The sequence below is a fragment of the Clupea harengus genome, chromosome 12 (assembly GCF_900700415.2).
Source record: "Clupea harengus chromosome 12, Ch_v2.0.2, whole genome shotgun sequence".
Classification (NCBI taxonomy): Eukaryota; Metazoa; Chordata; class Actinopteri; order Clupeiformes; family Clupeidae; genus Clupea; species Clupea harengus.
In genome coordinates, this window is record NC_045163.1 from 4,203,060 (window position 1) to 4,346,340 (window position 143,281).

At 42.0% G+C, this 143,281-nt stretch overlaps 8 protein-coding genes across 9 annotated transcripts; 5 read left to right on the plus strand and 3 right to left on the minus strand.

Moving 5' to 3' along the window:
• Positions 1–11,140: 11,140 nt before the first annotated feature.
• On the minus strand, positions 11,141–12,659 carry LOC105913446 (cytochrome c oxidase subunit 5B, mitochondrial). Its single transcript, XM_031577650.2, has 4 exons — positions 12,487–12,659; positions 11,954–12,024; positions 11,678–11,777; positions 11,141–11,411 (listed from the first exon to the last, which is right to left on the minus strand). The coding sequence occupies exons 1-4, from the start codon at positions 12,581–12,583 to the stop codon at positions 11,299–11,301; spliced, it is 381 nt and encodes a 126-aa protein (XP_031433510.1). The 5' UTR covers positions 12,584–12,659; the 3' UTR covers positions 11,141–11,298.
• Positions 12,660–16,087: 3,428 nt separating this feature from the next.
• On the minus strand, positions 16,088–22,766 carry dbnla (drebrin-like a). Its single transcript, XM_012814388.3, has 15 exons — positions 22,387–22,766; positions 21,979–22,034; positions 21,609–21,721; positions 21,386–21,460; positions 21,091–21,246; positions 20,818–20,895; positions 20,505–20,656; positions 20,371–20,422; positions 20,098–20,172; positions 19,887–19,998; positions 19,656–19,781; positions 18,419–18,541; positions 17,037–17,152; positions 16,767–16,854; positions 16,088–16,620 (listed from the first exon to the last, which is right to left on the minus strand). The coding sequence occupies exons 1-15, from the start codon at positions 22,467–22,469 to the stop codon at positions 16,484–16,486; spliced, it is 1,542 nt and encodes a 513-aa protein (XP_012669842.2). The 5' UTR covers positions 22,470–22,766; the 3' UTR covers positions 16,088–16,483.
• A 16,489-nt stretch (positions 22,767–39,255) lies between these two features.
• On the plus strand, positions 39,256–66,470 carry tcf7l1a (transcription factor 7 like 1a). Its single transcript, XM_012841957.3, has 12 exons — positions 39,256–40,142; positions 40,259–40,331; positions 40,421–40,548; positions 55,199–55,282; positions 61,293–61,428; positions 61,776–61,878; positions 62,089–62,172; positions 63,508–63,651; positions 63,918–64,077; positions 64,424–64,531; positions 64,656–64,707; positions 65,496–66,470. The coding sequence occupies exons 1-12, from the start codon at positions 39,966–39,968 to the stop codon at positions 65,990–65,992; spliced, it is 1,746 nt and encodes a 581-aa protein (XP_012697411.1). The 5' UTR covers positions 39,256–39,965; the 3' UTR covers positions 65,993–66,470.
• Positions 66,471–72,210: 5,740 nt separating this feature from the next.
• Positions 72,211–74,663, plus strand: LOC105911305 (caspase-7-like). Its single transcript, XM_012840136.2, has 4 exons — positions 72,211–72,762; positions 73,229–73,392; positions 73,600–73,735; positions 74,383–74,663. The coding sequence occupies exons 1-4, from the start codon at positions 72,567–72,569 to the stop codon at positions 74,661–74,663; spliced, it is 777 nt and encodes a 258-aa protein (XP_012695590.2). The 5' UTR covers positions 72,211–72,566.
• Positions 74,664–81,571: 6,908 nt separating this feature from the next.
• Positions 81,572–85,028, plus strand: LOC105911205 (caspase-7-like). The gene is made up of 4 exons (XM_012840025.3): positions 81,572–81,978; positions 83,580–83,743; positions 83,915–84,050; positions 84,367–85,028. Exons 1-4 carry the CDS (start codon positions 81,762–81,764, stop codon positions 84,678–84,680), a joined length of 831 nt encoding a protein of 276 aa, XP_012695479.1. The 5' UTR covers positions 81,572–81,761; the 3' UTR covers positions 84,681–85,028.
• Positions 85,029–85,731: 703 nt separating this feature from the next.
• dusp11 (dual specificity phosphatase 11 (RNA/RNP complex 1-interacting)) lies at positions 85,732–90,250 on the minus strand. The gene is made up of 10 exons (XM_012842474.2): positions 89,999–90,250; positions 89,609–89,660; positions 89,408–89,483; positions 89,189–89,320; positions 88,690–88,813; positions 88,533–88,593; positions 88,399–88,445; positions 87,930–88,005; positions 87,035–87,202; positions 85,732–86,788 (listed from the first exon to the last, which is right to left on the minus strand). Exons 1-10 carry the CDS (start codon positions 90,111–90,113, stop codon positions 86,446–86,448), a joined length of 1,194 nt encoding a protein of 397 aa, XP_012697928.1. The 5' UTR covers positions 90,114–90,250; the 3' UTR covers positions 85,732–86,445.
• Positions 90,251–90,340: 90 nt separating this feature from the next.
• stambpa (STAM binding protein a) lies at positions 90,341–96,224 on the plus strand. Of its 2 annotated transcripts, none has more exons than XM_042709255.1 (10): positions 90,341–90,684; positions 91,811–92,045; positions 92,153–92,228; positions 92,327–92,422; positions 92,823–93,207; positions 93,398–93,522; positions 93,797–93,934; positions 94,205–94,317; positions 94,407–94,506; positions 94,913–96,224. In XM_042709255.1, the coding sequence occupies exons 2-10, from the start codon at positions 91,843–91,845 to the stop codon at positions 94,967–94,969; spliced, it is 1,293 nt and encodes a 430-aa protein (XP_042565189.1). In that variant the 5' UTR covers positions 90,341–90,684; positions 91,811–91,842; the 3' UTR covers positions 94,970–96,224. The 2 variants fall into 2 exon arrangements, with proteins under 2 accessions (XP_042565189.1, XP_012697657.1); XM_012842203.3 differs by having other exon boundaries at positions 91,835–92,045.
• A 79-nt stretch (positions 96,225–96,303) lies between these two features.
• Positions 96,304–104,019, plus strand: atp6v1b2 (ATPase H+ transporting V1 subunit B2). The gene is made up of 14 exons (XM_012816731.3): positions 96,304–96,519; positions 97,417–97,472; positions 97,862–97,960; positions 98,089–98,182; positions 98,267–98,344; positions 98,671–98,810; positions 99,539–99,640; positions 99,958–100,055; positions 100,319–100,442; positions 100,541–100,691; positions 100,809–100,891; positions 100,997–101,101; positions 101,829–101,958; positions 102,690–104,019. Exons 1-14 carry the CDS (start codon positions 96,381–96,383, stop codon positions 102,824–102,826), a joined length of 1,536 nt encoding a protein of 511 aa, XP_012672185.1. The 5' UTR covers positions 96,304–96,380; the 3' UTR covers positions 102,827–104,019.
• Positions 104,020–143,281: the final 39,262 nt, after the last annotated feature.

Genomic DNA, 143,281 nt, shown 5'->3' on the forward strand with positions numbered 1-143,281 from the left:
CTGCTGCTGGAGGATGGTTCTGGCGCTGTGTCTCCCCGGGGCCTTATCTCGCTCTGTGATCTCGTCCTTCTTGTTATCAGCGCTCCCTCTGTCGACCAGATGTGCCTGACTGGCCTCTCCTCGCTGTTGTCAAATCTCCTACAAGCAATCTGGCAGGCTTTTGGCAGTGGCTGATAGGAGGTGAATCAGTACCTCAGCAGAGAAGCTTCATTTATCTGCACCACAAGAGGGCAATCCCTGCTGAAATACACTTTAGCCTCAGGTGAACCAGTCGGGCTGTCCAGTGCTATCTGCCACGCCCTCACCTCAGGGGCCTCTCCACAGTCTGCAATTTCACATCATGAGAGAGAGAGCGAGAGGGAGGGAGGGAGGAGGGAGGGAGGGAGGAGGGAGGATGTAAGCATGCATGTGTGGTTTGTGGCAATGAGTATCCACAGAGAGTGAAAGAGGTGAACTGTGGGAGTATGTGAGAGAGAGAAATCAAGGCAATCAAGGATCAGGGTCATCTAACCATTAATGCATTTGGTCAGATGTGGGAAGCACCTCATTTAGCTCGATGAAATGAGGAAGGAACACCATTGACCTCTCCTGAAAGTCAAACAGACCTCTTCAGCCGTGCACTAACAGATCCCCTCACAGGTCACCCGTGCTGGAGCATTACCATACATGAACTCACAAACATCCACGCATGACAACTTCAAGCAAGCAAGCGACGCACGCCCCTGTTCCCCCATCGCAGCGAATTTTCAAAATGCAACCAGGGTCTAGACTTCAGGCAGATCGGTTACCATGGAGACCGAGCCCCTGTAGACTGCTAATGGCAGGCAGCAGTGCAGGATAAGATGTGTGCTAATCACAGCGCATTGTTCTCAGACGTGCCATGCTGTCCTGAGGGTCTGCTCTGCTCTGCCCCCACACCAGTGGGGTAATTACACATAGGTCCCACTCCAAGCCACTCTGAAGCCTATTATCCCACAAGATTTGTGTTACAGTAATGAATTGTAAGGGGGAGGGGAGGGAGAATAATGACCGTATCTTCCCATTTCAAATGGTTACAGCCAATACCTAGACATTAGGCATGACCATCAGTGTGGATGTCTTTCTGCATACAGTTTGGTGACATATTTCAGGTAATGAGAGAATGAAACTCATAGTTGTGTTGGATTTGAAATGACATGCTGATTGTTTGCTGAAAGGCAAAAAGGTATGGGTGCATTTAGCATGCCACAATTGTCCCATGATTTCTCGGTTTCAATTGATTATAACGGTTTCAATTATTATGACAATCAACTCTTAGCTGTAAATAAACTACATGAAATAAAGGTTAATGTAGTATTGATTAAATTATTCAAAATACAATCAACAGATCAATGGAAAACTGGTATATGTAGAGGGAGATCTTCTTGCTAAGGCACACGTTTCACTGTTTGACTGTTATAGTATTTTCAGGTTGAATGGGGGTGGAAGCTTTCTTCGCCATTCACTGGTTGGGCCTCTTAGCCTTTGTGTTGCTTATTATTGTCTGGTACATTCTGAGACAGATTCCCTTTGTCCTAGGAATACTTTGTCTTCACAAGGTTGAAGGTGTGGAAGGTGACATTGGGACAAAAACAGAGCTGTGTGTGACCTTCAATATGTGTAGTTCTCTTGATAATTGAAAATAAGGATAATATATACAGTATACTATATTGAAAATGTGACGCTTTGACGCTTTTAAAACATGAATGGTGTGTACTTGTTTGCTGTCACACATCTGGGCGGTCAGGGTGCTAAGTGAGCCTGATAAGAGAGAATGCTAGCAACGTTGTTGACCAAATTTTTTTTACATAAATCAATCATTTTGATTGTCAAGTTTTTGTAACATCAGCCTTGACGTGTCCTGTCAGATGTACTGTTATTCCTTCATCATTCGATTACTGACATGCATTTGCACACACAACTATCTTTATTTTGCCACTCTTCGAAAGGTACCCGTTAAAGACCTCTAGGGTTTCAAATCTTTCCTCTCAATTTCAGTCATTCTTACGCAGTGTTTAACCACACTTTATAAGGTTTACAATCATCCAGGTTTATAGCAATAGCAAAAATGAAACCAACCAATTAATTAGAATGAACATAATCCAGTTTTCAAAATCTTAAAGTATTCCAAAATATCTTCACAGAGCGAAGATCAGCTAAAATGCCTTGTAAAACTGCAAAAAGGTGTGCTCCGATTAAAATATACATTCATAGTAGGGGACAGGTCTCAAATGACAGGGTTTAAGATTTGTTCAGTTTTTCACTTGACACTTGACATGGCCCAGTCAGTGCATAATTACATGAGGGTAGGCAAACATACTATCCACCAAAGCTTATGTCTTGTGCATGTTGCAGTATCTCAGAAGCCACTGAGTTGGCTGCATATTGAATGCGGAGCATGACAGCACATAATCCTCATTAAAGCACTTCCCTCAGGACCTGCACCACTCAAGTTAAATAGCATTCCAATGCCATTTCCCAAAGCGAAGGACTGGAAAATGTGGACACCACCACTCAAAGGGCCAATTCGTACTTATTAAATCATCTTGGGTTCAAACACACAGAAAATCTATATTTCAATAATTCACTTATTATTTTCGAAGCAAAACTGCACTGACTACTATTGAACTAGGGCTCCTGGGGCTCAAATATCTTTTGTATCCAGAAGCCTTTAATCGATGGGAAAGGTTTCCATACATATGAGACAACACAGAGGTGTTGTTCGTTGCCTACTGTAACTCATGCAATGACGTGGAGGCTAACACTAAATGTAATCTAACAAGCTGCAGGGCAGCGATTCTCTGACACCAATGACCCACTGACATGCTGGCACACGTTGGCAGAAAACACACACTTAGACTATACATATTGGTGCAAATTATTTTCATCACTCTACGAGAAGACACCTCGCCATTCGGGAACATGTCCGCTATAAAGTCTTCCCCCTCTCCTCAGTTTTCACAGCTAGCCTACAAGTAAGAAACATTTTAAGAATGCAACAACAACAACAACAACAACAACAACAAACCTGTTTAGGCATGTTTCAAATTCACTGCATTGAAAGTTGCTAGTTAATGTATGGGAAGTAGGCACACAGCCAGTAATAGACATTTTATGAAGGCTTAAGGGGTATCTGTTGGTGTATCCTTGTAAGTAAATATGTGTATTCTATAAATAAATGAAAATGACAAATATTATTACAGGGAAACAGTGTGTCAGTTGAATTGGGTTGACTTGTGAGCTGACCTTACTGTACTATAATGAACAGCATTGCACATTTAAAACTGATCAGAACTCTTGAAGTTCACAATTTTACTTCAACACAAGAAAATCCAAAGTGTGATTGCTCAGCAGTAGTAGAGGATCACTATACCATCAGCACCGGTTCCCCTCAAGGCTGCGTTCTTTCCCCTCTTCTCTTCTCCCTGTACACCAACAGCTGCACCTCCAGTAAAAACCTTTCTGATTCTGATTCTGATTCTGATTCTGATTTATACACTAACTGCAGAGATCAGACATGGGAATGAAGTAATGCATAGGAAATAATGACAAAATTGTGTTCAACAAACTATACAAGAACACACATATACTGATGCAAAGAGACATCTTTATCATTACATTACAGCAGTAGATAGAATCTCCTCTGCAGGGCCAGGGGTGCACAGTTAGGCTATCACGTAGTCCTGCATTCTCTGTGTCTCCAAAATACAGCTTTTTGTTCATTAATATATTTTATGTTGGCATGAGAGCAATATGGAGACATACACCTTCCCCCTTTCAATCGATCTAAATGCAGATCCTCAGCATACCTCTAGAAGACAATTTTGTCCAGAGCAACTTACTAAACTAGTAAGTAACTCACCTAGCCCCTACACTTACTTACCCTAGCCCCCACACTTACTAAGGCCAGAGCAACTTACTAACCCTAGCCCCCACACTTACTAAGGCCAGGAATCGAATCTGGGCCATAAACTTACTAAGGCCAGGAACCGAATCTGAGCCAACTGCTTAATAGGAATCATTGCTAGCCCCAACATCCTCTATACATTTTTAATAGGAAAATATGCTATTGAAAACGACAAGCAAAACAAAATGAGCGGAAATATCAATTAGCTGAGTACAAGCACAAATCATTAGGATGGACCTGTTAGTGCCACAATGGAACTATTATCATGAAAACCGTGGGAGATGAAATGACCACAAAACAAAATAAAAAATATGTGATTAAGTTGCAGCATCAGATAACTGTCATTTGTCTTACTCTATGCAAGCATACATGGACGTGAATGCTTCAACCCACAGAAGAATGGTTTGACACCACTACCCACAGTTTTAAAAGGCGTAGGGTAGACTGCCTGCCATGTTCAATTTGATTTAAAAATACCTGCATGTGTTTACAATTGTGATTTCAAATTACATATTTGCATGCAGGCAGCAGACAGCTATGTAAGAGCCGTATAGAAAGAGAGATGTCTGTTTATCTCAATAACGGCAAAGAACCACCTAACCAACAAACCGAAATTGACACTACAGAAACTGTAAAAACTGAACTTGTCAGTAGTGAAAACAAGTTAACTTTGACACAGATACTTGCCCCACGGGATTACATTGTATAGCGGTTGCTGGTTACAGCACTCTAACTCAATACTGGACCAATTGTACAGGACCCAAAAATATCTAAAAATCCAGAAGTTTTTTTTTAAACTCTGTTGACAGGTCCACAAATGACAAGTGACTGAAACAGTTTATTCATTGAAGGGAAAAAGTAGAAGGGTAAAAAAATGTGATGGGTTCCACTAATATTTTGCATTATATTTCCTTCTTTGTTGCCATTGAGTGCAATGTTTCCTTGGCTTGTTTGTCTATAAGTCTACAGGTAACCTACTATGAATTTAAAAATGTCCTCAGTGTGAAGTGAAGCTAAAAAATAACTGACAGGTATTGGTACTGTATTCTTGTCATGGTGAAGGGCGTGTTTAAGGGTATCCTTTATATCTCTTAGTAGCACAAACTCCTGGAATAAAAATTGTTTTACAAATCTATTTCAGGGCTAAACCTGGCAGAAGCACAGCCATGAGAATCATTTACCAACCCCAGAAACAAAAGTGTCATATTGCTTTTATACAGCAGTTCTATTCACAATGAATCGAATTTGAAGCCACCAGATTGTGATTTCTTTCATTTCTTTCCATTTTCTTCATTCGTTCACCCAAACATCGGAACATTTGGAGTGAAGCGTTGCCAAATGCCTCTTCTCCAAGCAGAAATCAACAAATTGATTGACTTGAACTAACCGTTGTATAATATAGATTAAAATAACTTTGTTTTTATTGCAGCTGTACATGAACAGACATGGCTTATTTAAAAAAAAAATATGATGGAGTGCTGTCCCCAGGAAAGGAAGCTTTCCTTTCTGGCCTATCATGCTCTAATGTGCCCAGGCTCCATTGGTGCCAAGCTTCCAAAGGACTCACTGTGTCCCCAGTGCTGCTGCCTCTCATTAGGCTAAGACAGTGAATCTATGAAGATAAACATAAAAAAGTAAGTGTTTCTGTTGCTATTAAACAAATTGTCTTAAACAGAGCTGTATCTGTACATGGCTGTAAGTATGACATAGCAACATACCATCCTTCTTTTAATTTCTGGGCTCTCCATCTTTCCTTGCAGCTCCTTCAGCTCCTGCACTTATTCACAGGGCCTCTTGATGGCATCCTGCGCGATGGATGCTGTACTGTCTGGACCCGGCTCACAATAGAATTTAAAATATTGGTCTGCATCCTCTTCACGGCCGGCAGCATCCGCCTTTCAGTTTGAATTATGAGGTCAGGTTTAGCAAATGGAAATAAGAAAAATAAATAAATAAAAAGGCTGAACGTACTCAACTCACTGACATTCAATATGCACAGTAGTATTCAAGCACAGGTGTATTATTGAACAAGAAATAGGTATGTGGCTCTTTGTCTTTTTTGACAGGGACTGTCAATAGTAATGTGAAAAAGAGGTTTACAGAGGTTTATAAATTATTTGCAGACACCAGACCAGCAATAAAACATCCTAGTGTAAACCCTGGGGTCTGTGTGTGTCTTACTGAAGAGCAGGTGTGCACTTTGTTTGTATGTTTTTTAAAGTGTAAAGTTTTTAGGACTGTGTGTGTGTGTGTGTGTGTGTGTGTGTGTGTGTGTGTGTGTGTGTGTGTGTGTGTGTCTGTGTGTGTCTGTGTGTGTCTGTGTGTGTGTGTGTGTGTGTGTGTGTGTGTGTGTGTGTGTGTGTGTGTGTGTGTGTGTGTCTTACCTGTGCTACCCCCTGCTGGTAGTGTGTGCTGGATGTCAGGGTGACCTGGAGCAGCCTGGGCTGTCCGAGTTACTCTCATGCAGCCTGTGGCCCTCCACCACCTCTGCCACCAGGCCACAGCACAGCACACAGTACGCACAGCACCCTCTGTCTGATGGGTTTCATTTGAGGATACTATTACTGACACAATTTCATTTGTATTTTGCTATATTTTCACATAGACTTCTGCATAGGTAATCAATAGGGATTCTGGTCCAAAACTGCACTATGCTGAACAAAATATTTTCAAGTCCATTTTGAAATAGAACATAGACAGCATGCCTTGAGGTACACTGTATTATTTTAGTAAAGGTGTTCAATTTACTCAATATTGTCTAAAATATTGAACGTCTTCTTTTGTTAAACCCCATCCCCAAATATATGGATAGAGCAACATTAAAGGCACGTACCATTGGAAGGATTATTAATTGGCAGGCCAGGAGGGAAAGGGTCATCACATTCAGGAGTGTGGGGAGTGACTGTGATGCGAGTATGTTATATACTTAAGTTATAACAGTTACATTTATTTACAGTTATAACAATTTCCATGTAAATTATGTGAAATATTTACAAATTGCTTCAAAAGTGATACTATTAATGTGTTATTGGAGCTCAGCACAGAGCACAGAGAGAGAAACTCTGCGTCCACCATGCCCTTCTTCCATAAGCATCGCCCCTCCCTGCTCTTCCTTTTGATTCTTTTAAAATCATCATCTTCTCCTCAGATGGACCACATGAGCCATGAGTCACAGGGCATTCTCAAGAATGGCTTCAAGTTGGTGTAAGCCCTGCATAGGAGCTTTCCTTAATAATCACTTTCTAAAACTTTGGTAGCATGATATTCGACCGACCATATAAACATTTTATGGATGTTTCTTTTTTAGCTGGTGGAGGTAGCTTTCAAAGTGAAAGGTGCTGCAGTTGTCTAAACTGTCTAAAGTATGTGATTGCGTGAGGCAGTGAATGCACGTTATTAAAAAGGAATTCTTCCCCATATGTGTGCTGGCCCTGTTCGACAACATACTTAAGGATTCAAGGGCATAGACGCTGTGGGTTTTGGTGAGATGGGGAGACACAAGTATGCACAAGACCACACTTAAAAGGCCATGAATTAGCTTTACATGTTGTCAGGCAGAATTCCTCACAGTACTATTTCCCCAATGTACAGCATGGATTGCTGGAATTCAGTGGCCTTCTACCTCTCAACTTCCACCAGTCTCCATGGCTTCCAGGCAAATACATTAGGAATGTGTCCTCTCAAGGTTTATCAGCCTCTCACTGACCTCCCTGAATTGAGCATGTGCCCTGACTTGCCCTGTGACATTGGATGACCATCTTCTTCACCCCTCCCAGACAGCATGTAATCTGCAGGGAAACACTTGATCATGTCTATTTGGAGGTCGCTATAAGAGGACACAGCATTTTTGGGAATTACACCAGATCACTATGGCTGTGACAAATTCACCTCAAAAGGTGACTGGGAGGGGTGCATGATGTATCAGCAAGTGCATGACCTCACTTTGAGGGATGATGTCTCATTCAGAGAGCAATACCAGCCAGAACACCATCGTGAAGATGCTGTGTCAGTATGTCAGTGACCTCCAAATGGCATAATCAACTCTTTATCTGCAGACTTCCTGGAATTTCTAAATCATATCCTTGGCATGGTCTATTTGAAATATGAGCTGCTAAACAGAAGTTGTTCATGGCACTAGGAAGCTCTCAAGGTGAAAAATGACTTGGGCAATTAAAGACTTATGTTATGCTCTGGTCAAATCTATGTTAACGGTTGGTGAAAATGAATGAAGAAATATAAATTAATGAAGAAAAAAATTGTAAAGCAAGTGGCAAAACGGTGGGCTGTTTGTCTGTAACTAGCAGAAGGCCCACACTGCCGGCACACTGGGTGGTGATTCACTGGGGGCAGAGCTGGTGATTCACTGGGGGCAGTGCTGGTGATTCACTGGCCTTTTGTTGTTAGGTGCAACGTAAGCTATTAACATTAACGCATCTGCATAAGCAAGCTGGCATCGAGAATTTGCGGCTGCCATATCGGATGTTGTAACTAGAGATGCATTTCCACAAGAAAATGCTAATGTGATTGCGCTGCAGCAGCACTCAGCCGTTGCATACCGTAACTTAGGCAATTACGTGGATGAGTCAATGTTCAAAATAAGTTCATGGACACCTTATCGAGATTCAGGGAAGAACTTGACCACTACGTTCTCTACCCTTTCCACAGCAAGAGATGGAAATCAAGACTCTTTTCATTAGTAGTGGAATGACCTACCTAGTGCTATTCGATCAAGTGACACCCATCCAAAGTCACAAAGACTCACTTCTTACTTATCTGTCATTCTATTATGTATTTGTTGCAAGTCAAACAGTTTCTATATTATATTATTATATTATATTATATTATTATTCAGGGGTGGCTCGTCCATATAAGCAGATTAAATAATCCTTAATAAAAAGTTCAGAGGCGAAAAATGACATTCCTGAATTGACACTGCGTGTCTGTTGTAGGCCTATTTAAAGATTGATTACTTGCCCGTGTTGCTGCCTATTGCATGAGCAAACTGACACGCAAGCAATTGCAATTAGTCGCACAATTGGAAGCAAGAAACACTTTATTTGATATCAACAGGTGTAATCTGATATCTTATCAGTCAATTGACCGTTTGAGGAAAATATTGAAGTGCTGCTTTGCCGTTTTGAATCGATTGTGCATGTCCTTATTTTTTACCCTATGGGGAACTAGATCGTGATTTGTGGACAGTTTAATGAAAACATGCCAATCAGCGCTTTAGCTACTGAACAATAGAATAAAGTTTATTTTACATAATAGCCCAAACAAAGTTCAGGTTACAAATTGTCAAAATTATTCAACCCTAAAGTCATATTCTATTGAGCAATCTTTACACTGCAAACCTCTAACGACTTTAAATGCTCACAAGGTCCTGGCAACACGCTTTAAGTATCTAAGTCCACTCTTCATGTGAGTAAGCCTTCAGCCAAGTGATGTTCTTTTGTTCATCCCAAGCCACTTATGTTCTACCAAAGATTTTCACTCATGGACATTCCATCTATGGTCGCTGAGCCAAGCTTTAGTTGACCTGGATGTGGGCATGGGATCATTTTCTTACTGAAAAGTCCATTGATAATCACATTTCAAAGTATACACAGATGGCATCACATTCTGCTCCAAAATGCACTGTCCTTTAAAAGAATCACCCCCAAAACAGCAGAGCAACTGCCATGCTTGGGAATGGTACTTCTCGTCACAGGCCTTGCCTTTTTAATAGATAGATAAACTTGTATTAATTCAGGTGTAATAGCAGCAAGGTAATAGGAATAGGAATCAAATACTGTATATATGTACATAAAAAAATTATATTATACACCATACATACCATTTTTCTATCCAGTTAAACAGTCCCATTATATAGTCTCATCACCTCATACACTGTCTAGCGGAACAGAATTACCAAATGACATCTAGTATATATTCAAGCCAACTTTTTGTGTGTTATGTGGTCAAGAGTGAAGCGGAGCAAGGTCTCCAGGCATGAAGGCTTACCTTGTATTCTTCTGATGGTCTGCATGGACACGTTTGTTCCCATCTCATCAATCTTCAGTCTTTGGCAGTAATGACAGGGTATTTCTTTGTAGATCTGCAAATATCGGAGGGGTTTGAACTGAGGCGCTTTCTTCCATGCCAGTTCCTCCATACCAGCTGTATCTTGACCTTTAAATTGGCAAGTAATGCCCTTTGAACCTTTCAGAATCATGGAAACTTATTTCAGGCTGCGAAATGAAATGGGTCTTCGTTTTCCTTAGACTTTTTTTGAGAGCTCAGCTTTCTTTGCATTGTTTGTTATTCATCTTAAATCCATTCAAAGGATGGATTTATATTTATATATATATATATATACATACATACATACATACATCCTACAGCTTTTAAATGAAAAGCAATTATTGTCCCCAAAAGAATTGTGACAAAGTACATTTATGACTTCACTTATTTAGAGATATATAAAAACAATATTAAATAGATCTTGAATAATTTTGTACATGGACATTTTCAGAGCGTATTTAAACTACATGTTCTCATGCGTGAAAATCACAAGACTGTCTTGAAGGCTAAAGGGGGCTGAATAATTAAGTTCAGCTGTCAGGGATTAAAGCGAGGAAAATGTCTATGCCTGAAGTTATCAAATGGATTTTAAAATGTCTGTCTGTTACAGGCAAACAAAATCGGCAGCAAACAGGAGGTGCGTGCATATCTCTGCCAATATTTCATCAGTTGACTTGAAACTTGCTGCCAATAGTTACAACCATGCCCTTGACATAATGGCATCAAGTTTCCATGGCAACTATGCCTGACTGGGCTGCATGGCACCCAAATCACTGCTTGCAGCTATATTAAACTTAGTTCCCATTCTTCACCTAGACATTACATCTTGTGTGTGTGACTTGAAGTGTTGGTGTAGGTATACTATATCGCATCAGTAAAAAAAAAGTACCCAAAAATATTTCCTATAGATATAGAGTATAATTACTATAACATTACTTTAATCCAGGAGTTGTTCATGGTAGAAGACGTAAAAAGTATACAACGTTCCAACATGAACAGCTGAATGATTTCCAAAAGCTATTACACAGTGACACCTATTGGCCTTTTCTTGAGAACACACCAAATTTCAAGAACCAATCACATCATTTTGTAAACTCCAATTCTATGAACTACCAGAAGTGTGGGTATACAGAAAGACACACTGAACAAGCATAGATTTTATACTTTAATCAATCTGGAGGAGCACATGTATATGAGCACATGTAAACAGGTACTTGTGAAAGACAATAAAATCCATTACTTATGATCCGGCTATTTTTTATTTTCAGCGTGTAAAGTTACTTGCTGCTATTTACACACATTCTACTGTCTTAATGGGGCAGCTCGTGGGCCACAAGCTGGTAATGAGACCCACATGAAGGGCATCGCTGGGCCTGTCCCTCGTGAAGCCAGAACCATACCACTGCAGTGTTGTCCTCCTCACCTAACAGAGGGCAAGCAAATGGCAACAACATTACTCGGGGGTCATACCACAACATAAAGCAGATAAAGCTAGCTTCAAAACATACATCCAGCCCAATGTGCAGGGCATCATTGGAGACAGGCTGGCATCGTGCCAAATTGAACAAGACCAGCAATGGCTTGAATACTTAAAATATTAGTCTCAATTATTTATTTATTTTTAAATCTCTTTTATATTTGATATAACCAGCATCTATTAAAAATAGTAAGGTAACTTGGAACACTTACACACACAACCGACAACCCTCTTATTTGTAATGGAAGGGACGAGATGTGGATCCTCCTTGGATCCGGCATATTCCTTGGGCTTCAACATGCTGTATGGATCCTAGTAAACAAACATATTTTCCAGATGTCTGATTTTACAGCCATTACCAGCATTTGTGAAACATTGTATGCAAACAGGTCTCAAGTACGCCGAATGATTTTAAAGAGAGAGTGTACATTTCATTTGGAGCAACAGGCCTCACGTTATCCTTTAACATCTTTCAGATAGGAACATACCGAGCCCTCTTTCAGTGCGTGCATAACGATTTTCTCCATCCCAGTGGCCTGCTCCTCGTCGGTTGGAATACCTTTCAAACATAAAAGTTCACGTTAGCTCATTGAAATTGTGCCCAGTTAGGTTTTGATCCAGGGTTGAGTACCATAGCAATTTCAACCGAGTAATGTTCATTATTGCTAGTTTACATTAGCAAATACCTTATTAGCTAACCACCATGCTAACGCTCAAGTGAATACCCAACACAAAAGTATGTTTTACTAAAGAATTCCCCAAACTTTATTAACGACCCAAAATATTCAACACCAGAACTAATGAATAGGATAACACATTTGGATTGATCTTATACTGGCCGGGGATGTCAAATCTTGTCGCCAGTTATAATACTAGCTGGTTAGCTATTTCGCTACATACGTCAGTTGGGTAAGCGGCTACTGAGGCATCCTCTATGACTGCCCTTGGCCCGGTTACAATTTGATGCTGTTGGTGATGCTAAATACATCTGCGGTCAGCTGTGTACAAGTAGATATATTACCTCCAGCAGCCATTCCACGGGTTAAAGCCTTCACCGGGGAAACCCGGAGAGTAGTGGCTGTGCGAACAGCAGTGCGGAAAAGTAACCTTGCAGCCATCTTCTCAGAGTGTGTTCTTCCCTGTTCTTGCCCAACGTATAGCTTGATGACGTTACATCAGAGGTACGTCCTCTATTTACTCGTCGCATACATTTGACGTCAGCTATAGGTGTAGATGGCCCGTGACCAACTTTATAAATGTGAATGTCAGTCAAATGAAAGCAGAAACGTTATAAAGACTTTGATGAAAGCAATTTGTTTGAGATGATAGATAGGCTAATGGCCCTACTACACAATTGGGGGCATTATTATAAGCTACCTCGTTGCATATTCTCCAAAGTAGGTCTTATTTTTTATTTTCATCTGAGGACAAGACTATAGATAGGCCTAGATAGATAGACATATATAACATCTTCATCTAATTCATTCATTTTTATTTTTATTTTGCACTATATCCTATGTTTATTTAATGTCTATTTCTATTCACTGTGCATGTAATTTCTTTGTGCAGTAATGTATTTGCTGTTAAGCACTTTGAGCTGCATTCTTTTGCATGAAAGGTGCTATATAAATAAAGTTTATTATTATTATCTAGATGCTGCATTTGAAGCTACTCATGCACAAACAGTTTTAATATTGTGATATTGCAACCTACACTGTTCACTGATGAAAAATATATTGCCGACATATATAGTTAATAGATTTACACTCACCGGCCACTTCATTAGATACACCTTGCTAGTATCAAGTTGGACCTCCTTTTGCCTTCAGAACTGCCTTAATTATTTGTGGCATAGATTCAACAAGGCGCTGGAAACATTCCTCAGAGATTTTACATATTTTTCCATATTGTCATGAGAGCATCACGCTTGGATTGAGATCTTGTGACTGACTGTGGAGGCCACTGAAGTACAGTGAACTCATTGAAATGTTCAAGAAACCAGTTTGAAATGATTTGAGCTTTGTGACATGGCACGTTATCCTGCTGGAAGTAGCCTTCAGAAGATGGGTACAATGTGGTCATAAAGGGACAGTGGTGGAATGTAACGGAGTATTTTTACTTCGTTACTTTACTTAAGTAAATTTTTACGTATCTGTACTTTACTTAAGTAAAAATAATAGTGCATACTTTTTACTTTTACTCCATTACATTTTTTAGCTATTATCTATACTTTTACTCCGCTACATTTCTACAATATGTGCTGTTACTCGTTACATTTTATGAACATAGTTTCGCCAAAATGTTGCCTACACAAAACTATGGATTGCGTTGCTGTTTTGGAAGTTTAAACCAATCAGGTGGCTCTATCAACTCCAATGATATCAGAGTGCGCGTTTGGAAGCAGCACTAGCGGTAGCTTTGCCTGTTATAGTTGAACATTCAGCCTGACTACTGCCTATTCAACATGGATCCAGAGTCGGCCTGAACTGAGCCCTCTGATATGAGCCACCCTTGGCCCTATTTAAAAGATATGTTCGAGTTCAAAGGCCCCAAGAATGACTCCTGGAGGTTTCAATGCGTTTCCTGTCTCCCTCAAAAAAAGGAGTTGCTAGCCTTCAATAATTCGCCCTCAAATTTAAAGTAGCATATCGAGGTAAGCAGAGTGATTGCTATGCTAAGTTAATGTCCCTGACTTTTGAATATTGATATATGTATTGATATATGTTAATTCGTTTACTGACATGACATTATAATGTTATCTAGCGAAATGCATGTTGACATACAGCAATAGCATCAAAAAAACATGATTGGACCTTCATTATATATTTAACGTAGTGGTAAGATAAAGCTGGTAGGTTAGCTATGTCAAGCTAGCGTGCCTTGTTCTGTCCAGTTTTACAATCACATTTGTTTTTCATGTGCCATGTTTCCCTTTTTTACACGTTTACAATTAAATAAAAGATTTAAAGATATCACATGGTGTCTTTATTGGTTTGGCTTAATGGTATTGACTTTGCAAATAATCCCTGGTAGATAACTTGTCATCCGCAGAATTGTAAGATATAGTGTGAACAGTATTACAGATGGTAGGCACAATAAGTACACCAAACTTTCCAATTAACAAATGTTGTTGCTTATAATTATTACTAGTAGTGACATCTGTAGAGGCATTTATTACCAGTAACTATTTCTTTGTCAAAATGGCACAGCCTAGACATTGAGAGACAACCCATTGCGTGAGTACTTTTACTTTTAATACTTAAAGTAAATGTAAAAGTAAGTACTTTTTACTTTTACTTAAGTATGATTGTTGATGTAGTACTTTTACTTTTATCTTCCTGGGTACTTGTACTTTTACTTAAGTACTAAACTTCAGTACTTCCTCCACCACTGTAAAGGGATGGACATGGTCAGCAACAATACTCAGGTAGGCTGTGTACGATGCTCAATTGGTACTAAGGGGCCTAAAGTGTGCCAAGAAAATATCCCCCACACCATTAGACCACCTGAACCATTGATACAAGGCAGGATGGATCCATGGTTTCATGTTGATTATGCCAAATTCTGACCCTATCTGAATGTCACAGCAGAAATCGAGACTCATCAGATCAGGCAACATTTTTCCAATCTTCTATTGTCCAATTTTGGTGAGCCTGCTGTGTACATTTTAGCCTCAGTTTCCTGTTCGTAGCTGCAGGAGAGGCACCCGGGGTGGTCTTCTGCTGCTGTAGCCCATCTGCTTCATGGTTCGACGTGTTGTGTGTTCAGAGATGCTCTTCTGCATACCTTGGTTGTAACAAGTGGTTATTTCAGTTACTGTTGCCTTTCTATCATCTTGAACCAGTCTGGCCATTCTCCCCTGACCTCTGGCATCAACAAGGCATTTTCGCCCAGTTCCACTCACTGGATATTTTCTCTTTTTTTCGGACCATTCTCTGTAACCCTAAAGATGGTGGTGCGTGAAAATCCCAGTAGATCAGCAGTTTCTGAAATTCTCAGCCTGTTTGGCCATGTTCAAAGTCACTTAAATCACCTTTCTTCTCCATTCTGATGTTTGGTTTGAATTTAAGATCCCTTTGACCATGTTTACATGCCTAAATGAATTGAGTTTCTGCCAAGTGATTGGCTGATTAGATATTACTCCAACGAGCAGTTGAACCGGTGTACCTAATGAAGTGGCCGGTGAGTGTAGAATGGAATAGCCTATCTAGGCATAAAAGCTAATTTTCTGCAACCACTCGTGTTTTTCAGTGATACATTATTAATAGCTTATCCTACATTATCATGTCAAAAAGTATAATTCATCATTAGAAAACTTTTTTGCATTGTTTGTTTGCACAACTGAAAACCAATGCAATATTTCAGGAAGCAACTAAATGACCTTTGAATGTCTGGAGCAGCGGCACTTAAGGGTCTGATTATGACCTGGAACGCACACAGACAGTCCCCTGACTAGAAGTATCCTTTTTGCAGGATTCTTTTTGTACATCTGATTTTATATACGTCTATAGCCAAAACCATAGCCTTTTCAAGGTCTTCACAACAAAATTGTCTTTTAAAGTTTAAAATGATGGTCTGTGTGCCATTTATTCTGCAACACATTTCTTATGTTCATTAGAGAGTTATGGAAAAATTTTACTTTATTTATCACCGATGATATTGACTCAATTTCCTTTAAATGTATAGTTTGGCCTCACTAAACACAAATGCAATAATGTCAAATTATACACAAATTTCACATGTAAATTCAATAATTCGAAACTATTTTTGTGATACATTTAACTAAAGTGAAGCCATACAAACTGTCACTTTTACAAAGTGAGAGCAAACAGTACAGGTTCCAGGAAATCACAGACCTAGAATATTCTGTGTGTATGTTTATTACTCAAGTTAGCTGAAATAGTATTTTTATACAATGAAACATCCCATGATTTGAATTACCTTGAATTGATCAACAGATTTTACGTATGCTTTAAGTATGCTTTGTCATTGCAATTTTGTGATGGTTTCTGACATTTTTACAGCAAGTCAACATAATTGGCAGGAAACATTCCATAGTGCCCATCGGGGCTATATCCTCGCCACCATCCTTCATCAATCATCTCTATTCCAGTAATGATGTCATCTGGGTCAAAGGTGATCTCTGTATCATCCACTGTTGAGAGAAGAGAAAAAGAAGAAAACCTATGGTGAATTCTTCCACTACACTCATTGTTTACCATATCTATACGTGTACTGTAGAGGAGGAATGACAGGAGACTGAGGAGGAATGATGATGGACCAGTAACTCCTTCTACTCACCAGCTTGGTAGTCATACAGGGCCCTGGCACTGACAGAACTAGCAGCATCTTCTCCCACTGCTGGGGCGGCAGCTGGTTCTTGGACAACCTAAATAAGAGCAGTAAGTTCAGGTAGTTAGCCAATTTACTGGCTCCAACAGACTCGTTGAGACTCTGATTCTTTAAGTTTCCATACATAATGTACTTTGTACTTGAGATCCAAGGGAAACAGTGCTTACAAAAATAACAGAAATTGTGCTATGTAAAAATAAGAAGTGGAAGAAGTCTAACTTGGGGAACATCCACATAGAAATCGGAATCAGCAACATCCTCATAGAGTTGTTCTGCATTTGTCACATCAGGTGGCGCCTCCTCTGCGACGCCAGCGGTTTCTGATCCCTCTGAATCTACAAAGCAACATGATATGGTCATGACCAACGGAAAAGGCAAGGACAATATGTGGATGCAGTGGTGTATCTGTGCTAGGTGCAGTGGGGCCAGGGCCTGGGTAGATAGTCCACCCTCAGTTTGCACAAACATTACACTACATGGGATACATTAGATACATCATTTCAAATGACATTCATCTACATGTGTGACTGTCAGCAACTGATGGGCAATGACTGACTAACTCCCTGCTAACTTAATAAACCTTCTAACTCTTTCAGTCTCCCATGTTAGAATGTGTTCATATTCAGACGTAGTTGATAGGGTCTCATGATCATGCCAGTGGTATCTATTTAAAACTAGCAGCTGGCCAAGTGTTATCACCAACTCACCTATGTAAATGAAGGGTAGTGACGTGGAAGTGAGGTGAATCACATTGATAAATGTCATGTTTACACTATGTGGATACATGATGGTATGCCAGGCTGAAACAAAGGGTTTCAGAGTTTGGACAAAAGCCCTCACTGTTGAGCCTATTGGAGTCATGACCATGGGCCCAATTTAATTAAAATTAAGTGAAGGAACACATTTGATGACTCATATGACAGACCCACAGTGCAATACCATGTAAAGTGTAGTGCGAGTGTCCCTGGTGTGAGGGATAAACTGCATTTTTGTACCCTAGCAGGCAGTTGAAGCTAGCACACTCTCACCAGTGCAAACATTCAAGGCCTTGCAAACAATCTAGCAATACTTGCACTTTGTCTGGGCTTTGTGAGCCGGTGGGTGGTTTAAGCATTAGGATACTCCAAGCAGCACTTAGCCACACGTCTTTATTATTGATTGTTCTATGAATGTAACTTTTAAAAGAAAAACTGTTCAAACTGGAGTAATCCCTCATGGGCTTCGGAAAGGTCACTGAGCCTGGACATGTTGTGAACCAGTCGAAATCAAAGAATAGCTGTTCACTCACTCTATGCTCACTACAGATATTGCTTTCTACTCCTAGATGAGGCCACATGCATTCCACTGTGCCACAGTCATATGTAACTCCATAGACACCCCTTGAGCACACAGGTCCAGATAAGAACAGGGCAACCAAGTTAACATAATATAGCTAGTTCTCTTCTCTTCACTTCACTTGTTTGTGCAACTGATTGTTTGCATATTTATTCCCCTTTTGACACTAAATATTGAATATAACATTCTTAAGTCATTGTGAAAGATCATTGTGTCTGCTAGTAATATTATCTATCTGTCTTGAAATGAAAAATACTCCAAAATACCTTGCCATTCATCATCAAATTCATCCACCAAATCAGGAATCAACTGATCCTCAGCAATGGACTCTGGGACCGGTTCTGGAACAGGTTCTGGGCGAGACTCTGGCTCTGGCTCAGGCTCAGGCTCTGTAAACACACCAGGAGATTGACGGCTCTTAGTTACTCTTGGTAGGATATATGGCTAGGGTAAGGTGCTGGTCATAGTTAGCACATGGCCTAAGGTTTTTATAACAGCTTCTTTCTGATTGATAAGCACTGTATCTTTTAAACTATAGGCTATAGTTTCACAACACCTTACACCAAACCAGGAAAACATTATAGATCTCTTGCAAAAGCAAACTATTTGTACAAAGTTGTACAGTACACACAAACCCTGTTTTGAATCCGATAGTATAAATGAAAAAAAAAACTCTTGGCTTGTGCAGGGCATAGCATTTTGCCAATTAAGTTTTGACATAAATGTAGTAAACAAACATTCACACCAGTATCCAAATATGTAAAGTATAGAGTATAGATGTTCTGAACATAACACACAATCAATACAAATAAGGGGGGAACGTTTTTTTGTTCTAACACTCCCCAAAACAACAAAAGTGTGATTGAAGAAAACAGCATTCTATGTTGTTATGAGCTGGGCATTATCTAAAAGTCTTTACAGATTTGCTAGAAGTGTATTCATTGTAAACTGAGTATAGAGCAGTGAGGTGTTTACAGTTCTGCAAAAGGTGTGTTATAAAATTAAAAACTCAGTGTAAAGCAGATAATGTGCATTCAGTTTGGCACACTTGGTAAATGCCTAGGCTACAAGTGTTCATGGTTTTAGAGGTAGTGCTTCAAGAATGGATGTTAATGTTTAAGCATTCAAAGAAAGCTGTAAGTGAGGGTTTAAGTTGATTAATAGTAAATAGTTAGGGCTGATGTATAAGACTTAGAAGATACACTGTTTGTAGAGCATTTTTACAGCATCTATTTCAAACTAAATGCTACTGAAAAACTAAAGATGAAAACATCTTCTAGCCTGTAAATGTTAAGAACTATATGAGGCTCCAATGTTCACATAGCCACATACAAATAGGATGACATATATAAACACCAAAGGTGTACACCAATGCTGCTAATGTATGTATGTGTATTCTGGATTCTTTCCTTAATGCATGCTTGGACAACAAACTTTAATTGCTGACTGATCAGTTATCAGTACATCAAGAGTTGGAATATCAATATGGAAAGAGCATCCTACCAGATGGTATAATTGCTTTTTCTTCGATTAGGAATCCAACAGGGTCTGGTCTTTTTACACAAATAGGCAGACTTGGAGGATCCTCTGCGCTGAGCTGTTTTGCCAGAAATGGGCTTCTCAAACGCCCTACAGAAAAATGAACAGGGTAAAGTGAATTGGGTGACTTGGGCTGACAAAGAGGGTGGCAGTCATGCTCCAGCCCATCTGTCATCATGTTGAGAGTATGTTTACCTGGCTGGGACACAGATGTTGTGGCCCCATTGCTTGCAGACGGAGCCCTCTCCATCTGTTTAAACAAATCCCTTGGATTGGCAGATCGCTGGGAGATAAGGGAAGCGGCCTCCTGAAAGGGGTTCGAAGGTCAATAAAGCCTTTTTACCAAACAGCTCTGCATTAATGTCTAACAACCTTAGCACCCCCGACACCAATCACACGCACTCACATCCGCTTTCTGAACAGACACAGAACTCTTTATTCCCCTTCTCCCCGAAGTTTGGCGCTGACTCTCCTCCTCCTCCTGAGAAAACCGTTTGATGATTACGCAGATCATGACACATGAATACAGCAGTCAATATGAAGCTTTGTTGTTAAGGTTGAATTGTCTGTGAGTGAATCAGGCTTTATGATTCTATGTAAATCTCAAACATATTTATAAGATTGTACAGCAGCAATACACCAGGGAGGCAAAAGCAGCAGAAGTAAAAGTGAACTTCACCAACTGTTGTTCTTTTTCTTTGTTTTCAGCCTCCTGTTTCTTTTCAAATTGTCTAAAAATTAAAAAAAATATTGTGTAAATATGACAAAATCATGTACAAGAGCATTCATTATACTTGAGGCCTGTTTCTATACCTCTGTTGGTCAATCTGACCGGCTCTCTCCTTTTCCCGCCTCTGACGTTCACCGGCCTCTTTAACATCCTGCACTTTTCTTTCGCTCTCCACACGCTGGCGGTCCTCACTCGCCTTCTTGCGTTCCTCCAGCCGACGATTCTTCTCATCTTGCTAATTCAAGAAGGCCACAAAAGGGGGGTTTTGAAAGGAGATGTTTGAGAGAGAGAGAGAGAGAGAGAGAGAGAGAGAGAGAGACAGAGACAGAGAGAGAGACAGTGAGAGAGAGAGAGACAGTATACCAGCCAAGTATTTCGAAAGAATGATTATCTCACCTCTGCTTTTGCCCAGAAATTATCCTTGTTAATACCTTTCATCTCATCCATAGCACTGGTCTTCCGGTAGACTGAGCCCTAAAGAAACCTCAATGTATTTAATCCAGTGTGGAAGTATTTTGTCAATATCACTTTTATGTACACTAATTAATTGCTAATGAATTTGAATGTAAATTCAGTTTCCTACAGAGTGAACGTAGTCCTTCATTCTCTACATAAATCCACCAGTGTAGTCTCTTCATTGTGTACATGTTTCATAAGGCCTGGTCTCACCACGGGGAGTGCAGGACCAGAGTCATTGAATTTGCTATTGGAATTGGACTCTTTGTGGAGGCTGTAGTTCACACCCGCAGCCTTGGCCACCGTCTGTATGATGTCTTCTGGATCAACGTCATCATCTGACCGAGCGTTGATGGTCACATGGGCACCCTAAAATTGTACACATGTTCAGAAAATCTAGGAGGATATTCTCAGAATTATTTCATATGTAGTGTATTTCTAACTTCGCATTTCAAGATGCAAGTGTTTACTGGGATATATGGACGTTTAGACCACACAAGGATCTCACCCTCAGGAAGCTAGCCATTGAGCGGACATGATTGGCACAGGTTCCTTTTCTGACTTCTTTGACTCCTTCACCAGTCTGAAACACAACATTAGTAGTTTAATGTCCCGCCATCATTACAGTAAAGTACAGGTTACTGTATTGATACATACATGGCCAATGATGGCACTAAGAATTTGAGGGGGAAAGAGGAGCAATGGAAAAGAAAGAAAACTAGAGCACTTACCCAATTTATAAGGACATATTTTGCCACTCCACCGTTGTTATCCAGGACCCGGCAAAAGGCATACATCACCTTCCCACTGTTAAGTTCTTCCACCATCTCCTCCAGTCCACCATCTACAGTAAGACATTACGTGTATGAACACACATGTCCATAACCATATTAAGGTGGACACCCCCATTTAGTATCTATGGTGTGGAAATTATGTATTCACTGATATGGTTATACTGTAATGTGAAACTGAAGATGCCACAAGAACACAGGTCATTCTCTTTCACTTCTTGGAGGGAAGTGAGAACTCCGAGAGAAACTGTATGGAATCGAGTCCACAAAACTACATATTCAAAATGTTCTCATAGCCTCTCTCGCTCACCTCCTTTTCCTGCCAGTCGGATGTCATTCGTGTTCCCCTCATATGTATACAGAGCCCTGGTTGAATAAAAAGGCGTAAAAAAACACTGATAACCCCTGATTAAATCATTAAATAATTGTCGTTCCCACATGCCACCACACCCTCTGCATTTCATGACTCCTCAGACTAGCACTTTCCCAGCTGCTTACAAAACTGAATCAGCAAAATCACTTTGAGCTAGTAAATGTTCCATTATAGCCTGCAAATGATAAATTAAAAAGTCTGACAATCCGTAGCCAATTCCAACTGGTTCAAATTCAGTAATTTCTGTTTAGGCTGCGTGAAAAACTAAGGGACTTAAAGTTCTAACACTACCGTGTAGCAGAGGCATATTCTCAACGATGTAAGTTATCGTAAATGTCCTCTTACCAGTTAGTGCTACTTTTCCCGTCCAAAACTTCAGCATACGCGGCCGAAAGCTCCGTACCGTTTTTACTCAGATTGACAGACATTGTAGGCGAAGTCTTGTTGTTTTCCTAAAGTATTAAAAGCTGCCGGACAGTTAAAAATCAACGTTGCCACATCCCATATGGTTAGATAGCATAGGCACATAAAACCAAAGTGAAACCCACAAGATTGAAGTTAAGCTCAGCATTTAAGACCTTGTCAATGAGACAATGAGAGACCAGCCTACAGAAATCTGGTTCGACGAGTCGTGAAGATTTGCAACACGGAAGATCTACTATTGGCACAGACAATCTCGCCACACTGCACCAGAACTTGCTCGACATACCCAGTATGGTATTACCTCAAGCTAACTACTTTCTTTATACAGAGAACAGTGACATTCAGTGGAAAGTGTTAGGCTAAATGAAAAAAGTCCGCAACTGCATCAAAAACCCTTGGGTGCATTTAACATGCTTGGAATACGCGATGTTATGATCAGTTGCTGAAGAAGTATAAAGATTTCTGATGTAAGATGTAACAACATATATATTTAAATATACTTACAGATCAATGTAAATGAACGCACTATAGCCTATGGAGCTAACATTTACACACAATCTCAGTGAATATAGTCAAAATATTCCAAATATTACAACAATACAATACAACAAAAACAATAAACGGCTACATGCATAGGTTTCAATCTTGACATAAGGTAGGCTTATTAAAATATATCACATTACCACTGAAAGTGACACAAATACAACACCACAAACAAGCTAAGCCAGATAGGTCACATTTCTGACTTATTGCAACACCTTTGAAAGGTGGACATTCTTTTGTAGGCAAGGAGGAACGTCACCATTAAATGTTTTCATGCACACAGAGAGAAAGAGAGATGGGGGGTGGGTCAGTTAATGCATATCCCAGCCACTGGATGTAAGGCAGATACATTAGAAAACAGATAACATTTTTTAACCTAAAGTAGATGAAACTGCCTTGTTCATTAGGCCTATTGGTACACCAATGGCTGAGCATGCTAGTGATTCAGATACTAATCCTTGCTTTATATCTACTTCAGACAAATGAATATTTCTTATTTATAGTCTAGTCTATTTTACGATAATAGTAAATCTACACAAAGTCTTCCACTGCGACTCACTCTCCAACTCTCATGCTCCCCAAACACAACTGAATCCACAGTAATTCACCCATTTACTCACTTACACCTCAAAAATATTCTCCTGAGGGGAGAACTGAAAGAAGGAAATTGTCTGCAGAAACCTCACTGTTATATAACACAGATTACCATCTGAACATACAGTTAAAGCTACTGTGGGTGATGTCAGCAGTACTGCCTTCCATGAGACACTGTAGGAGTCCACCCCCTGCCTTCAATGTGTTGTGCACATATAAATAAAATGGCAGGCTTTGGATTGGTTAATACAGCTGGGCTGCATGGAAATGTTTAGTTGCTAATGACAGAGCCTGGTCCCTGAGGCATGTTTTTCTCTCAGAGCATCTACTTTAGTGGTGTGCATAAAGATAGTTAATTTAAGAGGTCTAAAACAGGCATTTTACTTATAGCAGCGTTCAATTTAAGATGTAAAATTGTCGCCAAATTATTTTTTTTAAATAAAACTGATGGAATAAGTTAAGTCTTTAAATTGCTGTAAAGAATTTAGGCCTGGGGTTCAATGAAGCACTGTAAAAGCAGTACTCAATCTAAGTTACTATTATTGTGAAATTACGAATAAAAAGGAAATAGTTAGGCCTACCTGGCTGAACACAGTGTGAAAACCAAGAAAACCAGCATTCAGCCTTCTATTTCTTCTGTATGATAGAAAGGCAGCAGGAAATTATAGCAGAATGATCATTAAAAAGTTAAGATTTTTAACAATAGTTGTTAAATCAAAGAGACCCATTCCTGTTTGAAAGGATCTATAGATCAATGCTATGCATGCCAAAGACCTTAAGGTCAATATTAACACTGTATCACCTCTCTCTTTACTTATTTTCAGTTCAAACTGAGGGTGAAGTTTCTTTGTTTTCAAAAAGACAAGTCTGTCAAGTTCATTGTTTACTGACAGGATTGATGTCGCATTTTAACATCTGCTTTATCTGTGGCTTCATTGTCGAATGTCTTGTAGGCAGTAGCCTACAGGAAAATGTACATGTACATTTCAACAGTTTGACAAGAAGTTTGCTTTTCAACGTTTCTGTAGCCATACGCTGGTCAAACCCAAAATGCTCCTCCATGCCGTAAAAAGTACCGTGAAGTTAAAACAGATCGAACGTTCGCGTCTCTCTTTTCTCATGTTCTTCAGTTGTGGATAATGTTTACTGAAAGAGAATACGACGGTGGTTTTCATTTGAGCCGCGTGAGGGCGCTCTCGGAAAGCATTAGACCAACGCTACATCAACATCGATAAATACCGTTTGCTTATGTTTGAAGGCCCCTGCAGGAGAGTCTGATGCATCAGGCACAAATCTGATTGGCCCTTTAATGGGGACTCTTCCGACTACATATTGCAACAGTTCTTCAGGTTAATTAGATTACTTTATTTTGGTTATTGCTGTCTCTGGTAAGCCTACAGATATCTCAGACTTAAAGGGGTAATAGATGTCATTATTTTATTTATGTTGGGTAGAAAACATGCCTGAATTCATACACTGCTGAATAAGTCCTCCTTTTAAGAATGTTGAGTAATTTTCTCTCAGGTAATGTTAGACCTGATCATCACTTAATCTGTATTATTTGGAAAGGCCCATTAGCGTAGTTCAAATTAAGGCAAGAAGCAATTAATTCCTTAATGGATTCTAACTGGTACTCATAAAAATACAACAAGAAACATATTTAAATGCATTTACACTTGATGTATACCAGATTAAAGGTGATTTCTGAGGGTATCTGTAGTATGCATGTATGATAGGTATTTTAAACCCAAGCAACACCCGGGACACACAATGTCACATCATCCAGATAAAAATCAGTGAATAGTTCAATCTCATTAACCCCCTCTGCTCACTTACATATTCTCCGTTTGTCTGGGGGAGACTCCTTGCATGAGAACAGGGCTCAAATTAGTTTCTCCTTTTCACTGATTCTCACTCTCTGAACTCTAGTACTTGAGTAATTATATTGAAATAGCAAAAGGCCTGTTTCTTGACCAAAGACTTTATGTATTTCTCCCAAAAAGACAGAGCTGGTCACTGTGCCATAGTAGCACTGCCCAGCAAGAGATTCTCAGCTCTCCAGCCTTAGCCAGCAGCCTCTGGGCAGGTAACTGTGCGTGCTTTAAGCTTCAGAGTCTTTGTCTGCCTCAGACAGACCTGGTTTCTTCCGTTCTCGTGTTACGTGGTCTTCCCCCTTTGCCGAAACTCTGCGGTTGTCTCCATCGAGCTCTGGCCTTGTTGACAGGTATGATATAGGGAGCGTCTGGCCCTGTGGCCTCTTGCACACTGCAGACAATTGAGTGCCGGGGCTGAAACTGGAGTGAGCGCCCCGAAGGCCATCTTAGAGCCAGGGCAGGGCACTGCTCCCATATCACGTCCTCTACGATGTCAAGGTTTGGGTTTACGAGCTGCAACCATTCCCTCTACCCCAATGACACACACAGTGTTGATTTTTTTTCTATCTCTATCTCTCTGAGTTTTTTGTCCTTCCCACAGTAGCGACATCCTTCCCTGGAGGGACCTTTATAAGCAACATTATTCCAATGCTGGCCAACTGATTTCTTTACAAGCAGAAAGGGATTTGGGGGGGGTTAGGTGTAGGGTTAGGGTTAGGCTTTATCATATAGGCTTTTCATTGATCAAAACCAGTTCTGGTTTTGCCATTTTGTATTGACATTGAAGTAGGTGACCTCAATGTCAATTTGCAAGGTGGCACAAAACTCTCTTGAGTACCCAAGTGATCCACCAAAGCTCGATTCAACCCTGGGAAATTCCTTGCTTCTTTTAAATAAGAAATGCTTTTTAGAAATGCGTTTAAATCCTGTTTATACTCAAAAAAGTGAAATGTATGTTTTCTCAGCATAGGCCTCTGTTGTTGTGTCATTTGTAATGGTGAAAATGTCTATCCCTTCATTACAATAATGAATTTACAGAGGGTATTGGTTATTTACAATTTCCTTTTGCCATTTTCTTTATTTGATTAAATGTCTGAACCAATTTGTCCCCCCATTGTCATTAGGGTAGAATCCACACAATCTTTGCATAGACCTATAGATCCCATTGGACTTCCTAATTTAGGTGCAGCGTTATCCTATGTGTAAACATTATTTCAAGCCCCATTTCCTCCAGACTGGGTCTAAGTCTGTGAGTCAACATTCGCAGTCAACTGGTGGCCCTGTCAGCATGCAATTGTGAGAACTGAGAACAGACTCTTCAAATAAACAGAAAAACTGAAGTGTGTAGCATCAGATGTAGAGTTTAACAGGGACAGTTGTATGTCTTTGATTTCACATGCGTGTCATTTCCTTATTCAGGTTTTGGGAACGTATACTTTGATCCTTTGACCACCAGTGAAACGATGAAAGCGATCTCAAAATTGAGAGATTACGAGGGACGTTTTATTACCTGTAACTTTAAACAGCAATTTCCCTTAGACAAATTTACCTTAAGCTAAGGCTCCTCCCATGAAACACATAAACGCCCCCCACATACACACACACACATACACACCCTTGCCACTAACATCTGCTTTAACATAAAAATGCTGTTAGTAAATGAGTTAAATGGCTGAACTGTGTGTGATTAAATCCCTCCATACACACTCTGACCCCAGCTGAGCCAATCGACGGAATGCAACTCAAGTGCAAACACTTCCCTGGGGCTGGTCATTACAGCAGCCATCCACCCCCCACCCCCCCCTAACCTTTACCTCCACTCCTCCCCCCTCCTGCTCTCACTCACTCTGCCCTTTTCTCTCCCTCTCCCTCTCTCTCTCTCTCTCTCTGTCTCTCTCTCTCTCGCCCTGCATATGACTGCCAATCACTGTGCACTCGCTTTATCACCTTATCAGCATCATCCTTAATTAGGGGGCCCATTAACATTCCTCCTCACACCTTCCATTCAGCCAGGCCTGCTCCCCGGGTGCCTGGCTCCCACTGCCAGGCTTGAATGGGCCAGTCAGGCCATGCGCACATCCATTCAACGGCCAGATGCAGCCTGCTGGCCTCAAGCCGTGAGGGGCCAACCCCCCCTGCCTGTTTGAGCGCACGCGCAGAGAGAGAGAGTGAGCGATAAAGAGAGAGAGAGAGAAAGATGGGTGGGGGGTAAAACGAGTTATAGGATAGGAGTTTGACCAAACTGGGTTGATAGAAAGCAAGGCACAGAGAGAAGGGAAAGGTGGACAGAATGATAGGGAGTGTGTGTGTGTGTGTGTGTGTGTGTGTGTGTGTGTGTGTGTGTGTGTGTGTGTGTGTGTGTGTGTGTGTGTGTGAGAGAGAGAGAGAGAGAGAGAGAGAGAGAGAGGATGAGACAGTAATGCCTATTGACAATAGGCATTACCTCTCACAATACAGCTGCTTTGTGCTAATTACCTCCACCATGTGTGTTTTTTCCTTGGTCATGTTGGAAAAATGTGTTCCATCCACAAATCACATTCACATGAGGCCTACCCATCACTTTGAGTGCCTTTCTGTGCCATCATGTGCACTGGAAAACAAGAATGCATTGTTACATGGACATGTCTCTCAATGACCTGCTATTAAAGCCCCTGTAAGCGATACCTTTTTACAATACTCCTGCAAGCTATCGTTACATTCTCAGAGCTAGCTCTAAAGATGGCTGGTTTGGGGAAATGGCTCTGAGACCCTCTAAGGCTATAGTCAGTAACAACAAAAAATTACCTTGATGTGACCTCATTAATCAACCAGGAAACTTTCAAATAGATGGGTATTCCTGAAAGACAATTAGGTTGAGTCTGCTGTCCATGTTTAACTGAATAGGTGGTGGTTAAAACGGGTAGAAGAAGGAAGTGCTAATGTCACTTAAAGCCGTTATAATGTCCATCACACAATCACATCAAATCAATAGCTTGTGATTGTTTTTCATTGTTATCATTGCAGCATTTCTCACCTCTGGTTTAAGGGCTATTACACATTGACAGTTTGACTGTTGGGTTGATGGCTTGCTCCTTGGGTGTTGCTGGAACTTGCTCTGGCACTTTTCAGTGGTGACTTTTACAACCTGCTGGACACGGTGGGCTAAATTACATTGTTTGTTTTGCCCGTGGTCAGTGCAATACCCACAGTGTTTAATTGCCCTTTGGGTGAGAGGCCAAAGAGGGACAGTTTAGATGGAGCGGCTTTTTTAACAGCAAGAGTTTCTGCTTAATAGTACCTCGTTGCCTTTCCACACTGTGGCGTCTGTAACAGCGCAGAGCTTCTGTCCAAGCCAAACAAATACCTCTCAAAGTCACTCAAACCTTTATTTAACAAAGATTCAGTGAAATCAGTGTTCATTCAGTGAACAGCATGCAAGTTTATGTTCTGGGTTTATCACAAATCTCAGTCTTTCATTATATTGAGATGTGCGTTTGGGAACAGAGCTATTGATGATCACATATTCTTTAGCGAACTCAAGCGTCCTGACATGAGTGTTTGTGACTGTGCTAACGTATCCTCAAAGGCCAAATTGAAACATGAAACAGTGTCCACATCAAACCAAATATTACCACACATTCAATAATTCAAAGCATATCACATGAAAAATACATCAAAAAATTGTGATAAATTAGCTCTGATGTTGTGGTGCTTTTGAACAGTGTCTATGCGGAGAACTCTTGCTGTGTAGGAGGCTAGCTCACGGGGAGGCCAAATTAAACATGCCCTGCCTTACGCTGGTGGCCAGAGCCGTGTCTATTGTGGACAACAGGATTACACCAGAGGGTTCCCTGAGGAGTTTGACATGGTGGCAATTAGACTGCCCAGCCCCCTTCGCCTCTTCTAGTGCAGTAAGTGCTTAGCTGTGGAAAGCTGGCCCCCAACCACTGCTGTTTAACAATCCAACGACTGCCCAGTTCATGCATAACAAAGAGGCTAAAGTAAAAGTTTTTTTAAATAAATGTGAAAAATCTTACACGTATCTGAACTGAAGTTTGAGGAATATATTTGGACAGCAGATTAACACTGCATGAATATCAGCAGTAGATATTGGAAGAAGTTTTTTGGGGGACACTTTCTTGGATCCCATTAGGGTTTTTTTTTTTTTTTAACCCGGACAACTCAAGATGTCCCTGTCCAAACAGGTTTATCACCAAAGGATTGGCAGGCCTTTTCCAGCTGTTTGAAATACCATGACACATCCTTCCGCCTCTACCCTTCACTTCAGCTTCCTTGAGGAACAAAAGAGGGATTTCCTCCTCTCCTGATATATGCCACAGCTCAACAAACACTGTCTGGAATTACAAGCCACAAAACAAGATATTAAAAATAGCCTGCGAGAGTGAAAGGCTGTCTCATGCCAACACAGGGCCAGTGGTAATTCAGAGGTCACGAAAGTACACAAGGTCAACTTCTTTGGCCGTCTGCTGTGTTTTATGAGACGTAATTTAAGACGTCATTTAAAAAAGAAGATATAATTGATGTTACTGTCTGACATAGCATTCACATTTACAGCTGAGGATTGATTTCGGAGCAAGAGCCTTTAGCTTGTTCATGCCAAATCTGGGGTGCTCACAACAGAGTGATCCAGCAGACGAGCCTGTGCACTGGGCCTCATTCTCCCCTCCCCTCCCCTCCCCCGGACAAACCTCCTTCTTACCTTCTCTCGGTCATTACACATGCACATGTAGCAGTGGTATAGATAATCCCCCTGCTCCTGCTCTTACTTCCTGTAGCCTGCACTCTAGGTGGGGGGGGGGGGTCAGGGGAGTAGAGGGGAGATGGGTCCTGAACAGACAATGATAGACATGCCCAACAGCTCTGCCAGAAACACAGGCAGCGATGAGGCGGGTTGGGGGGCAGGGGGAGTCCTGTGTATAAATTGGCCCGGTGCCAAAATACCTTATCCTCCCTCAAGACAGCAACCATTTGTTACTATATGCAGTAGACAGCAGTTCCCCCTCATGCCAAACACACTCTCACACACACCCTTTACTGTTGAGCTACCATTTACTGTCCTTTAACTATGAATGGAGCTCAGGCTCCAGAATGTATGAATTCATTGTTATATTACATTTAAAGAGTAAAAGAGCTTTGTTTTCAGTCAGCTAGATTGTAAAATACCCAAGATTCTTAAAAATGTATGCTGAATCAGATTTGATAATTTTATCAATAACTTGTAACTTATAACTGTGACCCTTCTAACTGCCATTTGTCACTTACTCCGTTCTTTGAGGGTCCAATGGTGCTTGAATCGAACGTGGTTAGCAGGATTGTGAGGAAGGTCAAAATTGTGCCGAATTTTTTTTATCATTGCATCAATGATATGAAATTATGCCTATATCACTTTAACAGCTCTGTACTTTCTTTATGTAACACTCTCTATGAAAGATCTCAAAGGTGGCATTGGGAGTGGTCAGTCACCATATAATCAGAATAATAGACTTCCTGATTGCCCACACAACCTTTTCTATTTGTCTGTTTGCATAGGTTTTTTTCTGTCTTTGCCTGGGGTTTCTTTGTCTGTCTGTGAGCACCACAAAGCACTGACTTCCCTGGAAAAAAGTAAGAAAGCGCTTTCCCACAAACGCGTGTTTTTGCATTGCTGAATCAGGCTTCCTACCCATTACTGGTATAGAAATAAACTGAAGCAATGAAAAATAAACACCCAATGGACACAGCGCTATTAAGTTCATATCAAGTAGATTATGAAGAGGAAGGGCTTCCCATGTCTTATGTCTCAGAGGCCATTTTTAAACCATGTGCCCAAGCCGGAGGAGTGGAAAATGCTCAAGCATTTGGTAATTTACATGTGCCTGTCCAGAGACGTCATGGCTGAAATCTGTGCATTCATATCACCATTCCGGAGCACACCCATAATTAAACTCCAAGACTGAGCTTTTATGGGCTATGTCACAGGAGGTTAGTGGTCATGTCTTGATTTTTAACACTAATTAACATTCTCCTGGTCAATGTAAAAGCGAATCTCAAGAGTATTACAATTTAAAGCCATCACTGCGTGGGTGGGTTTGACACGAAAGTTAATTACGAAATGAAAATGAAAGCATTAATCAGAATAAGATGGGAACTCTCAAAATGGACACTTTTAGTTTAAAGGTCTGAAAAAAAGTTGATGTACAGTGTATGAATACTATAATAGTATTCAAAAGCAGTTTAGTTTTAATGACTGAAATTGAACTCAAATCCAGTACCCTTAGTCTGCAGATTTTTACAATTTCAACGTCTGCCCCTTTTCAAGTCAAACTAATGACTGAGAAAAACATGTTTTTTTTACCGTTCTTTTTTTACAGTCATTGACTCAAAGTGTAAAATCAGTACAGAATCACTGAGCTTGTGTCAGATTTGCCAGAACCTTTGAACTCAACATTAACGTGGCCTCATTATGAGTCACTGCTCTCAGAGACTACTCACACTTGGTCCATTTCTCATTCACTCAAACAAATAACACTTCTGTTGGCATGTATTGTGTCCCCTTGAGATTGACGACATGGGAGAATTCCACTCATTATTCATGATGTTAGAAACTTTACCTGAAATTGAGTTGAAAATGTATTCTGTTGCAATTCTCTGTTCTTATGAAAGGGATCTTGAGAAATCAGCTAGAAGGAGTCTTTCCTTTACTTTTGTGAACTATTTTTAATAATAGTAATTTTGTAACAGTTGCTCCTCCTCAAAGTTCAGGGGTTTTGAGACAGGAGGAAAAAGCCTGTGGATTAACATTCCCCTCTCACACAGCTCTTAACCAGCTGTGTCAGTTTGTGTATAGGAGCCAACTGCAGCTGCACAAAGTATTGTCGAGAGAGAAGGCAGAGCTGGACAGACTCTTCCATTGGCTTTATGCTAACTGACTACTTGGGAGTAATTGTGTAAGTTTATTTGACTTATTTTAACAGATGGCCAATTCCACCTGGTGTTTTGGGGGTGAACCATTTTTGTGAAAAGTGCCACCCTACTTTATTTGAAGCCAACACACTGCAGCAATAAATAAAAAAAACTGCCAAAAAGAACACGTTATTTGCAACAATGCTGTGAAGGAAAAGTCTTCTTAAACACTGATGTCACTCAACAGAGTTCATCAGTTAGATGGCGGTCGACTCAGCGCTATTTTGACCCAGTTACTGAGATGAGTGGCCAGCCCTCTGACAGGGTGGGATTGACATGGGAGGCTGCGGCTTGTTAAGGTTTGGGAACACATGACTGATTGGAGCTCTCATCAAGATTAATCCCTCCTGTTCCTGAGAGCAGGTAGTCCACACTGAAACCCTCTGCCATGTTTGCTCAATGTTGTGGAAACTTGAAAATGCCTCAGGAGAAAGACGAGAATGTCAGACTTCAGATATATGTGAAGGATATGTTTGGCCCCGTGTCTGTCATAACTGTCTGGCCTCAGGGGTTCATTAATAATCCATTTCATTCTTTAATTCTATCATTTCCTATTTATTTTAGAAGATTTTCTAACATTTTACTCTTCAGAGCGGAACAGTGTGCTCTGCAACACAACACACCATGGAATCCTCTCTCACTTTGGTAGAATTCCATAGTGTATCGTGAACACAAGCCAGAAATTATCCTGTTTTTCTTTGGCTGGTTGGGTTTTAGCAGAACCACGTCCTTACACACACAACGCCTTCCTTCTCCGGGCTAAAAACAGCAGAAGATGATATAATCTCGAGTTGGCCCTTGCTAAATGTTTTCCCCTGACTTATTAAGTGTTTTTATTAGGGGCCTGCGAGAAAAACATTAAATAATGTTGAAGTCCGCTCCACACCCAAAAATGTGGTGCGCACAGAGCAGGGAGTAGCTACAGATATAGATGTTCACTGTTGGTTATGTTGTAATTTTATGTTACAAACTTTTACAAGCCAGCACATAAAAAGTGATTGTCAGACTCAGTTCCTTACTGCTCCAATAAAAAGTGAGCAAAGAAGGTGAAACTGCCAAAAGAAAGTGAGAAAATATTTTTTTTTATGTATTGCTTACTTACCCTTACTTACCATTTGTACATGTTAATATTTTGAGTCGTGTCGTATAGTTCTCACTCACTTGTTTTCCTTCTTGCTTTGTAAAACTGAAACTATGCAGGGAGTGACAGGTGATATGTGTTATTTATGGTCAGGTAGAGTGCCAGACCAGACACCACTTCATCATGTTTTGATAAAGGCCCATTATGGCTGTTATGGCTCGGCCCAGCCACCTGTACCAGCCACCTCCCAAAACAATAACCTCGGCACATCTGGGGACCCTAACAATACATGGCCGATATTTACCAGGCTGAACATCAGCGGGGGCATATTTGGAGGGGGCTTTAATGAAGACATCTCGGCTGGAGGAGACTGCATTCACATAGGGCCCTCATAGACTGAGACAAAGGAAGAATTCTTCCCCAGCAGAGCACGGCTGGAGGAAGTGGTGCAGATGTCAGTGTAGATAAGCTCGCTCCGGGTCGGGTTACCACCAGCTGGCTGCACATAGTTTTTGTTGCGTGTGGAATTCACATATAGTGCAAACTAACCAGCGCATTTCTATGAGCAGTGGCACTAGAAGCCACCGCTCATTCATGTTTCCCATGTAGAGTGAAGCCTTTCTTGCATTCTAAACACACAGTCACACACACACCTGAAGTCTGAGTCACTCATAGTGAATGTGGCTTTACTTCTCCAGGATGAGGTCTCCTGGCAGACCAACCGACCATCTGATCCAACATAAAGACTAAGCTGAAATCTATGAGAAGAACACATGTATACGCACTCAGGCGACATTTATGAGGGAAATGTGCTGTTAAACCTCACGAGTAAATCAGACATCCAATTTTTTGGAGTCAGTGTTGGAATCAAAGAGTAATGATGTGTCCGATGCTTTATCCTTTTACTTTGGTTCTGGAGTGACCAAATACAGTGTTGTTTGCATTTCTTCTTAAAACAAATATGATACTCCCCCACAATTGATCTGCTCTGCTGGAGACTTTGATTGGAACGGAAATGGTCCGAGAGCTGCAACTCCACAAACTTGCCTCACATGATAGAACAGACCTACCTGTGGGTGAGTCCCTTTGTGTGTGTATGTGTGTGTGTGTGTGTGCGTGTGTGTGTGTGTGTGTGTGTGTGTGTGTGTGTGTGTGTGTGTGTGTGTGTGTGTGTGTGTGTGTGCACAGAGCTAGCTGGTGGGATATCCCAACCCAATTCTTTTAAATGGAATGATGTTAATCTACTTTGTGCCACTAATGTGGACTTTACCCACCTATCCTAAGCCAATTAAGATGATCCCATTTCACAGGCTTTCAGACATTGTGTTATAAATGTTTGAAAATGACACGGAAATGAACATGAGACTTCTGCAATCACCCTTTTGAAATGTACATATTTCAGCAAAATTGCAAATTTCCATTCATACAAGATGCATCTCAGAAACATGGATTTTCAGAAGGCCTATTTTCTGGCCTGGTACTTCGTGGTACATGGGATTTGCAAAATGCACTGAGGTGTAAAAAACATCTGACATTTCAGTGCTAATATTAATACGGATAAGTAACTCATTTAGGTAAAGCTATCTGGGGCATATGGGAATGCAGTGCTGTGTGCATGCACTCCTAGTTTGCATGTAGGGACACAAGTTATGTTGTAACGTGGACTTGGAGGAATAGGGAAAGTGTAAAAGAGAAACTTCTGATGTACTGACAACTGGACTTGAGTAAATTATATATTTGCCCTCATTTAAAACTGTATAGCAAGCAGTTTTCCCTGTTTTTTTTAAACAGTTGAACAGGGGGAGATGGCAAGGAAACTGAGAAGTAGAAAGTTTATACTTTTAATTTGTTTGTCAGTGACATCCCTCTAATACCTCCCCGGGGCTGTAGCAACGTAGAGAGGAGTTACCAAAATGAGAAATACTGTTTGCGCTCCAAGCCTCCAGTTCTGTTTAAAGTACAGTAGCGCTCTCCATCCTCAAGTTTACACACACACACACACACACATATCATCCCACTGTTTCTTTAGTCAGCCTGCACATTTTCCTCTTTAGCTAACGAAAACATGTACAGATGTGATGAATAAAAAAAAAAAATCCTTTGGCATCCTGTCTGTTTTTCATAAATTTTACAGCTCTGGGTTTTTTAATGTCCTGTTCAGGTGAAACTACAATCCATTATTTATAGCGCCCTTATAAAATGTGCCTGCTCCCACGAGCTGCTGAAAGTTTTATTGTGTTAATTATACATTGGAGCTAGTCTGGGGGCCTCTCTCGGGCTCCCATGAACGTGAAGGTAATTATGTCAATTGGGAGACTATGCACAGGAACAGATCCAGAGCACGTGCATACGCTTAGCGCAGACTGCTGTATTTGATCACACGTACAGCATGCTTACATACCGTCCCCTCTGTCGCCCTTTCTGATGGCTTAGCAGCTGTCAGGCAGTCTGACGGATGATCTCGTGCCTGAGGTGACTTGTTCAGGCAGATAAGAGGGACATTTCAGAACTGTATGGTCAAAACCTGAGGCCTAATGCAGAGCCCCCCCCCAGAGGACAGCAGCTAACCAGACTCATTAGAATCTACAGCTACAAGCAAGTACATTTGAATGTATTACTGACATAGGTACACACACACACACACACACACACACACACACTCACACACACACACATTCATTGCATCAACAACACAAACACATTTACACTTTCTCTCTCTCCCTTACACTTACAAACGCATGCATGTGAACACACACTCAAATGCATGCAAATGCAGCCAGTCACACAAACACACTCACACTGAACTACTGAGGATTTAATGAGGCCCATGGAGATCCAGGATTGACAGTCAATTCGTGTCATGCTGACAAGCCATTAACAATCAATAGAAGGCTGAGTGCTGCCTGCTTGCAACTGGCAGATTCATATCTTCCACACTTGGTAGAACTTCTGAAAAAGCAGGCCAGGCAGGAAATAATGACTGTTAGAGTTTCAAGCCTGTGAAAGAAAACAATCTGCAACCGAATCTCTGAAGAAGAAATTATGTGAGAAAAGAGCTTGAGTAAACCTGTTTAGAGCTGAGAACTGACCTTTCATACTTTAAGGAAGGAGAAAGTGTGTTTGTGTTTGTTTCAGTGTGACTTACTGCAACCGCCAGTTCCTCATAGAACTCCTGGGTTACTCATAGTAGTATGAGGAGACATGGGAAAGTTAACTGTCCTCTGACATAGTATCTGTCCTTTTTTTTTTTTTTTTTCACGCTAGATTTCAGTGAAAATTAAGGAATATATTAATTCAGAAACAGAAGTGCTCTGCTTCAGATTCAAAAGCGTGAACGCTCATTTCTGTGAAAGTAGGGTAGGGAGAAGGAGAGCGTCAGAAATGGCAGGTAATGCAATATTCATGTGTGCTGTGGCAGCACTGATGATTAGAGAGAGGGCTGCTTTTCCAAGTCGTCCCTGGAACAAGACCGATGATGTATTTGTGCCAAGCTGTTATGGGGATGCTTCAGAGGCTGGAGAAAGAGAGAAGTGTTAAAGCCTCTTCACCTTTGATCTGGCACAAGCGGCATTTGTGGTTAACCCCCCATGCACCAACACAGAGCGTTCCTCTTCGCACCTGCAGGTTACTCCTGAACTAAAACGATGCGAGGATGAGATAAACAACAGCAACAAATCATAAACCACTATAAATACGACAGTGTGCATCCATCGAAACCAAAACAAAAAAATACAATAGAGCTGTGCATATTTCTTATTGTTACACAGAAATAATTCATCAGTTGCACTTATTTTCCTTCAGGTTAACAGCGTCTATGTTGCTGGAGGGCACCTGACAGTCAGTATATATTATATTCCGGAGCTGTGGCAGTTATCGGCCCGTCTATGAATCTTTTTTTATTACAGCAGTGAATAGTGGAACTGTTTTAACATGCACCTGTTTGAAACTGTTGTTTTATTTATATTTTCCCTTTGTAATTTATTCATAATTTTGTTGGGGGAGGCCAGGTTTGAAGAGTGGTGGATATGTTATTTATCTCTGGCCAACAGGGGAAGGAAATGGCGGGTGAAATTCCCATGTTATAGATAACCACAAAGTCAACATGTCAATAATTTATCATTCATATGATTTAATATATCAACACATGAATAATGCATCCTTCCCTGTACCTCTTTCTTACACCCCCCTTCCTTGATATTCAGGTTTTTTTCTGCAGTGGTTTGAGATATACACAGCCAAGTTTCCCAGGCACTTTTTTTTTCAAATGCGAAGCATGAGTGTAAATAACAGTCGTCAACAACCATTATTTCTGATACTATGATCAATCATAAATCAGCTTCCTCGTGTGAACGAAAAAAACACATCAGCTGTGGAAGACAGACATTTTGCACACCTCACTACATGCTCACAGCGGTGCAACACTCAATTCACAGCTCTGCAAAGAGAGGAGGATCCACAGATGCAAATTGTTGTGTAATTTGTTCTTTTAATGAATGCAATTATCAGGCCATTATCAAAGTGAAAGGTGTCATGACTAATTACATTACTGTCTACTAATAACTGCAGTACAGCAATAGTTTAGCCACTTAAATGCTTCGGTGCTGCTGTAAGTTGCACTGAGATCTTTGCAGGAGAAATATATCAGTAAGTTTGGGTCATCTTCTTTTGTCTGAAACTTTTCTCAGACCTCTCATCAAGCTCCCTGTTAAAGAGGCATGAATGGAACTAGACCAGAGGGAATTCTATGAGTGCAAAGATCAAGACCAAACAATTAATTCATGATGACATCTAACAATAGAAGGGGAATGCAAAGGAAGGGGGGAGGGATGGGAGAAACACAAACGGGCTGAGATCATTACTCTCTTACTTCAGAACACAGTCTTAGAGCCATTCTTTCCTTACTCTTTTTCTTAGGTAAAAGACATAGCAAATTAGGCATTTCATCCATAATTATCTTTTAGGTCAAAGTGCTACCGGCAGATCGACAAATCACAATATAAGGCTACAATAAAGCTGATCACTTCTTTAAACCAGATGGACGTGGATGGTCAGGGCACGATGCCTGTTGTGCCCGTGGGCTACAGGGGCTGCGTGGTAAGGGCAAGCCGCAGCAATCCCATTGTTCAGGCTCCGCAGACCAACGTGCAATTAGACTCCACTGCTCTCATTATTATCCCTATGGTGAAGAGCACCCAGACACAGGAGGTGGCAGAGATGCCAGTGTCTGCAGACAAACAGGGGTCAGAGGGGGCCTGGAACAGACATCGCTGCAACATGCATGTTGGGTGAGAGGGAGGGAGAGAGTTGTCTAAGTGTGTGTGTGTGTGTGTGTGTGTGTGTGTGTGTGTGTGTGTGTGTGTGTGTGTGTGTGTGTGTGTGTGTGTGTGTTGGCGGGAAGGGGGAAAGTGGAGTACAAAACATTCACACACTTCTGTTTTGACCATGTTTGAAATATCAGAAGTAGGTTAACTAGCCGTACAACCCACTCTCCAGGAGAATACCATCACCTTCATTAAATTATCTCTATATACAATAACAATTATTCACACATTAGAGTTGTTATTGTTGATGGTGTTGGTAATATATTTGTTGTAGTTGGTAATATACAGACCTATCTATAATGCATAGTCATTATGACAGAAAACATTTCTGATGTTTATTTGTAGTGTTCATAGACATGGTTTCAGAAGTGGGCCTGTGCCTTTAAGGGTAGCTAGTTTGTCAGTGGTGAATGGAGAGTCAGTTTTCAGCTCTAACTCCTCCTCTGTATTCTAATGAGGGGGCCTCTTCCTTCCACTTCATTTCAGCTAACCAAGTACACTTACAGACCCTTTCTTACCCCTAGGTCAAAGGGGCTATTTTTCCCCAAGACAAAAAAAGAAACCTTGCAGAAACTTAACAAGCAGAATCTTTAAAGCGCAAGAATGGGTCTGCAACGTGAAAACAGGGCTTGAGTTTTCGGATGTATCCGTCGGTAATGCAGATTCCCTGTGAATCAACAAGTAAATGAGTGGAGCACAGCAGCGCTGAAACTTTTTTGTACAGGGACGCCAAGACTGAGCGGCACAGCAGACGGACAGAAAACTTTTCGGAGGAGATATCTGCATTTGCAGAGGTGCCAAATCGAGACGCTCGTATGGATTTCAAAGGATGACTTTTTACTTGCTCGGTCTTTCAACGCGCGTAGAGTCCCAACTACCTCCAAGAGACGCAAGGAACACCGAAGAGGCATAATTCCGTATGTTGTCCAAACTAGTAAATACAACCTGAAGGTGTTCTTCGCGAAGTGCGTATAATCAGAAAGTCATAGCTAGGCCTACATCGTTTTTAATTTTTGTGATTTAATCATGATCGTGTGTGGGATTTTGAATCTGTAGGTTTGGGATACCGAATTTTGGGAGCTTTTCAATACGGATCATAACATTTAGAGAACTCCATAAAAAAGGTTCGGATTGTCTCAGTTCAAAATGCCACAGCTTAATGGTGGTGGAGGAGATGATCTCGGAGCAAATGACGAACTTATAGCCTTTAAAGACGAGGGCGAACAGGAGGAGAAAATATCTGAAAATGTGTCGGCGGAGAGGGATTTGGACGACGTAAAGTCCTCTCTTGTGAATGAGTCAGAAAGCTCATCAGACTCCGAGGTAAGATTCCGAGAGAATATCTTTTAGAGTTTTAGAATCACTTAGTTTCCCCAGAAATATTCGAATTTGGATTGTTTTGTGGTATCATAATATTCCGTTGTTTTTGTGTGCATCAGCAAACGGACAGGCGCCCACAGCCCAGACTACATCTAGAAAGTTACGAGAAACACAGAGAGTACTTGGCCGAAGGTAATACTCTAACTATATTTTGTTTGTGTGTTACATTTAGTTCAATGTCGTGTCTTACAATACTATTTATCTGTCTCCTGTTCCTATAGCTTTGAGAAGACAGCAAGATGGAGGCTTTTTCAAGGGCCACCCTTACGGTGGCTATCCGTTTTTAATGATCCCAGACCTCACCAATCCATACATTTCCAACGGAGCCCTGTCGCCAAGTGCAAGAACGGTGAGTGTCGGTCATTATGGTCATTTTCTAACTCACTCACACTCCAGCGATTTTAAGTGGATATTTACAGCTGCTGTCAGACATGCTCTTCAGCCATGCGATAAAAAGTTGTCAATATAGCGCCAAGCTGTGCGCCATATTCCCTTCAAGTGGCCTCTTAGGAGCAGTCCTTTGTTTCTTCGAGGTGACATAAACCTCAACGCGACATGCTCTTGGTTTTGAGTTGGTAGACGCCTATGGTTTTAACATTTGGTCAAAGTGTAAACAAAAACAGACACTAAATATTGTGGAGAGGTTTATATGACGAATAATTCCCACGTCACTTGTTGAATTGTGTACATTTCACACATCCAGTTACCCATGTCTGTTATTTAAAGTTATCTTGCAGAAGTTTTTGTCTGAATGTTTCTCGTGATGTTGTCAAAATGGGTGTTAAGCACGAGTGTTTCACGAAACGTCCCATGTAGCCACAATTAACAATCCCCTATTATTATGATAACAAGACGAATAGGCAGAGCCTTGCGCTGGTGACAAGTCCAGACAGATATGATTCATTTATCCTGTGGAAACTGGAATGCGTCTTGAACGCTTTTGTTACTGCGCACTACAATGTTGCTGCTCGTGAGGATGATTGCAATGTTGTGAGCATTATCACGTTTTAGTGGGTACAAAGAAAGTAGTTTGGAGTACTTGGTAAACATTTTCAATTAAGCTGTTTTGCTCTGATTGGACAATGTGCCCGTTCCCTCCAAGACCCTCTGTGGCTGGGCATGCATTGTAAATTCTGAGAGGTTTTGATAAACCTTGATACTGTTATACGACCCTTTGGTCAAATGTATCCAATGCAGGCTTACTATAGACGTGTATTTCACTATGTAATGCCCGAGTCATTTGAAAACCACAAATGATTTATGCACAGAATTCTGGCAAAACACTCACCAGTTACCTCAGGGGACCATTGTTGGTCCTGATTGAGAGTCAACTGCTTTATTGCTCTCAAGGTCGGAAATCTGTGTTACTGTGACAGTGATAAGGGTGTTTTTAAATTCATTAATCTTCTTTGCTCATGAAATGTTGTTCCAGAGATGCTGGAGCATTCTAAATCGATTTGGCCACTGCAATGAATCCTTTTTACTAACCTGGCTATGTTTAAAAGTGCGTCTCTGAGCAAGACTTGCCAACATGGTGATTGAATACAACTGTGTAATAAGAGGACAGTCTATTATATTTGTCTAGCTTCCATTATGGTTTGGTAGTAATAGCTTGAACTTTGACTATGTAGACGAGGCGTATATGCAGTTGTTGCGCTCTGTATTCTTAGCAAAGCGTAGATGGAAAGCCGTTATCGTAGTACAAATGATTCTATTGCATTAGACAATTAAAGCCTTAGAGGGTGATTGAATGTTTGCCCAAGTTCTGAGAAAAAGTTAGCCTGCTGCAACCCTTAGCAAGGTGATTGCTTTACACTTGGCCCCTTGCAACCCTGACTCTGATGTCAAGGAAATCCACAAGCAACAACATAAACCACGTCTTCCTCATTGTACAATGGAAAGGTCGTGTACATTTAAACATTTGAGCGAATGTGCTTTTGAAGCGCCACTGGGTCTCTTAGTGAGGTAAACATGCAATGCTACTGAACCATAACAAAAAAATGTTTATAGTCCCCCTTGGCACTCCGTATATAGCATAAACATAACCTGCAGTTGAGAAGTGTTCTCCAGGTCTTGTCCTTTTTCCCCCTGTTGATGCCCAGAGTTGAAGTCTAGTATAGTATAGTATAATAGTATAGTCTAGTATAGTATCATCAGCCTCCTCACATTGTAACAGTAATAGTGATATTGGGAAACTATTGACTGACAGAAGCTATTTTTTGAAGCATTGTGTGTCCATTCATTCACTTCTTAAACCACATATAGTACTGGTCAGAGAGCATGGGCCTCCTGATATTTTTATAATGCTAGCCATAACCCCAGGTTATGGTAATAACTGCTGAGGGAGTCATTTCTTTCTCATACTGTCCTCTTTTAGCACATGCAGATCCAGCAATTTTTCTACTTCTGCATCTCACTCCGTTTCATCTGTTTCTGACCGACACACAGTGCCATTGGGACCTTCTTCAGACTGAGGTTTTTTTTTTTTGAAAGCGTAAAGTTGGGTTTGACGTGCTTCGTGTACCTTTTCAAACGAACCCACATTCTTAGGAGCTTTTCCCTGATAGCGTTTTTGGATTGTGAGAATGTGTCATGATAAGGACAAGTCATCCTAGTGCTAAAAGACTGTTAAAAGAATTGCACAGGGTGGTGACCTCATGCATTCATGTCTTTATGACATTAGTTAGCAGACATGATGGCTTTTCATTGCATATCACCATGACCACTATAGGCTTCTTAATTGCTATGGTTTCCCAGCCTACAAAGTTGCTGAGCAACACACTGGGATGGGCCTCAAAATACAAATACAAGAAGGCACATTTGAATGTTCTGAAGAAAGCTTTAGCTGGGATTAGTATGTGCAATTTGTTAAAACGTCACTTCAGTTGGTGAACTAGCAGTCTGTTCTGGAATCCTATGACTTGCGGCGAAATAGCTGTGGATATTTTGCGAAGTAATGTTTGCTTGGCCTTTCATTCACCTTTGTTATGAACAGTTTGTTTCACTGAAGAGCCAAGTATTAACTGTAATAATCTTGTGATGTTATTGGAATGAAGTGCTCTGATTGGAATGAGTGGCTTCAGTGACAGTGAAGTGAGGAGCGATTGCATAGTAATTCTGTTGGAACATGTAGTTGTTCTTTGGCTCATAACTCACTCTCTCTCTTCACTCACTCTCTCTCTCTTTTCACTCATTCTCAAGTCCTTCTCTCTCACCTCCCTCTCTCTCTCTCTCGCTCGCTGCCTCTCTCTCTCTCAACTCCATACACTGCTATGGTATTTTAAGACCTCCGAGACAATATAAAGTAAACAGCGGAATTGTCCTGCGTACTAGAGGGCCTCATTTTACATAAACAAACAGTGCTCAGGAGAGCGGTCCTGTCAACAGGCTGGGCCTTTTCCACCCACTCAGCACTCAGGGAAGGGTGGGGGCGGAGAGAGGCAGGGAGCAAGGGAGTGCCCCCCCTCCACCTCAGCCACAGAGGGGACATTGTCCAGGCCTTTAAGTTAGGGCAACATTCCCGCAGTGCAAGACGGTAAAGGAAACCTAAAAGCTAGTGCATGAATGTTTGTACAAATGACCGAGTAAACACAGCTTTACATTTTTATCCAGGTTTAATGTGTTATTGGGAAGGGATTTTTTTTGGCCTGTAAAGCTAAACTAAACAGATCCAAATTAATTCGAAGGCCTTTACCCTTTTTTATTTTTTTTATTTTAACACTATTTTTCTATTAATGCACTTATTTTAGATACGTAAGAACCTGTGGGGAAAAGAAAAGCATGTAAACTGTTGCCTCAAATTACTTGTTCTTAGTCCATCATCATCACGTTAGTCACAGTTGTGTGCATATCTGCACAGTTTATTTAATTAAAAACACAAGTCTAAGTTCATAATGCAAACCATATTTTCTGATCGACCTTGTTTACTGACTGTTGCTTCATTGCAGAAATTATAGTGTGGAAACCATTTTTTTTCTTAATCCCTGATTGATTAGTTTTTAGTGAGTGTGAAACCTCAGTCTATCCCTAATGGATACAAAGGAGTTGGATATGCAAGTTTTGTAGATTGTGGTTGTATTTTGGTTTCAGATGAGATATGGCAGTCAAAATTGAGTAGGTAAAAAATAATAGTTAAGGACAGCCCTTCACTAGTCGATTAAACCCTAACTTGGAAAAAATGGTACTGCTTGGAGATATGATGTACAGTAGTTTGTTTAAAAGTTCTTGCAGAATCACAAGGCAAGACCCACTATTGTTAAACGGCAAACTGATGTTAAATTAGCTGAACGGTTGACCTCAGATTTGCTTCATTAAAAGATTCAAAAGAAGAGTGATAAAACAATCAATCACTGAGGGTTGAATATCCATAGAGGAATTTGAAAGGCTCTATTTTGTGGCTTGGCTTAGTTCGGATCCCTGCATTCGCTTGTCATACCCATGGCTGTGAACTCAAAGCAGTGTTCTTCATGCAGGGGGGAAAAAATACCGAATCTGGAATGGGGATGTAAGTAAATGTTTGTTGTAGGGAGCAAACTTCTCTGAGTGCATTTGCAGAATGGCTCAGCAGTTGGCATCATTGTAAGGAACATGGCTATGTTTTCTTTAGAGAAAGCTGACTGGAGCCTCGCTGAAGTCTCTGTGTTAGTTCAGCCCCCACGTGTGAATGAGGGCCGAGTCTCTGACCTCATTCTCTATTGATAAGGCTTTTTTTGTGTTGGCAGATGATAGAGATGGGGCTGGGCCTCTTCCACTGTTTTTCTGCACGGCTTTTTTTCTCCCCTGCTTAATGTGTGGTTGCATGTGTATTTGTGCTGTTTCTCATTCCCTCCAGAGAACATGGCAACACTCGCCGTTCGAAGCCACATACTGACTTCATGCATCAATCCATGCTAATAAAACCTGATTGTGCAGGGGATAAAATGGAGTTGGAGGGTGTGTGTGTGTGGGGGGGGGGGGGGGGGTGAATGGGGCTTCAGGCTTCATCAGTCTGGTATTTTTAACAGCTGTTTTCAGTTATAGCCTCACAGTCAGAGCTTCCTGGGGCCTCTGGAGGGGGTGCGGGGCTTGGGGCTGGGGGTGCGGGTGTGTGGGAAAAAGTGGAGGAGGACGCTTGGAGGGAGGGAGGGAGGGTGTAGAGGCGAAGAAGGGTGGGTGGGCGATGGGGGGGGGGGGGGGGGGGGGGGGGGGGGTTTGGCGTTGTAGGTGCCAGGTGGGCAAGAGACGGGCAAGTGTCCATCAGCAGATGTTTTTTGTCTGCTTGGCAGCACTCCAGTCCGCAAAGCCTGTGCCGCTGTTATCTCGTCTGCACCTCTTGTGCCCTGACAAAGATGGGCTCTGTCCTCTGCCCCGCCATTCCTTGCCAAGTAGAGAAAGGGCTGAAGGACACCTGATATCATCAGACATAATCAAGATCTTCTTGTCGAGGGAGACTTGAGCTCAGCAACCATCAGGTTGTACTGACAATCAAGATGTTGTTTTTGTTATTCTTTTAGAGTAGTAAGCCGAAAGTGTGTGAACCTGCCAACTCCATATGCAGATTCTGCAAGGGTGGTTGGTCTCCCTCCCCTTTAAAGTTAAATAGAGCTATACTTGTTTTCAGCATGAAATACTAGGGGTTTGATAAAGAAAAAGTGAGCTGTGAATCTGAATGTTTTCTTGCTGCATGCTGGTGCATGGGAGATGATCCTATTTAACCAGCTTCCCACTCTGCTACTGTTGGACTTTCAAACCGCGTCTGTCTCTCTTTGTGACGATAATTTGAAAGGACTGGGCCTGTTCACTGCACCTTGAGATGTCCAAACAAAACAGAACAAAAAAGCTTGAGGTTTGCTTTGTGGCCTGCTCTCACTTTGTCTCCAGCCTCTCTGTGTGTGTTCTGTTCAAGAACATACACCATGGCAGCTGCCATTAGGTTATTTGGCCAGGTTATATTTACACTTTTAAAATAAGGTCAGAATCGGTCCAGTGAGATCTTTCAAAAAAGACATGCAAAAAAGGAACGGGCTCTCTTTCCGCCTCAAATTTCCATTTTTATTACCAGCATTGTTTCAGATGCTGTGGAACAGCACAACAACTTTGTCTACTACGGCAACATGGCCCTGAGCACAGATGCGTGGTTTATTACCCCAGTGTTTCCTCCGTTTGGGACGTTATTGACATGTTGCCTGCTAGTGGTGGGCTGACCAGAACTGGGCACTGTCTTAAGAGGCCAGCAGTGGAGAGCCCCCTTTGTGGGGCAGGATCTGGGGGTGGGCTGGCCGTCCCGGTTCTCATGTGAAATGAGGGATGTTCTATAGTGACTCTTGGCCGAGGCGGCAGGGAGTGTATGGGAGTGTGCATGAAAGGGTCCTTTCAGTGGTTCAGTATAGCCTGAAAGGCCGAACAAAAGCCTTGAGGGTGGTGACGGAGGGCAGCGCTGCTCAGCCCAGAGAATACTTCCCTTTCGCTCCGCCAGTCTCATAATCCCCACCATTTAGGAGCGTTTCAGATACTGTAAAACATTTGTAATGAGCCATGCCAAATGTTAAGATCCTCATGGAAACCCTCCCGCAGTCTCTCTCTCCTTATTTATTGCTCTGCTATAGCTCCAGAGTTTTGGGAGTGTCATTGAGTAATTTCAAATATTAGTCCTCACAAATGTTTATTTTTTAGGGTTTCTTTGTGACCCGCTTTTTAAACATTGTTTGCACGAACGGGTTTGACAAGCCCCAGTCACTCAGTGCAGTGGGAGACACCTCAGAACATTGTTTCAGTCTTGGGGTGAAAGGTTAAGGTTCAGGGCCTGTTGACGTGACTCACAGATGAGTGGGCACCAAAGCTCCTGGATTCTTGGAGGGGGGTCACCGCTGTCTCTCTCGGGTTGGTGGCCTTTCCCATCTCCCCTTGTACAAGTTCTCCATTAGGGGTGACTCTAAGCTGTCAGACAGCTTGCACAAAACAGACGCAACCCCCCTCCCTCTTTCTCCATCCTTCCCCTCCACACACACACACACACACACACACACACACACACACACACACACCCACACACCCTGTCCCTGGTCCCTCTCAGAAACGGCATTCGATGGCGTAATGATTAATTAGAAAAGAGGAACCAAAAAAAGAAAAAATGCTCCAGTTTTCTCCTCACAGACTTTCATTCACTGCCCTGAGTCTCGCACATTCAGATTTGTGAAGTGGAAGTGACATAACTGCTGGCACAAGAGCACGGGCAGTGTGATTGGTCAGGAGCCTCACATTGTGTGTCATCGGGGGGGGCCTGTCCTGCCTCAGACACCAGTGGGGAGAAGCCTTATTTTGACCGCCAGTGGAGCAGTGCACTAGGAGACTTGGAGCGATTTCTATTGTCACATGATGTGTATTCAGTGGAAACTTCCTTGTGTTGTAGTGTAGCTGTGTGTTTTCCCTCTTTTTTTCTTAACCCCCCCCCCCCCCCTAGTTTAGTATGAGTGTATTTCTTCTCCAGCTGGGTCTTGTCGGTCAAGGCATGAAGCACCCCTCCCCGTTCACAGCTGCAGGCGCAGCCCAGAGGCGCAGGGGAGGCCTTGTGAAAGCCCACAGAGCTCTTCCCCACTTCTCCAGATGAGTGCTTCATTGTGATGTGCTGAGCAGGAGAGGACCTTTTTTCCCCTTGCAGGGGAGTGGGGCTGTTCAAATTATTTTCCTCTCTGCCTTTCAAATTGCCATTTAATTTTTTTTGTGTGTGTGCCTGAAGAGACAAAACTCCCCTTGTGTTTTTGGATGTTGATATCAGTTTTTTTTTTCTCTCTCTCTCTCGAAGTCTCCATTGCAAATATGCAGTTCTGGGAAGAATCAGCCTAGTTTGATTAAATATTCATGTTCTCAATTTGCAGTGGCGGCGCCAGTTTACATGTTGTTTAAGTTTGACACTTCTTGTAAACAATCGTAATCAATCCTCTGCAGAGTCGGGTCTCTGAAAGGGGCTCAGTTTGTGGGGACCAGTTTCGACCGGTGGCTCCCCTATTCATCACGTTCCCTCGCCCGCCCCAACCTTGTGAAACGCACAATCACACCCTGGGCCGCTCCGCACTGCTCTTAACTATGCTCATCTGCTGAGCCCCCCACTTCCAGCTGCAAACAGTCAAATCTGGATTGTGTTAGCCCCATACACTGTGATTTATAAATTGTTTCTCAGACCATAAATTCCCACAATAATTCCACTCCAAGCTCCCCTCTGCCTTTCTCTCACCCCCATGCACTCACACTCTCTGCTCTCTCTCTCTCTCTCTCTCTCTCTCTCTCTATCCCTCTGCTCCTTCTGCACTCACACTCTCCTCTCTCTCTCTCTCTCTCTCTTTCTTTCTCTCCCTCTCTCTGTCTCTCTCTCCCTCTCTGTCTCTCTCTCTCTCTCTCTCTCTCTCTGCTCCTTCTGCAGTCACACTTCCTCACACACTTCTGCACATGCTCAAGCTCATACTCACACTCACGTCTGCACTTTAACAGTGCTTGGCCTGACACAAATTGTTTGCAGGAGGGAACTGGTTTGACAAGGTGGTTGTTCTTTTTTTTCTCCACCTTATCACCAGGGTGGAGCTGTTATGTTGCAATACCTTGTAAGTACATATTGTAGAAACGGTTTCTAGTGTGAGTTTCATGTGCAAGTTGCATGTGTGTTTTGGATGGAGCCGTTCTCGTGGGACTCACATTTCAGGTCCTGTAACACGGGGTGCAGTTGACAGTGACACAAAATGAAGGACCACATTCTTCCCATTCTTTTTTAGATGATAAATATAACTGTACGAAGATAACTAGATTCCTAGTGGATTCTGACATTAGGCATTCAAAGGTGACAATCATTTCTTTCTGTATTAATAACATATGACTATTATGCCCATGCAACTACTTGAATCAATACGTTTATGCCAATATCTATTAAATCCCAAGTTTGAAATGTGAACATTGGCGCTATACACTGCTCTCCCCCGTATCCCTCACACTCCCCCATTCAGTAAGCCTTCATTTGGGCTAAAGTAGGCTACACCCTCGTATAACTGGCACTGGTAACCAAGAAGCCCTTGAAAGCCCTTGAATTGCAATACTATTTGCAATCCCTCGCAATAGTTTTGGGTTATTTTGCAAACGTGTTGCACGTTGCAAATTCAAAAAATGAACCAGATTTTGGGGGAGTTGTACATTTTCTGGCTAGAGCTGTAGCCACCAGGGAGAGGATTATTCCTGTATTCTTTTAGTGTCATCTCTAATTTGAGCTGCCATTTCTAATATGTTCTTGAATATCCAGCGCGTTGGAATTAATGTCCACGGCTCTTCCCCATTCTGTTGTCCTCTCACCCTTCTGGACCCCTGCAGTCTGTCATGGCTGTTGTGTGCCTGCATCAGGCCGTAATGGAAAAACGATAAACCAAAAAGCTGTCATAAGGCTGGGCCAAATCCAGTGGTCTCCAGAAGGTCAGCGGAGTCTTACTGATATGTCATATAGAGTTCTCCCCACAACCCCCCAGCCACGGTTGGAAGTGCTGTGTTTTTGGTGTTGCAGTCGTCAGTTAGGCTTATTTTATTTCTTATGAGGGGACTGCACAGGAGGGTTTAAGGGTGTGTGTGTGTGTGCGTGAGTGCGTGCGTGTGTGTGTGTGGGTTGGGGTGTCTACAGAATACAATGAGCCCTTTGTTTTCATTATGCTTTGCATTAGTATGAGGCTTCTTAGGTTTTCTGTTGTTTCCTTGTCTCCTTAAAAAGTGCTTTTCTCCCATGAACTGCTGTCCTTTATGCACGTGTTTAAATTATTTTATTTTGGAAAGATGACATTTTTATCACATCCCATACCCTAGCATTAATACAACTACAGCACCACATGACAGAAGGTAAAGCCATTAAAAAAAAGCCATGCTATTTTTTTAAGAGGCAAGGACACGGAGAGAGTGTGAAGTTTTATGGACTGGTGCACTTTTGGTGCATTTGTATTGTTCAGGTTTGAAACTGAGGAATTCCGTCTCTGTGAGACGCATAGTTAACCTACGCACAGCTCTCTGGTTCGGCGCTGTAACCAGACACCAAAATACTGAAAACCGCATAACTGACTTGTAATTGACTTTAAGGAGGATGGCTGCCTTTTCCTAGCGCAGGAAAACAGAACTCTTTCCAGGCGCCTTATTACTTTCTTGTGGTCCTAATTATGTGTTCAGTTTTATTTGACCTACTGTTTTGTCTTGCAGCACAATAGCCCTCTTATTCTTAAAATCTCCCCCTTTCTGTGTCTGTGTGTGTGTGTGTGTGCTTGTGTGTGTGTGTGTGTGTGTGTGTGTGTGTGTGTGTGTGTTGGTGAATCCACAGTGTTCAGTCTGTCCTGTGAACATGTGTACATGAGGATAGAACACGTATTGTGGAGGATTAGTTGCTGACTTATTTCTACTAAAAGTGCTTGTTAGATTGTATTTATTTGTCTCCATGATTACATTTCTCTTTACAAACTGGATGCTGCTGCACATAGGCATACGCCCCTAGTTCTTATTCTATGTATAATACTGAAGACTAGAATCAGTACTGTAATTCAGTTTTACTAAAGGAAAATCTCTGCTCCCTGCCTGCTGGGATTGGGTCTTTGGGCTTTTAACCGAGGGTATTCTCCTCTTTCTCCCTTTCTGAAGACCTTTACATTATGAGCTGTTTGCTGAATAAGAACTGGCCAAGGGCCCCTGCGCCCATCCTAAATGGGCTACAATGCCATGGAAACCCCTTGCTCTCTGGATGGCTGACCTTTGAACCAGTTCTTTTGGTGGGCTGTGAATGAAGGAGCCATGTTATCAGTTAGGTCACAATGGTATCCAAGGGAACTTGGGGGAGGGTGGTGGGGAGTGACCCTCAGTCATGAGTCTTTCCCCTTTTGATAGTGAATCAGGGTCTTCTGTGGAGCCCGAATGCTGGGTGTGAGTGCCACTTTAACACACAAATGTCTGTGAGTTTACCCTTCTCCCGCTGACCAGAACCACTGGTAGCAGAAACAAACACAGCCATGGCATTTACTGCCACTCATCCCCCAAGTCCCCTGTCAACAGTGATTTATTTAGATGTCAGTCATTGATCATGCTCTAAGTGTGTCTTCCATGCAAGAGAACCCCATGTTTGGAACCTCTCTCTCTCTCTCTCTCTCTCTCTCTCTCCCCCCTCTCTCTGTATAATAGTGTTCCTTTGTTCTTCATGGTCTTCTACTCTGAAGTTGCTGGTGAAACAAAGACTTACTTTTATGTTTTTTTGCTGCAACATGCAGTTAATCCCAGTATTCATCTGGCCGTTCTGACCACTTGGATCTTAGTCAGATGAACTCAGGATTTTCCTTCACTTTACGGCTAATGTGATTATATTTGTCAATAGGAGATTCAAGGGTATTTCATGGAGGCTTTACTTGTTGCCTCATTAAGACGGCCCCACTCACTAATACCAGCATAACCCGTACAAGTGAACTCCCTTCAAAAAAAGCCTGACCTCTGATACATTGACATGCAGCGTGCTTTGCCAGCTTTTGTTGTGTATGTGCACAATGCTACGCTCCTCATAAGGGCTGTTTTTGTTGTTTTGCACTCTGACTCCATTCGGGGATCAACGCGAGCTGCGAGACAGGAAAGAGCTGCCGCTCGGCTCCAGCTTGTTCCCTCTTGTGTTCTTGCGGCCCCGGGAATGCGGGTCAGGGGAAAAAGAAAAAAAACTCCCCTGTCCTCTCTCCCATCATATTAATTCCCAATTAGCACAGTGACGGGTGTCGTTTGCCGAGGAATTGTTTACTTAATTATCGGAAACTCTCTCAGCACTAAACAAACAATGGGCCTGAATGGGCGGCCTGGTGAGAGGGCGGGATGGAAACCATGGGGGCCATTGTGTCGTCCCCCCGCCGCCTGAGAAAAGACCAGCAAGAGGTGTCAGGCGCATAAATAAATAACCCAGGTGAGGCAAGCCCCTCTCTTTCTGTGCCAGTTGTTTGAGCATGCCCTGTAGGCATACATGTAAGTAATCTCCAGGCCTTTGTCTGCCTCAAACTGCTCATGTGGTGAGAAGGGAGCCATGAATCTCCATTGTGCTCTCTCTTGTGTCCCAGAGGGTTCCATATTTATTTATTTCGGCTGCGTGTGTGTAGAGAAGGTGGTGGTGCCTGCAAGTAAAAAAGAAAACCGAATTGTGCTGAGTGATTTAGGCTTACTAGGAGTGATTGATATGACCTAGTTGGCTCCACCCCACAGAGGGCCTTAAGGATTTGAACTCGTTCAGAGGTGAGGCGGGCCAGTAAGTGGTGGTGTGATGATAATGTCACCCTCATGAGCCTATACTTGGGACTTCTCATTGTGGTTTTGTTTTCCCAGAGCAGGGATGGCCCTAGAAACCACAACTGTTTGCAGAGTTGTGAAGACATAATGGCTGCTGATGATCCCCATACAGGTTCTGTCAAGGCCATTGTGTGGCGCTCTGAGGGGCAGACAAAGGAGGACCTGTTGGCTTGCGTGTTTAACTGGAGATTCAGTATGTTCAGTATGCTGATGTAGTGATTTGATACACGAGAGGTTATCGTGACCAGTTTTTGAAATTCCAGCATTTCAGTAGAGCTGCGTAGGACAGGTATTTAATCTTGCTCCTGACCTTGAACATTTCAGTAGAGTAGAGCTCCTCAGTTTCCTTGATATTTGCTGGGATGGCCAAACCCCTCCTAGTGTTTAAAAAAAAAAAAAAAAAAAAAAAAAAAAATCATTATCTATCTGGATCAGCAACCGACTTAATCTGCACTCCCTCTTGTCTGACCAGATCAGACTTTCAGTTGTCTTCTCCTCCACCCGCCCGTATGGTATGTAGCACCTGTCGTTGAAGAATGCGGGTTTAGGTGGTGACGGAGCTCAGGACATTTTCACAAGAGTTTTCCCAAACAACTTCTTATTTGAGGCATTGCTTGTTGAGTGCAACAACAGTGACCGTTCTCTGAAACTTGAATGAGTGTGAGTGAGGAATGCGTGTCCATTCCTCCTGACCTCAGTGTCACGTACACTCAAGCATTTTCAGTGGATTTAGTCTTACATGCAAATGCACTGACTACTGTGTTTATTTTTGCTGCGCAGTCTTAATGTCTCCCGAAAAACAGGGAACATATCCGTGTATGAATGTGTGTTTCGGCCTTTGTGTGTGTGTGTGTGTGTGTGTGTGTGTGTGTGGATGGGTAAAAATGATTGTATTTCAAGATAAGGGCATGCAAAGTTTTCCTCTGGAATTCGTGCTGGAAGATACGGGTTTGTTGGTGTGTGGGCAATGGTGGCAGTTCGTCAGAGTTTATTACCCCCTCGGGCAGCAGAGGACAGCCACCTCCATCATTTAGTGGCCTCGCACAGCGCGCACACACACACACACACACACACACACACACACACACACACACACACACACACACACACACACACGGAGTGAGGCCTGAGATTTAGCAGGGGCCATTCTTCGAGGCCGTGCAGAGCCAGGCTCTGTGGAAATGATCATAACTTGCACAGATGATTGAAATGGAGACATTACTCCGGGAGAGCGGCCTCTCTTTCTTAGGCCTGAGATTAGGTTGCATGCTCACAGTACATTCCTCAGTGTGCTCCATGCCACGCTGTAGTACGCAGAGACTTGTTCACAAGAAGGACCACAAGACTTCAATTTTATATTTTAGAGGTATCGCTACTACGGCCAGTAGGTACTTGCCAAATCCTGTCATCTGCAAGGAAACAATACTGGTATTGGCGCACAGACTCATTTGTTTTTTTTTACACTCTCGCAAACACCTCCCCTCCCCCACTTCATCATGCCCATAATGTCTTTTCCATTTTTAGACCTGGAGTCTTATCCAAACTTCCTTCCTCTCCGCAATCCCACTTGTGATGAATGAAGTTTTAAGGACCTCTTAAAGGCATTATTAACCCATTGAAAACCCAAGTAAGGGTATGGAGTAATAATCATCATTTGTCATAGTTTACAAATAGTGTCAATATTCTGGTGTGGTGCTCAAACCGCAATGGCGAGTCATATTTGATCTTTATTATTTAGGGTAAATTCCAGAGTGTCAGTGGACCCCAAAATTGAATGTCTGAATGTTTGGAATTTGTTGGGAGAAGGGCCATGCCCAGTAGTATCCCATCCAGGATTTGGTCTGACACACAAACCAGATGTTTGTGTGTTATTTTGGTGCTAAGGCCCAGCGAGCTGAACATTTTACAAAAGCTGGGAGCAAAACAAAATGAAAACTTTGTAAGCAGAAAAACCTCACACCCTGACAGATGTATATAGAACAATGGAGCACTTAAGAATAAGCCATCCACTCAATCTCTCACTCCCTCTCTTCACTCCTGGCTTCCCCTCCCTCCCTCTCTCCCTCCATCACTCACTACATAACTCTCTCCTTCTCTCCTTTCACTGGCTCATTTGTTCTGTGCAAGTCAATAGGCCCCAGACGCCCCATGGGTTGGTGGGTTGGTGGGGTGAGGGGGGTGAGGGGGGCACCATACTGTACCATGGGCTCCGCTGGCTCCTCTCCCGCTCAGCCTGCCCCCTGCCTTCCTTTTCTCCCAGTGCCTTATGGGACTTCCTCACAGCTGTTCCACCCCCTCTTTCCCTGACACTCCAGAGTTTTCTCCTCCATTTTCTTCCCTTCTGCTGCCTTTTGGCTTTTGTTGAGCTGTATTTTGCTGTCCCAACCCATGTGGATATTTTAGCCCCCCACCCCCTTCCAGTTTTGGAACCAGCTGTGCAGACTGATGTGTCTCATACTCTCCCCGTGTTTACTCATACTTCCCTATGACTGTTCTTATGTCTTATCCAGAATATCTGCATTGCGCTCCTTTTAAAAATAGTCACTGCTCTTAAGTCGGCTGGTGTACATTAAAAGACTTCTCGGAAGGGAAAAGTAGTGCATGAATTAATCCCTATTGTTGCTGTCAGTCTGTGAGGACATTGTGTTCCACTCTCTTCTCTTTCTATCCTGTTTTTACTCATCTGTTGTTCTCTCATCTCTCTACAGTACCTGCAGATGAAATGGCCCATGCTGGACGTCCCTGGAGCTGCAGGCCTCAAAGACTCCAGATCTCCCACCCCCGGGCACTTAGTAAGTCCTCTGTCCTCTGTCCTACCGCTGCCATGTATAACCACACACACACTTGCTTGCTTGCTTGTAGTTGTCCATCGAGGCCGATGATGACGTCCACTTCTGACTCTCAACGGTGAGTTTTCTGGTGGCTGTATAGTCCTATCCTGGATCCACAGGTCTTGTCGCAGGTGGGACATGCGAATGTAGTAGTGGTGGTACTGGCAACCTTGGTTGTTTTTCTTGTATGCCTTCTTTCTTGCCTTTCCTGTCTCCTGGCTGTCCTGTCCTCCTCCAGTGCTTTGGTCCCGTCTTGGCACATCTGACGCCAGGTGTTACGGTCAGCAGCCAAGCCCTCCAGGTCCCCAGGCCTGATTTTGCACTTCTTTAGCGCTGTTTTGATCTGGTCTTTATAGCGCTTCTTCACACACGCACACACACACGCACACACACACACGCGCACACACACACACACTGTCCTCTGTTCTACCGCTTCCATGTATAACTGATGCTCACGACCTCTCTGCGCCCTCCCAGCATTACTCAAGAAATGTATGTGGATCATTTGGAGAAAAATCTTCGAGCGTTTGGCACTTTAATAATCTTTAGTTTAAAAATGGGTCTTAATTAGGGGTTTCCAGTATGCATTATGGAGAAATGTAGCCCAACCAGACAAGCTTAATAGAATCCTCGATGCGTTTGCCCGGGGTTAGATTAGGAGTAAATAGATGTCAGGGCAGTGAATCTGCACTGGCTGACAGGATGGGGGGGGGGCACAGGCACAGGCACAGAGAGAGGCACGCTGTTAAATCTGTTTAATTTTGCCCACACAAGCACGGGGCTTTTAGCTTTAGTCCTGCAGAGGCCGAGGGCTTAGGCCTGTCGCTCAGAGTGTCAACAAGCGGCAGACTTATTTTCACACCGCCCCCCCCCCCAGCTCCCCGCCACTCATGCGACCCAACTCTTGACCTACATCACCCCCTCTAGACACCATGGCGGAGAACCTCAGGAATGCCTCGCTTCAAATGGTGCCTAATCCGTTCCGGAGACACTCGCACACACACATACTTTTTTTTCCCCCCAAAATGTTGAGTTGACGGCTGAACGATTGTGCCCATGCCACGGTGACAATGCGATCATTGACTGTGGCCGAGGCCTTCGGATTACACCCAGGAGATTCTGCAATGGCCCTGCGGGTCACCTGAGGGCTGGAGGGGAATCCAATTTAGAGTTTTCATTACAATGAGTGCTGACCTGACAGCAACCACCAGACTGCACCGAAGTTACAAAGTGAACAGTGTTTATGTCTGAAACCCACACTTTCACATTGTTTTAGCCTCGAATATCAGATTACTGCTTTGAATATGCTTTTAAAGAACCACGCTGAGTGATGAGACTGCAGGTCGACTGGTTTTACTGGTTGACTTGGAAGAATAGTTTTCTGTGATGATGATCTTTTGCCAGTTTAAAGGAATACGAAACGAATTGTGTGGATTTTCAACATGACTGCTGCAAACCCTTTTGCTAGCGTCTTTGCCTGCGCAAATCAAACTGGGGGCAGGGGCGGGGGGGGGGGGGGGCGGCAGTGAAAAATCCACCACGGATGCATGCGAGGCTAGCAAGCGAGCGAGGGCTGTGGCAACCTGTCCTGTGTCTGTGCAGATTGGGTCCAGACGGCAGGCATGCTAATAAGGTGAGCCAGCGAGGTCCGAACCGCTTAATTATTCAGGAGACAGGTTTGTTTAGCATTCGGCTGGCATCAGCGTGCGATGAGCTCGGAGGGGGGGTGGAGACCCCCGCCCCCCTGCACACACACCCGCCCACCCCCCTACCTCATATCGATGCTCAGCATGCAGAGCGATGCGGCGGTCATGAATTATACATCAAACAGAGCGGGGGCAGGTGATGCACGGCATTGTGGGAGATCTCGGTCCTGTTGGTTGGAGTGGAGCGGGCGCCCGCCGGGTGTCTTGTGGGGAGGGAGGAGGGATTCTGGATCTTTGGCTTCCTCTCGACTTCAAACGCTCCGCCGCATCTGCTCCACACTAATGGATTCTTCAGACACGACTAATTGAGCCTGATCGCCTGGAATCGGGCCCGGTGGCTCTACGAGCTTGAGCGTGCGGTAGCCGCGGCTCCGATAAGAACGTTCGCTCTATTATTAAAAGCCGTTATGACCTCCCAAAGAAAATCGTCTCTTCGCTGTAGATTCTGTGGCTGTGAGGAGCGTCAGGCCAGGCAGTGCCCGCTGGTTCGCCCCCCTCGTCATGTGGTGCGACGTGTCGGGCAGAAGGACGCTGGAGGGTGCCAGTGAAAATTCCTCTCCGGAGGTTTAACACTCCCGGGTCAGCGCGTGTGACCGGGGCCCCGTCGCCTCCGAGCTGAGGAGCACTCACCCGTATCAGTCAAGACAGGGGTGTCAAACTTCACACCGCTGCTGAGCTGATGCCGAGCTCAGGTTAAGCTGGCCCTCCCCGCAGTGGAAAAGAGCAGTCAGCTTTTCTGTCTCACTCTCTCTCGCTCTCTCTCGCTCTCTCTCGCTCTCTCGCTCTCTGTGTGTTAAAGAATTGGTGTTTTCAGCTATCCGATTCAGAGATAATGGTCCGTCTTGTAATTGATGTCATGACTGTGTAATGCTAAATGAAAGATTGTAAGAGTGGGGGCTGTGTGCACAAGGTGCATTGTAAGAGGACTGTGTGTCACTGGGCTTCGAATGAATATCGGGATTTATCTCCTTGTTGCAAGCTGTGCTGTGTGCTACACAGATGGCTCTTTGAAAAAGGACATTCTCATGGTTCTAACAGCCAGGCAGTTCTTCTCAACTCGTTTTCAGAAATCGGATTACAAATAGCAGTTCTCACTGAATCGCCTTGTTAAGTAAATTGACAATTGAAAGTTTCTCAGCACAGACATGGGATGTTTTTCAGTGACAAGAAAATGGGCCTTTTAAAGGCCATTATGGGTTTGTCTTATCATGTGCTTTTAGTTGGGCCAATTCAAGCATCCTGGCCATGGCATTGAAAGTGCTTTCATTCTGGTTTATATCATATTAGCTGATGTTTAATTGCATGTGACTGGTCAGCCTTCAAGGCCCATTCTTCCCAAAAGTTTGGGACTTTCCTTAAACTCGGTCATCAGACGATGCACTAAGTATGCCAGACAGTCTGTTCGTGTTCAAACATTGTTTAACTGGCACTGGGCGTCTACAGTGTATAGGTTGAGCTGCACGTTAGGTTAATTATTTGCTGCCATCCAGTAAAGCAGTGTAATCTAGCAGCTGACATGCTGAGTTATCTTAACTCCATTCCTGTCTCGACATTCTCAGGGGTTGACTCCGTTTATACCCTCCTGCGGTTATCTCGCGACTGATAAAGTAGCAATTCCCAATATTGAGCTCATATGTAGCTACGTAATCTAACACAAGTGGCATGGGATTATTACAAACGACCGTAGCTCCTGCATAAACAATAGAAAGAATTCTACAGTGAATTTTACCACTGAAAAGTAACTCAAGTACATTGTCCTTTTTCCCCATGTTTAGCTCATAATGATTCCCCTCTACGTGACGTATGTCAGCTGTCTCCTGCCCTGTGCTCTGTGGCCTGGCCCCTGATTGACATCATTAAGATGGAGATGAGTTTAGTGGCCCTATTTAGTGTGGTTGGCCTGGCTTAAGAGGCAAACTGGTCTCATTTCCATGGCTTCAGACTTACTGTGTGGAGCACCAGAGCTTAGCACTGCCACCTAAAGGGGACCACAGGCAAATACTGCTCCAAGCTTGGCAGGCCATTAGTGAAAAGAGTTAAGGATAATGAATGAGGAACTATTTCATGTATGATCGGAATCAAACGCACAACTCTTCAAAATGATGTGGTTGGGAGAGTGTTTTTTATATGGTTCCGACTGTGTAAATAGAAACCGAACTAAATGAGTGTTATCTCTCCCCCTCACTCTGTCTGTGTCCGAGACATTGTGTACTGTGTGAAGCGCCTGCTGGTCTGTGGCCCAACACGGCAGAGTGGAGAGGAGAGAGAGAGGTGCCGTTTAAAAACAGAACGCTGTGTCTCGTGAGTGCTGATATGGATCCTTGGGATTCCTGGAGTCGCCAGCCTCGTCCGATGCATTTGGCATGGGAGAGGGCCTGACTGGCGGCAGCCTGCACTGTGGGTGTCAGTGTCTGCAGCAGAGGCTTACGAAACGGGCCGAGTGTTGACACAGCAGAGATTTTTTGGCACCGGGAAAGTAGGGGAGGGGAGGGAGGGGAGCGGAGCAGGAGGAAGAAGAGGTGGTGGTGGAGGAGGAGGAGGAGGAAGCAGCAGCCGCTCGGCACTCCATTTGCCCCTGGTCAGAGGAGCCAGTGCAGCAGACATGCGGCTTTACAGCTACCAGGCTTGGAGGAAGAGTGTGACTTTTCACACACCCTGCGGTTGGACTGACCTCTCGGGTTTCTGCACGTCCTCTCACATTGACTGAACCCCGAGCACTGCACTCCTTTTGTGTTCCCGTTTGCCTGCAAAGTAGTAAATGAATCTCGCTGCTGTCATCAAATGTCAACAGATGTAGATAGTTCAGACCCAAGAGTAGTCAGGCCTGGCCTGTGTGTGTGTGTATGTGTGCTTGCGTGCGTGCGTTTATGTGTGTGTGTGTGTGTGTGTGTGTGTGTGTGTGTATGTGTGCTTGCGTGCGTGCGTTTATGTGTGTGTGTGTGTGTGTGTGTGTGTGTGTGTGTGTGTGCTTGCGTGCGTGCTTGCGTGCGTGCGTTTATGTGTGTGTGTGTGTGTGTGTGTGTGTGTGCGTGTGTGTGTGCGGAGGGGCAGGGGTATGGAGAGTGAGGGAGGAGCTGAGGCATGCCAGAGATCTGGATCTGTTTGGACTGCAGGAGTCGGGAGCCAGTGCAGCTCAATAAAGGCCTTGTTCTTGTCGCCGGCTCAGTGGTTGGAGCAGAGGTCAAGCCCACAGCCTACGTTGAGGTGGGGGAAGGTTAGTGTGTAGGAAACAAGACTGCATTCTCACTGTGCTCTCCCATGTGACATCCTGAGCTAACAAGCCCCCCATTCAATCGACTGCCCTGCTCAACAGGGCCTCGCCAAAGAGCCTGAACTATTATTCTTATTAATTTGGGTATTAGATTCTGCAAGTGATGGCAGTAAGAGCAGGAAACGAGTGGTAGTTTGGACAGGCCGTGTGTAGAAGCCTTGTGTGTGAAGCCCTTTCTGTTCGCCCCGGCAGACGGAATCCTTTTAAAACCTGGTTCAACATGAAATGTAGTCATTTGAAGCTGCAAGGCTAAAACACGCTGTCGCCCTAATCCAGGCCACGCATACAAACCCGTTCTTTATTCTGCCTGCTGTTTCAACGGGTCCGTTCTCATTCAAGTGTAAATTCTAATCTTATGGACTCCACCACTCGGCTCAGGCAGTTAATGGGGGCTGATCGGGTGACAGGTGGAGCACTTGGCAGGCAGGCAGGCAACCCCCCACCACCCCCCACTCCCACCCTCCTCGAAGGCTTTGGTGATGGCGTCACTGCCCCCATCATAACACACCAGGACTTGCGTCATTTACAGGGGCCAGCGAGTGTACCGTGGCTGCAGTATGATGGGCTCTCTCCCGTCATAAATGCACACAGGGGCATCTGGAGGGGCCAGCGAGGGCCTTTTTTTTACGGGCAGCTGGGGGCTTTAGGTGCGATTCCTCACACTCGCAGCTCTCGCTCTGCCAGTTGCCCAAGCTCTGTTTACTTAGCGAGGAGAAGAAAAGGGGAAAGTAAACAGAGCAGGCGCGCACTATTGTTGGGAAGACGCAGAGGCGCCACTCTTTATATGAAATGGGATGGAGGTCAAATGGATGTCTCCAGCGAGGCAGCTTGTTATTATTTGCACCCTTTTGTTTCAGCTTTTGTGCTCTAACTCTTTCTCCCTCTCTTTCTCTTTTTTCTTCTTTCTTTCTTTTTCTCCCCCTCCCTCTGTCCCTCCTTTGCCTCTCTTTTTTTTTGTACTCTCCCTCTATCTCCCTCTCTTTCTCTCCCACAGTCCAACAAAGTCCCAGTGGTCCAGCATCCCCACCATGTGCACCCTCTCACTCCCCTCATCACGTACAGCAACGAACACTTCTCCCCCGGCACCCCCCCCTCACACCTCTCCCCTGAGATCCTAGACCCTAAAACAGGTATGCAGCTCTCTTCCTCCCTCCTTGTCTCTGTCCTCACCTCCCAGAGCTCCGTTTCAGTTACACCCACACAAAATGTCAAGCAGAATGAATGCCCCGTACAGTGTACATTTTTAAAGCAATCTGCTATATGGGGAAACCATAAAGAATGTGCAGAGTTGCATGCAAGCCCATATCCATACATAGTTAACCATTATACAGCTAAATATAGTTTGCTACTGTTAAAGACACCTATTATGGGTGGTTATGTATAGTTTTGCTTCCCCTGCTGAAGTTCTTTTTTTATCAAAGCTATTGTGTGGAGTTTGTCTGATTTCATGCTGATTTAATCATGTTTTGTCTGGTAGGTATTCCACGGACACCCCATCCATCAGAACTCTCCCCCTATTACCCCCTCTCTCCGGGAGCAGTGGGGCAGATTCCTCACCCTTTGGGCTGGTTGGTTCCTCAGTAAGTCTCCATTATATAATATACACACATTTTATTTAGGTTTTTAATCAACCTCTGTGCATATTTGTATTTATCTTCATCCGTCTGCAAATAAAATTGTGTACAGTACTACGTACGTGTTGAACTATGTGCTATTAAATGTTCTCCACTCCAAGTGGCATCAGATGTTGAAATGCCATTATGTTCACTGTTGACTTTTTTCCTTCTCAGACAAGGCCAACATATGTACTCCATCCCCCCTGGAGGCTTCAGACACCCTTACCCAGCTCTGGCCATGAACGCCTCCATGTCTAGGTAGGTTAGACAAGCAAACACAGTTTGTACTGTCACAGCCAGCATTCTCTCTCTCTTTCTCTCTCTCTCTCTCTCTCTCTTTCTATCTATCTCTAATTCTCTCTATCTCTATCTCTGCGGTGGTGCTGGCTTCTATTGCACAGTTGCTGACTCTGAAGCAAGGGAAGTGAATAAATGATCATCCATGCTGTCCTGGTGCTTGTGCGAACCACACGCGAACGAATGAACTCTCTCATGCTATCTGGGCTCATCCCCTTTCTTCTCTCTGAAAATGCACAAAGAAAAAGTTCTGGAGCTAAATATTTCATGGATTTCTGTCAGACGCCACGTAGCAGCACCTTTGTTTCTCATCAGCATGGAGAGCAATGTTACAAAAATGGAGAAAAGTCTTTTGAAGTGCCCCCTCCCTCCCTGCTCTTGCGACTTTGAGTCTATTAGCTCAATCGTGTTTAGATGAAAGGATCGCATAATCAATGGGGAGTTGAGTTTGCGCATCAATAAAGCAGCAGAGAAAAGCCTTGAATGTAATATCTGACTTCAGTGAGTTTGAAAGTCATACGGGAGGCTAGTTGTCCCCCCCCCCAAGAGTTGTCTCTGTCTTTTCAAAAGATCTGGAGTGGAGAGTCAAATGGACTGATCTGAGAGCTGACAACTTCATACAGCTCGCCAACTGACTCTAGAGCTTGGTCTAATGCAAGGCCCTGTGTCACACCACAAAGAATCCTCCTCCTGTTGATCATGTGCTCTGGTGTGCGTGCTGTACAGTTGTTCTTATTCATCAGCTCGAGGTATATCGTTGTTTCTCCTTTCTGCCAACTTATGGTATGGAGACCTCTGGAGGAACAAAAAGTGTCTACCCTGATAATTTCCTAAACTGAGGCACAATGTCCGATTTTGCCCACATTTTTGACATTATCCTGTTAGTATACACACAAATGAAGTTGTTCTCCTCTTGGGTCTGTTCGACTGATTTGTGTGTCATAGTGACTTCATTGGAGTCTTGTGCAAATATGGCTTTAAATGTAGAATGGTGGATAGAGATAGCTGTTTTTTTTTCTGCTCCCGCTATAGAACAATGCTCTATTTTGTTCAGCATGGAGAACTTGGAGGCTCTGTTCACAGGGTTCCTGAGGTACAACTGCTGCTTGTTGGAATCCTCGTGTGTACATGAATTGTAACTCTGTTGGACAGAAGGGGGGAAAAAAAGAATCCAATAATGTTTGGGAATGATTGTGTATAGATGACAGTTGTTCAAACCCAACAGTAACCCTGTGCTCGTCGTGACCTCTCTTTGGATACTGCCTGTTTGACCGTGCTCCTCCCCTTTCCCCCCAGCCTGGTGTCCAGCCGCTTCTCCCCCCACATGGTGCCCCACCCGTCCCACGGCCTGCATCAGACTGGCATCCCACATCCAGCCATCGTCTCGCCCGCCATCAAGCAAGAGCCCAATGGCGACGGCGGTGGCAACTCAATGCACGGGTACGTTTGACTCAGTTCTACTCTAGTGTGAACACAACAGAGCTCCTGACCTTGACTGAGGACAACAACAGGGCTCCACACACACACACACACACACACCCAACACAGCCAGTCTCTACAGCTAATGTCATACACCAACAGAAACTGCTGAAAGCAGTGAATCACACAGTCACAGTAGTCGGCACAGCCACACCTAACACTTAAACATCCCTGATCGTAGTCAGTTGCGTTCCACAGTTCTGTAACATCATCCTTTGTCTGTGCAGGAAGTCCTCAGTGCCCATGAAGAAAGAGGAAGATAAGAGACCACATATCAAGAAGCCCTTAAACGCCTTCATGCTCTACATGAAAGAGATGAGAGCCAAAGTAGTGGCGGAGTGTACTCTCAAGGAGAGCGCTGCCATCAATCAGATCCTGGGCAGGAGGGTAAGTACACGCACGCACGCACGCACGCACGCACTCACTCACTTACTCACTCACTCACTCACTCACTCACTCACACTTACTGTCAAACACACACACACACACACACACACACTCACACTCACATGCATGTTGTTAGGAAGCGGTGAATTTCCTCTAAATCTGCTATTTCAAATCTTTTTTCTGTCATATCTCATTTGTAACTTGGGGGAAACATAATTTGAGTTCTTCTCATGGCTATTGTGCATTCTAAAAAGTTTACTACTTGATAAAATTGTTAGTAACATGACAGACTGAGGATCTGACCTCTCACTTTCGTGCGTTTTTTTTTTTTCCTTCTTCTTTACAGTGGCACTCCCTGACTCGTGAGGAGCAGGCCAAGTATTACGAGCTGGCAAGGAAAGAGAGGCAACTGCACCAACAGCTCTACCCCGGCTGGTCGGCTCGGGATAACTATGTGAGTGTTTCGCCTACGACACGACCGACCACAGTGGGTTTTTTTTCCGCCAGAGCGCTGTTCCTGTAAGCGCATTCCTTAATGAAACTTGTTTGACTCACCGCACACGTGTTTGTCTCCGCAGGGCAAACGGAAGAAGCGGAAGAGAGACAATAAGCCTGAGGGCTCACCACAGGGTAGGTGGCGTCTCCGTCCTCCGTCCCTCAGCCAGTGGACCAACTATTGGCGACGGGTTTGCATTAAATATAACTCTGTGGTTGATGTGATCCATTCTCAACACACCATAGATCACTTCACTGTTTTGGCAGTGGCAAAAGAACATTCGGTGTTCAGTCCCCCCCACACACATACACACTTCTCCAGTAACCCTTACTTATTTCACTTGAATTGAGCCTTTCCTTTTCACCATTTTACTAACCCATTTCTCCTGTACTCTCTCCCAAGCAGCATACGAGGTTCAGTGCTAACACTGGCTGGTATGTCTGCTCCCCAGAGCTGCTTGGGCGCATGTGTGCTTGTCTGGTCTCATGATCCACTCCCAAGCTGTTCACATGTCTCTCTCTCGCCGTCTCTCTCTCTTTCTCTCTCGCCGTCTCTCTCTCTCATGCTATCTCTTTCTCTCTCTCTCTCTCTCTCTCTCTCTCTCTCTCTCTCTCTCTCTTCTCTGTGGGCCAGTGTGTAACAGTTTTTCCCACATCTGAATGTTTCACTGGCTTACAATGTTACCGTTGGTATGTGCCCTCTGTCCATAGTCTTCCTTTTGGGCTATGGCTTTCATGTCCACCACGCTCCTCCAGTTTTTGTGTTGTTCATTCATAATTCACTAGTTGAATGGAAACAAACATGCTGTGTCAGCAGTCCATGAAATGGTAGTCCACTACCGTTCCGCCTGAATCAAGGTTTGCTACTGGAACCCCGTTGGTTATGGTTGCGCTAACCTATATCTTCTTCTCTTCCCCGACAGACTTCTCACCGCAGAGCAAGAAGCCCTGCATGCCATACCTGCCCTCAGAGAAGATGTGCGACAGCCCTACCTCCTCCCACGGCAGCATGCTGGACTCCCCGGCCACGCCCTCCGCCGCGCTGGCGTCCCCCGCGGCCCCCGCCGCCACCCACTCCGAGCAGGCCCAGCCTCTGTCCCTCACCACCAGGCCCGAGGGCCGCTCCCACCACCACCACTTCTCCCTGCCGGGCAAGGCCTCCGCCTCCACCAGCAGCTCCTCATCATTATCCTCCTTATCCTCCACCTCCTCGGCCTCCTCCAGTCACCCCAGCATCTCGCTCCACCTGGGCTCCCCCGGCGGCCAGCCCGGCTCCCTCCTCTCCCGGCCCATCCCCTTCGCCTCGCTCCACCACTCCCTGCTCTCTCCGGGGTCGCCCTACCATCAGGCAGCTCTGCATTCCCATCATGCCATGCTACAGACACAACCCCTCTCCTTGGTTACCAAATCGTCGGATTAAATCAAAATATCTTGTTCTTTTTCTTTTTCTGAATAAGAGAGAAAAAAAAAACTTTTTACAGCTGTATATTGCTTTTTACCTTTTTATAGATATTAGACCATTTTTAAAAATAGTATGAAAAGGAATAATTATTGGTCAATATTTGACCACCCCTGTTTTGCTTCTCTCTATGAAACAAAGTGTATTTTTTTGTAAATTGCCATACGGTTACCTTTTACAACTGCATTTCTCCAATGTGCTCCTTGTAAAAAAAGACAAATGTGTAAAGTTTTCCCCTCCATCATTTTTTTTAAATGAAAACAAGATACCATTTGTAGTTTTAGTTCAATCTAATGGTAGTTGTCGGTTTAGGAGTTAGGAGTTTTCAGTACTGGCTTCCTGTTTATACTTTTGTGAACCACCTCACCCTTTCCCTAACCCCATGTGTGTGTGACTCTCCTAAGACTCCATAGATAATAAACCTCAAGTTATTTCTAAAGGCTCCATTGTGTTTTTGAAAGAGGACGCTTCATGTGATCGTGACCTGATTGCTGAGTAACTCCACTCAATTTACCCAAAATTACAGTGTTTGACATTGCTCTGTAAATCAAATCAGGAATCCTAAATAGTCGTTCGCTGGCAATAAATACGTCCACCCCTGTGGATTTTCATTTTGAAAAAAAAGTAATAGTGATGGGGGAAAGAGCATTGCACAGTATGTGGTGAAGGATTTAAACAGCACCCGCCCCAGCATATGTGGTATTGTACTATAGCTTTTTGCAATCATATGTTTTCCAAACTTATTCTTGGGCCACAGACTGAAACACAAACCCTGAGGACATAGAAACTCCAACTGTAGCTTCTTGCCTGCCTGCCTGCCTGCCTGCCTGCGCGCAACTCGGTATGGGGTCCCCCGAAAGTTTATGACCCTCCTAGAGTGAACCCCCCAACCCCCCTTTCTGGCCCATGTCTGAGCGTAAATCATGCAGCAGGCCTCCAGACCTGAGGGCCCGGGGCACCGGCCACAGCTGTCCCCTCCATCACTCACACGTAGGCGGCTTCGCTCCGCCCCAACAGCACTCCGACAAGCTAAACAATCACTGGCTTGTTTGTCAGGTGAGAATCGGTTTGAGAGGGTTACCCTCTTTAGCCTTAAAAAGGCTGGGATGTGTTTGTATAATCCAATCTATTCCAACTGGAGGTGTGTGGGTGATTGTGTGTCAAATTAACAAATTGTAATGTTTTTTGTACGCATTGGACCAGGAGATGAAGCATAATCCAAGGGAGATTACAGAATATTACAAAATGATATGTGTCGAGGTCATAATTGAGTCATTTTAGCACAACCCTGAATGTGTACATTAAGGCAGTAAAATGATTATATGTGGTCAGCAGCGGAGAGGTGTCCAAATTCTCCTGCAAAATTCTAGAGATCTTTATTGCACCATTATTTGTAGTTTGACGCACTGCCACATCTTTAATGAAGAGGTTTGGAGAGGTAGCCCTTGGAGACCTCATTAGCTATTTCAATTAGCAAAGAGCATGGAAGGTAGGTTATGAGTTTCTGCGGCCCCTGGGATGCGTTAGGCTGCCAGGGAACAACCAATTAGGCCTGCGAGAGAGAGCCGGGAGATGAAGTGACCCAGTAAGCCATGTACACGCTCCCAGAATGAGAGTAAAAGACAGACATGAGAAATAAGTCCTCCAAAGTTTTTAAGGTGCTGGGTACACTCGTCGTCATTATTTTGAGTTAATTTGAGTTTATTTTGATGTTTGTTTGTTTTGATAGTTATTTGGTAAGAGCTGAGGTTTTAATCAGTTATCTTAACTACATTTAGAACATTATATTACAGTCCATACCGTTAGCATCCAACAGACCTCATTTATAAGGGAAAAATACTCTATTGATGCATTGCACATCAATTAAATGTTGCAGTGGAGAGTGTGATGGTCATCTGTCACCATTATAACCCTCATGGCTTATGTGAGCACCGGAGATGCCCTTTCCCTTTTGGATTTCACAGCTCTGCCCTGCTGGGTGAAAAATGGATTGTTTTTCTTCTGGGCTCCGGGGCTTCTCTGTGGAGGTTGGCTACCCTGCTGATGTGCATTAAAATAGAGCCTCATAAATGTTTTAGCCACAGCCTTTTGATTACCACTGGAGTATCTGACGCTAACGAAAGGACCAACAGTTAACTCTGCAGTGGCGTACTTAACAGTCTTTAAGATTCGTGGATGAGGGCCCGCTTTCCCATCTATGTTCCCATGATGTAACTAAACAAGGCAATACGCATCTGAGTGCCGCTCTTAACATATTCTCTGCTCTGCAGTTTACAAATTGTGTTTGGATTTTGGATTTCCATTCTGGTAACATAACAACAGTTGTTTTTGAGAGAGCGCATACATCCCTCGCTAGAAGAATTTATGAAAAGCTGCTATTTACTTGATATGATGATTGCTGATGATACTTCTGTATGAATAATTGAGTTAATAAACTAATCCTGGCCAGGTTAATGATGACTGTATCACACATGAGACGTGGCACGCATTCGCAAACACCAGAGCCGAGGAAAGTGGATCAGCGAGGAAGAACCTCCGTTGCAGAGGGTTATAGTGTGGAAGCCGTGCTTAGATGATTTCCGTCATTTCCATCTCTCATGTCTGTCCTGGCTGATTCCCGCTGAGTGACGGCACTGAAATTTTAATGGCCGAGACATTTGAAGTGAGGACAACAAACGGACTGAGAGATGAGGCCGCCTCACGGGTGCTGCTTCAGCCCAACGGGACTCCCGGGGCCCAGTAAAAACCTGAGCAAGTACAACTTTCCTCTGATTTAGTCCATTTTCCCAAAAAGGTTTCTTTTCCCTCCACTTTCTTTTCTTTTTTTTCTCGTTCTCCTCCAATCAAGCTGGTGAGAACATCTTGTGCCCATTGCGACATGTGAAGATATTCTTGGGGCTTTGAGTGGCCTCGTCGAGTTGTTTTGTTGTCGGTTTGCTCTTTTGGCTGTTGAGGTTCAGCAGGATTGTGCTCTTATGCACTCTGTGTGTGAGAGAGGCACTGCGTTATTTCAACTTTAACTTAGACAAGCTTTGGTCTTGCCATGCACCATCAAGAAAGCAGCAGAATGGACACAGCCATAATTTCAAAATCACCCGGGCAATCAATTTAGGGCACTGTGGTGGACTGAAATGACAGGTTCTGAGCTCAAATGACAATTCAGCAGGCGGCAATCAAGGTGCTAAGAATGGCTCAAAATTGTGTTCGGAGAGAAATACGTTGCTAGGTACCAAGCTTTATGCAGCTTTGTGGGTGTTTTGCATTCAGTGGGATATGCATGAATAAGTGCTAATTTTGGAATGAAATAACACAGTAGCGTATGGGCACATGCACTTGGAATGGGGACACACATGAAGTTGGAGCTGAATCAGACATTAAAACACCTTCTGTGTTTTTTTATGGGGGAGGAATCAGACTTCTGCTGACTAACATTTCTGAGGTCTAAGAATTTGGAAATGGAAATCTGAAAATAGTGCAGATCATCTAGCATTTCACAGTGAGAAATGTGTGTACTCCTTTTTTTCCAACATAAAGTAAATCAAAGAAAAAAAAGAATACTTTTCCCTGCTGTGGGATCCACAGGGGCTGTCACATACTCTCTGTTTTAGAGATTTTTACATAGAAGACAAATATGATACATCCTGCTGTTTGAAGTTAGAAGTGATCATGTGGACCAATCCAAGACACTTTGGTCCAGTTAACAGAGCATAGTGTAACTTTGGAAGAAACAGCCAAAGCATAAACCAGTTGTCACAAACTCTGAGGTAATTCATGAATTCAGGTCCTGTGTGCAAATCTTAAAAGGTGTGATTAAATAGTTCTGCCCGTGCAAGACTGACATCTGCTGGTCATTGCAAGACATAATTTAGTTGACTTGTAGCACTAGGTTGCCCTCCACTGGTGCCAGAGTGAAGAACACTTCAAGAACCCAACTGTTTATCTATTTATACATGACAACGGAAAATGTTTTAAGGAAATGTTTGAAGTATTTACCTGTACTTCACTTAACCTTACTTCACAACAGGGCCAAGTTGAATATTTTATAACTTGTAGTTTTCATGCAGGAAATTGTACAAATTGTTCAGCAGTTTCTCAGAAATTGTTAAGTTTATGTAGCATATACATTGTATCATTCATACTGATCTTCTTCAATTTGCTGTGTCTTGACTACCTGAACCTGTCCACCATTTAATGAGAGGAGGAATGTGACAGTACTCCAGTCTACATGTTGCTGCACGGAGTTTATGTCATAATTAGAAATATAATAATATTTATTGTCAAATTACACATTTTACTAGACCTGTTCTTCTTATTTACATTATGCATATATTCATATTAGTTTTTTACTGGCCCTGTCAGTACACCCCTGGAAATAGATGAAGCAGATGAACTATCTCCGTTTAGTATGAGCTCCTCATAGTCCAGGCAAGAGCAATCAAACTCACAACACCCCAACGCTGGGGATCAAAGCTGTACATATAGCATATATATAGCAGCATATATTGATCTATAACCAACTAGGTGTTTTTGGTTTGCATTTGAAGAAAAAAAATGACAAGAGATTGTTAGCAACAGACGTATTAATGTGTACTTTCATCACATGTACCAAATCCACAGCTGCCTCTCACCTTTCTGACCGTCTCGAAAAGGCTGGGATGTGGGTTAAAAGGTCTCCTCTATAGGTTAAAAGGCATTCACAACACTCACATGCACAGCCTTGTAACATAACACAGATAGTTATGTAAGATGAATGGTCAAGACACCAAGGCACACCCTATGAAAACAGTTCATATACAAAAGGTTGTTTAAACTCTCAGGACCTGTGTGTTTTGTGACAGCAGGAGAACAGAGAACACTGTTGAGAAGCAGAACGTTGCCAGTAGGATATAAAGTTTGACATATGGTCTGTATTTTTTGGCACAGCATTTCTCAGTTAGCTGAGTGTGCACAGTCTCAGCCTCTGTATCTGAAAAAAAAAGAAATCTTTGTTCATGCCAATTTTTTTTTAAACATACAAGGAAAATGGAGTTTTTATAATATATATATATATATATATATATATACATATAGAGAGAGAGCGAATATGAATTGAAAGGGTTTATATGTTTGGTGCTCACTAAATAGACGTTCAATCTAACCAAACAAAAAAAATAAAGTCAAAGTAATACTGACTTTCTGTGGCTTTCCCAGCAAGTGTCTGAGTGAGCAGGAATGCCTGAGAGGGAGTAATGATTGAAACGGCACATGGTGGATGTAAAATACTGGAATACCACATAAGGATGGGCACATTAGTTTACCATTGCCATTGTGATGAGATACTCTGACATGCAGACGTATAGATTGTAGGGGTTCTTGTAGAAGTAGGTCCTCTGAGTGAAATGGGCTCCTATGAACCAGCGCCATTGGACAAGAAACATGTCTACACTGAAAATATTGCCACGAAATGAGAGAGCTTCAGACTTTAAGTCAATACTAAGATTTCCATCTTCTGGAGAAATGAATAAACAATATTATATTTTTAACATAAATTCTGCATAAATGCATTTCCTTTGCACACATAAAAATGTACCAATTAAACAGTTTCCATTTAGAAAAATTAATACACAATACATAATATGAATATGAAAAAATGCATTAGACATGGTCTGGAAATTGATGACTGAATGACTGTGGTGTCTAGTTCAATCTTCTCAGTATTTGAGGAGGAATGCTTGGAATGCTGGGATACTATACCTGTCTCTCTCTCTGAGGACTGTTCAGAATGTATTCCAGAGTCTGACAGGATTACATAATTGGCAGGTAATGACTACAAAATGCCTAGACAGGAAGAAGATCATAAAAGGAAAATATGGGGTAATTTTGAGTTTACAGGAAAATACAGTATGTTAAATTCCTTGTGCTATTGGTTGGGGACTTCCCACGGCGGTCAATCCTCTGACTGTCCCATGCAAGTACTCCACTGAGTAGTGGATGTGGCGGCATGTGATGAATGCAAAAAAGTCATAAAGGAGCACCATACAAGGATGATCAGCTTGAGATGTGTAACGTGTGCAGCATGCACACCTCTGAAAACAAGAACACACCTGTTTACAAGAAATTGAAAATCCTGGAAACCTAGCCTATGATCTAGAGCTTGAGTTTCACATATATTCTGACATTTCTGTTTTCTGCAGAAATTCATTGAAAGTATTATTTTTACACATACATTTATGAACACATACATTTCATGTGAAAAGAAGACCAGAAGAAATTGCGTCATGGTGACTATTCTTGTAGTTCTACATATTTGTACTTAAAAGGTTGCTCAAGAATGCTTTACCATGTCTTGCAGGCAGGTGATAACTGAATTGGAAGAAGACAAAAAAGGAGTGACTAATTGAACCTTTCGTACTGATGTTCAGGGTGTGAGCCATAATGATCCACACATGCTATGAACACCTTGAGACATGTAGTTTTGTAGCTCTTTAGCTTTGATTGAGTGTGCTGTCATTTTCCACAGTGAAATTCAAACTTGTAATAGTATCTGGAGGTCCACATGGCTATGAGTCAGGTATGCAACAGGGCTGTGGTGATGTCTGTAGGAGATTTCGACCCTGGAGTTCACTTGGACAAGCGGTATGGCGTCAGGTGGGAAACCAAGCGGCTCCACAAAGTGCTAAGTCAACGTGGCTTTAAAGTGGAGTTTCACAATGACCCAACAGCACAAGAGATCTACAGTTTGTTTGAAGCAGGTATGTTCTTCAGATATTGAAAATACTGTGTAATCAAGATGTGTTAGTTCTAAATTCCTTCACTAAAATGTCAAAGCTAATGATGTGTCTCTGAAGCACATTATAGAGCAGATAACAGTATTGGTGTCAAAGTCTAATGTAAGTGTTTAAGCCATAAAAGTATTGTGACCTGAATGGCTACTGAAAAACAGCAAAGTACATATTTTATCTCCTCATATAAAACTAACCTGACTAAGAAAATACAATCACTATACTTTTACTTTACTTTCACTTGCACAGTTACTGAAAGTCATCCTCTGATATAAAATATCAGCAAGTTCATCAATTGAAATAACTCAATAGTTCATATGTAAATGTAATGTTTTCTAGTTCAGTCTTCAGCACAGCAAAATCAAATCATATGCTTAATATAACTTGGATAGGATATTGTGCTAAACTATACTATGCAATCACATTTTCTCCACAGAGAGCAGAACGACTGTTGAAAATTGCTTCATAGGCATCTTTTCTAGTCATGGAGAGGAAGGAGTGGTGTTTGGGGCAGATGGCAATGGTGTGAGACTCTCTCGGATCTTTGGGTTTTTTAACGGCCCCACCATGGTTGATAAAACAAAGCTCTTCTTTGTGCAGGTAAGATGACACTTCATTACCAAATCAACAGTTCAAGAATACTACCTCTGCCAATGACAGCATGCTCCAATAAATATGTGACAATGTCACAATTTGACAGCATAACAGTAACATATGCTATTGGATGACCCTGAGAAATACCAGTCTCATCCCAGTCTGTATACTGACTTACATGATACTTGAATCAAATGTATCCTCTCTTTGTAGGCATGTCGAGGCCACGAGTTAGACAGTGGAGTTGACATACAGACAGACTCAGCCTCCTTTTCAGATGAAGACGACTATGTCTCTGACTACCTCTCCATTCCTGTTGACACAGCTGTCATGTATGCAACAGCTCCAGGTAACTTGCCCTTTCTGTCTCAGCCCCTGTGCTAAGGGAATGTGAAATTCATAAATAGGCCAGGTGTGCATTGAAAGCACTAGCTACCTGTTTGTTTATGTGATTACTTCGTCTCTGTATGGACATCGTGGCTGATGAAAAAAAACAAGGAAGACATTGTAGGACGATGCAAAGAAGAGAAAAAGAGAGAGTAATTGAGCAGGAGACCGAAGAGTCAATCTCGGACTGGCTTTTAATTGTTGGCGAGAGCTAAAAGAGACAAAAGGATGCAAGTCAGATGCCCTTCTTTCTGTTGGACTAGTCAGTAATAACTTATTCGCTGTCTTGCTATGTCATGTGCTGCACTTGCTTGATGTTTGGCTGTGTAAGGAAAGTTGTCGGCTCGCTAGTTTTTCATCATAAACATCCTTGCCAACGTTATTTTTGAAAGAATGCTATGTAGGCTACACCTTTATCAGCGTCATTCCTGTCTCACAGAGACTTGTAGCTGCCCAAAGTCTTCGACCTCAGTTTCGTCTCAGCCTCAGATCCAAATAAATGAATCTCAAGTTTGATGTCTATCCCTATATGTACAGTATATATATATATGCTAAATCAGTGTTCATTCTGTCAATCTGAACTCACATTATGTTCATTTTGATCTGCAGGATACAGTGCCTTTAGGAACCAATCAGGCTCAGTCTTCTTTGAGTCTTTCTGCAACCTTTTGGAAGAGGATGGTGGCCGTGACCTGGAGATAAATCGTCTCATGACGCGGCTGAATTACCAGGTCGCCTACCACTTCCAAGGGTCTGGAGGCGAGCTGGAAGGCAAGAAGGCAATGCCATGCTTTGTGACCCGCCTCACCAAAGAGGTGTACCCCTTCAGAGACTCACGGTGGAGTGGAACAACTATCAACCATGGTGCAGAAACCTCACTAGATGCCTAAGAATGTGATCTACGAGTGTTAATACTGTAGTCATCTTGTGTCTGGCTGCATTTACTTATATCATGTCTGATATCATCACAGCAGAGAGCTCCTTTCTTCAACACTCAAATTTGACAGCTAAGGTCAAGGCCATCTTTTGATGTGGGGGTCGTGTTTCTTTTTGTGTGTTTTACACTTTAAGGTGCATGTTGGAGATGACTTTTCTTTTAAATGTGTGTAAGTTTGAAAGATATGCACTTCCTTTCTGTCCCTGAGGTCTTATGATGGCAATATACATTTAGGTGCATACTGAAGGAAATTACCATCCATACACAAATTCCTTCTTCTAACGAGGAACTTGACAAACATATTAGCAGAACCATGGGGACCTCCCCTAGGCAGACATAATGTAACAAGCAATAAGCAAGCCACAATGTAACATACTTGGCCTAAACAGTCGCAGGAAAGGATGCTGACTTACATAATTGACATCATGGGATGGAGCATGTGATGACAACAACTGGAAGACAGAAGGATGTATATAGTGCATTGTTAACCCCCTCTCGAGTCATCACCTTTCACAGTCTTGATAGAAACCAGCCAAAACTAGTTTGGTCATATGTCTATTAGCCATGTGTCTTTCACTGAAATAATGGGCCTGTATGTGACATACTGTAGGTTGAGTTTGTAATAAGAAGGGGCGACATTGCCCCACAGTGCTTTAGATATGTTGCCTGACCCTTGTGGTGCTTGTAACTTTCCTTCGTGCCGTGAATAAAGGTGCAGTCTCACACCTTTGTGGCCTGAACGTTTTATGGTGCTGTTAGGTCAAGAGGTGAAGTGTTTCATATTTTGATAGTAGGGATCATGTGTTTCTTTTGATGTCAGAACAGCAAACCTAGCAGTCAAAAGAAAACCCCCAACAAAAGTACAGCTACCCATGGAAAGAAGACTCACGACACTCCAGAGCGTAAAGAAGACTCACGACCACTCCAGAGCGTAATGTTGCAGACTTACGACCACTCCAGAGCGTAAAGAAGACTCACGACACTCCAGAGCGTAATGTTGCAGACTTACGACACTCCAGAGCGTAAAGAAGACTCACGACACTCCAGAGCGTAAAGAAGACTCACGACACTCCAGAGCGTAAAGAACACTCACGACACTCCAGAGCGTAAAGAAGACTCACGACCACTCCAGAGCGTAATGTTGCAGACTTACGACCACTCCAGAGCGTAAAGAAGACTCACGACACTCCAGAGCGTAAAGAAGACTCACGACACTCCAGAGCGTAAAGAAGACTCACGACACTCCAGAGCGTAAAGAAGACTCACGACACTCCAGAGCGTAAAGAAGACTCACAACACTCCAGAGCGTAATGTTGCAGACTTACGACCACTCCAGAGCGTAAAGAAGACTCACGACCACTCCAGAGAATTGCATTTACATTTACACTGCAAAAGATGGCCTTTGATTCAATTCTGTTACACCCAAAGCTCTAAAACCTTAACTTTTCGAGATATTCAAGATTTTTTTTTTATATTCACGTGGGGCACAAAATGCTTAAAATCTTGAATTTTTGGAATACCTCGAAAAGTAAAGGATTTAGAGCTTAGAAATCTTCAGAGTGTCATATATAAACATGCATAATCCAGTCATTTTGAGATCAAATTCAAGTGTCTACGACCTTCAGACACTGAGATACAGATGCGCTGGACGGACGCGCACGCGCGCTAAAAGGGCATGGCAAAATCTCGATTTTTGCTCGGGTTACAGTAAACAGCTCATGGTCAAATTAGCCAAAAAACTTTGAGAAAAGTCGTGCCGCTCATAATGCATACTAAACTTGACCCTGCTACTCCAGTACTGTGTATAACCTCCACTACTTTGGTGGGGAAGATTTCAATCTGGCTGGTTTTACGACCCTGCGTTACAGGAAGTGAAAATGACTGCCAATAAAGTGTTTTATGTGGACAAGATTCTGCAAAGAGCTGTCAGTAAAGGGAAATGGTGAAATGGAAAAACTGGCCTCACAAATGTAATCCTTGGATTTTAGACAAAGATCCACCCCCTGCATGTGCACCAAAAATTTAAGAAAGGAAGAAAAACCGTCACACACATCAAGAGAAAACATAACAAAGAAACATGACCCCCACATCCAAATACCGCCTTTACCTCTTGACCTTAGCTGTCAAATTTGAGTTTTGAAGGTTCTTCCCACACCTCACACACGCACACGCCCTTCGTGCCTTTAGATAGCAGCGGAGAAGCTTTAACTTCATATTTAAACATGCATGCACACACATACAAGTTCCTGTTTTGCAACGGGTTCCTGTATTCCATTGTTTGTTCGGCTACAGTGAATCATAGATATTTATATATGTACGGTGTTGGGGAAGCTACTATGAAAGCATAGATTTGCAAGCTACCAATTACTTTACACTGGAAGAATCTAGAATCTAGTTGCTTTGAAAAAGTAGTTCAAACTACTTTGTAAAAAAAAAGTGATCAAACTGATCAAACTGACAAAATGACAAGTGATACAAAATTAAAACAAAATATAATACAAAAAGGTCACATGCCAGCAAAAAGTGCCACTCAATTGAGTTTAATGCAAAAAGTGTCTACTTGTTCAGAGGTCATACATCAACCAAAGTATTCATGGAAAGTGGAGGGAATGTCAGCTTTGGTTTTCTATACAATGCCTGTCAGTCAGACACCTGCCTTCCAGCAGAAGTCCAGTTGGGGGTATTCCAGGTAGCTTCTAAAATAGCATGTGAAAGGTTCATTTCCCCCATATTAGTGCTGTGACTAGTGATTAGTGATGTTTAACTATAAAATAAAAGCACTAAAATCAAATAATTTAAATTGAATGTGTTATACTGTTTTTTTTCTCAGTGTAAGAAACTGGCTTGGTTGTAACAGGTTGCAAGAACGTGTTGTCCTATCCAGTTTTTCCCCAGTGTAATAAACTGGCATCATCTGATGGGTGATCAGACAAAAAAAACAAAACTGAAAATGAAATACAACCAATAATTATCTTTGACCCAGACAGTGTCTCATGACTCAATCTGTGTCGTCATGGAGCCCCACCCTGCTTATCTGTCCTGGGGCAGGAACAGGAACAGGACACGATGTGACTTCTGACATGGGTATTCCACTCAAAGGTGAATTCTAGCGTACTAACTGACGGTGACAACCATACAGTACCATGGACAATTAAGATTATTGATTATAATTCATGTGTAAGTTTAGTAGTTAAAATGGAAGTGCCTATAATTGTTGGTTAAGACATTCAAGAGGCTGGCATTTATACTAATGTCCTGTGAACTAAATACTAAGCAATACATATCTCTGCAAGGGTACTTATTTAAGTGAAAGTATCTGTGCAAGGGGACCATAATACTGATTGTCTAGTTTGCTTGATTTAGAGTGCTAGTAATAAGCGTGTTTGGCTTGGTAGCTGACCATGGTCCTGGGATGCCTATATCGGAGATTGTGTGTGCGATGTCCACCTACATCACTGTGGATAAGGGGTGATGTGGCATTAGAGCTACTAGTGCAATGGAGGAGAAAGGGCAGGAGTTTGGTTGCTTTGCTACAATCGCGTGACATAGTAGATGGACAAGACTGGTTTAAATCTCCTAGAATGCGGAGGTGGGGTGAGAAACAGCTGTCAATCATCCCTATGGGCTCCTCCTTAACTTTGCTTAGAAAACGTCATTGAAGCATTTGCCTCCAATATACTCTACACAATACTATGAACCAGCACCTATTTACAAAAAAAACATATCTACACTGGAAATATTGCCTATAAAATTATTTTTACGCAGACACGCAAGCATGTAAGACCCACAAGAGCCCCTTGTGTCGTTGTGAACCCCCTACGAGCACTTATTGCGTGCGTCTCCCAAATTTTTTAACTATCCGACCAGTCAACGCAAGCCACACGCCAATGTCCAACCCATCGCTGTTTACCTTGTGGGTAGTAGCGTACATTAGATAGCTGGCTCAGACACCTCGAAAATCCCCTCAGACGTATTTTTCAGTTACAACAACAGGGTTTTTACATTGCACAGTGTCTATTTCTGGGTAACTTTAAAAAAAAATCTAAGCAAAACAAAGTCAAACAAACAACTTTTATGTACCAATATGACTATCTACGGAGTTTGGTCCGCCATCTTTTTTTTATTATTATTACTTTGCGACACCCACCAACTGACGGAGAACTATAAATGTTCACAAGTCCGTCGAAGCAACTGCGTGACCATGCAGTAAGGCCTTTGAAGAAGATGTGGGATAATTTTTTTGTTACATACAGGAAAAGATGTTAAATTCCTTGTGCTATTGGTTGTGGACTTCCCATGGCAACACATTTAAACTTCTCCACCAAGCTGGTTATTGGTAACTCCAATATTACTTTTCCATACAAAGCTACAGTACTTACATAACGTGGCACCCCAAGCCATTTCCTAACTGTCTTATTCATGACTTTCTCTAATTTCTCCACCTTTGAAATAGCAACTTCATACACAGTCAAAGGCCACCTTTTGCGTGGAAACACCCTAACAGCAAGCACTGCAGGTAGTGTGTACTGATAGTACTGATAGCCTTAACAATGAATTCTCTAAGCTCTGAAACCTGTCCTCAGTCACTCAATGTGGATTGTGCAAAGGTGCTGAGATTTCTTTTTACTGTTTAAGTTTGAAAAGATATTCTTTTCCTTTCTGTCTCTGAGTTCTTTAGACTCGTGTTCCTTTGTGGGTCTGCTTGGTGCAAGAACGATTCCCTTGATGCTGTTCGGTTTTTTTAACATTTATTTTAACCGTAGACATGAAAGAAAATAGTTAATTGCATCCAAGTAAAAAGTATATAAATATGACACAGTGACATATCACAGCGGCTGGCTGTGATGCTCTTCCTGACTGGCTGTGGGGCTCCTCCAGTGGCTGGCTATGGGGAAAATGTTAAATGTTTAGAACATTTTGGAATATCACTGTGCAGGTTCCCACACTACAGAGGGTAAAGCGAGTGGGAGAGAAGCATAGGAAGAGGAATTTATTATTATTTGTCAGACACAAAACTTTTCAACTTGCATCTGCTCATTAATGTCTTCCCTACCCCAGCTCACCCACACATGTATCATTATAATATTTTCTCTAACAGGAATCTTCATCACCAAGGGTCTGGCATTCACATGCTCATATTATCTTGTAGGTCATCTAGTATCTAGTGAGTTAATTGAGTGCATCCTGCTACGCTGGCTGTAACTTGCACAGGTCCTAAGACAACCTGAAGGGAGACAATTTTAGTGTGGAGGAAGTAGAGATTACCGTAACATTCCACATACCACATTAACATGTCAAGTGCGCCAGGTGCCTGATGAGCTATTTTCCTTCTTTCCCCTGGGTCATTCCATATAAGGTGATTGTTTTGGCCCCAGATGTTAGGCTGTATCTAGGTATGTGCCTTGTATCTATGATATGACTTACACTCAGGCCTTAATAGATATTGATTAAATGCAAATATCTGAGAGCTAATATGAGGTTCATCAAGAGCTGATCTCTATAGAACAATGACATACAACAAATAAAACACACACAAATGCACACGACTGCAATACTCCACTGTTAACACTGTTGTACATGAATTTGTTCAGCAACAGATGCTTCATCCTACACCTTTAACAATGTGCATGTGTAAAGTTATGTGGACTAACAGCAGGTATGGCAAACATTCCAGGAGTTTGCTTTCAGCCTCATCCCCTCTGTGGGTGCAGCCCAGCTGACTCACTAGCTTCACCGTGTAGGTCAAAAGACTGTGTTGCTCCAAGGTCCAGTGGCTTCGGCCTGTTTCGCAGGTTTCCTTCTTCTTTTATATTAAATCAAACAGCCAATCAAATTACATTATTCCCAGCATCACTGGTCAACTATCCATATTTCCATTTCTACATTACACATGCAACACAGTTTCTTCTTAGTTCTCGTAAATATCATTAAATCTTAAATTCTCAATCTACAATTATTATTCAATTAGAATATTATTACAAAAACTATTATCTCCATAGAAATGGCTACAACACCCGTCCTGACCAGGAAGGGGGAAGGACTTTCCTGTACATTCAAAATCATAGCCAGTGCCAGTGAGGGTAGGACTGACACAGATGTGAGTTCTTGAGAAACAGAGTTTATTGCAAATGGACAGCCAGATGACAAACACGACAGACCACAGGTTGTAGGGGAACACAGGTGATGAGGAAACAGATCCTCTTGCACATAGACAAACCCACGGAGGGGCGCAGGCTCGAAGCACCGACTTAAACTCAGGAAACAGGCACGGAAGGCGCAGAAAGAAACAAACAATCTTACTCTTTAAACTGACTAAACTAACCAAACTCACACGCCGTGAATGGGGATGCGTCAACATTGCCGGATCAACGCATTCCAACGCAACTGTGTGAATGGTAGATGAGTGCTGAAGGGGGCGTGGCCAGAGCGGAGCTCAGCAGGAACGTGACAGCATTACCTTTGTACAAGAAAATGGAATCCCCAATCCTTCACACATAGTCTATGATCTAGACCTTCACAAATGTTTGGAGTGAATTTTGATATTTCTGTGTGCTGGTGAAATTCATTGAAAGTATTATATTTGCACATAAATGTAAAACAAATGTACAAAATAACACATTTTCCATTTAGCAATAATGGCAATCTCAATTTCTCAGTATCAATTACTACAATTAATGTCTGAGAATAATACATCACCCAGTTCAATCTTCTAAGTAGTTGACTATTCTTGTAGTGCTATGTCGTTCTCAGAGGTTTGTTCAGGATGTTTTATGTCTCACCGGATTACCTAACAGGCAGGTGACGACGGTGAAATGCCAGGAAGGAGGCTGTAAAAGGAGTGTCAGTGACTATTGAGCGTACTGTTATGTTCAGAGGCTGATCCTTATCCACGCCTGCAATGAACTATGCAAACTTGACATGACTTGTCAGTGTGTTAGTTCTTGTTTAATCCTTAAGGCTGGTGTAGCTTGTTCAGCTCTTTAGCTTAGATTGAGTGTGCTGTTATTTTCCACAGTGCAATTCAAACTTGAACTAGTATCTGGAGGTCCACATGGCTTTTTTGAACAAAGTAAGGGGAGGCAGTCAGGTATGCAACAGGGCGGTGGTGGTGTCCGTTAAGGATTTTGACCCTGGAGTTGAACTGGCCAGGCGGAAGGGAGTCGGTCGCGATGCCAAGCGGCTCCACAAAGTGTTAAGTCGACTTGGCTTTAAAGTGAAGATCCACAATGACCCAACAGCACAAGAGATCTACAGTTTGTTTGAAGAGGGTATGTTCTTCAGATGTGTGGCTATGTTTATATCAAATGGGTATTCATTGAATTTGGAATTAAACTATATATGCAATTGGTGGTTTTCAGCAGAGATGACTGAAAAAAAATGTGATGCCATATAAAAATATTACTATAGGTGGATGTTTTACTTTGATGTTCTGGGTGGTCTGTGTCGTATTCATGAGGTTATGTAACTACTGATTCCAAGTAAGGTCAAATAGGTAAATGACATGAAATGTATTTATCATCTTAAAGAACATAAACCTGTTCTGATTTTCTTTGCAGCACCTTATGGTATTAAAAGTAAACATTTGCCATTAAGAGATATTGAAAATACTGTATGATCAAGATGTGTTAGTTCTAAATCCCTTTGCTAATTATGTGTCTCTGAATCGGATTATAGAGTAGAGAACAGTATTGGTGTCAAAGTCTATTGTAGGTGTTTAAGCCATAAAAGTATTGTGAACTGAATGGCTGTGAAAAACAGCACAGTAAATATTTGAATATCCTTATATAAAACTAACCTGACTAAGAAAATAGAATCTGTTCCAGAGCTGTTAGCAGCACTGGATCATTAGTGCTGTGATCCAATAGATTGGTCTCACCGGCACATTCCATGATGATAGTGGGCTGAGTTTCACTTTCATCATTTGCCAGAATCAGTTACTGAAAGTCACATGATTTGTCATCCTCGGTATCCTGGATAGCCATGTCTGGTATAAAATATTAGCAAGTTCATCAAATGAAATACCTCATAATGTTAAATATTAGTCCTGTCAAACGATTAAAATATTGAATCGCATTTATGTCATAGTTAACTCAAACTTAATCGCGATTAATCGCAATTTTTTATCTATTCTAAATGTCCCTTTGTTTATTAATTTTTTCCATCATTTTATTTTTATTTTAATGCCCTTATCAACATAGAAAAGTTGATTGGCTTGCTTTATGCAAATGTTTTATTTGATTGAAAACCAATATTGCCAAACAGGGCGGTACAAAATAAAATTATAAAGTTCACATTTCAGGTAAACAAGGACTTAGCCTATAGTGCAGTTAAACCATGGCTTAATATTTTCTTTTTTTCAAGTTTGCTGGGAACATAGCAGTCAGGCCTCTTATTTCAGAAACAATGAAACAGTTAGGTTACCAATAAAAGGTAAGCCTACTACTTCTTTGCTTTCAGCCAGCTGCCTGTTGACATTTTCAGACAACAGTGAAGCTCGCTTCTTTTGCCCAACACAACTTTTAAAAGTAAACTTTCCATTCAGAAGCTTTTTATCATCCATTTCGCCGTATCGCGCTCACCATTCACTCAAACTGTAACGTTAGCCTACTACACAGTTTGCGAGGCCAAAAAGAATGTTAATCTAAAAAAAAAAAATGAACAGTGTTAAAATGGGTTTGCGTTAACGCCGTTAATAACGCGATACACTGACAGCACTATTAAATATATTATGCAATTCATATGTAAATGTAATGTATACATGTACTGTAGTTCAGTCTTCAGCATTTTTTTTAAAATAAAATCATATGCTTAATATAACTTTTGAGGATATTGTGCTAAACTATACTATGCAATCACATTTTCTCCACAGAGAGCAAAAAGACTGTTGAAAGTTCCTTCATAGGCATCATTTCTAGTCATGGAGAGGAAGGAGTGGTGTTTGGGGCAGATGGCAATCGTGTGAGACTCTCTCGGATCTTTGGGTTTTTTAACGGCCCCACCATGGTTGATAAAACAAAGCTCTTCTTTGTGCAGGTAAGATGTCACTTCATTACCAAAATATTACCTGCCAATGATGGCCTGCTCCAATAAATATCTGACAATGTCACAATGTGACAACACGGAAACAAGTTACCTTGAGATGCACTAGTCTCCTCTCAGTCTTGTACCTTCTATGTTTGAATCAAATGTATCCTCTCTTTGTAGGCATGTCGAGGCCACGATTTAGACAGTGGAGTTGATATACAGACAGACTCAGTCTCCTTTTCAGATGAAGACGACTATGTCTTTGACTACCTCTCCATTCCTGTTGACACAGCTGTCATGTATGCAACAGCTCCAGGTAACTTGCTCTTCCTGTCTCAGCCACTGCTATGGGGGTTATGTCAGAGAACCACAACATGCCATAGCTATAGCTGTAAGGGATAATGTATAGTCCACCAGTCAGTGTCGGAAAATAAATCCCGACGGGACCAACAGAGCCCTGATGCGCAGCGGATACTATACATTATCCCGCTTATTATCCCGTGATTTAAGCTAAGAACAAATAGTTATCCACGCAAACAGAACTTTAAAGTTCCAGGGGTTGATATGAATGTATGTATGTATCAATGTTAACTGTCAACCTGAACTCACATGATGTTTATTTTGGTCTGCAGGTTACAGTGCTTTTATGCACCCGTTAGGCTCAGTCTTCATCCAGACTCTCTGCGACCTTTTGGAAGAGGATGGAGGCCGTGACCTGGAGATAAACCGTATCATGACGCGGCTGAATTACCAGGTCGCCTTCCACTTCCAGGCAAGGGGACGGGAGCTGGCCGGCAAGAAGGAGATGCCATGCTTTGTGACCCGCCTTACCAAAGAGGTGTATCCCTTTAGAGACTCACAGAGGAACATTGAGGAGCTGAGTGAAAAACTTTCAACCACAGTGGTGGAGAAATCTCACAACATACGCAAGCGCTCCATCAGTTAAACGAACAACCTTATCTAGGTGTGTAAATACTTTGTTCATCTTGTGTCTAGTTGCATTTTTTTTCTATCACATCTATGTATGCATTTTACTTCTATCTCATCCTTTGTCAAATTATTTTCATACTGGTGTATATAGTACATACAAGCAAACAGATTGGAGAATGTTTTAGTTCTTTACTATATGATAATTTACTGATTTTAATGCATTTAGATTGAACGTGTTGTCCTATCCAGTTTTTCCCCAGTGTATAAACTGGCATCATCTGATGGGTGGCAGGTTGTAATCGGTTGTTAACGGAAAAAACAAAACTGAAAATGAAATATAAACAATAATTATAGTTGGCTCAGACATTGTCTCATGACTCAATCTGTGTCGTCATGGAGCCCCACCCTACTTACGTGTCCTGGGGCAGGAACAGGACACGATGTGACTTCTGACATGGGTATTCCACTCAAAGGTGAATTCTAGCGTACTAACTGACGGTGACAACCATACAGTACCATGGGCAATTAAGATTCTTGATTACAATTCATGTGTAAGTTTAGGAGTTAAAATGGAAACGCCTATAATTGTTGGTAAAGACATTCAAGAGGCATGTATACGCATGTCCTGTGGCAATCATACGTAATACATGTCTGTGCAAGTATCTGTGCAAGGGGGCCATTATTCCAATAACTGAAGCATTTGCTTCCAAGGTAACTCAACACAAAGATTAGAATGTTTGCATGCAATAAACATTTGTATAGCTATTCAAACCCTCAAGTTGATTTTTGAGGCCTACCATTTGTAGGAAACGAGCACTTACATAATACAGGAGTGAGGTACATATATATATAAAAAAGAGAGGAGGCAGACGTCTAGAAGAAAAGTTAGAAGGTAGAAATTGAGTGTAAGGCTTGAAACTCCACACTAAACCCTTTTCTTTCACTCTGTTCCAGTTGGAATCATTTTTGGTATTTCAAATCTTGAAGTCACCTAGAAAGGTTTGATTGTGTGCTCATGATGAAATGTTGGTTGCCATTTTCGCCTTTATAAAAATGTTATCCAGGCGTGCTTGCAAAGTTTTTATTTATGATGTTTTAAACCTGTTGCAAACAGTACATGTCATTGTGACAATTTTTTGTGCAGCATTGAATGCTAACTGAATCCCCACCTTAACTGATCCCAGATGATTTCATCCGAGGACCAACAGGCCTTTTAAAACTTACATAAAATAAAAAAAAGGCACTTGAGACTGGCTAAGAATGTCAGGATAATGCATGTAGGATAAAGTCTGTCCACAAAACTGTAAGTTGTCTGCCTGTCCATGGTCTGGGAAAGTAAAGTCAGTTAAGTCTGCAAAGTGACCCTTAGACTAAACCAGATAAGAAGTTCTCATTTCTGTTGTTGCTTTGATTATACCAGAATCCAAGGCCAAATTGTAAGTGCCCAGTAGAGCATTAAAAACACTGTAAAGACTGGAGTAAAACAAAGCTGATAAATATGATGTATAACCCTCAGAAGAGAAGAGGACTCTCCCCTTGGGCGTTCAAAGAAGTAAATAAAACATCCCATAGCGGCAATGGCCCCAATCTGTCTGCTACATCCTCGTTCCAGTAAGACAAGACAAACTTCATTAGTTTGTCAGTCATACCCTTCAGAGAATGCAAAACTATTGTGTATTTTTTTTGTAAACATTCTCAAAACAAACCACATTTGTGGCAGTGTTCAAATGGCAGCTTTGGTACACAAAGAAACACCACGCTTCAGTTTCTTCCTGCCCCAGTCAAGTCCAACGTTGCCTGTGCGAATGCTTGTGGGACTGGTCCCGTGACTTCCGGTCCCTGTGTCCCTGTGACTGCTGTTGAACGACTGGGGGACCTTCCTCTGGGTCACCAAACCTGTAACGTTGTAGTAGCATCGGGTAGGGAGGAGGGCAGGACTGTGGGGGTCCTCTCCTGTCCCACTCAGCAAGACGAGGCCTGTGGGGGGGCAGTCTCTGAAACGGAGGTGGGTCAGGGTAGAGACCAGGCCCAGGGTAGAGACCAGGCCCAGGGTAGAGACCAGGAGGGGGCAAGAGGCCTGCACCGCCGTTAAACCTCTGGTCCATCCCCCAGCCAGGATGAGGTCTAGGCAAGAGCACAAGGTACAGAAATTAAATTATACATATAAGAAAGTGCAAGGAAATTAGGGGGGCAACAGATGCCAGGTGGGAATCTAGTTTCCGCTTTCCGAACTGCTTGGTGTACAAACTGACAACATAATACATTGGCTAAAGAATTACATACTCACCAAATGTATACGTTTATGACATTTACTGTGACAAATAGACAAGAGGAATGAAGTTATATTTTTATGTCAATGAAAATAAGTACCTAAAATGTTCTTCATATGGGACCTCGTGGTCTCTGGGTCGTGGCCTCTGGTTCCTGGAGGGGGTGTGGTGTTTAGAGAACTGGGTCTGGTTGAAGGGAGCATTGGGACGCCTGTGGTTGGCATACCCTTGGGTGGGTTCTTGCTCTGGGTCCTCCATACCTTTATTACTGCCATCAAAAGATTATGGAAAATTCCTGTTACTGAGAGTCCTGAGTTAATTACTAAAAGTTGTAAATACAGTAGGCTTGGGATTGCATTGTGCATCGAGAATCAGGAAATCTTCCCAATAATTATCAATATATATATATGAGCATTTTTTACAGGTAGAAATAAATAAGCATCTTTGTTCCAACAAACCCTTAATTACCTAAGCTGTAAGGCTTACGATTCTCAGCGTCATATAATGAAGCAGCACTGGAGGGCGTTGCATTGTATTTGGATTTTTCAACGTGGGCCCTATTTTTAGATATTTGAGTCCAATCACTTAGGACCATTAACGATCGAAAATGGCCCAGTATTGTGTTAAAAAGCTGTAACCGGCAACTGCAAAATGGCTATACAATGTATCCGATGGGGCAAGCGTCTGTGTAAACAAAGTAAACAGCTTGTTTCCGCCACTGACAGGCTCATAATATTATTAAAAGTGTCTAACAATACGAAAGGATCCCTACAGAGATAGCCCTGTGTCTGTTTACCCCAATAACTGTAAAGAAACTGTAGAAAATGACGGTTTCCACTGTTTCTGTAGGTTTTAAGTATCAGTTTCAGTAGAATTTAAATGTTGGCTAATACATCAATGCCTCAGAAACAAATCAAGAAAATAATGTACCGATACTGATCAATAATCAATATATAGACTTTTTATGACATTCCCAAAATACAGCCAACTGATACCTTCTCTTAGGTCTTTGCTGCAGGTCATCAATGTAGTTCTGTCTCTCTATGGTATGACCTCTTGATGTGTTGAATACTGTAAGAAAAGGAAATCAATTCAGCATTTTACAGTTTCAGATATCGGTCACACCCATTTTTTACTACAGGAACTTTGTAGAAGCCCAAAGACATGTCTAAACGCAAGTGAACAACAGTGCCAACTACTGGTGTATGATGAGCCATTGGCACGCATGAAAACTTACTGTGGTATTGGTGTGTTTATCAAAAATATAACGTCAACAACGATGTCAACAACTTCCATCTCTCCCTCTTATGATGCCTTCTGGGTGATGCTGAGGTCACACAGTCTCATAACAATACGTTGCCACCAAGACAACCTCCTGAACATGGCTCAGTGATAACTGAGGTGTAGGTGAACAATGATGGTCACATGGGTAAGCTTCAGGAGCTGCGGAACTAAAATACTTACATTCTATGGCTTTTCCAGGTTCAATTCCATCGACATCAATTAGGTACCTACAATTGGACAGATATTTGCAGGCCTGAGTTTGATGAAGTTCTTCAGTCAAATATTTGAAAACACTTAATCAAGTAGACACCAACCTGCACACCAGGTAACCTGTGCGATTCAACCCATGGGTACAATGGACACCAATCAGCTTATCTGTGGTTAAAAAGAATAGGAATACAATTGACAGGCATATCACTGAAGTTGAAGTGTATTTAGATTTTGAGGTTGGTGTGGTAGTAAATGACTTGCCATTATCTTCATTGTCTCGTAGAAATCTTCGAACTGCCTTCTTGAAATTGAGAATGGTAGGGTCACTTGGAACTTCATGTCCAGCAGTGAATATCTTCAGGAACTTAACAGATTCGGGCAAATCCTACCATTCACACAATTTCACAAATGACATCAATGTAGTGACACACCATAAGAGCATCCACAACAATTAATTCACAATTACACAGTTAAACATTTATCCAATGTCAATATGTCTATCAAATACAGTTCAAATCAGTTTGACATAACCAAAAGGGTGCTCCCACAGGCCCTGGGAATACTCAGCAGATGAGATAGTAGAACAGACACACAATAATAACTGCAAGTCTGTCTAATTGTCTGCTTTTTGAAAATGAATGTCATTGTTTGCTGTGGTGGAAGTGTCTGTTGTTAAATGACAAATAATATACATCAGACTCAACAGGAATTTTCTACTCCTAGAAGACCAACAAACTTTCCAGTCTAATGTTATTCTTACCTCTGGATTGTAGTAGCGTGTTGTGAACGTGAGGTCAATGATTAGTCCTAGCCGTTGCTTCTCTTCTTCTACCACGTTTAGGAGATCATTAAGACCAAATGCCTCGGCGGGGGGCAGGCGATTTATCAGGGACTGAGAAAGCATGGCGTCACTTCCTGCTCAACATGCACAGATACAACATTCATTCCGAGAAAACTTTGTTATTGTGTCATTTGTTACCTGTTTCAACGGGACCTTAAAAGCAATGAAACGCGTTCCAGGTATCCTTTTCCCCACAGCCTGATAATCGGTCCATCTGAGAGAGGTTTAGGTCAGGAAAAGTTAAATCATGTATGGTCACGGTTGCAGCTATGGTTACAGCTATGACTTCTGCTCCAGTTCTGTTAAAATGTCAGTCTTAAAAACGTCATCATATCTTACCTGTCAGGGATACCATTCTTCTTATTCTTGTGTTGAGACATTCTCTTCATATCTGTAATTTGATTTAATGCCCGTAGTAAGGCAACATTAGGTAGCTATCTTGCAAGAATTTGAATCTTGATGTTAGCCCCATCATCCTGGAAAATATTTCCTTAGCTACAATTACCCAACCATCACAGTGGTAGCTAAATGTTCTTTGTAAATTTAAAATACGACATTATATTTAAATCATCACCGAGATATTTACAGAATGTCCGTTCTAGCAACATTATCGAAGCATTTTAACTTTGAACCTAACACAGTCAAGACACTGTCAATGCTAACTAATGTTAACTAGCTACGGCACTCTGCAGCAGCTAGCCTCAGCATTCTTAACATTAGATGACTTACGCGTGGTATAAATATCCTTCTGAAAAGATGTGAAATAACACAACTGGAACGCTTTTACAGAATCCCTACAAGTCACTTTGCGTCCAAGCACTATCAGTGGATGAAACCCACACATGCTACATAGCCACAAATAGTTTCAGCTGCTCCTTAACACGTTCAGCAGACATGACTGTACAATATTGTTGTGGCACACTCCAGATCAGCGTTTACTGCCCCCTTGTGTTTCGGAGATCTTGTCTCATACTGCCAGGCAGAAGAGAGGATAGGGAGGGAAAGTAATGGAGTCGCCCCCGGTAGTTTCCCTCCTAACGCTGAGCGAAATTAATAGGATTCTCCATAGAGAAGTTTTCCGTAGAAATATATATCGGTCTCCGTCATACAATTATATCTTTAATTAATATTTTGACTAGAGATAATACAGTCTTGACCAGGAGAGAAATGCTATAATTGATATTTAAATTGTAATTACAGATGGGAGTGTGATTCGATTAAACGTTAAAACGGATTGCCATACTCCGCTTCTCGGTCGCATGCTCAGCTGATCCAGTACGTCACGCTAAACCAGGAAGGAAACTGGTATGGAAAGTAGTCGTGTAAAGTGCAAACTGACTGATCAAAATATGACGTTCTATCTTGGATCCATGACTTATCTTTAGCTCAATTTTGGCAAGCTCTCAAACGATCCGGTGAGATTTTACACTTTGAAGTTACTTAAGTTACTATTTCCTCAGTACTGGCTATCTAAAGGTGATTTACAGTTAGCTTGTCTGTTTATTAGCGATAGCTAGCTCTTGACAGTGTTGGCCAGCACCAGTAATGCTAATCTAGTTGTTAGCACAGAGTAAGCAGTGCGTAGACATAGAGCAGTCCCAGATGTAGTAAGCGAGGAGCTTGTAATCCAGAAGTGGACAAACAGTACTATTGTGCTTAAAGTTAGTCAGTCTATTTCATTTGAGAGATGTAGTTGTGCATATATATATACATATAGAAGACAGAACACAGAACTACAAATATATATTTGTAGTTCTGTGTTCTATCTTCTTTCCCTCTGTGTGTGTTTTTGTAAATTAGGTTTTTAAATGCCATTTAAAGCAGCAATAAGGAGTTATGTTCCAAAACTAGCAAGCTAACTACTTAAAAGGCATACAAAAACCTTGCAAACACCATCAACAGCCCAGTTAACACTGAAAGAAGCTTGCCAACACACTAACTGGTGTCTTTTGGCAGTATATCTGGCAATGTCATGCTGTGAAAGCTTTTCTTCCATTTTTACAAGATGTTCCAGCCCGGAACACAGAACTACGTAGGGCATAATATCCTGGATGGCTAGTGGGAAAGACACAGGTGTTTATCTGTCCTTCACATGACCATATGCTATCAAAAAGAAATTTGAGGATGGTACCAAAACTAGTTGCCTATAAAACCATACCTCAAAAAGTGTCAAATTGTTGCATAGTGTTACTTCAATGTGTGATTTCCTGCTGCAACACTGAAATTCTCCCTTGAAAATAAATAAAGTACGCCTACTCTATATCTATCTACCTGTCTGCTAAATGCCAGCAGATAACAGTCCAGGGATTATAGTCAGTATAATTTATTTAGGTAGGGCTAACGACCACTAATTAATTTGTGATGTTACATGAAATGCGTTTGAACGTGCGAAAAACGCAGCTAATAGCCTACTATAAATGGTGGCATTCATAAATTAGGATTAAGTTATAAAATTACTTCTGTCTGTCTGTTAGCAATAGATATTAGAATAAATGAATATTGAGATTGTGACATGGTTGTTTTTTTTTTTTTCAAAAATAGCTAATTGATATTGTATTTGATCAGTTATCACCATGTCTGACCACAACGACACCAGTCTCCAACCTTTGGAGCGTGTCCGTGTCCTCACTAAAATGGGAAGTTCGGTCGACGTGAACGAGGATGTGCCGCCCCGGCGATACTTTCGATCTGGTATGGAGATTATCCGTATGGCAAGTGTTTATGCAGATGAAGGGAACACGGAGCATGCGTTCATCCTCTACAATAAATATATAACGTAAGTGACTTCATCTGTTTATTTGTTGTTCCAAGGAGGCTTCATAATGCTTAAGTATGCACTGTTGTGTTGCTGATGTGCACTAACACTTTTTTACTATGCTTCAGGCTTTTCATTGAAAAACTTCCCAAACATCGAGACTACAAAACAGCCAAAATACCTGAAAAAAAGGAAACCATGAGGGTACTGAAGCACCACCATGTCCACCAACTTACAAGGTTGACTTGTTGACACCTTTACCCTAGTTTCATTTTGATGTGTGTGTTTTTTTTGTTCTGCAGAAGCTGAAAGAGATCGCATTTCCAAAAGCTGAAGAACTGAAGAAGCTACTCTTAACACAATATGATAAAGATTATGCAGAATATCTTGTGCGAAAAGTGAGTCATTTTCTATGTAGATTAGATACTGAATTGTTTGTCCATCATGAACATTTCCTTACATCAGAGGATCATAGCCTATAAAATGTACCCCATAACAACACTTTGTTCCGGTCTTGGTCAATAAGACCAACATGTGTGTTGCCATAATGATAGGAGTAGTAGTAGTAGTATAGTATTAGTATAGTATTAGTGGAAATGTGTTTGCGCATTCCTTATTCCTGCTTTTTCTAAATCCATCTCCCTTTCTTTTCTTTTCTCTCTGTGTGCATAATTATGTGTGTGCTTGAGGGATTCCCTGTGCTTGTGTGTGTCTCCGTGGGCCATGTTTGTCAATGCGTTTGTGTGTGTTTGTATTGGTGCTTGCTGGACTGTGCGTATGTGTTTCTGGGGTGGTCAGAAAGCAGAGGAGGAGGCCCACGCACGCGAGCTGGCCAGGCAGAGGCAGCTGGAGGCGGAGCGGCAGCAGCAGGCCCAGCACCAGCAGCGCCAGCGTGAGCAGGAGCAGGTGCTGGTCTTTGAGGAGATGCTGCGCCGGCAAGAGCTGGAGCGCGAGCGGCAGCGCATCCTGCAGGAGTTTGGCCCGCCCGTCGGCCCACCCGTCGCCCCCACCGCACCTTTGCCTTTCCTGGTGGATGATGACCAGGGACCACCCCAAGCCCTTAATGTCAACCCAACACCCCCCCAGAGTCCTGAGAGCACCCCGAACCACACCTTCCCACCCGCCACCGCCCCAACGTTTGACCGTTCTCTGAAACCCGCAGTCCCAGTCAACTCTGGGAATAGTAAGGCACCTCTGTCAAACCTAGCATGGCTTATTAACAGCACCATATGAGCTAGCTTTTAACAGCAGTTATGTAAATGCTAATAATATATTTGAATCAGTAAATATTAGTGAGAATCATCTCAACATATAAAAAAAAAGTTTTGAATTGATGATTGCACAGAATGAATACTATCAATGTGTTTTCACAGGTCTGACCATAGATGGCATACGGCAACTTGCAGTAAGCTCTGAATTGTGCCAAAAGTTCCTTAAGTTAGCAGATAGCAACACAGCCCGCGCAGTTGAGACCTGTGGCATTCTTTGTGGCAAATTGGTAAGTCATGTGGCTAAGCACACATTGAGAATTTTGACAAAACATTCCCCCAATGTTGACATTGATGATGAGTTATATTTTCCATGAACACAGGACATTAATTTGTGGAATGTGTCAATACATGCACTACTGGGAGTTTAGAATGTGTTTTTCCAATGTGACCTAATATCACAGTACGTCACAAATGTTTTTTACATAAATTATTTTTACAAAACAGTGGCTGAGAGACAATGGTTGAATGTCATGTCATCAGAGCTATACATGTACTCTGCAGACCAAGAATGCCTTCACAGTGACCCATGTGATCGTCCCCAAGCAGTCTGGGGGACCTGACTACTGTGACACAGAAAACGAGGAAGAGCTTTTCCTTATCCAGGACCAGTACGACCTCATCACCCTTGGCTGGATCCATGTAATAATCCATCTGCACACCAGCCTTAAAGCTGGCTCATTTCTCACACCCAACTCTCCAAGTTGAAATACAGAGGCCCAGACCACACATTTGATACTACACTGCATGTGTGCTCTTCATTACACTCTGGCTCCTTAAAGCAGCAGTATTGGAATCTCACCACAGAAAAAGAAACACAAATGTTTTGTTTGGTCTAGGACTGCTCCTATTAAGTGATCGATAAAGAGCTATCTCTTGACAATAAAACAATGGATTTGGTTTGTTTTGTAGACCCATCCCACACAAACAGCATTCCTGTCCAGTGTGGACCTTCACACCCATTGCTCCTATCAGATGATGTTACCGGAGTCCATTGCCATTGTCTGCTCTCCTAAATTTAAAGAGTGAGTACTGGTTGCTAATGTCCATGGTCAATCTGCTTACATGACTGGTTTGTCTGGCTAGAGGCCCGATGATGTGAATTTGTGTGCAGGACTGGCTATTTCAGACTGACAGATCATGGAATGACCGAAATCTCTACCTGCAAACAAAAAGGATTCCATCCACACACCAAGGAGCCTCCATTGTTTACAGTGAGTAGTGTTTCCTCCATCTACCCATTCTTTTAGTACTCCACTGGGCTAAGGCTTTTGGATCATAGTAGTTAATGTAGTAGTTAACATTTTTTAATGTAAATTGCAGTTGCAGTCTACTGATTAGACTCATTTTTTGTAGTACTACTCCTATTACTGATTTTACAGGATGATGTATCAGCAGATTTTAATAACAGCAAAATAGCTCTATGTGGATGGTGGTGGTGGTGGTGGTGGTAGTAGTTGTAGTAGCAGCAGTAGCAGTGGTACTAAGTAGAACAAAATCTTTCCAACAATTTCATGCAGTAGCTAACCTTTTAATATGTTGGCTACATTGAACCATACACATGGGGCACAAGAGTTTGTCTTGTATTTTACTGAGATGTGACTGCATTGTCCTTTGCAGGAAAGCAGACATGTCACCATCACTGATATTGGTGTGACGGTGCTGGACTTGCGGTGATGGTTCCTTTGTAGCCATACTGCGTGCCTTCCTGCTTAACCACATCATGGCAACCTCAACTTACAAAGTGGCCTGATGATCTGTTTCCTCATGGATGGACACGAGGATGGTTCTCTGGTGGCAAAAAAGCATGGCCAAATGTTTAAATGCTTTTTTATCAGAAGCCACACAGCAAAGTATGATTTTTTTTTTTGCGCATTCCATTTAATTTAAGCCCATATGCTCATGTTACATATTTATTTATCAGCTTCCTTTCCTTTTTCTCATTCCTATTCCCATGGTAGAGTAAAATAGTAAAACATCTTATTGAAGAAAGTTCAACAAATCAAGGTTTTCTTTTTGGACTCCAAGAGATTGTAGAGGTCATACAGTAGGTAAATATTTGATTCTTGTTCTCCCACAATCAGTTGTCACCAAGAATTCAAGCACTTGATCAATATGCACGTAGACGGAAGGTCCGGACCTTGTTAACCTGATACAAATGATGATGATGATAATAACTCTAAGTGTTCTGTACTGTGCAATCCAGTCCATGCATTTCAGCTTTTAAGTTTGTAGTGGTGTACTGTCTGACATTGTCGCTGAACTGTATCATTTGTTCCAAAGTATGGGGAAAGTGCTCTGCTCAGAAAAAAATGCAGAGGAAACACTTACACGATATTGACTGTGTGATGATGGCCAGTTTGGAGTGGTAAATTAACATTGTTCGCTGATGGGATTTGGTGTGTGCTGATGGTAAATTTCCAATAGCACAGATTAAAAGAGACTGGTGTTCAATCAGAAACAAGGTTTTATTCTTTACAATGATGTGCGTCAGGGGAGAGAGGAAAGTTTGACATAGACTTGGCCAGAGACCTTTCTGATTAATTCTATTTAATTCCTATCCTGAATGTTTGACAGTGATCTATTGCATATAGAGTCATTCATAGGCTTATTATGGTCTGGAAATAAATCTAAGCTCCAGCACAGATGTGATTTTGAAGGTGTGTATGCCACAAGATTAATGAAATACATAGCACTTGTCAAGTATAGATAATGATGGATAATGCGTGTTAAAACAAGTTAATGAAATAATAGCATTTTATGCTGCAAAGGTTTCTTATTTGAGTTACTTTTTTATTGTTGGGATCTATCTTGTGGTGTCATTGTACACTGTCACCCCTTATAAATCTTCTCTTGCACTGTATCTTTATTTCTTTTCTGTAAGTGTTGTAATTGCTATGTCTGAAGACAATTAAATAAATTGTCCAAGTAGTAGCAGTGTAACGTTTTCTGTGCATTTTGAGGAAAATATCAGCACCTTGGCCAGCTCACCACGCACCAGGAGAATGCGCAAGGGTTGAACGTGCATTGTGTAGTGACATGCGCAGTGTGGGCGTCACGACTTGGTCGAGGCTGACAGTGCGTTAACATGGCGATGAAAGCAATGAAGGGAATGGTTGGCGGTGCCATAAACGATCTTTCAACTGCTGTTGGAGGTTTAAAAATGGCAGGTGCTCGTGAACATGCTCTTGCCGTGAGTCGAGACTATATTTCTCAGCCACGACTAAGTAAGTGCCATTAACGTGTTTTCTGTTTTGTCTTATACATCTGATGTGTACACTAGCCAATAGCTAACTATCTACGATAGCTAACATGATCACTACCTAGTAAAATATGTACCTTTCCCACGAATGAATGACATTCTCAACATGATAAAGCTTATAACATAATAACTAACATAAACGTATGCAGATGCATGTCAAAACTGTCTAAAACAGACGTCAACACAATAACGATAACAAATATATCGATTTGATAGCATATCCGCATTAAACAGACCAGCCTATTGACATCAGTCAGCTTGTTTTATAATTAGCTATGCAGTAGCAAGATAACATAAGTGCCATTATTAACCAGATCTCTAAAGCAGTCCACCTAGACTCATTAAACATCAATCTAATTTTGAATAAATACGAATGCTCTGCATTTCGACAGAAGGGAAGTAACGTTAGCATCTATAAGAGTCCCCAAATGATGTTGACCTTGCAAGCAATAGGCTAACGTTAATGTCTGTTTTGGGACTTCCATGATGTCAAGCGTTACATGAAGTATAAGTAAGATATATATAAGATATATATATAAGGATTGTGTTCTGATAATCTAAACTGTTTTGATCTTTTATATATGTATTTATTTGCCTACAGATGACATTTTGTTCTTGCATCGCTATGTGGAATGTTGGCTTGTTATCCTAATTAACCCTCGAGTATAGTCTCAGATGGTCACAGACTGATGAAAGCTCCACCTTTTGAGTTAAATTCAGTTTTCCAGCGTAGGCGTAGTTGTGTTGAACTGATTGATTGTGGTCAAAACATATGATGTGCAGTACTTATGACTTCATGTTACTGTTTAAATGGGTATTGTAACTAAATATGTTCTAAATGCTTTGTTCTGAATGCTTACAGCATACCAGACAGTGTCTGGAGTTAATGGCCCTCTGGTCATTTTGGATAAGGTTAAGGTAAATTCCTTAATTTTCAAATGAATTGATGAGTCCTAACATGGCATTGGAAACACTCTCCCAATTTAATTTTACTTGGTTTTGTGATTGTGTGATTTGCATTCATAATATGTACTCAGTTATAGCACAGTATGTAGCCTCGTTTTAAACTAGAAACTTAGGTAGCATCAGTGGGAAAAAGTTGTGAGATACAGAGCTCGCAGGATTAGATGTCACATGACTCCCAGCCGAAGTGCTTTCCATCATGGGAATGTCACATGACTCCTGCAGAATGATTCATGAAAGACTGTACTCAGCTGATGTGCAGTAGTACAGAGTGATTTTCTTAAACACTATTGCATACTTCTTTCATTATGCAGTGATTGTATTAATTCCTATATTTGTTATAGTTCCCCAAGTATGCAGAGATTGTGCATCTCACCCTCCCTGATGGGACCAAGAGGAGTGGGCAGGTCCTGGAGGTTACAGGATCAAAGGCTGTCGTGCAGGTGAGAGGGTTCTCATGCCTTTTCCATAACTACTTCCTCAAACATCCCAAGACATCACATCCACATTATAAAACCTCAATGGAGTAACAGTATTCCCCTGAAGTGTTTCGATTTCTCCTCTGATGCAGGTTTTTGAGGGAACCTCTGGTATTGATGCTAAGAAGACCAGTTGTGAGTTTACAGGTGACATCCTGCGCACGCCAGTGTCTGAAGATATGCTTGGTAAGCTTCTGCATTGCACTAATAATGGGTTGTAGTAGTATTTTCATGTCTGTTTCTTTTGACTGACATTTAACATTGCTACAGGTCGGGTGTTCAATGGTTCAGGCAAGCCCATCGACCGTGGTCCTCCAGTCATGGCCGAGGACTACTTAGATATCATGGGTATGATGCTTTAAACTGTCCAATACTAGACGACTACTTAGATATCATGGGTATGATGCTTTAAACTGTCCAATACCAGACCTTGGTTTTACGAGCGTAATGCAGATTTGACATGGCACGTTGTGGACCTGAAAACTGCAGTTTTGATTTGGTTTGATTAGTTATGATAGACTGGTTTTAACATCCATACATGTGAACCACTCTACTACCATTTTATCATGCACACTGATGTAATACAATACCATTATTACAGATCAGTGGTTTGATACACAACTTTGTAATTTAGGATCTGTAGTAGTTGATATTGTACTTTTTTTTGCACAAAGGTCAGCCCATTAACCCCCAGTGCCGTATCTATCCTGAGGAGATGATCCAGACGGGCATCTCTGCCATTGATGGCATGAACAGCATTGCCCGTGGACAGAAGATCCCAATCTTCTCAGCCGCTGGCCTACCCCACAATGAGGTTTGGACAACACATTCATTTCAGTACACCTTTTTAAGAGAAGTTTATTAATTTACTGATTATTAATGTCGGTTCATTGCCTATTTATGCCCCTTTTGTATTTGAAATAATGGCATCACATTAAACGATTTGAATAGATAAAATGATAAATGTTTCAAGTCAGCCATTCAGCTAATGCAAACAAACGATAAACCACAACCAAAACTCTGTAAAGTTGTGATTTAGTCATGCCAGGTGGCTTTATAGTACTAAACTGTAATTTACATCGGCTACATGAAGATTAGTGTATACAAACTAAGATTAGATTAGCGGTATGAGCTCAGCCAAGGAAGGTTGATTCTGATGAAATGACCTTTTCTTCCCTCAGCCTTCACTAGGTCCTTAAGTACAGGTATAGTAATCTGACTGACCCCTCAGGCAGTTCCTTGTAGTTCAGAAACCCTCTCGCTGTGTTTCCAAACCTTCGAAACGGCCATATAATGATGCTTTAAAACAACTCATCGTGGCTTGTATTAGAATCATTGTCTTGTCAAGTGTTTTTTGCCTTTCCCATTCTTAATGAGATTCACTTCCGTGCTGTGTGTGTGTGTGTGTGTGTGTGTGTGTGTGTGTGTGTGTGTGTGTGTGTGTGTGTGTGTGTGGCACCCTTTAGTTTAGTTTAGTTTAGTTTAGTTTAGTTTAGTTTAGTTTTAGTAGTAATTCTGTGGCTGTTTGTCTGTTGGTCTCAGATTGCTGCCCAGATCTGTCGTCAAGCTGGGCTGGTGAAGAAATCCAAAGATGTGATGGACTACAGTGATGATAACTTTGCCATTGTGTTTGCTGCCATGGGGGTGAGTGACATCAAAGCATCTGGTCTTTGTTATGTTTGGGGTGTGGACATTTTATTGACTAATAACACAATTAAGTGTATCATTTTAGAATGAGTAAAGTGTGCATATGTCTGTTAATTCAATCCTAGTATTCCTTGAAGGGATATGTTGGTCAAAGTCACATTTTAACTGATTTTCAACTGACTTGAATTTATCATTATGCAATGTGGTACCAACTATTTGCCAGAAATACTCAAGGGCAAGAAGAAGAAAATCAGTGCACAGGTCTTTCAGAGCATGCACCCTATGATGCTGTTGTGGACTGTCTTTAATCCCAGGTCAACATGGAGACTGCAAGATTTTTCAAGTCTGACTTTGAGGAGAATGGCTCTATGGACAACGTTTGTCTCTTCTTGAATCTGGCTAATGACCCCACGTAAGAGCTCAGACTTTTTAGTTCTGTACATTTAGCTGCTTCAGGCATTTAAACATCAGGGAGGTCCTCTGTTTTCTCAAGCATTTTGTGGTGTTGTAAGCTCAACACGTAGAATAAGGTGCTAATAACACTAAAGTCATGGGCCTGATTCCCCTGCTCTCACTCAAGTAATGTATGCTTCACCCAATCTGCAAGTTGTTTTTGATCAAATCACCTGTGAAACCGGATGCATATACATAACTGTCATTGTGTTCTTCCTGCAGGATCGAACGCATCATCACTCCGCGCCTGGCGCTGACCTCGGCCGAGTTCTTGGCCTACCAGTGTGAGAAGCACGTCCTGGTCATCCTGACCGACATGAGCTCTTACGCCGAGGCCCTGCGAGAGGTGAGCTCCCCCTCCGACCCCTCACCGTTTGCTGCTCGGACCACAGCAGCTCTTCTCTGTGTTCACCCCCCATGCTCTGTGTTCCTCTCCACCTCCAGGTGTCTGCAGCCAGAGAGGAGGTGCCAGGCAGGAGGGGTTTCCCTGGCTACATGTACACAGATCTGGCCACCATCTACGAGCGAGCCGGACGCGTGGAGGGCCGCAATGGCTCCATCACTCAGATCCCCATTCTCACCATGCCAAACGACGGTGAGCCAGAGGAGCCAAAAGGGCAAACCCAACGGCAGAACCAAACAAACAGACAGAGGTCAACATGCGGGCTCTGCGTGTCTCTCGTTTAATCTCTTTCCTTCTGTGGTTCCCCAGATATCACGCATCCCATCCCTGACTTGACGGGTTACATCACAGAGGGTCAGATCTATGTGGAGAGGCAGCTGCACAACAGACAGGTCAGTCTGGAAGCTGGGCCCCAAGGCTGTCTCCTGTTGAATGAAGCTGGTAGTAGACTAAATCTTTTCCATTCAACTGAGTGTTTTTTTTCCCCCCTTTGACAGATCTATCCCCCTATCAATGTGCTCCCCTCTCTGTCTCGACTGATGAAGTCCGCCATTGGTGAAGGAATGACGCGCAAAGATCATGCTGATGTGTCTAATCAGCTGGTTAGTTCTAACCCTCTTAACAATTTTGTGAAAGATCCATTTAGTATGGGTATATACAGACATACGTAGGGTTCCTGTTGACTTCGTTTACAGAATACCTTATTTATATTGCAGCAGGTTTAACACAATTGCTCACAAATGTGGCCAGGAAAATGCTTAATGTTGCTTTACAACATTAAGCTTTTTCCTGCAGGGTCAGTGATACAAAGCTTTAGAGGGTAATTGCTGTGGCCATGAGGCGACCATGCATAGTTACTTACTTGAACACAGGATTAGAATAGAATCGCCACCTCCATGTTACCATTTTAATGAATGTGAAACAATCCATGCAGAAGTTTTACTGCTGGCAGATATGTGTGCATGATATTTTGTTCCTGTTAAGGAATGCATGCAAGTTTAATTGCAGAAGGAGTGTCAGTGATTGATATTAGAGGGTAAAACTGGAATTGATTCATATGGAGTAAAATAGTCTCATCAGTCTTCATTTAAAACTGTTGATAAACTAAATACAGATGGGCTATTGCAGTTTGAAGTCTAGTCTATACTAATCAAATGACAAAATCAGATGTAATGGAAACTCCAGGGATTGAGTATTTAGTACTTGGAGTGGAAATCCTGTGGTACATTCAAATGTTTCAACAAATGGGAACATTAGCACAAGGACTCTAATTCATCACTGGTTGTGAAGCACGTAATCACTATCACACCCTCTCCACTCATTTGGCAGTATGCCTGTTACGCCATTGGGAAGGACGTGCAGGCGATGAAGGCTGTGGTGGGAGAGGAGGCCCTGACTGCTGATGACTTGCTCTACCTGGAGTTCCTGCAGAAGTTTGAGAAGAACTTCATTGCCCAGGGTAAGGAGCTGGGAGGGGCGCCATAGCAACCGTACACTGAGAACTGGACAAATATGAGGAAATAACTAAATTCAGTGGGGACATCTATAGTTGCAAATTTCATGCTATTATGCATTATAACCTCTGCTATTATGCATTATAAGTTTGAAAAGTTTGGTCAGACACATATCACTGTTTGATGCACACAATACATCATGATCAAAAATAGAACATGGCAAATCTATAGGGTTTAGTTAGGTCAATTTGACACATCTTGTCTAGTTGAACAGATTATAATGATGGCATGTAATTTAGGAAACTAGACGGATGGAGTATGATTTTCATGCCTTTTTTTGTTATGTGCACTCATTGTTTTTTACGGTATTATGGAAAGATAAACAGAGTAATTATCAAGATGAACAGGATCAGCTCATTCAAATAGGGCAGATGTGCAGCAGATGTTTGCAGCTTCACTGATCATAGATGCATTAGCAGGTGGCTAGGGACAAGATGTCACTTAGAGCTGTGCCAGTTACAAAAGGGATATAAAGTACCAGAAATTCGAACTCACAATTCATGCTTGTTTTGCTAAGTGGGATAATGCCATGTTCCTCTGTTGTTGTGCTCTGTGTGTGTGTGTGTGTGTGTGTGTGTGTGTGTGTGTGTGTGTGTGTGTGTGTGTGTGTGTGTGTGTGTGTGTGTGTGTGTGTGTGTGTGTGTGTGTGTGTGTGTGTGTGTGTGTGTGACTATAGGGGCCTATGAGAACCGCACTGTGTATGAGACGCTGGACATCGGCTGGCAGCTGATGAGGATCTTCCCCAAGGAGATGCTGAAGAGGATCCCTCAGGCCACGCTGGCCGAGTTCTACCCTCGCGAGTCCAAGCGTTAACCGTACTCTCCCTTTAGTTCCCAGAGGCCGCTCCTGACCCCCCCACACAAGCACACTCCTCCTCTCTCTCGTCTGACTCACTCCTCCCCATGTTGTACTGCTTGAGACCTACTGCTCTGTGCTGCTCTTGTGTAAGTGGTTGCTGTCATCAGTAGTTTGCTCAGAAACCTGTGTGAGTGCTTCTGCTCCTCCCCTTGAGTTTCATGGTTAATTAAGGACTGTTGGTTGTGCTTCCTTCACATGGAGATAGCTGTGAGCATAGTGATGGCTCAGTCCCTCCTGAATAATCAACAGGAGCTCAAAGTTAAGACCAGTACCAGTTTAGAACTGACATCATTCCTCTGCTGAATTTGGACCTGTCTGTTACTGCATATTGAATTAGCTACGTAGCAAACAAAAGGTAAATGCCACAGAAGTACGTCTGAGCCTCAAGAGCAAGTACAAGCAGTTACTGGTGTGGAGGGGACAGATTGTTAAGTGTATTATTATTTGTATATTATTATTATTATTAATAATTAACGTACCTTTCCACAATTGCCCTGAACTGAAGTGCTGTAACATGTTTTCATAGACTATAATGTGAAAAACATGGGTGGATTGATAAACTACATAGTGGTGGAATTATTACATATATTTAAGAGCAAAGATAAAATGTGAGAAAGCTCAGATTCAGAAAACAAAGAAGATCAGGCCTAGTCAGTGTGCACAGAAGATGATTTATTAATAAAGTTTATTTTTATGTTACATCAATGTGAAATGCCTCTGCATTTTCCATTAGTTCCATGAATGACGTTGTAATTTGTGTTATTGTTGTCATGTTTCCAAGCCTGGCTCCTGTTCTGATACTTCTCTTTTGGGATGCACTTCATTTTGAAGTTTACAGTAGAATGTCAATAAGGTGGAGTCCATTGTTACGCAGATTTATTTATTTTCAAGCGACCATCATATTTTGTTATTATAATATGTGCCATAGGAAGGTGGAAATGTTCTTCCTAACAAATGTGGTGTGGTAAAGTGTGTACAGCTATTTTAAGTGAATCCCAGCTGATGTCCTTATTATTAAGATTAATTCTTTTGTCTTTTATGTGTATGTGTAAAAAAAACATTTTTTTTGTCATTGCATGCAGATTATGTTGCTCACATTGTTGTAAAGTGTCTTTACTGTCGGTGGATTAAACTTGAGTCTGACTCAGGATGTGTTTTGTGATTTCTATGTGAGAGTCCAGAGTGCACTTAAATCAGTAAATCAGCTTGGCAAAGTTCTGTACTACACAGATGTGTGGATGAGGAACTAGACCATTTCAAATCCACGGGAAGGTCCTCTGACATATACACATCTATACCGAGCTGATGTTTTATTTGCAATTTTTCCTTGCAAATATTCTACTGTTTGCACAGCAGAGGGCGCCAAACACCATACATTGAAATCAAGCTGGCCAATGGATGACAACAGAAATGAAATTCCTAAAACGCCTCGTCAATCCCTGGCACGTACCAAAAGATTAAATCAAATATGTAACCACTTGCTTACTGAGCATTTTATGAGTGCTTTGGCTAATGTGGAGAGAGCTTTACTCAAATTAATACAATCCATTTTTTATGTTTGGTTGTATCTCTCATGTTCTCACAAAACATTTGATAAAACAATAATTGTTATACAACATCACTGTGGGTTTGGCATGGTTATGGGGTGAAGAGGAGTGCTAATATGCTGAACACTGTATGGTGTTAGCTGCTGTCAGTCTGAGTCACTGTCAGCCTCAGATGTCCCACCCTCAATGTGGAGTGAAGCCACCAACCCCACCCAGCAGGTCCACAGCCACAGAATGTCCCTACTTTTGACCAGAGCATCAGGGAACAAACGTGTTTATTGAGACCATTATAACAGGATTCACCACAGCAGCAGTATGTTGAACAAAGAGAGGATCGCTGAATTTAAATTTCAAATCAAATGCCTAGCTGTCATCAAGTTTTCCTACAGGGTTGAAATGCTTTGATGGATATCTCATGGAGAGTACCTGCCATCTGCCCCCATCTGTTCTTCCTTCTACCTAAAAAACATGAGCACATATCAACACTATCAGCATTCACTCATTCAAAACAGCCGTCATGTGCCCATGAACTGAGTGCTGATGGTTGAAATTATTTCATATTTTTAATTCATAATCTTCACTTTAGTCTTTGAAGGATTAAACGCCTGTTTTGAGAGCGCTTGAAAAACTCGAGTTTAAAAGCTCCCTTTTCAAGCTCACTGGGGAGGGCATAAATGTTGCATGTCCACAAAGATTTATAGATAGGATAACCTCTTGGTGTGGGACAGCATGTTTGATGCTGCTGGCATGAAACATACAGTCACTTCTTACATCACAGAGCATAAAATCAAGTGTTCTCATGTTGAGACCATCCCCAGGTTTAAAAATAACTGATTGGTGTTGTGTAAGGAAAAACAAATAGCAAATGGCACTGGGCAAACCAGCGGTAGCTGGACTCCAGCGTGATAAAGTACTGCAGCTCAGGTTCAGGCTCAGGTAGGGCTAGATATTCCAAATGCCCTTGTATTGTTAAGACACAAGTAAAGTAAATGTAACACATTTAAGGTGCATTTTTGTCATTTTACTAGTTTATATGTGTGTGAATGTATGCTAGTACATTCACAACCTCTACAGTTAGGGCAAGGATGCATTCTCTTCACCACACCCCTTTAACCAGATATTAGCAGCAAACTACTCTGATGTGTGTAGGAGTGACTTTAACTGCTAAATGCTCAAGAGCGCCCTCAGTGAACTGGGGCATAATGACTCACTGACAACTAATCAATGCCATATAAATAGATGTCAATTCAATTAGTCTAAACCCCACCATAATTCTAGTCAGCTTCAGCTCTCTCCCTGACGTGGTGCCATAAATTTGTTTTTACAAACTCCCCAATGAAGCAGGAACCAATGCTCGTTTGCTACTTTGTTAAGGATTGTATGGTGTGCAATTAGCTGAGTTATCATACAGATTCAGAACATCTGGCTACCATGCCTCTCAGTCCAAATCAACAGAGGCCTACAGGACAACACAGCACTCAGCACGCGACGCTTTTGGCGTGAGACACACACTTTTATGTCCTGTCTCACACCAGCATGAGAAAAATATTCCACTGACTTCAATGCATTTCATGCCAGAAAACACCTGTTTTGGTCAATCTCATCAATCGTCATGCCAATGCAGCTTTGAAAGTTGGCAACTCTATTATTAGAGCCTTCGGCATTTCTGAACATTGATATTCCACTCATTTTCATCAAAAATAGATTTACGGGCAATATCCATTTGAAAGCCTACATTTATTTAATATTTTATGATAACATAATATTTTGTTTCTTTTTTGCTATTTGTATTGGAATTAAATAAGGGTCCAACACTGAGTCAGAAGATCAAGTAACATACCGTATATCTGTACAACGAACATGAATCTGATAAACAAGGGCATTAGAACTCTAACTAAACTGGAATAATAACTTTATTAAGGGCTCATAAGTTCATTATACCATGGATCATAATTTCATTATACCATGTACTCTCAGACAGTTGGACACGAGGAATGCTCTTTTCAAAGTGGCCTCTCTTATAACAGGAAACAGAACGATGCCAGAGGCAGCTTTATTGATTAGAAACGCTGATAATCATTTTGTTTCCACCCACTCTTTCAGGCGGTATGTTCCCCAGTGGTCTTATCAGAATGGAGACTAATTTGATGCTAATGATGATGGAGGGGACTGTGATTACCCCCTTGAAAAGAAGTCATTAAGATTCTTGTAGTTGCCCCAAGGTTGACGCAAAAGATAGGGAGAGATAGACAGAGAAAGAGAAGAAGAGAGAGATAGACAGAGAAAGAGAAGAAGCGAGAGAGGCGGAGGATGGGAGAAAGAGACTGCCTCAAGAAATGATAAATGCTCTCAAAATGATTTGACATGATCAGCCTCCAAATATGTTCAATGAGACTTCTTGATTTGACTGTGAGGAGAGACCTTGTACCGCATCCTCCAAATGAGGTGAGGAATTGAGATGCATTTGGAGAAGACAATATATGCTTTTTATATCAAAGTATTAGTCCTGAAAAAAACGTATTCAAATGAGGTTGACACTTTCTTTAAAGCAGTGTCTGCGCTGCATGTTAAGTTTATTTCTAGGGCTTTATAACATGTTTATAAGGCATCAAAGCAGTTAATACAATCCCTTGGCAATGTAAATGAACATTTGTAGTTACACACATGATCAGATTACATGTGTAAAGCACAAAGACCATGAGGGATTATATAATTGACCTGATCATGATCATGATGTTGGTATCATCAATGATGTTTTTAATGACTTTTAAAACATGCAACAGAAAACATTGTTTTGTTTATGACTGCAATTGTGAAAACATTTGTGGAGGCCTATATTGATCTTAAACATTTCACATTATATGAACCATTCCATACTTTTACATTATACTACATTATGGATGCCTGCTTTAAGTGAGGATTGTGCATTATTTATGTTATGTGAGGATTGTTTCTATTGCAGGTGATAATTCCTGCACCTTTCAAACCTTGCAAGAGTGCATTTCATAAAGCAAGTTTATTCTTAAAGATATCTCATAAAGCAAGTTCATTCTTACGTGTATTGCCAAAAGGGGCTGTGTGTACTTGAAGCTACAGAAGTAAGTACAGATATTGTCACTGAAGTGCTTCTATGTCACCACTACACCATAAATGAAGATTCATTAATTACACCTTAGTTAGAGTCCTGGAGACTTGCCTGTCGAAGGTGATTCTCCTCCAGTTTCGCCCTATTAATCATTGCCGGGGCTGGCCAGAGAAGTTCCACCTGTTTCCACACAGTGGTGCTGTGGTAATTTTGGGATCACTCCCCTTCACTATGGAGCCGCAGTGAGCGAATGCATCTCTGCTGTTGTGTTCCAGTTGACGGGTTAAATAAACACAGGACACGAGCAGGCTGAGAGAGCAGTCTGCTTTGGCTTCCCTCCCTCTGTGTTAGATAATGAAGAGCACTCACTCTCAACTGGATAAGGCGCCCTTGTAGCCACCAAAAGCAAAATCAGAGGCACTGCTATTTTACAGATGAAAAAAAGCACAACTTGTTTTGTCCAAAGAAGCTTCCTTAGGTTTTTCTCCCTATATGTATCTTGTTTATGTAGTAACATCAATCATGCTTTTGTGTTTTTATTTAGGCTTGTTGATGGATTAGTTTCACATTCCCTTCTTTTCTCTGCACAAACCAAACTGCACACCTCTTGGTTTATTTTCACTGCGCACCCGAAATTATTTCCACTATAACCACTGAACCGTGTGCGTTACGGCTGAAATGATATGAGAAAATGCTTGGTGACTCAAGTCATGAAAATATTCCATTTCATTCTTTCCTATATTCCCAGTCAGGGTGGCTGTTAACTGTAAGGTGCTCCTCTCTTTGACTAAAGCATCCCTCCTCCAAATCCTGAGGCAGCCTTCATCCCCACTGAGCTTTGTTTCCCCAACTTGTGAGCTCCTTCCCCTAAAAAATTGGTCTCAGCTGGGGGCTTGAGCGTGCTCCAAATCCTGTCTGCGACTCCTTGTGTGGAGTAGATGGAGATGGGCACGCCCTTGGAGGTCAAAAACATCCCAGGGCGAGCTGAATCACATGATTTAGAGGGGGGGGAGAGAAAAAAGATGAATAAATAAGATGTGCCAGCACACAGTGTTTATTCAAGCAGAAATGCTGCAGAGATGTGCTCCGTGATGACAGCAGGTTCAGCTTTACCTTCATCCATGCTGATAGTTTTTTCGTTCTTCCTGAACGTGGTGACTTTGACTTTGATGACTGCTGTTGAGGCCGGGGTAATTGAACGGTGGTTCCTGTGCTCTGGATGTACTTGCACTGGCTTCACAAGTTCACACGTGATGCTGATATTCATGTGCTGTTATCAGAACAGCATGAGCATGTGCGTTAGCCTGGCTTTAATGCGATAACGTTGTCTGAAATGTTCCACGGGTTGGACACCAAACATTGATTCTATCAAGGATATAGTGATCAAGAATTTCAGTGGGAAGGATGTGTTCAGCAGTAACAGCCTTACCAATCCATTCACTCTTAACACAGCACATTAACATATAGCATATCAATGTACAAATAATGTACATCTGTACTGAACACCTGTAGCGATCTTACAGAGTCAGGTGTATATTTCTTCTTGCTTGTATTAAAAGAGACATAAGAATTCAGAAACAGATACAGAATGGCTCTGTTGGCTCCAGCCACTCGGTATATTGTTAGAAATATATGTGTGCGAAATGGTGAAAATGTGTTTCCCTTGGAGACAGATTTGAATGACGACAATTTTCAAGAACAAATATTTTACTTCAGAAGGACAATTTTAACACGTAACCTCTTTTTGTTTGAGGTAGTACATTTACGCCAGGCCATTTTCATTTGGTTTGACTAAATGTTTACCTCTCGGCACTTGGCATGGCCTTTATCAGTGCAAAGCAGGGTTGTGTGGGATAGAGTGTGTGTGTTTGTCTGTGTGATATGTATGTGTGTGTGTGTGTGTGTGTGTGTGTGAGAGAGAGAGAGAGACAGACAGACAGAGAGATGCTTTGCAACAGGACACGACTTGGCATCTGCCCTTGTTTTTGGATGGCATCCACTTTTTTTCTTCTTTTTTTCCCACTTCTCTCTTTTACACAGCACCCAGTCTTGAAGCTCCGATGGGCAGGCAGGCGTGTGTCAGAGGTCTCCTGACTCTTCCCTCTATTATCCCCCTGCCCACCCCCCCCCCCCCCCGAGAGTCCCAGAGAGTCTCTGGGATCGGGGACCTCCACTGGCACCACTTTAGCAGAGTTCACTGAACGGATGGATGTGTCAGCACGCCCTGTGGGGAGAGAGCGATCCAGTCCTGCACACCAGCCAGTAATGGATCACTGTCACAACATGTCCACTTTAGTCCGTTCCACCATGTCAGTGGTGAATGACTGGGGGTTTTGGAAAAGAAGGGGGGGGGGGGGCCAGAGGTACTGCGTGGGTCAAGTCTGTGGTCTGTCTGGTACTGTGGCTTCAGTGACACATTGATTAGTCATGGGGGAATTCTGCATGGCACAGGTGACGCCATCATCACATTTTGGGTGTTTTTTGGGGGATTTGACAAAACTCCAACAAAGCTCAGGCCTTTTCCAATGCTGTGGTACTCGTGTTATAATGAAAGTGACATTGAATGCACAAGGGATGCTTCTCCAAACAGTTGTCAGGGTGCAAGAAAGAAAACAATTCTGTTGTGCTTAACCTGTTCCAACCTCGACACAGAATCTCCGAGGGGAAAATCCAAGCGCAGATGTAGACAGACATTGCCACTTGAGGGGACCCTAGTCCCATGGAGCAGAAGGCTATTTTTTTAATCTCCCCTTTTTTACTCTCTCTCTCTCTCGCTCTTTCTCTCTTTCTCTCTCTCTCTCTCTCGCTCTCTCACACACACAAACACACACACACACACAAACACACGCACACATTGACGTAAGCATTTCCATTAAGTCAACAATAATGACAATCCGTGGACTACATCTCTTTAGCTTGATCTGCCATTAATTAAAAGAAAGGATGGGCTTAATGCCACTATTAAGGTCACGTCTCTGCCTGTGCTGCTCCTCAGACAGCTCTAAATAAAGGGCTACCCTCATTATCCTCTCTGGTCTGCCTCAACAGCTTGACGACTACAATGAACTCTCCTGGCTACATTGTTTGACCTAGTTTGTTGGGAACATTAATCAGATGTCCACAACGCTTTGAGTCGCCTCGTCTCCCTGGTGTGCTGGGGGCCGGAGAAGCGTCTCACATTGCTGCTCACTTAGGCGCATGTACTGCATACCACAAACACCTTCAGCAAGTCTAATGATGTAATGAGTGTTTTTAAATCAATCCACTTCCTCTGCTCCTGCATTTTAATGCCCTGCCCTTGGCCTGACTTTGGTGCATTAAAGAGGTTACTCCAAAATGACTCCACCTGTCCATCCATTCAGTTAGTTAGTTACTTTATTAATTTACTACAGATGAGTATGGCCAGCTCTCACTATCATGTACATTAATATATACTTCTGATTCAGAAAATAATCCTTGATGTTACTCACATTCAAGCTTGCATGAAGCATAGACTGCTATTAAAACCTATGTAAAACATATTATGTATCCATATCAGGTACAATAAATGGTTTATTGTCATATTGATTTGCAAGGCTTGCATGATGTTTCTTTGTTATTTAAACACCAAGCCAGTCATTTTCCATTTTATATCTATGTGTGAATGATGATTGAGACATACAGGACATTTTATCTAAAGCCTATAAAGACCAACCTCACTCATCTGTGCCAGAGGAAAAAATGTGTCTGCTTTGGCAGTAAAACGGACTTTGAAAATGCCTCTGGCTTCTCAGGATGTGATATGTGTTGATTTATACTGAGGTCAGGGCTCCACAATACAAATTCCCTAGAAAGCACTCTTTCACTATGAACTATGAGCAGGGTGTCATTATTCAAAAGGCACAAAGGCCCTGCCATTACCCACACAGACAAGAGCTCCAGTCAATAACATACAGACACACAGACACACACTTTAAATAACAACTTCAAAATCATTTTGGTGGTACACTGACTTGTAATATGGAGAATGGTGTCTGTGCCACTGCCACAGCATGGCAGGTATGCCTGGTATTACACAAAGTAACTTTGGTGGACAGGGCGCAACACCTCCCGCGAGAACTACATAATGCTTTATGGCACCACCTCACACAACAACTAGACCCTTCTTCTAGCTATAGGAAGAAGCTAGCGCAGTATTTTCTCCATAGACATCATGGCAGAGGCGATGAAGAAACCGAGGAAGACATTGTAGGAGGAAGCAAAGAAGAGAAAAAGAGAGAGTATATGAGCAAGAGGCCGAACAAGAATCAGTCTCGTGGGTGAGAGCTAAAAGAGACTAAATAGATTCAGATGCAAGTCAGATGCCGAGCTGGCCTTCTTTCTGTTGGACTAGTCAGTAATAACGTATTAGCTGTCTTGCTATGTCTTGTGTTGTGCTTGCTTGATGTTTGGTTGTGTTAGGAAAGTTGTCAACTCACTAGTTTTTCCATCATAAACATCCCTAGCAACATTATTTATGAAAGAATGCAACGTAGGCTGTAACCTTATTGGTGTCATCCCTCTCACAGAGATTTGTAAGTCATCGACCTCAGTCCCATATCAGGCTGGCATCCAAATAAATGTATCTCACGCCTAACCCAGCTGTAATAAATTATACTGTCCAATGTATAATATGCACAATAAGGGCCTTTATCATGTCGGCAACAACATTGTATTAGATTACACATACTTCACATTCAAATGCTTAGAAAACAATGTAGGGTGAAAACTAAAATTAAAATTCTTTAAAATTAAAATGTGTCATTATTTTGGTTAAGTTAGCGTTCATCTCCAAGCTCACAATAAATACAACTATGCAGAGTCATATTTGTGTAAAATCTTGTAATATCATTCTACCTTGTCAGTCGACAGGCTTATTTGGTTTCTGGCGCTGTCTTTGCCGGTTCCATATCCTTCAGCAAACACATGTCCATTAGGACATTAGTATTAACGACAGTGGTGTAAAAGTGAACTACATTCCGCAACTTTAACTCAGTAGTAAAAAATACCAATTCTCGCGTAATTGGGCTTAAAAAGGCTTGGCATAGCATATTTAAAACAGTCAATCAATCACAACATCACTGCTTGGAAACTGAGTATACATCATATAATATAACATATAATGATCTTATAATGACATTGGACAGGTATGGCCTATCAGGAGATAGCCATAGGCACAGATGGACACATGCTTGTAAGGGGTCCATTCTACTTATCACTTAACTGGCAGACTTCAATCAACTTACCTTTCTATGCAACTGACGTCATATCCAACAACTGCATTTTATTTCATATTGTCAAGCTTTTCAAAGAATGAGGACCTGACATGTGAGTAGTGAATGGACTGGGAAAGGTGATAAAAATGTGTGAAGTGTGTGTGAAGGGTGTGTGAAGGGAATGTGTGAAGGGTGTGTGAAGGGTGTGTGACTGCATGTGTTTCTGCCCACCCACAGAATGCAAATCTGTGTCTATGTTTGTGTGACTTCATACATGTATATGTCTATGTTTGTGTGACTGCATACATGTACATGTCTATGTTTGTGTGACTTCATACATGTATATGTCTATGTGTGTGTGTCTGTATACATGTACATGTCTATGTGTGTGTGTCTGTATACACGTTCTGACTATGTGTATGTGTGCCCAAATGCTTGCATTTGTGTACCTGTGTACGTGCTCAACAGAAATGGCAGTAATGACGCTTAATGTCAGCCATGGTGAAATATAGCCACACGTCCTTTGTGACCAGTGCACCTTTTGAAAGCTGACGGTTGACGGCTGCCGAGGCCATGCAAATCAGAGAGGCATCAGACCGAACCCAACGCCCCCGTGGCCAGGCAGTGTGCAGACTGAGGGAGTCGAGCCGAACAGGAGAGCTGCCTGCTGCCTGCCAAAGCTGAGGGGGGCCCAGATGCCAACCAAGCCAAAAGTGCTCCCAAAAATCATTTTCAAAATATTGATTAATAGGGTGCTGCTCGCGCAAAATGCCTCCTAGCATCCCAACTGGGGATGGCTCCAAGGGTTATTATCATCTCAATGGAAGCTCAGCCATTGTGGAGGATGGTTTCTCCTTCCCCAAGCACTTCGTTTGAAGTAGAGGGGGGAAGGAGAAGAGGAGCTTTGGATGACAAAGCAAGGAGCATGATCAGCTTTTCCTCCAGAATGGGAAGGAATCCCAGTCATTTAGAACGCTGTCAGAGAGATCAATGGTGAGCGGATGACATCTGCAGAGGAGAGAAGAGAAGCATCCACTGTATATCATCCACAATAACATGTCTGCAAGAATAACTAGAGCAGCCTATCCAGGGGGGGGGGAGCAGAAGGGCATTCAGTTCTGCATGCATGGCCAAGACTCCTGTGAGAGGCCTAATTGGGAATTTCACATTATGAACACTGCCCTCTGTCAAACTGTAACTATGAGGACAATTTCAGTATGTTATATAGAGTATCTCCAGACAGGGAGCGAGCTAGTGTTTCACAGAACAATGGGAAACAGCCATAGATGTCTAGTTTTCTCTGGGTTAAATGTAGCATGTGTATGTACAGCCATCATTTCACAACCAAACCAATGCAAAGTCAAATTAATCACAAGTGTTTCAATGTCAGACAATCTCAAACAGTTTAACATGAAAGAGAAAACATATCATTGTTGTATAGTTATTTAAACTGTTACATAGTTTTACCTAGTTTCTCACTTCAGATAAGGTTCTGCAGTCTAGTTCATGTGGTGTCAAAGCTTTGAATAGTTGAAGTATTACACACTGAGCTCAGGCATATTCAGTCGAGTTCAGTGTTAAATATTGCCAAGCATTTATATTTGCCTGCAAGTGGGAATGTTGAATGCTAAGTGCTGGTTACAGCTGTGTGATCCTCACCCTACGCCCTCACTCTGATAGAGTCATGCCATCAATTTGTGTTCAACAGGCATCTCAGAAGCAATTAAAACATTCCCAGTTAATTGGAGCCACCTTAATGACAATCAATGTCCTCCCACGGACACAATACTAGATTAATTTGCAGGGGTGCGCTGGTAATTAAGTCATTCAAAACTAGCCCGACAAATGGGCTTACTGACTAACTACGTAACATAACACATTCTCACGACAGTTGCTTCACAATTAAACCACAATTACTGAGTGAGGCTGCACAACACACTAAGATGCAAGGTGATTTAATGGCTTGGTGAAACCTATTTGAGAATTCACAAGAGACAGTCACAGAGAGAAGATGGAAAAGGAAGACCATGATAGGGAAAACAATTGAAGTTTCATTATATATATACTGGAAAAATTTGGACATAAATCACTATTTGTACCTCTCTAAATAATATTGTTGCATTCAGGAAAGAATGTAACTTCTCTTCTGTCTCTTATGTTAAAAAGGCATTTTGATGTTGAATACAGAGGTTAAGAGAGGGATAAAAGAAGACGGTTCTCTTTCATCTAGACTTACTGAAGTGTATTAGTATGTGAAACTCACTCTCTCTCTCTATCTCATAGTTCTTTTGATAGGTTCTTCTGTTAAGCCGGTTTATTTTACCTCTCTATTCTATCTATTACTTATTTATTGTCTATAAAGCATGTTTGGACGTAAGCACAGTACATACACATACATACACATACATACACATGGACACAGCACAGCTCATGTAGACAGGTATATTCTAGAAAGGTTTCATACAGTGGCCATGCTCCTCGTGGGCTGTCAGCTCACTCTCTGTGTAGCTGATGACCTTGTGCTCCCCACGAGCTCCAGTGTGAAAGGGCTGTGTTGCATTAATGAGGAACACAGCAATGGGACATGCCATGCTGCTGACTGCGCTGGTTTCTTCTTGTAATATGCAGATGGGAGCCTCCTGTGAGTTGTGTTGTGTCTCTCAACACCAGTGTTGTCTCATCCAAATACTGTGGCATGGTCCGAAAAAAAAGAATTAGAGTTTGACCTCAACTTTGCAAATGTACAGCATACACTATGTCATGCTCTGTTTATTTTTTTCGATGCAGCAGCTGAATCCACCAAGACAAGACATCTACCTCCCAAATCTATTTTTCTACAACAGAAAATGACATTCCTAAATGAAGGTTCAGGGGAAGCATTTACTTCATGAGTTCCACACTGCCTGTTCAGTTATTTCAGAGGGTATTTTATCTTCCCAAGCTCACCCGTCACTCACTCCACCAACTGTAACATCCCACCTCCTCCCCTATCATGTCCAATTCTAGCAACCCTGGGGATTTGTCTCATAATTCTTGCAAGGAATTTGAGGAGCCTGGTGAGAACTCTTGCTAAAAATAGGAAGAAAATCGGTTAAAGTCATATACAGTATGACATGTTAATGTCCTTGTTCTATTTAGAGGGTGACATATGAAGGTGCAGCATGCCTTCTGGTAATCACACAGGCTTCCCTGATGATTAAGGCCATGACTAATCCCACCAACATTGTTCAAGCCTTCTCAGTGCCACCCATTCTGTGTAGATTCCCTCCAAACGCATCACACCCACTGGGGTAGCTATGGAAAGATTAGTCACTTTTGTAGTTCTATATAGGGCCTCCCAGATGTCTTCCATACCCATCTGAAATATCCACATGTAGGCATAATATTTAAGTGGCCAAGGTGGGTAAGTAGCTAATTAGCTTAGAAGCTAAATGGCTACAGGGAATCCTAAACCACAATGAACCAGTAGCCATTCTGAGCTAATGACCTGGTAAATACAACTTCTAACAGAGGCAAAGAAGTTGCTCTATCCTGACATTACCCTACATACCATTAACTTAGCCTAGCCAACCCATATTTAGTGCCCTATTTTAACGGCAAAATGGCTGGCAGAAACGCTGGCGCATGCGCAGTGCTGCATGAAACATGACCATGCTGCAGAGCAGCGGTAAAGGTGTGGTCAAAGGCACTTAGTGGGCAGAGCCAGGCCGTAGTTAATTAGTGAAAGGTTTGGTTAAAGCTGACCAAAAGCATTGCTGAGCAATCCTTTTAAACCGAATGCGTCAGACGAGATTACAATGTAAGAAGATGGCAATATCGCTGTGGGTCCTGACACTAGACCAGGAATAAACTGTAGTGCTGCTTCTGTTGTTCAAAACATTTAAATTCCTTGACACATAATTGTAGCTTGTCAGACCTGTTTTAAAATGTGGCATTAAATGGGATATCCCAGAGACAGGGAAAACCTGACGCATAAAACACAAGAGCAGTAGTGAACAGTAACCAAAAATGGGGAATGCATAAGCTATGGGGGGTTGGAAGCAGTGTTTATGATGATGAATTTGAACACCTGGACTAACCTGAAGGCAATCTCTTTCTGCATTCTGTTGAGGCTGAGAAAATAGATCATTTGTAGCTCTTTTGGTGTGGCATGGTATTTCTTCTTCTGTCTCAATATGTGAGAAATGTCATTGTGTATTTACATTATGGATGGCATTCATGTACTGCCGACTGAGCATTCAATTCAAGTCAAACAAATTACACTACCTCTTCCCAGATGCTGGAGTCTTTCAAGGAGTTCAACCTTTTAAAAACAAACATTTTAATACTTTTTAAAAGCCTGCCAGGACATGTTAACTTCGAGGAGATCGGAGACAGATGAATTGCATTCACCCATAACACAGGTTTGCTCCTGCCTCCTTGCTAATAAAGAAATGTGTAGGCATTTCTTTTTGCCGAAGGACACAAGTGAGGGCATTTTTCATTCACCCCTTAAAAACTTGACAAGACAATAGGGGGACTGAAAGCATGACAAGTGAGTGACTACTGTCAATGGATATGAATGTCCCTTCACGGTGACAGGAGCACTGAGCGGGCTGCGACACTGGATTAACGCTGGGACCATGAAGACATGAGAAAGATTTCATTATCAAAACCACTTTTTCAGACCTCAGGCCTTCCCAGAAGCAAACACAAACACAGCTGACAGCATCCCCTCCATTTTACACATGGCACACACCAGAAGAGAGCAGCAGGACAATAGGAATGCTAATAATAACAGGAAAATGGGACATAATTCAATTACTCTCTGGCTGCCTTGATCAAAGGGCAGTAAAATATGTGGGATAGTTCAGCAAAATTATCCATACATGCAATTACAAATGTGTGTGTATTAGCAAACTGATAATCAAGTCAGCTAGCTCACAGCTCACAGCTAGCTCACAAATTATACTACAGATGCTGGAGTCTTTCAAGGAGTTTAACCTTTAAAACAAACAATTGATTCTTCTTTAAATGCCTGCCAGGATGTGTTCATTCAGACTTGGGCAGTGGTAGTTTGTGATTGGCACATTCATACTGTATGTCAGAGAAAACTACGTCGTAAACATGTTTGGGCTGACTAAGCTATTTCCGCCATCCATTGCCGCCGTCAAAATGCGTTAGCAAAATTGTCAGTCCTAACTCCTTTTCAAGACTAATTTTAAACTGAGGAACTTTAACACAGGTTACAACTAAGCATCTGTGAAACAAGTTCATCCCTTTCTTATGCCTCATCATTTCACAGAGCATGTTCTGGGTTTGACCATGGCCCTCTGTACATGTCTGCTAGTCATGTGGAAGCATTATCTAAAAGTGGTGCAGTGCTGCGTAAAACAGTGAAAAAGGTAAATAATTTGACCACTTTAGTGTCAGAACAGGTACAGGTCTCTGAGAAAAATAACAAAAACTGTTAATATTGCAGAGGAAGTGGAGGAGATGTCGTCCACTTTGCTGTCCACTATGATCTGCAATAGACAAACGGCATATTAGGAAGTCAAGGTGTTTAGAGATGGGCAGCTACATATTGTGATCCTTGCTTGAATTTCTGTTTTCATCCAACCTAGAGAAAAGACAACCTCCAGAGAACACCAGGTGTTTAAAAGACAGCCGTGTGCTTGACCACTTCAATTCCCTTTGAATATTTTCCCTTCAGTTTTAAACATTTACAGGACATACCTATTGTTAGACTTGTTTGGTCTGGTTGAAATGTTTTTGCCATTGTTTATCTATCGGTGCAACTCTCAAAGTGCATGACATTCATTATAGATTATAAATAATGAATAGAGGTGAGTCCAGGAGTGGTAGATAGCAGGGAAGGCAGTGAAGCGTGGCCACTTTTGTTCTCCTCAGCCCTGCCAGGTCCCCAAATGCCCTCTAATGACGTAAACACAATACAACCCAAGACCTGGAGGCCTCTGACAAGAACCTTAAAAAACCCTGTCAAATATATAACACTAACTCACTAAAGCACAGAATAACGACAAAATGGCTTTGCGGTATGAAGATGTAGTTGTATAGCTGGTGATAGCCCTGAACTACAGCTCCTCCTGAACCGCTGAATTCGAGCCTTCTGTCAAGAAGGCCAGAAGGGATCTGATTGTCTTTGACAGGGCAGTCCTGAGTAAGCTCTTACAGCAGCCCCCATAAGCACACAGCCCCCATAAGCACACAGCCCCATGCTCACAAACAGACAAAGGCACACGACTTAGACCTCTGGTACTGCATGACAAGTCCTATATTAGGACGCTGACAAACTGAAAACTACGTAATAATGCATGTCTAAAATTGTATGGAGTAGGACTACCTTTTCTGTCTCATTTCATTTCCGTCTCTCTCGCTGGCATTATACAGGTCCAATTACTATGAGGCCAGTCAGAAACTATTATATTCCATTTTTCATTCACCCCTTAAAAATTTGACGAGACAATAGCGGAACTGAAAACATGACAAGTGAGTGACTACTGTCAATGGATATGAATGTCCCTGCACGGTGACAGGAGCAGTGATGCTAATGGAGTGACTGGGCTGAGCGGGCTGTGACACTGGATTAACGCTGGGACCATGAAGACATGAGAAAGATTGCATTATCACAACCACTTTTTCAGACCTCAGGCCTTCCCAGAAGCAAACACAAACACAGCTGACAGCATCCCCTCCATTTTACACAGGGCACACACCAGAAGAGAGCAGCAGGACAATAGGAATGCTAATAATAACAGGAAAATGGGACATAATTCAATTACTCTCTGGCTGCCTCGCATCAAAGGACATTAAAATATTAGCAAAGCAAAATTATCCATACATGCAAATACAAATTTGTGTGAATTAGCAAACTGATAATTAGGCAAGCTAGCTCAGGGCAGAAAAAGGGGCCCAAGATCATGTCAGGTCAAGAACCGATATGGTTCATGAACAGCGCCTTTATGGGCATCCAGGGACAAAATGGTTGGTTGGTTAGCAAATGCATCTAATATGGAAAAATATGCATGTTGGACATAAAAGAAAGGTACAATCAAAGCATATTATGTGGCCTTTAATTAAAGCATACTCTTGAAGGCAGTTTAATGCCGTGCACTGGAGGATAAAAAAAAGCACCAGAGAACTGTGCATTCTGTGCACCCTGATTTTAGTCTCAATAATAGCAATGATCAATACGTATGCAGTCTATGCAAACTCATGTGACACTGACAATCACCACACCGGGGACACATCTGTTTATGACTTCATTGCAGCTGTTTGAACTACAAGCTAACTGATAATTGCAATTACAGTGTTTGCTTGCCAAGTCCATTATTTCCAGGAACACTGAAAGCCATCATCCTGATCATACCACAGCTACACCATTGGCATGTGATCCTGTCAAATATTTTAATGTGTGCAGACCAAAACACAGTTTATAATACTGCCTTTTTTAACTCCCTAAGTGCTGTCCCTTATCATAGTGTCAGTCAGCTTTATCGTTATTAGGCTTAGTATTCGTAATAGTTACAAATTGATTGAGTATTACCACTGCAAACTTCTATGGTGATAGAGCTGGTGTTTTCTCAAATTATTTTCCTGAAAAAAGTTACATACAAATGGATACACATTAAGGTAAAAAGATCAGCATCAATATTTAAGCTAAATGTATGCTTTATCTTCTACACAGGTCCTACAAAATAGTTGTTATACCTTAAAAAGGTGCCTTGAAAACCAAATGGTATTGTATGGAGACTTCAACTCAGTGGCGCCCCCACCTGTACACAAAATACGCACACTGCAGTGGCACAGAGTTGGCTGTCAGTTCTGTTTTAATTAGTAGCTTTTTGAAGGCAGTAGTGAACTTGAGGCGGAATTGGTATGTAGTAACTGTGAAAGTAAGTTGACATAATGTCACATACTCATCTGTAGGGATGGCACTTCGTCACGCTGTCACGCTGCCACCCATGCATCCCTCACATATCCTCCAACCATACTTCCACTCCCAGAGCACCCCACACACTAGTGCTTCACCCATCTCTGGGGTCCCTCGCACAGGGGTCAACCTACCTGGAGGTCCCTCATACAGTTTACATACTGGGCACCCCTCCGATGATCTCACAGCAAGCCATCCCACTTCTGACACCATTTGTAGCGAAGGGAGAGAGCATTCACCCCACCCAGCCTTGAAACCGGGTCTACAGGGTACCAAACCTGCACTCAGAACACATACTCATCTGTAGGGACGGCACTCCATCACTCCATCACAGTCAGTCAGTGACACTTGGAGGCAACGCAGTGAAACTACTAACATTAGGAATTGATCATTAGGAGAGTCTGACGGACCAGGTGTGAAAAAAAATTGTTTTCAAAATAATTTACACAGTATTGACACGTGGGCCTTATTGTACACCACACCAATGTATATGCAATTGAATAAATGGACATAAAAGTATGCACAAAAGGATGCAATCCATAGCTTAACAACAATGGCTGCTTATCAGCAGTTTCACATTTCCGAGAGCCATCTTCTTGGAACTCTGTGCCAAGTTGGGTCCGTCTTTGGAAAGACACACAGCGAAGTCACGCATTGCCTATTCCCTTACAAGTGCCTATCACAGAGTTTCTTGGCAACAGGGGCATTCCAGGGGAAACTGGCAGACCGGTCAGGACTGTGCCAGTCGTGCCATGCCAGCTGTATGGGACAGGAACATCTTTGTCGGTCAGGTATACATAAAAGTTCCCATACGATGTGGAGAAGGCAAACATTAAAAGCTCAGCTTCAGTCAGGCTGCATATAACATGATTCACAAATGCAACGGAGTAATATTGTGGTAGGGTGGCCTGGATTGGCCCATGATTAATTTATCCTAACAAACAGCACGGTCAGGAACAGGCTACAATCTGACAGGGTGCACGACGGGTGGCTTCTTGGTTAGTAATTTATTTAACGTTTAAACCAATTTAAAATCAACTTTAAAAGTTATGCGTACAGTTATTTTACATACCATTCCAACTGCCCATTAGGAGACCACGGTTAACCGCTAAGGATGTGGCTCCTAACCCCATCGCCAACCCCCAGACGGTCAGGGGCGTTAAGGCCTAATTAGGAATAAAAGACTCAAGAGCAGACTTGTTTGATACAAAGGGTGACAGAGGGTTTTTAATAAAAAAAGATGCTGTAGCAATCACAAAAAAGTATAAAAATAAGGCTCCAAGGCACAGAGAGGCAGACAGACTAAGGCGAAGGTAACCAAGGGCTTGACAGAAAACTCACATAGCAAAAACAGGCTTAGGTCAGTAGCAAAAAGGCAGGAGATCCAGGCAGAAATTCCAAAGGGCTAGACAAAATTCACAGATCCAGGAAACAGGCTTGGGTCGAAACAAAAAAAAATACAGATTGACTGCTAACAGACAGGCTTGGCAACAAAAGGCGATATAGTCCTGGCATGGCTTAAAAGCCGTAGCTGATGAGGCGAGTGGTAGCAGGTGTGTAGGGACAGGCACTGGCGATTGGTCACCTTCCTTGTCAATCAACCAGGAACCAGGGGATGGGTAAAACCTGGACTGAACAGGGAACAGACGCTAAACAATACAGGACACATGGACTGCGTAGTGGAGGTACTGGGCCGGACTGTGACACAGACTGACTGAGTAGTGGAGGTACAATGACCTCCATTCCCGCATTATTGCTGAGAGAGCGATAGGCTAGCTACAGAGCCGGTGGTGCTGCCTTGACAGGACCGGCGGCACGCTGACAAGGTTTGCCGCATTGTGCTGGTATGCGGTGTCCTGCACAATGTGGCACTGGCACACGTGCACAGCATAAAACCTACCGGAGAACCCAGTCCCTGGACACATTAATGTTCCACCAAATGAGGATGCCGATCAGACCTTTTTACCTGTAATTTCAACAACACAAATGGGAAACGGACCGAAAATGTATCTATGAGAAGATCTGTTCATTTCTAAGGTGATAATTTATGCCCCTGATTGCCCACACAATTTCTCTGTGATTCCAATACAGCGTTTGTCAGGATGCAGCCTGTCGGGTGGGCCTCAGCACCCAAGGGTGCACTGGAAACACTGAAGACACTGGGTTGTTCTGGAGGGGCAGTATTTGGCATCATTAAATCTCTACACATAACATAAACTTTGATCTGGTATGCTATGGAAAGGCTATGGCATAAAGCCTAATTATAAATGTAAATCCAGTAGGCTATAGGAAGGTTACCAAAATAAATGGAATTGTGGGTACCACACTATATGCCATGGATTGTGATGATAATAAACGGGTAAGCGGTAGATTAAGTGTGTTCTGTTCTACCGCGAAAAAAAACACGTTGTAACCATGGAGTCCGCACCTGAACTTGCGCCAACTCTCACTCAGTTACTAATGTACCTAGCAGTATGGAACGGGTGGCTAGCGAAATATGTGACAAGGCTTGTGTGTGCGTGCGTGAGTCCAATGTCTCTCTTCCGCTCTGGCGGGGCAACGTTAAAGACTCCATTCTAGAGCGAATCTGTGAGACGGGGGATTTGACCTTCTCACACATATTCAAATTGGTCAGATTGAGAGGGTGGAGTGTGGTGCTCCTGCATGTGCGCTAAATTTCACGTTGTTTGAGAAAAGGTGCGTGGAATCCTGCATATACACTATTTCATACATCTGAATGGTTTTGTGCAAAAGCAGCTTTCGAGCTTCCTGAATACCCTATGTTTTCGTATGAATTCTACTCAAGGCCCCAGGAGAGTCAATCTTTCATTGTGAGGTAGGCTGTAAAATTTCATTATTTTAACAATAAAGTGTCTACAATCAGGGTTGGGTTACTGTAGGTGCACATAATAAGCTAGCGATCAAGAAAAACATTTGCTTCAGTATTTATTCAAGTTTAATCTTTCTTTCAAAATGTGTACAATTCATGGATGCTAACCCTCCCTCATTGGATTCAGTGCTAGCAATCTAGCTGGCACGTGAGTGTTTATAAAAAGCGGTCTCAAAACCTCAAATAAATAAGTGACAAATCATTCTTTGGTTGGAGCAGTCCTTTAACCTACAATAAAGTAGGTTAAGTTGTATATCTAATAAGATAATGTTCCAATCAATTTATTTTAAAACGAGGCTCGTTTCACAGTGCACTCTTTGTCTTTGTGTTAGATGTATACAGAGTGAAATGAACATGAGTATGCGCAACTGATATGCTATGCAATACAGAGTATAATATTATCAATCACAGCTTTAGCATTTAAGAATAAAAAGGAAACATGCAACAAGATGTTTTGTTCCATGATGATGACTGGCTTATTAAGCTATCTTCTTGGAAGTCTGTGTGTAGTTGGGTCCGGCTTTAGAGTGCAATGCTGTTCCCTTATAATGCATACGGGATAATTTAAACAATACAAATCCATTTGGCTTCCCCACCTTTTGAGCATTTGATGTCAGACTAACTGTGATGCATACAGACTAATATTCCTGATAGGTCAGAAAGCTTATTATTGCAAAACACCTTCAACATGATTTTATACAGATTTTCTTCAACAAATAATTAAATAAATCTATTTGGTCACTTGACCTTTTGACCTTTTAAGGTCAAAACACCTGTGACGCTACGTGTTAGTATGAAATCTACGCAAGGCTCCGTACATGAGGCCCCACGTGCTGTTCACGTCAATATATTGTTACGACTGGTGGGTGTTGTGCAGGACTCAATAGCACGACTCAGCACAGGGGTAGATTCAAAGGGTGAAACGTTTTACTATCCGAGTTCGGTACACAGGTAGGCAGTCCAACAATTGCAAACAAAACCAAACAGGGAATAGGCAGGAGAATAGTTGTAGGGCAGGCAGAGGTCAGAAGCACGAGTAATCACTTTAACGCGGGGAACAGCGGGGAACAGCGGGGAACAGCGGGGAACAGCGGGGAACAGCGGGGAACAGCGGGGAACAGCGGGGAACAGCGGGGAACAGCGGGGAACAGCGGGGAACAACAATTTACGAAGACGCAACGAGAAACAAGAAAACAAGGACTATATATACACACACAGGCAACAGATAACGAGGGACAGGTGAAAACAATCAAGGCGGGGCAGACAAAGACACAGGTGGACTAAACAAGGGGAATTAACAGGACACAGGTGCAACCAATGATACACACAAACCGGGAGATTGGGAACAGGTGAGGGGTGGAGACACGGACAACAACAAGAGGGCACATGGCATAGACAAACAAACATAGGGAAAGCACATGGCGGGAACAAGGAAGCACGAGGACTAGACATGGGAACAAACATGTGACCACACAAGGGAGACAAACACAGAAATTAGACACGGACAGAACACAGACCTTACATATATGTTATCGCTGCTGCCACTTTTGCGTGGCACATTCTATGGTGACACAACTTTCTTGAGTATGCGTACCATGAACGAGAATCCTGCAGGCTCCCCTGCTTCAACTGGCCATTATTATCTATTTTATCTCTTTATGTCTTATGAGTGTGTATTTGATCATAAGAGCTCTGCCAGAAGGCTGTTAAAAGCTGTTGTTAGTTTCCTTTTTCTTTAACACACAAGACACGGAAGACTACACATATTGAACCAGTAATTCAAGATACATTTGCTTGGTAAAACCCGGAAGCTCAGGGATTAATTATGGAATTTCTTGGGCAGGGAAGCAGATGGAGAGGAGGCAAACGTGAATGTGAGAATAACTCAGTGGGCATGGGAGGACATCACCCATGGGCCTCTGAGGGGAGGACATCACCCATGGGGCTCGGAGGCGAGGACATCACCCATGGCATACATACGAATGTGCGTTCGCCCAGAATCAGGCCTTACCCTCACGTTAACATCCATCCACACAACTGACACCGCAGGAGAGAGGAAACCGAATACTTTACTACAGACTGTACCCACAGGGCACTGTTAGATTTACTGTATATAAAACTTGAGGAGTCCAAGTCTAGATAAAGGATAATTACTGCATTTTGCAGAGGGAGTCTTGGAGGCCATGCTGTGTGGGCTGTTGTGAGACTCCAGTGATAATGGCTCAGGGTGCAGCTGCTCCCTCAGGCACCCCGATTCCCTCTCCAATGAAGGGAGACAGGCACACTTGAAATGTATTTTCTGTGCGTCTCCATATGCTCTATGCGTGTTGTTTTGTTGAGTATTTCAATTAAACAGCATATGAAGTTATCTGTTTGACAGTTCAGTCATAGAAGTCCACATTTATGTCCACAATTGGTGAGTGAGTTATACAGAGTAAAACACTAAAATAGTGATACAAAACTAGATGCAATGATAAAGCTGTGGTAGGTTCAGGAGAATAACAATACATTTCCTTACTTGGGTTTTGTTTGTAAAATGGTGGACAGGCCAACTCAGACAGGGTTTGGATGATGTTTAAACTCAGCCTGCATGCGTGCTTGTAGGGATTGTGTAGGGCTTGTGTATTTGTGGAGTGCATTTGAAGAGGAAAAGCTGACATTTCTCTCCATGGCCTCCCATTTCTGAAATGTCTCGGGGTATATTTAAAATAGTGGAATATATGTCGGTCTACCAAACTTTAGGGTTTATTAATAGTACCGAATCAAAGGTTGAGTCTGTTTGTATTTTTGGAGATAAGGTGCTGTTTATTTTTCTCTTCCTTGGTGCTTTAACATATCTAGTGTCACAGTCTGAAATCTGAAACATAGCCTGTAGCAGTGAAATACTCATTAATCATGAAATATGTTCTGAAACCCAAACAGCTTTGTCACACTTGATTTGAATGCCTGCTTGCTCAGCTTTTGTGCCAGAGATTTAATGGCAGGCGTAGCCTACAACTGTGATTGCTCATATTAGTATCCAGCAGCAGTTGATACTGCGGTGGAGACCCCAGCAAGGGTAACAACTCTAGGTGGATGGGATGGAAGGAACAGGACTGAAAAGAAGATCTACAGAAGGAACTGGCTAAAAGCGGTGGAGACCGATTTAAAGTATGAATGATGTGTACATTGCTGTGTAGATGAATATGATTTGCAAATGAATACATGGCATCAAACATGCCATGATATAATATTAATAATATATTAATTAATGTTAGCATACAGTCACAAATGACTGTACAAGTTACTAGTTTGATAAAGGCTTTGAAAAACATTACTGTGAGACAAACAGTAGGCATACTTGCTGACATTGAAGTGGAATGGTGCGTTTTTTTCTGGTTTTGCACAAATGTGTTAAAAACCCAGTTTTGCACTCAAAGCTACATGGGTGTCTAGCACATAGAGGAGCACTATTTCAAGAACAGACTGAATTGGTATAAAACAGCAGGTGTATTTGAATTTGGCAATGGTAGAGTTTTCAAAGACTGGAAGGTTAATCCTGAGGAAAACTTACATGAGGTGTGGTGTCAGACAGAAATGGCTGGTCATTTACCAGATAAGATGGATATCCTTGAATGGGAGTTCTAGGATCAGTGACTTCTGGTAACTGTGCGGGAGGACCACACAAAGGAAATAAGATGTCTGGATTCACTTGCTTATGCTGCTCACTAGTTCAATTCAAACCAGTCACTGAAGGATGCATGTGCTCTGCGTGTCTAAATGTCATTCCATAGGGGTTAAAGGTGAAATACGTAGATAGATGAACCATTGGGATGCACATGCAAGGACAAAGTAACAATTGTATTTCTGAATGTTCCATACGTCTTCGGTCTTTGTCTTTATGAATTTATTTACATTTGTCGAGGGTAGAGTAGTGTAAAGAAATGCAGTAAAAGACTTAAAACTAAATAATAGAATGCAACTGCATTTTTACCATGCCTTTAGAGTTACAAAGAAGTTTAAGTCTACAACCATTCTTGCTTTAGAATTTTTATTTAGTCAGCCTGGGCTGAACTATTGTTTCCTTCAGTCTTCTGCAAAATCGACTCTGAAATTAAGTAACGCTCTTTTTTTTTTTTTTTTACATCTTACGTAATGGTGAGTGTCAAGTCCTGACGAAAGGTAATGGAATGGAGAAAGTGTAGTGACAGGTATGGGTATAATCTTAATAGGTTAGAAGTGGACCCCTTGTAGGTTAGTTTCATTGTTAGTAGCAGACAAATTGAAATGAATTTGTAAATCAACAGTCTTAGTACCACTTTGATGAAAAGTCTGTAATTGTCAAGTGAATTCGGATTCACATAATTTTCTCCATTTGTACTCTGTGTGAAACGGTCTTCTTGGGAAAAAAATTGGGGTGACATTTTCAGCTCTCTCTATTGTGTCAAGCTATCAGAACCAATTGGGTTCTCTGCAGTAGACGGCTGATACACTCAGAGGGACATTTAAACTACAGGAATTAATGGAGCACTTCCAAAGCCTTGAGCTAAGGCAGGACTCACTCTTGAGACCAAACAGAGAACTCACAATGGTTGTCATAACTTTTCTTAGTGCTTGTCAAGAAGCTAGGCCAGAAAAATGTGAAGTTTATGCCCTGTTACAGAGTATGAGATAAGAAAGACCACAAGATGAGTTTGGTACTCTGATCATTAGTGGGGTTGGTATTTCACCAAGTGAATGCTCATTTCAAGACCAAACACACATCACTTTCACATCACTGTGCATACAATCACTTTAGCAAAGATGTCTGCTTACTGACATAGCCTGACAGTTGTGAGCTACACACATAAAAAATAAAACAAACAAACAGACAGAAAATACGTTGGGATACGTGATACAAGCCAAACCATCAGTCTCTTGATGCGCTTCAGCTTGGATGTGCTTCACCTTTATCTCTGATGCCTATTAGGGAACATCCTGTCACCTCCGCTTGGATCAGTCCGGTGCTTTAAGGCACGGCTGATTCCCCACCTCACACACCTCCAGGACCTATGAGAGTCTTCTCCAAAGATGCTTTGTAAACGGAAACGATGCACACTGGCCAGTGTTTGGCTGTAGCAGTGCTTTATTCATCTATAAGCTTTATTCATCGGTAGTGTGGTGTTGGTGCCAGAGCCATGTGGCAATTACTCCACCACATGCTGTCCCTAATGAGCTGCCAGAGTAATTAAACACACATGCCATATTATTTAGTGAAGAGTGTTTGTCAGAGATTGTCATCAATCAATTTCTCTATTACCCCTGCAGTTAGAAGTATTTTCTTTTCATGCATTTATCTATTTATTCCTTTGTTATCTTTTACTATAGTCAGTTCTGGCATGATGAGTTTTATACAGTATTTTCTGTTGTGTGTTAGATACCCTGGGAGTTAGATTTGCAATTCCATGCTTTAGTTTGATAATTGATTTCATTCTTAGCTTTTAGGGAAAAATCATGAACTGCCATTTGGCAGAAATTGTGTGTTTCAGTCCTACAGCAAAGCCTGAATACATTCAGCTTGAATTTGGTGTCGCCAGTTGGAATACAAAGAAGAAGAAAAAAGAGTATTTGCTGGTGTTAGCTAAACATTTTGACATGGAGGATCATAATTTAGCACAAGAGAAAGCAAGGGAGCATGATCTTTGGTGACAAAGAAGCAAAACACATGAAGCAAATCAGGACAGGTGATGACAGAAAACAGGGATAAACATTGGTGTGGCCTTTCCCAGATTAAAAACATTTGTCCCTCATCAGCAATTTTCTGAGTGACGCCGAAGTTGCCTGTTTTCTGCTGGACAGCGAATTTAGCCTCCCAATCTAAATACATTGTGTTGTTTGATAGCTTGAGCAAGAACATGGCCATGGACATAGTGGCCAACTCAAGTAACCTTTATCCCATGGCAATGTAGAAATCGAAATGCTACCAGGATTGTAACGTTTAAGAAAATAGCTTTGGAGCTCAAGTCAGCCAACAACTAAAACAGCCAATTTCACAATTCATGGAATTCCATGGAAGCTATGACCTATAGTTTTACAGAATAAATAACTTAATACACTTTCCAAATATCTATCTAAAGTAACCTCATCACTTGACACAGTATAGCTACTCGATATCGTCGAGTAGCTACTGGCACCTGATGTACATTCTCCCACACGCTTGGAAAGAAAGGGGTGAAAGAGTCTGTCGTTTCTGGCGAATCTTTGATGAAACGCCAAAGTTGTTTATTTGGTTCAAGTTAGCTGATCGTAGATGGAGTGAGTAAAGAACTCGGGAAGTCAGCTAGCGAAAGAATCCGTTTATTCCAACAAAGTTTACCCTCAGCCTTGCTAACACACAGCACAGTAATCTCAGGTTGTACAGGTTACCGAGAATAAACAAACAAGGCTGACTGCAGTCAGTTTTTTATTGCACGAACAACTCACAGCAACACACACGTGTTATATATATGGAGGCGACCAGGACACACTACACACACGCAGGCCTGAGGTCGCCGTGAATTTTTGCTCTGCCTTTAACCCATCCCGGATCGTCCCTCCTCCAGGATCAGTGGGCAGCTTCTCAGCGCCCAAGTGAACCGTCCGTCTCGGTCAGGGACGGACAGGATTGTTCTGTTTGCATGTTTTTCTGTTGGGGTTCTTAGCGGAGGAAACCCCTTGTGAACACGGGGAGAACATGCAAACTCCACACAGAAAGGCCCGGGAGATAGCCCACTTGAGCACTGTGCACTCTGGGGAGGACCTGCCCCCCAGAGCCAACAGCGTCCCAATGCGGGAATCGAACCCATGACCTTCTTGCTGTGAGGCTGCAGTGCAAGCAACTGAGCCACCGTGCCACGAATACTCTTCATCGTTGTCTTTCGCCGTCTTTTGCCGCTGTGTTCGAATGGTAACATCATTTCATAGCTCTTATAGGGCTACAGATTTAACATGCTAAACAATGGCATACAAGATGTCTGGGGGGAAGCTTTTGGGGACTTACTCTAGACATTTTGGCAGGAAAGAATAATTTGGGTGAGGGGGTCACTTTGTAAATGTGTGTCTGATATTTGGGTGTACTTGATGTAAATGTCCCGCTCCTTCCATGGGGGAATGTGAAAAATAGGTCTACTTGAGGGGAGTTTGATAGGTGGAAAGGTGGAAAGCTTAAGGAAAGGGGGTGGGTGTGTGGGGGACTTGTTCATGGTGTAAGGTGGGGCCTTGTAAGGAAGGGGATATGAAAGTGTGTATGTACGTCTTGTCATGGTTGTAGACAAAGGCAGAGAATCAAGTCTAATAGGCCTGGCCTCAGACTAAGGGTAGAGATCAAAAGATCCTGCCCACCGCAATACTCATCTACCATGACTCTTCTCGCTGACACGTTTGATAAATATTTAGCATATTAATAGCAATAATTTTTTAGTTAATCTCTTTTTTTTTTTCTATTTATTTTATCTGGTATTGTAGTAGTTGTGTGTGTAATATATATGCAATTCTCTGTTCTGCATTGACATCTGACATTATCTATCTATATATCTATCCATCTATTTAATCACCTCATAGGTTTTTTGGGGGCCTGAAATCTATGTCACATGACATCTGTAAAATGATTTTGGCTTATATAGCGAGTTTGTTTGTTGAATACGGTCATCCATTGGAAGTGAAATGATGAGGTGAGCTAGACCTCTTCTTGCATTTCAATGAGGATGAGTCACTTTGTAGTCCCATCTGCTGGGAACATGTTTACCCCAAATAACATGTGGCGTCAGGCTATGGAGCTGAGTCTCAGTCATGACCTGGAGAAAGATCAGCACCTCTGCCAATCTGAGGGAATGACTAAAAATATAATGTGTATATAATATATCACAGTAGACTTTGTGATGACAGAACAATTATATTTGGCCCTATCATATCTTATCACATTAATGGCACAAAAGCTATGAGAAAGAAACAATTCTAATTCATAGTGCCATGAATGTAAGTGGCGCAAATGCAATATTAAATGCTCGACACTACAAAAAGTTGTAATAATAACTGCACATTGATGGGTAACACATTTCTGATATACCACCTCCGTTCTTGTAGGGGGATTTGGTTTCAGATATTCCCCTAATAGCTAATGCACTGAAAACACATCACTGACCCCAGGTCAGCCTCTGGCAGTGGTGAAACCTGCTTGACCCTCATGTCCTGTGCTTGGTAGTGAATGACCTTTACTTCTCACTTCACTGCCTAGATGTGTGGATGTGAGGTGGACTGTGAAAATGCAGCTTTGCTCATCTTCAGCTCACTTCACGTTTCTCTTCCCTATCATTACGGTTTGCTATGAATGTGTTTGTCATGCTTATTGGCTTTAATGGTGTTACTTTTCATTAAGTACAACTGTGACATTATCAAAAAAATATGTGTTGAGGGGTCAAGAACATTTTCGCTACCAACAGGTGTACTGTTCTTGGGCTAAGCAATTTATTAAAGCAAACAGTGGGATCTTTTGTCATCAGCTACATGGACAGTAAATGAACCGCCAAGCAACACCTGGCCGTAAATGCAGCCTGCATCCTGAAGAGGAAGGTTACAAGGACAATCTAGAATGGCACTCCATAGAGAGTAGGACCGGGTGAAAACATAACATCCTTGGCGGAGGTAAAAATCTTTAAATATTTTTTAGTGATGCAACACATCCTTGGGATTTTGAGGTTTAATCAATAACATTGTATATTTGGCAATGTGTCTGAAGCAGTGCTCTTTTCTATATTTCCTGATACGTCTTTATTACACATACAGTTTTGAAATGCTTTCATTTATCTCTGGAAGGAATTGTAACAGTCCACCCCAATGTCTACATTGCCCAATTTACCCACCTGAACTTTTATATACCTAGACAAAGAAAAAGCTGTAAATCTCAGAGGCAGGGGCGTTGCTATAAGTTTGGGGTAGCCTAGACCTGTGTGTGTGTGTGTTTTAATATTTTAAATTCTAGCAGCCTAATAACACAATTTTCACGCAGTTGGAGACAGATACAGTAAGCCTAAAGACAGCCCTTCCATAATTAAGAATCTTAGTGAATCAGCTAGCTAGCTGCCACCAATAACAAGCCCTGTAACTGGCGCGCTCTCTGTCTCTCTTGTGTTCACACAAAATGCACCCATGCCATATAGTGTGAAGTTGATCTGCAGCCTGAATGATGCACAGATGATTCAAAATGTACTCGTGCTTTTGATCAACAATATTATATTATTTTCAAGGGGTTTAAATGATGATCGGAAATGACAGCTTCATAGATCCATGGCTATTTTTTTATTCTTATTTTTTTTCAAAAAGCTCTGATCAAATAGATATTCTGAAATGAATGTATTGAATAAGGTAGTAGTGCAACAATTAAGCCATTCAACTGTGAATATTCAAATGTGCATCTGCATATCAAATTAGAATGCAATGTTGCACAAGCATACAGCAAAACATTAGATAATACATAGTCTGTTAATAAACAGTACATACTGAAAACTACTAAGTAGTTACTAAGTACTAAGTTACTAAACCAGTGAACACAGAACACATCATATGTGTTTTGTGAAATTGACCAGACTATGATCTATACTTTTATTATTTATAGAAATTAGCATACATAATGCGATACCAAGTGTGGCAGTATACAATTAAATGTTAAGGATACTCCACATTAAAGTGTAGAGACTCCATTCGGGTTTGTAGTTGAAAACCAGAAAACAAAGTGTACATTACCTGGCTATAACCAAGATTCAGTCAAGACCACTGCAAAAACATATATGATTTTTGCATCATCTCAAGGCAGCTTGATTTGGCTGCATGGCCCTGTTCTGGGCAACTAAGAGCACCTTGGGGCCTACCAAGCAAATCCAGTGGAAATTATGACAATTACATGGTTCAAACGAACATTTAAATTATATTCAGGTAGACTAATTAAGCATGAGTTGAGAATTAGGCATGAGTTGAGGACGCCAAACGGATGGAAAAAGGTGGAGCTGCAGATGTTAGTGGATGTTAAATTCAGCTTGCAGCTTTGAAGTTCAAAGATAGTTGATGAATTCATGAGAGGAGGTATTACGACAACATTATTTGAATTAGATCAGTAAGCCAGTTTAAGACCCTCAGTCATTCTATTTCACTCTCTGAACTAAACAAATACCCCTTGAAACAAATACCGCCAGGCACTCAGCTCGTGTGCAACACACCCATACTTACCAGTAGAACGAGCGGAGGCTACTCCACCTTCACGAATGACCAAACCAAAGTTATTCTGCACATTTTTTTTTTAAATCAATGTGTGCCATAGGTTCATATATTTGATTAATTATTTGTAGCATAATTATCTTATTTAATTCTTCTTGGTGTATAGTTTATGATTCCTTCTGGACTTTTTAACCTTAGAGTAGGTTTGGGTATTTTAATAGGCAAGCTGTGATTGTGTTTTGAATGGTTCTTTGGAACAGACTTTTCTCCACACAGTTGCATAGTAGCAGTCTAATTTTCAGAAGCGCATGATCTCAGGGGGCCATCTCTGCTGTGTAAAGAACCCCAAGAGCATGTTCACTCCAATTAGTCAAGATCTCCTGGGTAGGGTTTATGCAAAGACAGATTGAAAACAATCTTTGCACTAAACATGCATTCATTGTGACTTGCGACTTATTGTGGATGCTCATGAAAATAGTTAGGTAATTAATGGAAAACTCTGATACTGGACGTCATGCAAATTGGTTCCATTTTCAGAATATTAATGTACTGTATAAAATTAATTTGCCTTCATCCACAGAGTGTGTTGAAACATGCCGTCCAAGAGTTTTATTTACATTTAAATTTCAAACTCAACAACTGAGCTGCTGTAAGCATATAACGATACTGATGAGCTGATCATGGATGTTTAATGTTGCTCTGTGTTCAAAAACATTTGTTGGCCTGCAAGGTTGTTCTGATTCCCTCGGCTTTACTTATCTGTGTTTGATATCAAACGGATGCATTAAGACTTCCTGGGCCGCAGGCAGTGTGAGCCATGTGCTCTCTTCACGTATGGAGACATTGTCTTACGTAATCGTGAGGATTAGGAGAACAGACCCTGGTTCAGTAGGGATTAGAGATAGATCTAATGAATCTTACATGGCAAATCTATTGTTGTTTCACTTAAAATGGCATTTGCAATGGCAAAACTATTGTTATTTTTACTTAAAATGGCATTTGCAATGGAAAAAACATATTGTTATTTTGACTTAAAATGGCATTTGCCACTGCCAGTTTTGTTTTCAAAGGTGCAGTGGTGTTCTTTTGACTTCTCTTGACCTTTGTTATATCTTTAGGATAGCAGCCACTACCCAGCTTTTTGACCAATGGGTTTAACATCAGTATAGTTACACAAAGTCAGTGGGTGCAAACTTCAAGTCACTTCTGTGAGAGCAGTGTAAAAAGTAGTGCCAAAGTATTCATTATTAGTTGGTTTTGCAACAACCAACCGCCCTTTCAAAGCAGTGTTCATTAGCTTTTTAGAGTCTCTTCTCACCGTTTCTGAATTTCAAATTGAACTTGTGTGTTCTTAGGCATACTTTATCTTGGAATAATGCATGAGAAGTTAGTGCCATCTTGTCACAGCTGAAACACAGTGCTTTGCTGAAGAGACTTCATTAAAGCCTTTATACAACCACAATAAATGTCCTCTGCTTACTCCTGACCTACATGATGTTATGAAGGTCATGTTTGAAAGAGAAGGAGAAACTGTTCACTTATAATAGATTGAAGGTGACACTATTATGGTTACCCTTGGTAACGTTATATGCACACAAATTGATTCCAAGGAAAAAATGCAGTCTTTTTTTTTTTTATCAAATAAATGACACGCTATCAGACACTGCAATACATTCACAGTATCTGACTGTGGTTTTCTACTTAAGAGTGTATGTTTATTTCTTTCCACTCTCGACTGCAGTCATGACGGTGTATGTGTGTGTTTAAAGTCAATGTGCATAAATTCAGAGCTGTGTCCCCTCTCTTCAAAGTATGCTGTGCACGTGTAATATGGTAACACATGGGACTTCCTTATGATATGGATCACAATTCTATTGTGCTTCCTCAGAGAGACTGCCCTGTCCTCATTTCCTCAGGTGAATATCTGGTCAAGTTTAGTGCCATACCAGGCAAAACGTCTGCAGAGCACAATAACTTAGAAGCCCTTCCAAAGGGGGCACCAGCATTATACAGCCTCTCAAGTGGAACTTGACGAATGCATCAGTGAGTAAAGAACGCCGTCACACTGGCCTCAGGATGCCATGCTGCTGAAGATGACTACTGGAGCAGCAATACACATGGGGCTCATTCTATAGTATCGCTTCATCTATGCATTCTGGCCGCCTTGCACGTATCGCAGATCCAGCAGGAAATGCGTAGGGCAGTGAATGTGTATTGGGTGTTTTGGGCAGGTCACCACGTGCTGATGATTGTTATCAGGAGACTCCAGGATGGCAACAAGAACAGTAGCATATTTATATCAAGCTGCCAAAAAGGTGTCAACTGTTTTCAACTGAGAAATGTACACGTAGTTTACGTGTGATTGATATGCATTGTACAGATTTATGTTGATTCCCACCCACCTCCTCTGTGGGCTCTAACTTTGAGGTAAAATGTGATGTTTGAGATTCAGGACATACTGGCCCTCTTCCAACCTCTTCCTGTCATCATGGTGCTCTTAACCACCCTAGTCAACCAGAGGGCTTTTAATGGGCGATTTACAGGACAACAAAACCATTGTTTAATCTTGGAGATTAACATACTGGATATATTGGCAATATTGCCAGATAGAATGGTCAAGGGCAATGTGGTTGGACATTAAATCGGGACACCCCCCCAAAGTGCAGGCTGACTTGTTATTCTCTTTAGTCTGACATCCTCATATTCCAACTGTGCGATATCTATATGTGGTATTAACCTGGATATGAAATGGATTCTCATGGACCTGCTGTGTAACCGCAGGAATGGAATTCAATGGTACATGTGATTCCGGTCTCATTTGTGCAACAGTAGTATGAGGTGACATTCATGCATATGAATAACCATTCATGCAAAACTTTAAATGTTTCCTTCTCTTTAGAACTCAAATCCCAGCAGTGACTACTGCACACACCCAGGCTAAGATGAGCCTTTTCACTAACATAACTGCCTGTTTTGTCTTTTTGGTAGTGTCTGTTGTGAAAGGTAATTTGGTCATGTCTATCCCGGAGCTTATGGTCACCTTTGTAAGACCAATGAAATTATTTGCAATTCGTAACATTACCCGTGTACTTTGCAAATTTTGGCCAGGTATTAAATAAGTACAGGCATGGCACAAGAGGAATTGTATGAAAACTGTATGAATGAACAGTTTATTCTTGGGTTAGTATTGACCGGATTCAGTGTAAGAAAGCCACATTGGTGTCAATAACCATAAGCAATGACAACAGCTTTAAATTAAATGGTTACCAATTTAACCAAATAAACCTAAATACATCGAATGCAAACCTGAAAACAAACCCAAATGAGAGAGTGAGTGAGATGAAGAGATGAGAAGGGGAGGTAGAGCAGAGAGGGCTAGAGAGCCCCAGAGCAAGGGCCCAAAAAGAGGAGCTAGAGTCGGGAAGAGAGAGCAGCAAGCCCCCAGTGGGGATGCCGGAAAGAAGAGGCACAGAAGAGAGCCAGAAAGCAAGAGCGCTTAATGTCTTAAAATGGCTGATTATATACCCTAATAACAATTTCCTTACTTTTCCACAAACCAATCCAATGTTATTGCTCAGCGTCCTAAGACCATGCCTCTTTGGCCAGCATCCTGTGATTGGTCATCTGCTGGGACAGGTGTCATGAAGGCTGATTAGAACACAGAACCAAAGAGAGATTCTAGTCAAGCACAACTACATGCAGATACTTTAGATTGCCATGAATTGCCATGACCAGACTAGGATACTTCCCATATTGTCAAGATCAATTCAAGACTAAAAATGAATATGTCATTCAGGTGCTACAGTCATTTTTAAGGTCAAGGTCATTTTTGTGCCTAGGTGATGGGGGTACGTACACAATGTGGGGACTGACTTCTCCCTCACAACAGGTGGTGCGGCCTACTTCCCCAGATGTGCGGCCTACTTCCCCAGATGTGCGGTCTACTTCCCCAGATGTGCGGCCTACTTCCCCAGATGTGCGGCCTACTTCCCCAGATGTGCGGCCTACTTCCCCAGATGTGTGGCCTACTTCCCCAGATGTGCGGCCTACTTCCCCAGATGTGTGGTCTACTTCCCCAGATGTGCGGCCTACTTCCCCAGATGTGTGGTCTACTTCCCCAGATGTGCGGTAGCCCTTTGTGGTGGTTGCTGTTACTATAACCAAAGGAAGCCTTTTGTTGTGAGAAGATCGGAGAGAGGTCCAGTGATTGGCTGACTTTATTTCACAGCATCCTACCTTACATTGTTTACTCCATTATGCATAACCATCATAATCTAAACACCACCGTCATCTAAACTCATGTGTGCACACAGGATCTTTCAAGGGTCTCTTTAGGACTTAAATATATACATTTACATTGTAAATGCAGCTATCAGACATGAGTCACTAAGTGCAAAAAATACAAACAGAATTAAGATCTGCAGCGTAAACATGACCTCTATGGCCACAAAAAAAATCCTAAAACAGTGATTGGAAAGATTATGGTTGGTTACCCTAACTGGCCCTATCAGATAGCAAATGTGTGGCGAATGCTAAACTGGCCCGTCCCACCAGGATCCCAACAGGAATTCTTGTTGGTGATTCTTTTTTTACATTTAGCTAAGAAACGCAATTGCAAATAGTGCAGAAATTCCACAACTTCCATAAGATAAAACTGCAACATAATTACAATTATAGGAAATCCTTGAATTTGTGTGAATTTCCAAAATGGCAAAATCCCGGACAGACTGGCTGCCATTGCATCACATAGCAACACATGGTATTGAGGTGAACCCCCCTACCATGTATGTTAATTTCTTAGTGCGCTTTTAACCTAATCATTCATTCAATAATAGTGATGGCCACCATGATAGAAAGGACAATTCTTCCCCCCTGAAAAAAGTACAAAGGCTTCTGACTTGGACTCCTTGTTCTACTTATACACTTATATACTTTGTCATAATTCTTTGAGTCATCATGCTATGCCAAAGATGAGTGGCCATGCCAAAGGCAACCGTCTTCTCACATTCGATCTTACAGACATGTACTTTGAAGTGTGTGAGTGGAGATCTGCAGCTTCACTATTGCCAAAGGCCTATATAAGCTTGGCTCTTTGAACAATCTGGGCACCATCACAGATATCCTCCTCTCTGATGTCTCTAAGCAAACATGTGCCCTTAACTAATCAGGGCTGGGTATCCCGATAACAGAGTCTTTAAGTGTTTTGCAAACATTTGAAAGGTAAACCTTACTAAGTTGTTTACTTTTCTACACGCTTCCCAAACCATCTCTTAACAGTTCCCCTTAGAGAAAGCTCTCTACGTATACCTTAAGTGGCTGAATGGATATGCAAATGAGCACAGCTCAACACAGCCTAAAGTGGCAACGTTAAAACAGCATTAGCTTAGCAAGGACAGAGTTGCAGCTGTGGTAGGTTTGAGCCTCAGATGGCCCCTTTCTGAGCACTACAAGGCATCTACACCAGAGTTTTGTACAAGTAAATATACATTATAGTTGTAAACAAATGATTTTAGTAGTACAGATACACTTGTCATCCAACGGATGTAAAAGGGCAGTTAGTGAACATTTTTTATTTAAGTGAACTTCTAAACTGAGGTAAGAGAGGCAAAGGAATAGCCTCAGGCTATGTTTAGGCTATATTTATCCGGAGAAATATTTCATCCACACATTAAGAACAATAATATTATTGGACAAAAGCCTAAATATCAATGCTAAAAACACTTTGTAATTGCAATGCTAGCTGGCTACAGTTTAATCTCATTTATATATTAAGTCCCTAGAAATAGTATTATTTTATCCGGCACATGTATATATATATTGTTAAATGGTGTGCTGAAATTTTGAACGACTTGGTCAAATCCAAGCACGACATGATCCATAATAGCCTAGGAAAGATAGTAAACTGCAAAAAACGTTTTCAGTAGAGCTGTCATATTCTGATGCTAATAGCCCCCTAGCTTTGCCCAACCTTTAGCAAAGCTAAGCTTTCACAGCTGTTAAAAAGCCTCTTTGTATTTATCCATGTGTCAAAATATGACTGTGAGGCAGCAATGTGCCATTATCAAACTGCCAATGCCACTGCAGAGGGAGGTGCATTTCTCCCTGCCTGTCACTCCCCGCTGGGATCCAATTCTCCATCTCAAGCAGGAAAGGTGAGGGGCCGACTCCAAGCCTGTTGTCAAGATCAGTGCCATCTTTCAGTACCTGTGATGTCCATTCTCTGCTGCACGTGTACAAACATGCACAAACAATTCTTGATTTGGAAACATTGTCTGTTTTGCTTTCATTTCATTTGTGTATTCATTTTGAAAAAAAATTATCTAAATGAAATGAATTATCTAATATTACAGTATTGTTTTGAGTAGTCCATAATTTCATTAAACATGGATGGCAGCACATTTTCTACCTCGGTGCACAATATCAATAATCTGTAATGACATTAAACACTGGAGCTCCTTACAAGCTGATTTCAACAACTTCAGATCCATTTGCACTACATTAGCCGGCATAATTATTTTATGTGAATTAATTCGTTTTATTTGCTTCTTTTTTTTATCTTGGTAGGGCATGTCTGGGAAGGATTCCTAGTCATACAGTGCTTAGTTCCTTGCAGCAATAGTCTAGTATAAATAAAAATGTAATTTTGAAAAGTAAGCTGAGGAACTATTCAGTCAACGTGTGATATTAGCATGAATTAAAGCTTTAGACATTTAGTGAATCATCATGGGATTTGTGTTCCTTGTGGGTTTTCTCTGTGAATGAGGTTCTTATAGCTATTACCTTTCCACAGACCTTTCGATACATTCTGACCTTGTATAGACTAAGCATCCAACATACTCAGCTCAGTGTGCCCACACTCGCACACGTGAAGGCTGATTCTGTAGTAATCAATAGAGCTCCAGGACTTCCAACAATACAACATCATTCTTCCTCTGATGATTGACTGTGCAATTGTTTGTGCAGAACTGTTGTTCAACACTGTATGAACACATTTTATGCAATTAAAGGTAATTGGTCAAATACAAAAAAAAAAATCCAATACTAATTTTAGATATGATTTATTCCACTCGGTAGGGTTTCAGTATCAATATTGCCCAGCACTACTGCACACAGAGTAGAGTACATCATCAGGCCTGTGTGCATCATGTTTATTTCTCCCTCAGTGTGCACCGAGATGCATAAACTTGAGACGACGCTTGTTTTGATCAACGTTGAATTCCATTACTGTTGTGCGTCAGCCTTCCTCCTCAGCATCTGGCCTAAGAAAGATGAAAAGGGTCAGTCTTCTTTTGAAGCCACATTGTTTGCTATGCCTCCATTATTCCTCAAGCTGGGGGTATGGAATGGTTATCTGGAGGAAGGAAAGCAAGCAATATACTGATTCTGAAAGTGATGTTTGTGGTCTTTGGTCCTTTGAGTTGCACTTTCTTTATGATCAGTTCTTTTTTCATCCTGAGATGTGGGCCATATGTGCATGCAAAGGTAGGTTTCCTGTGGTTGTCCATGTTTGATCATAGTTTCATGGCCCCTTCTTTCAGTCAAACTGTGTCAGGTTCCTGATGCCTTGTTTGTTTGTTTGTTTGTTTGTTTGTTTTTTGTTTTTTTCTAGCTTAGCTGGTATTCATTTTCGACATTTCAGCCATTTTTGACGATATCACCCACAGTCATCAACATTATGTCAACCTATTATTCACATTATTGCAATTATGATGACTATTTCACACAAATGCATACAAACATTCTGGGTTACTGAAGGGTTTGTTGGTGTTACATGCCTGAATCCTGCTGTGCGCTAGCTACTACTCCATGAGACTACAGATGCAACGCAGCAGGGGGAAAAAACATGTTAAGAAAATCCTCTGTGGGTGCACTGCAATATTTGCAAAGATTATCCAAAGAAGGTGGAATTTAAATGATCTGATTACCATATGTTTTTAAATACAGGTTGAAAAAAAGGCTAGATGTTCTAGGTGTAGTCAAACTAACATGTATCAAATCAGTCTCGTTTTCTCTCATGGACTTTGGAAGAGAGCGGTGGAATAGATAAGTCTGATCAATTCACTCGAGCATTTAATAGAAAATGTAGTGTTTAATTAACCATACCAGTGTTTCAGCAGGGCCTAATAACAAAAAAACAGTGTTGTTGGGCAAGATTAGTCTGCTGTCATACACAACTAGGTCAGACACTGATTGATTGAGAATTCAGAACTGGCTGATCACCTTACCTTGACTAGAATTATTACACCATTATTATCACCCAGATTATCACTAAGTCAGATGTCCCCCATTCATGAACAGCCAAACGGATTCACCTGAAGTAATACTACATTAAACCACACTGACTATAAGGAGATGGGATCAATCAGGCAGCCACACTTCAAGTTACTTCACTTTGTTATTCATAACAAGTAGCGAGAACAGGCTCGAGGAGAGAGAGACTGTGCTATTAGCACATGAACACATTTTATTCAGATGACTCCATAGGTGTGTCCCAGCCCATCCAGCTTTATCTTACTTGACTGATCAATTGCTGAGTCACTTGAAGAATTGCCAGGTTGTTATGACTGAACATTCTGAATTAATGAAGAGCTAAATCACTTATGACCTTGTAAACTATTAAAAACAGATTAGACATTCAATTCCCTCTCTGTCACAGCTGAAGTGTTGACAGTTATGAGAGGCTTGTGGTTAAATTCAGATGGAGAAGAGGGAATGAATATGTGAACACAAAAACAGTCAAGCTACTCTGTGAACCCAAACTTTACCAGCTAATTTCTATTTCAGGAATAAATGTATCTTTGCATCCCAATTGTTCATGCTGATTTCCACTGAACCACTTCTTTGTACTTCCTTCACTGGTCTTGACCAGTATTCGACACGGAAGAAAAATAAGCCTTCTTCTACTCAATATCTCCAAGGTGTGTGAATTATGAATTGGCAGAATGATGGTTGTAAATAGTTCATACAGCCCTGTGTGTAGGTGTGTAGACCCTACCCCCTGAGAAAAACGCATGTTACAGTGAAAGGTCTGGTATTTGTGTTAAGCCTCTAACTTTGAGCACAATGATTTTTTTCCACGTGTATGATTGAAATTACACATGGAAGAAAAACTGAATGCTGAAAACTGAACACATGAACAGAACATTATCAGCAAGTGACATGTTAAGGGTGCAGTGTGAAGGATTTAGGTTGATCAATTAGCAGAAATGGAATATAGTATTCATAACTTTGTTTCAGTAGCATATACCTGCATCCATGAATCGTTTTTTGTTATCTTAGAATGAGCCCTTGTATCTACATAGGGAGTGGGCCATGTTGCGCCACCATGTTTTCTACAGTAGTTCCACGAATGGACAAACCAAACCACTACAGAGGTCCTTTTGTGTTTTTATGGCACCTGGCGGCCACCCTGAAAAAGGAAGAGGTATTCAGTTATTTGCAATCTGCAGCCTCACCACTAAATGCCACTAAATCTTACATACTGCACCTTTAAAGGGATTATCTCACCATGTGATAAC

What these genes read in the sequence shown, in the direction of transcription:
- LOC105913446 (XM_031577650.2), bottom strand. Translation starts at nt 12,583, where the DNA reads ATGGCTGCAAGGTTACTTTTCCGCACTGCTGTTCGCACAGCCACTACT. An exon ending in CCGTGGAATGGCTGCTGGAG is followed by an intron (nt 12,025 to 12,486) that starts GTAATATATCTA and finishes TATGTTTGAAAG; the next exon opens with GTATTCCAACCGACGAGGAG. An exon ending in ACGCACTGAAAGAGGGCTCG is followed by an intron (nt 11,778 to 11,953) that starts GTATGTTCCTAT and finishes TTTGTTTACTAG; the next exon opens with GATCCATACAGCATGTTGAA.
- dbnla (XM_012814388.3), bottom strand. Translation starts at nt 22,469, where the DNA reads ATGTCTGTCAATCTGAGTAAAAACGGTACGGAGCTTTCGGCCGCGTAT. An exon ending in AAAAGCAATTATACCATCTG is followed by an intron (nt 18,542 to 19,655) that starts GTAGGATGCTCT and finishes GTGTGTTTACAG; the next exon opens with AGCCTGAGCCTGAGCCAGAG. An exon ending in ATTTGATGATGAATGGCAAG is followed by an intron (nt 17,153 to 18,418) that starts GTATTTTGGAGT and finishes GTTGCTTTGTAG; the next exon opens with ATTCAGAGGGATCAGAAACC.
- tcf7l1a (XM_012841957.3), top strand. Translation starts at nt 39,966, where the DNA reads ATGCCACAGCTTAATGGTGGTGGAGGAGATGATCTCGGAGCAAATGAC. An exon ending in CAGAGAGTACTTGGCCGAAG is followed by an intron (nt 40,332 to 40,420) that starts GTAATACTCTAA and finishes CTGTTCCTATAG; the next exon opens with CTTTGAGAAGACAGCAAGAT. An exon ending in GATCCTAGACCCTAAAACAG is followed by an intron (nt 61,429 to 61,775) that starts GTATGCAGCTCT and finishes TTTGTCTGGTAG; the next exon opens with GTATTCCACGGACACCCCAT.
- LOC105911305 (XM_012840136.2), top strand. Translation starts at nt 72,567, where the DNA reads ATGGCTATGAGTCAGGTATGCAACAGGGCTGTGGTGATGTCTGTAGGA. An exon ending in CTACAGTTTGTTTGAAGCAG is followed by an intron (nt 72,763 to 73,228) that starts GTATGTTCTTCA and finishes TTTTCTCCACAG; the next exon opens with AGAGCAGAACGACTGTTGAA. An exon ending in CAAAGCTCTTCTTTGTGCAG is followed by an intron (nt 73,393 to 73,599) that starts GTAAGATGACAC and finishes CTCTCTTTGTAG; the next exon opens with GCATGTCGAGGCCACGAGTT.
- LOC105911205 (XM_012840025.3), top strand. Translation starts at nt 81,762, where the DNA reads ATGGCTTTTTTGAACAAAGTAAGGGGAGGCAGTCAGGTATGCAACAGG. An exon ending in CAAAGCTCTTCTTTGTGCAG is followed by an intron (nt 83,744 to 83,914) that starts GTAAGATGTCAC and finishes CTCTCTTTGTAG; the next exon opens with GCATGTCGAGGCCACGATTT. An exon ending in CATGTATGCAACAGCTCCAG is followed by an intron (nt 84,051 to 84,366) that starts GTAACTTGCTCT and finishes TTTGGTCTGCAG; the next exon opens with GTTACAGTGCTTTTATGCAC.
- dusp11 (XM_012842474.2), bottom strand. Translation starts at nt 90,113, where the DNA reads ATGTGTGGGTTTCATCCACTGATAGTGCTTGGACGCAAAGTGACTTGT. An exon ending in CACGCTACTACAATCCAGAG is followed by an intron (nt 88,814 to 89,188) that starts GTAAGAATAACA and finishes TGTGAATGGTAG; the next exon opens with GATTTGCCCGAATCTGTTAA. An exon ending in ACAGGTTACCTGGTGTGCAG is followed by an intron (nt 88,446 to 88,532) that starts GTTGGTGTCTAC and finishes GTCCAATTGTAG; the next exon opens with GTACCTAATTGATGTCGATG.
- stambpa (XM_042709255.1), top strand. Translation starts at nt 91,843, where the DNA reads ATGTCTGACCACAACGACACCAGTCTCCAACCTTTGGAGCGTGTCCGT. An exon ending in CTCTACAATAAATATATAAC is followed by an intron (nt 92,046 to 92,152) that starts GTAAGTGACTTC and finishes ACTATGCTTCAG; the next exon opens with GCTTTTCATTGAAAAACTTC. An exon ending in TGCTCTCCTAAATTTAAAGA is followed by an intron (nt 94,318 to 94,406) that starts GTGAGTACTGGT and finishes ATTTGTGTGCAG; the next exon opens with GACTGGCTATTTCAGACTGA.
- atp6v1b2 (XM_012816731.3), top strand. Translation starts at nt 96,381, where the DNA reads ATGGCGATGAAAGCAATGAAGGGAATGGTTGGCGGTGCCATAAACGAT. An exon ending in TTGTGTTTGCTGCCATGGGG is followed by an intron (nt 99,641 to 99,957) that starts GTGAGTGACATC and finishes CTTTAATCCCAG; the next exon opens with GTCAACATGGAGACTGCAAG. An exon ending in ACGCCGAGGCCCTGCGAGAG is followed by an intron (nt 100,443 to 100,540) that starts GTGAGCTCCCCC and finishes CTCCACCTCCAG; the next exon opens with GTGTCTGCAGCCAGAGAGGA.